The 144,179-nt window shown below is 36.0% G+C and overlaps 2 protein-coding genes and 1 long non-coding RNA gene across 5 annotated transcripts; 2 read left to right on the forward strand and 1 right to left on the reverse strand.

The window, feature by feature from the left end:
• Positions 1-12,167: 12,167 nt before the first annotated feature.
• LOC126761449 (uncharacterized) lies at positions 12,168-115,249 on the forward strand. Of its 3 annotated transcripts, none has more exons than XM_050477611.1 (7): positions 12,168-12,543; positions 60,829-60,863; positions 106,690-107,046; positions 107,110-107,940; positions 111,385-111,533; positions 111,683-112,466; positions 113,675-115,249. In XM_050477611.1, the coding sequence occupies exons 3-7, from the start codon at positions 106,968-106,970 to the stop codon at positions 114,019-114,021; spliced, it is 2,190 nt and encodes a 729-aa protein (XP_050333568.1). In that variant the 5' UTR covers positions 12,168-12,543; positions 60,829-60,863; positions 106,690-106,967; the 3' UTR covers positions 114,022-115,249. The 3 variants fall into 3 exon arrangements, with proteins under 3 accessions (XP_050333568.1, XP_050333569.1, XP_050333570.1); XM_050477612.1 differs by having other exon boundaries at positions 12,168-12,405; XM_050477613.1 differs by lacking the exon at positions 12,168-12,543 and adding an exon at positions 56,546-56,619.
• LOC126761456 (myb-related transcription factor, partner of profilin-like) lies at positions 92,633-93,303 on the forward strand. Its single transcript, XM_050477630.1, has 3 exons — positions 92,633-92,771; positions 92,843-93,029; positions 93,082-93,303. The coding sequence occupies exons 1-3, from the start codon at positions 92,761-92,763 to the stop codon at positions 93,286-93,288; spliced, it is 405 nt and encodes a 134-aa protein (XP_050333587.1). The 5' UTR covers positions 92,633-92,760; the 3' UTR covers positions 93,289-93,303.
• Positions 94,521-95,229, reverse strand: LOC126761461 (uncharacterized). Its single transcript, XR_007667365.1, has 3 exons — positions 95,127-95,229; positions 94,626-95,061; positions 94,521-94,561 (listed from the first exon to the last, which is right to left on the reverse strand). It is a non-coding gene; the product is annotated as an uncharacterized LOC126761461 (long non-coding RNA).
• Positions 115,250-144,179: the final 28,930 nt, after the last annotated feature.

The raw sequence follows: 144,179 nt of genomic DNA on the forward strand, positions 1-144,179 counted from the left end.
ACGTTCTGGTCAAATTATATAAAGTTAAAGACCTTTTCTAAGACGACTTCTGAAAGGTGAATATTATACTCTATTGTCTTAGAATGATTCGAGAGGTTAGGTTAAATGGCTAGAGAGATCGCACAAAGATTGCTATATGTAGTATTTTGTGAAGCCATAGAAAAAGAGAAGAACTCCTGTGTTCGAACTTAAAAACTAGCAAATCTCTTAGTAGCCAATTTGCACAGGCGCTTAGTTCCATTCCATTCCCGCCTGTTCGCTGGAATTTTTGAAGGAAGGTTCTTGAAGTGTTGAGTTGTTTCCACCTCATCTTCTTGCATACAGCTTCTGCAGATAACGTCAGGTAAGATTCTCCGCCTTGCATCAGCTAGGGAGAGGGCAAAGAGATGTACTGATGAAGGCCCGGAGCTGGCCAGCTTCCTGGAAGCCCAGCTATATAGTAGTAGACACAAGGTGATACCGGAGCACCGACTCGCTCCCATTCTACCGATAGAGGGTCAAGGGTGCCTTTTCTTGTTAGCTGATCAGATTTACAATTTCCTGCGATTCCGCTGTGACTTGGAACCCATACTAGTCTTATCACATAAACACTCGATGCTATTGATAGTGAGGTTAGACACTCCTTGGCCTACCCGAACGCACTGTTAATGAGTTCAAGGATAGTATGGTCTCTCTTCTATCTGAGTGGATGGTCACTCTCTGAAGGAGGCTGCACTCCAGAGCAGTAAATCTATTGCTACCTTAATGACTGCAGCGTCGGCTTGGAAAACACTTCAATTGGAAGTCTGAAGCTCGAGTTGATAGAGTGCTCCTGGCAGTAAACTCCTCCACCAACCATCCTCCAATTAATTTAATTTCCGTAAAGAAGTTCACTGCCCCTCTCCTCCAACGGCTTCTTCTCAGCTACATCTCTCTCGCCAGAGCTGCCAGAGTTTGGTTTGGCGACTCCATGATCCAAATGATCTATTATGAAGTCAAAGTATGGGAGGATGTTCGAGTGTTGTTCAGACACATGTTTTTTTAGGAACCTAAATTCTCTGAGTCTGATTGCAACTTTCGCAGCCATACACCTTCCGACGATGTCTACGGACACTATGTGCAAGATAGCGTTAAGTGGCATGGTTGGAGTGGACCTTAGTGCACCACACATGCTGATGAGCGCCGCTCGTTGAATGTTTCGAAAGGTATATTTGATTATAAAATATACTAGTAATTAATGATTTTTCTGTAAGTTTCAAATTTTCTAAGGCTTTCACTCTTAATGCTTAAATGTTTACAGTTTTTTTCAAAATTATTTATTTAAAGAATTTTTAAATGCAATCCTGGGATCACTGGGAAATATTTTCTATATACAACAGTAGGTTTTATGTAAGTTATATAAAAAAGAATGTGCTAAAAATGGAAAACATATATACCATTTCATATTGCCGTTGAAAACTTCTCATACGAAAAGAAATGCAGCACATAACGGTTAAGAGACTCACTCAATCGGGTGCACGCACACTTATCCAACTGGAGAGTTTTATGCTCTCTCAATAATCAACTCACGGAATTTCTGCTACAAAATGTTTACATTAAATATAAATATGTATGTAGCAAATAATTTAGCGCTCGAACAACCAAAAATAATTAGATGCAGTTAACACAAAAGATGTTTGTTAGATGAAGTTCCTAGTGTACGTGGAGGCATTATAGATTAAACCAATTTTTCAGTGAGTGCAATTAGCGTGTGACGAGAAAATCTTTGCCGTGATCAATGATCACAGGCTCCAAGCGATCTGATCATATATATTTATATGTATAGTTGTATATATGGACATTAAGGTGGAGCGATAATATATGGGATTTTTGCGATTTTTTTATTGTTGTAACATTGATTGAAATCGCTATATATGTATATACTTTTATTATAAAATAAAATAAATCCACGAATAGAAGAGATGCCTTAAAGAATTTAATTTTGCGAGTTTACGCGGGTGTACATCGCAAGTGTAGACAGATCGTTGTGCACTTGGTCCTTCCATTCGATTCTTGGGCGACCTTGCTTCCGTTGCCCATCCATGGATCTCGAGTCGTAGGAGCATAGTCTTCCATTCGTACGACATGGTCTTACTAGCACATTCGTTGAATTTTTATGCGCTTAATTACATCCATGTCGCCATATAGCTTACACAGTTCATGGTTCCATCTTCTTCGATAGCAATCGCTCACGCGGACGGCTCCGAAGAACTTGCGAAGAATAGTTCTAATGAATGCTCCAACTACTTTCTCATCTCGGATCGTCATTGTCCATGTTTCTGCAGCGTATAATACTATGGAAATAATGAAAGACTTGTAGAGCGTAATTTTTGTTCGTCGAGAGAGGGATTTGATTTTTGATTACCAACCGATCCCAAATTAGCCCCTGTTGGCAAAAGTTATTCGGCGGTTGTTCACCAGGCTTAGATTATTGTTGGAAGTTATGTTGGTTGCAAGATATATAAAGCTCTAAACTTGTTCATGCTTATAGCTGTCAAAAATTACGTAGTTCCCAAGATCCGAGGAATGTTTGTATATGGCCAACAGGTACTTTGTCTTGCCCTCGTTCGCCAGAATGCCAACCTCTTTCGATTCTTTTTCTAAGTTAGAAAAGATTGCGCTGACGACTCTGTTGTTAAGACATATGATGTCAATATCACCTGCGTACCCCAGTAGCATTGTACTTTTAGACTAAACAGAATTACTTTTATCAGCAATATATTGAAAAAGACGCACGAGAGAGAATCCCTCCGTCAGAAACTTCGTTGGGTATTAAACGGCTCGGAGAGGTCTTTACCGTTTTTACCAGAGCTGATGGTTGTGTTCAACGTCATTCTGAGTAGCCGTATGAGTTTCGCAGAGATAGCAAATTTAGACACAGCGACGAATAGGCAACTCTTATCAGTGCTCTCGAAAGCGGCTTTGAAATCGACAAAAAGATGATAAGTGTCGATCTGTTTGTCAAGAGTCTGATCCAGGATTTGACGTAATGTGAAAATCTGCTATATGCTATATAGCTATATGCCACAGTGGTCCGATCTCAATAATTTTTTCAAGAATTATATCATTGCTTTTAGTAATTGTCGTGCCAAATTTTCTGAAGATAACTTTTCAAAAAAAAGTTTCCCATACAACACGACAAACGAGCAATTTTTCGGGGAGGAAAAGAGGTGTGCAAAGTTTCAGATCGGTAAATTATAAACTGAAGCGCGCTAAATCAAAAGTCAAACACATATCTCTCAGTTAATACCTAATGCTGGGTTAACATCCTCTTCGTACTAATAATACCCCTGCCTTTTGAACTTCAAGACCATCCATCTTAATGATAACACCTACGTACATGCATAAAAAGACCTTCCAAATTCAATGCATTAACATTAGTATGTGGTTTCATGTTTACTTCTGCTGCGTAGGAATCTGAAAGTGTTGATCGCAATGAATGACAGAAGTATTGACAGCAGATATGTGGTTAAATATGGTATACGTGAAAGTAATTATGTTAGATTCTCGAGTCAATTATTCATTGTTCGATTGCATTCTGCTTGACGTTTACCAGAGAATTTTATAGAAAACATCTGTGCTGTTAATTACAAGTTTTAAAAGCGCCGCAAGTGATTTATGTGTTTGGGACTTAATAGCTCAGCGCTTCGCTTTTTAGTAATGCTACGGGGGCGGGATTCTGATAGGCGTAATACTTTTATTGTAAATATGTATGTACTCATATATACATGTGTTAATGAGGTTGCAACGTATTGATAATTGTATCTTTTTTTGAATTGAGCAATTTGGCTACGCAATAAGTTTTCCGATTCATAAAGGGTACAAATATATTATAAATACTGAATATACACCCTGCCGAAGTACCGCTCTCTTTTATTCTAACAGTAAATATTTTATAAAATAACAGTTATATTTTAATTAATTCATATTGCCATGAGGTTTGAAACTTAAGGCAACAAGTAAGAAAGATGAAATATTCTTTTAAATGGTAATAATCAAAATTTTTTTATTGTAAAATAAATTCCGCAATTATATATAAAATTTCTTACGCAAATCAAAATTGGAAAATATTTACTCTCTGTGGACCGTGGAGAGTCGATTCGGCGCCGTCCGCAACAACTCAGACTGACGTATGGAACGACTTGGCGCATTTTACGTCCAGACCTTAACCTTTTCGATCCGAACGGGACGTATGTGTCCCGGTGTATTTCCAAAGATACCTAGCGTAGAAAATAAGTGATTAAAAATGGTTAAATTAGTTCCATTTCGTAGCTTATACTATTCTTAACGATATTTGTTTGCATTCGTGGTATTTTAAATAGTAAACACGTGTTCATTAGCCAAAATAGAGCGAATGGTTGGACGCGTATTTCATAATTCGCAGTGAATTTTGTGATAATTTTAACTCTACTGTTTCTAAATCGGCTGAAACCTTAATAAATAGTTGTGCTAGTGTTCTTGGCATATTTTGAAGTTGGTGAGTGCTAATATTTTATTGTATTTTTGTAATTATTGGTAAGTACGAGTATAAGTTTGTGGGATATATGTGTCCCATCAGTATTCTTGTTGGGCTAAAAATGTCCCAATCAGGATCCGACGCACACATTTATTGGCAACATTTTAAATCAATTAATAATTTTATAACTTTTGTACAGACTAACAATGTCAAAACCAATAGATCGCAATGCAATTGCTAATATCTTGGAGTCTTCTGATGAGGGTAAAGACTTTTCGCACGTTAGTAGTGATGAATATGTTATAAGCCTACAGATCGTGAGAAGTCTACTGCTGAAAGCAGTGATGCTGAGCATATTGACCATCAAGACGAGGATGCAGGAGATAACTTACAAGAAGTAAACTCAGCATACAGTTTTCAGAATACCTCAACTATTTGGTCTGCATCCACCCACTGCGACTTTTGTTCCAAGAAAAACTGTGAGCAGCCTTCGAATTCCAGTAATATACATATACAAGTAGGTCAACGTTTTAAAACGATGCGTATTACGCAATGTACCAACGAACGAATACAAATTTTTCGCAAATCTAAGCCGGTGCATAAAAATACAAAGCTTACTGAAAATCCAGAGGAACCATCTGAACTATTTTATATTGAAGACGTGTTGGACTGCCTGAAATTTCGATTTTTAAGTTCAAGGATGGAAAGTGCATACCAGAGTTTTTTATAGACAACTGATGATGTCTGTTGGAAATTTTTGAGTAATTAGTTCTCAACTGGGACAAAGACAAAACCCACTCATTGATTTTATGATAGTTTTGGCTGAGAACATGATGGCAGAGGGAAAAGAAAAATAGTCGCTGGGCACCTACCGGTACAAATTCGCAATCGGAGGCGTTGTGCTAGTTGCGAAGAACAAAAAAAGGATAGGCGTACAAAAACAATATGCGAAGAATGTCAGAATCCTCTCTGCAAGGATTATTTTGCAACTTATCATAAATAAATACTAATATTAAAATGTTTTCATTAATTTCAAATTTATTTTATTTTATAGTCTAACATGGGATATGTATTTCACTTGTTTTATCGAAAATGTTCCTTGCATTAAGTATTGATCTCGATTGAATAAATATGTCCCAGCTTCAAAAATACTGACGGACATATTTGTTAAATTGAAAGTGTACAAAATACAGCTTGGGCAAGAACTGAAGCCGCTCGACCTTCTCAAGCGACATCGTTCGCTCTATGGGCTCTAAAGAAGTTCCAAGAAGGTTTGACATTTTCGAATCAAATTTTGTTCACCGATGAGGCCCATTTCTGGTATGTAAACAAGCAAACTTGCTGCATTTGAGACGAAAAGTAACCTGAAGAGATTCAAGAGCTGGCATTTCATCTAGAAAAAACAACGTTTGGTGTAGTCCATATTTTTTCAAAAATGATGCTGGTGAGAACGTAACCGTCACTGGCGACCATTATCGCGCCATGATAACCGTCTATTTGAAATTGAAGCTCGCATGAGTCCCACAAATCGCATAAGTCAATGGATCTATTAAGAGAACACTTCGGTGAACAGATAATTTCACATTTTGGGCCGGTAAATTGCCACCAAGATCGTGTAATATCACACCGTTAGACTTTTACCCGCCTTGGAGTCGATAGGTCTTGGTGATTTTTTCTGTGATATGGAAAGTCTAAAGCCTTTGCCGACAATCCCGCTTCGATTTAGGCCTTGGAGCAAAACATTACGCGAGTCATTCGCCAGTTACCAGTCGAATTGCTCGAACGAGTCATGGAAAATTGAACTCAACGGATGGTCCATATAAGACGTACCCGATGATAATAAAAATTCTCTATTAAATTTGAAGTTTCTGTGCTTTTCTTTAAAAAAGTAGGGAACCACAAAATAGATTACCATTATTATGACAAATGTGAAGAATTTATTTAAAAGTATTTTAGCGTGCAGGTCTGAAGTCAGGGGCTGTTTACAACTTTCAAATAAAGCAGGCCAAAAAGGGAATATGAGCATTTTATATGCATGGAGCAGAAAAAAACAAAGTGCAGAATCTTCAAAACACTCACTGACCGATGTTGTATTGTTGTTATTATTGCCGCGGTAAACATTTTTCGCAAAGTACTCGTAAATGTGGAAATTGTGCGAAGTGATATTGAACAGGCGCCAGCAATTATTACACAGCCGCTTTACACGCGCCAATGCAAAAAATTATTTAACTGTGTGAAGCGCTGTATGAAAATACATGTGTGAGTGTGTGTGTATAAATGATTGAGCAAGCAGCTGGACTATCGATATCCGCTGGGATTGACTGCTAGGGTCAAACAATGTGTTTTTGTTATTTTGTATCTGCCGGTCTGTATATGTTTTTTTTTCTGCATATGTGTGTGTGTTTGGCTGTATTTTTGTATGTATGCGAGTGCGTAGCGAATTGTGTGTAAAAGGTGAGGCCATACATAGCTGCCGGCAAATAGGTCAAGGCTGCTCGGTATCAATTAGCGTGTAAACGAACGTGGAGGATATTACAATGCAAATATACATACATACACGTGTATATATGTATATGTATAAGTATGTGTGTGTGTATTAAAATAGGCTGACAATATTATAAATTATTTTAATGAAGGTTTAAGCAAACAAACGGCAATTGTTTGCGGAACTGCATAATTAAAGCGGCGAACTGTGCGCTGTGGTCATTGCCGAGCAGCAGCTCAAAGGTAATTACTTTATTTTCACCTTTGACCACACCAGAAGTGACAATTGCAGTGCATAAGCAAAGCAGCCGTAACACACACACATGTACATATATGTATATACTAAATTATTACTGTTAACTCTGCCTACTTATGTACTCTGTCTATTTAAGGACCTATTGGCCAATGTTGCCGATTTCATCCCTTTGATGCATATCAAAACGCTGATTATACAAACGCTAATGAACAAATGAACATTTTCGAAGTCACTTGTGCAGGCGACTGCCATGCATTAGAGGCGTTACACACATAAGTTGGGGGTGGATTCGACAAAAGCAAAACAAAAAGTGAAATAATGCACTAATGCATTGCTGCTGCCGACAAGCAGTTATTTATATAAACAGCAGCAGCTGACGACTTCATCTGTGGTCGCGGTCGCAGTCAGACAACAAAGCGGCGCACGCGTCACAAGCAGGAAGCAAAATAAATAAATTCAAAAATAAATTAATATTCAAAAATGAAAAATGCGCATTTCGACTAGCCGGAAATTGTGTTCAATTAAGAGCTAAATGTATATAAAAAAAATGAATTAAACGCACATTTTCGTGGCCATTGAAAAGGCAAAGTTAAAATTCCCAAATAAATTTTGGTTGGAAATAAATATTATCAGAAATTATATCAAAAACACTTCCAACTCAATTGCGGACATGCACTCACCGCAATGCTCTACTGTACACACACACGCGCATTCATACATACATATATACAATGCAGTTGCATATGCCGCACAATAAATTCAGGCACTTCACCGGCAACGCCTGCATTCACACTTCACACACAGTCGCGCAGCCGGCGTCCATCAGGCTGCACGCCCCCGCCACTTAGTTAGGCAACCAGTCAGCCAGAGAGCGGGTTGCCCTTCATTTAAATAATATTTCGTGTTTTTAAACAAAACTTCATACGCCGTGCGCTGAGTAAACAAATAAATGCAAGTGTTATTCATTTTCGGTTCCGGTCGCCGCATATTCATAAGTGCCGTTGCGCCAACACTCTCACAAATCATGCTACTAGCACTCGCTGGCCGTCGCCGCTGTCCCCTTTGCCACTTTTGCGCATACGAATCGGACAAGTGACACATTTGGCCACAGCTGCTCGTTCATTGAGCCCATAAAATCATAAAATTGTGGCACTTCCTATAGAATACATTCAGGCGTTGGTGAAAAATTGCTCGCCGCGCTGCCGGCGTTAGCGCCACCGTTGACAGCACGATTTCCGCAGTTCATTGTAGTTTGAATGCGTCGACTTTGTTTTGACGTTCTGCTGTGTTGCTTGTGTGTGTGTTTGGCTATTTCTGTTATGTTCGGGGTGGTTTTCGCATATTTAATTTGGTGGAACGCACTTTTAATCAGTAATATTATTGTTTTTGCTGCTTGTTATGGTGAATTGATTTTAATTTAAATTTTTAGTCAAATTTTAAATGCAGTGAACAGCATTAAACGTTGTGATCTGAGCATTTTCTGCATCACAATGAGTTTTAACGTGTGTCTTATCATCTATATCAATTCTTTAAATTCTTGAAAGCGACTTTTTCCTTTAGCGAAGTCTTATTACTTCGCCCTACATTGTGCAACTCTGGTATTTTTAAGATCCTCTATTGTGGTCATATCATTGATATTGTGTTGACACTTTCTTCTAAGTTTTTAGAGCTATTTCACCTCATTCTAAATTCTAAGGTCTTAACATTTCATTTATCTTAAGAAGAATTTCTACCATGAAGACCTCTAGCGCCATTTTAAACGTTTTAATTAATGTTTGTTATATTATTAGATCGTTCAAGTCGATGTCATTAACAATATAAAAGTCTGGGAAGTGCACTAAGCTCTTTAAGAAATTAAAACACAAAGAGATAATAATAATTAACATCTTATGTAAGAGTATGGACATAGCTTTAAATATATGGACCATCCTTATTTACAAAGCGATACGAGTAACACTTTGTACGCTAGCTGCTGAGCAGTTTCTCATAGTAGACATTGTCAGATAAATAAATGAGAATGCTCTGCTTATAAACTAACCTCAAATATAGAAGAAAGCTAAATATATTTTTTTTTATTGGCGTAGACATCGCTAGCGCGCCAGTCGTTCTTCCTTTTCGGTGTTCGGCGCCAATTGGAGATTTCAAGTGTAGCCAGGTCCTTCTCCACCTGGTCTTTCCATCGGAGCGGAGTTCTTCCTCATCCTCTGCTTCCCCGACTGGTACTGCGTCGAATACTGTCAGAGCTGAAGTGCTTTCGTCCATTCGGATGATATGACCTAGCTGGTGTCGCCGAAGTTTTTTAAATCGCTGAACTATGTTAATGTCGTCGTATAACTCGTACAGCTCATCGGTCCATCGACAGCTGGATTGGCAGTTGCCAATGCCAATGCTATATAACATATTAATATTTTTCATACATATGTTTACATACATACATTAGAAAGTGAACTATAGAGACTCCAAAGACAATATACTTGAAACCATATTGAATAAAGCGTATATATCAATTTAATGAGGTGATTTATATTATTTTATATCCATATGGATATTTAAATATAAAATAAATAAATTCATAAATGCAAGTGTTTATGCAGTCTTTCTTTAATGGCTAGGAGTAGCAGTTCTATTCCGAACTAAAAGGCACAAGAGCAAATGATTTTGGAGTCACATCGATTTCGAATTATAGTGGATTTGACTGGGCTGTGTTCACGGATGGAATCAAGTTAAGAGGGAAGTGGTGAAGTTTCTTGTCGGGAACTCTTTATCAAATCTAGTTACTGGCTACCGGACCGCTGCAGCGTTTTTCAAGCGGAGATGGAAGCGCCAAGGTAGCAGTAGATATACTGCTCCGAAGTGTAAGCTCCACTCACTCTGATAGTCAAAATGCTATACGTTCCTTAAGCTCCCTCAAAACTAGTCAGTTGCTTCAAGATTTTTTCATATTAGATTTGCTATGGAAGGCACCCTTACTTAAACTTCATTCGATTGGAAGCCGTTTCTGGTTCTGTTCTGGCGCTGGATCTAGGGGTAAGTGCTGGCCAATAACCAGAACCGTAAGAGGTCCTTCGACCATTTTGCACTTAGCAAAATCATTCTCTCCACTATTGTTGGTGTTCTGCCTGGAAACTGTCCAATAGGTATACACACGGTGGGACGTTTTTTGGTCAACCGCTCTTTGCTATAGCTGCATGGAGCAAGGCAAAGTGGAATAATATTATATTTTCACTTGTTCCTGTATTGCTCGACTTCTTCAGATTGAGATTGAAATATCTCGGTAGATACACCTTTGGAGAACCTAGCGAAGGGGCTGGAATTATTATTGACCGCTTTAATAAATTTGTGGTGAGCTCAAAACGCTTGATCAATTTATGAGGATGCACTTAAAGGAGTTTTTGGGTAACACAAAGGATATATATCTATTCATGTGAGATCCATCGATTTTGGATTAACTCCATGACCTAACCTAATTTAACCTAACTTGTAGGGTTAAAAAATCTATTAGAATATGAATTTAATAACCATTTAATTGATCAGCCTACATTTGAGCGTATCACCATGAATGATGACTTAGTAAATTGAGACTGTTTAAAAACACTTAGGTATGTGAGACAAATTTATAACTCTAAATATTGAAATGTCACTTATAACATTTCTTATCTATGTGTATATATGTATACATTAGAGCGGGTTGATTTACAGGGAACCCCAAAAACGCAAAAATCAAGTTTACGGGAATGTTCTACGGGCCATTCTGAAAAACTTTGCCAAAGAGAGATCTAAAACCGGTTTCGAGTCAACCGATTATTAAGATTTTTTATACCTCACTTTACAAATGGCTGGGTCGAAACCGGTTTTAGAACCAACATCTCTTTGGAAAAATTGTTCAGAATGAGTAGAACTTTTCATGGATACGAGATTTTATAGAAAAAAAGAAGTATCCGCTCTAATACACACACTCAAATTTCATTTGCTATAGGTACAAATTCAAGTAGAAGATAGGATTGCAATTTTCAGCGAACACACACGCTTATCCATCTCTCCCTCTTCTACAAGACTACCGAGTCATATACTCGAAGGGAAAAACTAAATATCGCTAACTCTTCAGTACATACATATGTAAGGATATCCCACGCTATAAGCGCTGCTTCGCAACGAAATTAAAAGGTGCACCTTTAGGCAGCCCTTCCACCCACCAGTTAGTAGCCTTCCGGGAATTTCTTAAGCGACACCTTCAAAAGCGCCCTCCACTCCGTACAAACGTCCAAAGCTATTTAAGCAAGTAGCCGCTGTAATAGCGCGCGTTGGCGTCGACACCACGAGCGCGTCGCTGACGGCGGCGCAAAACAAAAAGTGGTGGCGAATGTAAAAGCACAACTTGGAAAAAACGCTTTCATATTTTCGGTTTGCGTTGCTCTCGCTCAATTACTTGTTTTTGAAATAAATGCTTTGCTACTTTGTGCTCACGCGCACTTTGTTTTCTGCTGCTTTAGTATTTTGCTTCATTCCTTCCGTTTTGCTTAGCCATTCTTTGCATTGGCTTGCTGCTGTTGTTGGCAGCTTTTTTGTAGCTTTTCGTTGTTTATTGTTGTTATGCTTTCTCGTTGCCTGCCTGTTATTGTTGTTATTCTTCGTTGTTGACGCGCACGTATTCTTTGCTTGGCTTGTTCGTCTGTTGCTTTTCTGTTTATATTTCTGCCTTTCCGCCGGTCGCTCTACGCGCGTCCGTGTGCGCTTCGTGGCTGCGTTTGCTTAGACGGTGGCTGCTTAGATTGTGTATATGTGTGTGTGTGTGTGCGGGTATTTGTGGTGTTGGTGGTGGCAGCGTTGGCAACAATAGCGTCAGCGCGCCTTTGATGATGACAGCACACGCGAGCAGCGGACAACCAGCGGCGCGGAGCACCCAACTAGACAACGCTGGCTGGCTGGCACGCTAGTTGCTTGCTTGGTTGGTTGACTGGTTCAGTTTTAATTCTGACGGCTGACAGTTAAGTTGATTTCGTGCGCAGAACGCGGAACGTTAAAGCTAACAAAGCTGCCTGCTCTTCGAGTGACTTTTACTGTCCGTGAGACGGTGACTGTGTTTATGTGTGTGTGTGCGCGTTCAAAGTAAATTTTGTGGCTTTTGCCAAACACAACGGATTGTTTTGCGTTGTTTGAATTGAAATCAAACGATTAACGTTCATAAAAGAAGGTAAACAAATATTTGGTAAAAAGATACGCTAAATTAAACTGTGAAGTTTTCTGAAATAGAAATAGTGACAGTGAATTTTGGCGAGAAACTTGTGACGGAAGGCGAAGTAGCAGCAGGAGGAAGTGCGCGAAAATTCTGGTGTGTGTTTGATTCTTACCATTTAATATAGAAATGATTTGAAATAAAATTAAAAAATTATTAATGTGTGGTATTAAGAGATCACAACTCAAGGTCATATATTTGTGTAAATAATTTTGGATTTGAAAGCATGAAATTGAGAACATTTTCTAGAAATATTTTTTCTGAAAGAAATTTACACTGACTTGTGGGTTAAGTTTCGTGCATATAACAAAAAAAGAAATACTTGCCATTATAAAAATAATACACACAGATACATTTTTAAAATACTTGTTTAAATATATAAAAATAATAAAACAAATAGTTCTGATTTTAATGGAAGGGATATGCAAAATATCGTCATATTTTAAATGATTTCTTTTATAAAAATTAAAAATTGTTTTTTTTTTTTAAGTGTATACTTAAATATTTCTTATGCTGATGGTTTAAATACAATGTCAATTACACAAATACAAATTGTTTTCATACAAGAACTTCATTTTGAACGCTTAGTTTGTAACGAAGATTTAATCCAAGGAGGTCTGATTCGAAATTTTTTGTATCTGTGCCAAGTTTGGGGAATATATATTGTCAAATAAAAGAGTTTTTCATACAAGACCTTGATTTTGACTAATCAGTTTGTATGGCAGCTCTATGCTATAGTGGTCTGATCTGAGAGTCTTTTTACTGAGATTGTAGCTTTGCTTTTGGGAATATTCTATGCCCAATTTTGTGAAGAAATTTCGTCAAATAAAAAAGTTTTCCACACGAGAACTTGATTCAGATAGGTCTTTTTGTATCGTTGCTATAGACTATAGTGATCTGATAACAGTGGCTCCGACAGCTACTATGACTCTTCTCTCATGACATGTGCAAAATTGTAGGTCGATATCCCAAGTAATTCAGACAGGTGGACAGACGGACATGGCTAAATTAACACAGCTCGCTATGCTGACTATTTATATACAAGTTATACAAATCTTCGTCGTTTGCTTGTCGGTGTTATAAACTTCGTAGCAAATACTTATATACTCTTCAAGGTATAACTATTTTTTTCACAGAAAAAGTTATAAACAGATTGAAAGTTGCTTTGCCCATTAAGGAGTTCTTACTGGGCACTATCCAATAGATATTAATTTGTCTTGTCGGACGCTGGTTATTAAAGATGTATGGAGGAGAGTGCGGTGGAAACATACAGACACTTTCTTCTCCATTGTCTAGCCGATATTTGTAGGGGTTTTATGATCCAGTATATAGGAGGTTTTAGGTAGTACAACGAACGAAATCTACCTCTAAGGTATTTTTTTTTGGACCTATTTAAGTAATTATTTGGCTTCCAAGCTTTAAAAAATTAAAAGTAAAAAAAAAGAAATGGATTGAGAGAAACATTTTTTGTATAAATAAAATGCTTACTAAAAATATTTTTTTTTAACGAAATAAAAATTAAGTAAAATTGTCAGTGCAATTATTATATGACTTCCAAGCCTTAAAAATTATACAAAACTAAATTTTCAAAAAAAAAAAATAAAAAATAAAAACATAAAATTAATTAAAAGAAAAAGCTTCCTGTATAAAAGAACAACGTTAACGGTTCTTCTACATGGGCATTTTTTTCTCTCAAAATTAGCCTGTGATTAGCAGGTGTTAAAATAATGTTGATATTATTATTTCCAAATATCACAAATGCAAAAATTAAATAATTATTTTTTTATAAAAAAAATATTTTAATCAGATTTATGCAAATAAAGTAAGCATTGATTTAATAACTTCTGTACACTTTCTCATCATTTAAATTTTTTACCATTTCGCCTTCAAGTTAATCCATTCAGTAATTGGCTTGCTATTTTCATTCCCTGAAATTATGCGAAAGCGCGCCAAATGCAAAGAATCATGATGCTTAAGTGGAAAAGCACGCAACAAAAAATAGCAAAACCAAAAAAAAGTAAAAAACAACATAAACACTGAAGCTAGTTTACGCTGATATATTCACTTAGCGAATCAGTGCGGTTTTTGCAAAAATTAAGTAGCATGCAGTATGCGGCCGCAAGCAGGCATTTATTTGTTCTTTTTCGGTTTTGCAAATTTCCTGCGCTGAAATACGATAGTCTGCAGGCTCGCGCACATGTTGCATCTGCAATGTGGCCAACAACAACACAGAATGTTGTGCAAATTTTGCGGTTACCGAGGATTTGGTTCGTTTATTGATAGTTGTGCGCTCTACGGTTGGACGCTTGGCTGCCAGGCGAAACATGACAGCAGATGCATAGATACAGTCATGTGTGGAACATGAGAAGCATAAAGATAATATTATCTATAGTTATAGAAGTTCTGATCGAAATTTTATACGAATTCGGTATAAATAGTTATACATATATAATGTTAAGTAAAAGAGTTACATTCAAAAGTAGCAACAAAGTTATGCAGTTACATTCAATACGAGACACACTGTTTGACGTTCCCACGACAATCGTGTCAACGTAACCGGAACGGTCTCGGATTTTAACAATCCGTGGCGATCACCGCCTTATTCGACGAAAATTTCTTCCCAGCGAGCATGCTTTTGAGATCTGGGAACAGTAAATAGTCTGGAGATTACGAGGATGTGAAAGCAATTCGAAGTGCAGCAAAAATTATTCCTTGCGCAACTTTAAATAGAGACTCCACTTTGCCAGTCGGCTGTAGCGCTGTAACACGCTTTGGAGCGTATTCATCTTATGTAGTCCAATCAAATGACTGTCGATTGGACTTCGGATTGCAATGATGGAGCCATGTTTCATCCATTGTCACATATCGAAACAAAAACTCGTGTTTATTGCGCTTGAATATCTCCAAACACTGCTCTGAATCATCAACTCGTCATTGGTTTTGGTCAAAACAGGCCTCAGTTTCTCCAAATTGCTGGGAGTAACGAATCGAATCCAACTTATGTAAATATCTGGTAGGAGTATGAGAGAATATTAAAAAATTCGCTGTTCTCCGAGGTATGCTGAAACGAAAATATGGATGTAAAATGCAAAACTATAGGCCGCCAAAATTTAACTTGAACTTATTGTTACATTTAAGGGATTCCGGGAAAAGAAGATTGCCAAAGTACCCTTCGCTTTGTTACCGAATCTGTTCAAGAAATACGCAAGTCGCTGAAATCGTTACCTAATAAGATTTCTGAAAGGGACAATAGACGGACGAGATTAAATGCCTCAAGGGGGGGGGGGGGTTAGGTTTGTTTCGTCGAAAAAAGACCTTTTTTCGTGAATTTTTTTAGAAAAAATTATTGCTGTAGGTTTATTTTACTTATTATTATATGAAAGTACAACATTTGAAGGATACTTAAAAAAAATTTTATCGAAAAATAGCGAGGAATAACGGATTTATCGTCGATCTCTGCAGGCACTTCGGAAAAAAGTTGTTGTGCGGTGACCAGCCTACAGCATCACTGGATCATCTGAAACCAAAAAAGTTAAAATGCTTTTTTTAGTTTATTAGTTTATCCTTCAATTGACGTCGAGTTTTTTTTTAATTTTTCAATTTTTCAATTTTTGGTACCATTTTCAAGCCAAAATGACGATTTTGGACGAAAAAATCGTCCTATTTGTTATTGTAAAATTCTTAGAAATCAAAATTTTTGGAAAAACTCGACGTCATTCGAGAGCTATATATAAGTAGAATATTTGTACAAAATTTCAAAACGATCGATGCAGCAGTTTTTTCTGTAGGTTGGTCACCGACTTTAAAAATGACATATTTGGGAAAATCGATTCAAAGTTTTGTACACTTAGCGCAGGTAGTTAGAGGTACCGTTATTCAACCTGCTGTAACTTCGTTAGTTTTTCTGCGAATGACCTAAAACTTTAACAAAATATTCTTGAGATGTTGATGGTTCAGAAAACAAAAATTTAAAAAAATGGAAAAAGAAGTTGTCAAACCTTAAACCTCGATTTTATCACTAATTTTTGAACTTCGTCGTGATCAGTAAATCAACTTTTTAAAACTAGAAGTATTGAGGCAGCTGCTTCGAAAATAGTAGTTTTCAGAAAAAGGCGTTACTTTTTCCAACTGCCATGACACTAAAACGGCTATAATTTCGGAAAAAAATTTGAGTTTGAAAATTTTTTTCTAAGATAGTTTTGAAGCAAAAAAAATGTCGGGAAATATTTTTCAAAAAAACAAATTTTTTTTTGTAATTTTTAGGTTAATATTTTTTAGGAAAAAATTTAAATTTATAGAACTCTTTTGTGAGATAGTTTTGAATATACAAACTACCGAATTGTGAAAAAATTTTGAGTTTTCGAAATTTCTAGGCTGCATAGAATACGCATTTAAAATAAATTAATTGAAAATTTTTTCTGTGATTCTGATTTTTGACACCATACTGTACATATAAGCGAGCATAAAAATGTGAGCAGTACATAAATAGCTTAGTATGTGTAAAATCTATAAATTACTTGGTTGCATGAATGAAACATTTGTTGCATCCACATGAGGGCAATAAGATTTGTACTCGCTTAATTTAAGCGTTGAAAGCGCGTTTTTTGCTACCGTTTGTTCTCATTTGAGTTTTTTCCCGATTTGATTTTAAATGAGTGCGAGCGTGTGTGTGTGTGTGTGTAGGCGCTGAGTTGATGAAGAAAACAATCGATAAAATCTTTTATTGTGGAAATAAATGCAACTATAAATAAAGCGAATCAATAATGAAGCTGCAGAAGCGCGCCAGTTCCACCGGCCGCTCAGTGCGACAGCGCCCGTCAGCCGAGGGGCCAATACGGCACGCAGACGCTTGCAGCGTGAGTTGCTTATAAAAATAAACACTGTGCGAGCTTAAAGAAACAGGCACACGCATACAACTGCATAATGATATGTATGTATATGTGTGTGTAAAGGAATGTTTGCTGCTGGCATTTGTTGTTATTTACATTTGTCATTATTTAATTGTTTTTATTGCCAGGACACGAGTCAGCCATGCTGTTGTGGCTCTTGGGGAATTGCAGACAAGGCAGCTGCTTAGCCACATTGAGCACCGAGTTATTTATTTAAACAATTGAAATTAATTTTTACGCACAACTTTTTCGGTTTGGCTTGCTTACTCAAAAAGTTTCACGGCAGCACCACAGCACCCACACCCACATATACACCCCACACACAAATGTATGGAATTGTAGCTCTGTAGCTGCATAAGTAGCTGTACAAAAATGCGGGTCATACAAAATTCAAGGACTCTCTTAATTATCTCTGTTCTGTAGGATGAGATCATCACACCACGCAAAATTACGTAAACAAAGAAAACGCAGAAAGAAGGAAGTGAAAAAACACAAAACTACTTTGCTTATACGTGTGTGTGTGTATTCTATGTATATATGAGCTTCTACACACACACACTTAGACATGAAAAACTTCTTTTTTTGTAAGTAGTAGTGGCTTATTTCAACTGGTTTGCCATTTTATCGCGTCGCTTTCGTTGCCGTCTCCTGCTGTACGACATTACCTTTAGTTCTTATAGATTTTGTTTTTGTCGCTCTTTATTTTCATCTTATGTATGCTATGGCTTTTGTTGGTTTTGTTGGCGCGTGACTTCATTGCAGTTGTAAATTTTGAGTCATCCGTTGAACTTGAACTTTATGCATTGGCAATCAGCATAGCAATCACGTACAGTGCTGGCGAATTCTCGTAAGTGTATGTGTGCATGAGTAAGTGTGTATGTGCTTTTGTATGTGAACGCACCATAAGGCTACATATGAAAGTAGGTCAGATGCATTTCTCTTCTTTTTGTATTACTGTACTTGCTTGTGGAATACTTTGTAAGAATGACTAATCGGCGCATTTGAAATAACGGTGCAAAAAGCATTCATTATTAGAATTTTTTGCTTTTAAATAATATTGCTTGTATTGACTCACGGCATTTCTGTGGTTTCGCAGTTATTCAGAAGGTTAATTTTTTTTACTATTTCTTTACTCTTTCACACTTTCGGTGGACAGTATATACCATTGTCTTAGATCTCCTAAGAAGCTTGCTTCGTTCTAAATTTCTACTAATAAAGAAAACGTTCTGCTTTAACAGTTCACCATCGTACGTAAATATGCACAGTTTATGGAAAAAATTTCAACTTTAAGCCAAAGATTCTTAAAATCCTAATATGAACATTTTATAACGTGTTTCAACATATTCAAGGAGAACAAAAAAGTGCCTAACTCAGTTTCCTAAGTTTCATTAGTAAATACATATGTAGATTTCAAAATGAATGCTATCATCTCACAAGTCAACACCTACGTAGACAGCCAAGCAGCAATCAAGGCAGTAACCTCGTATCGCGTATCGGAAGTGACTTGGGAAGCAGGACAGCAGTATAAAGTTGTTGCCAGAGGCAAGAAACTTCACTTCTACTGGGTGGCATGCCACAAAGGCATCGAGGACAATGAACTAGTGGACGAAATTGCTAAGAATGGCTGACATTCGAAAACGTGATCAACATTGGGAAACCCTTGTATTGCTATACGACGATCCCGACAGAAGCATGTTAAAGAAAATCAAAACCCGATGGAACGAGCTACCATGTGCAAAGGGTAGATCGGAAGTACACAGAATTCCTATTAGCACTCGATAGAAGAGACTGTAGGAACATGATCGGAATACTAACTGGGTCACTGTCTAGTGGCGAACTAGTTCGCAGGATGGGGCTGACAGAACGAGAAGACTGCAAGAAATGTCTAAAGCAGGGCAAGAGATGTCTAGAGCAGAGCAAGATGTAAACAGTGGAGCATCTCTTGTGCACTTGTCCTGCATTGACAAGACTATGCTGTAAGCATCTGGGCTCCTTACGGTATGATACACCAGAGAAGGTATCAAAAGTGAAGCCGCAGAGTCTGTTCAAATTCGCGTCAAGCGGAGGCAGCCTAAGAGATGACTACTCCTCATGGACCTAGCAACTGAACTCCATCTGGTATCACAAAGCACCAAAACGTCATCTGTGCGTGGCTTATTGGCCTACAAGATTAACCTAATGAATGCGCTGTTTTTCTTTCAAAATATGAACGTTGATTTAAGAAAAACTTCTATAATAGTGTTATTCAAAGTATTGCCCATCTGTAGCCTAATATTTTTCAATATTTCTGGCAATTTGTGGATTCCATCTCAGAGAAATTGCGCCGGTTGATGTGAAACTTATTTCAGTGAAGACATTCTGCATCGACCGGAACAAATGGTAGTCAGAAGCGTCAAGCATTGGTTTACAAGGTGGGTAAGGCAAAACATTCCAGTCGCTGTTTTCCAAACCCATAGTTTTTAACCGGTCTTGCAAAATAAGGCCAGGTGTTGTCATGTTGAAAATTATTACTTCGTATCAAGTCGCAAATTCTGGGAGCTATTTGGCAATCGCTTGCTTCAATTTGATAATTTGTTTTCGGGAGCGTGTCCAGTTAATGGTTTCTGTCAATTTTAAAAGCTCTAAATAGAGCACCGCCTTCTTTTCCCACCTAATACAGATCAATGATTTGACGCCATGGCTAACTGTTGAGTATTTCTGATATATGTATATTACAAAATCGTCTTTCAACGTCTACTGACTTCAATTCGTGTAACATCCAATTTCCCTGATTTTAAATATATCCAATTGCTTTAAAATGTATTCAAATGGCTGCTTGAGTTACTCCCAAAGGTTCTGCAAACCTTGGCAATAATCTTCTAAAATTCATGTTTCCAGTTTCTCATCTTGAAACATGTTTTGCCGCTCACGCTGTTCTTCATGTTCCAAGCCAAAATCACCACTTTTAAATAGTGCAAGCCCTTTGGACTCATCTAGAGTGTATTTACCATAAACTTTCATCAAAATACATTGACTTTCGGCGGAGATTTTCTTCATATTAAAGTAAAGTGACGAAGGACTCCTCGCAAAACAACTTTTTCGATAAATTTGGGAAGAAAAAATACATTATTGTTCTTTATGCTTCAGCTCAATTTTAGAGACTCTCTCCATCATTCATTTTATGATATTCAAATTAAAAGATCAATTAAAATGAAACAACTCCAGAAAACCTTCATTTACCAGTGTTGTGTTGCTATTATTATTTTGAATGAAGAAAATATATTTGTCCCTTTGGAAAACTTCAGCACATCCAAACCATAAGCAATATATACAATCCTACTTACTTTTTAATGTGATCACATACAAAATATTAAAGCAAATTTGCTGACATCAAACAAACTTCAGATTTAAATACATTTTTACATGAGAGAAATGGCTTCATTGCCATCGATTTGTCTTTGTCATAAGCAAAGTAAATATGCCTCTGGGTGGTAAAGCGTTTGACGTCAAAAAGCAAATTCATGACAGCCTTGAATTGTTTTAATCGCGTTGTTGTGGTGTTTGTTTTCTCCACGGCTTCATGTTTACAATCCTAAAAGGAATATTAAACAAAACAACTACATAATAAGCCATACGCCCCATGCAGAGCGAAAAAAATGTCCTCAAACAAAGCTTTCAACCAAACACAATTACAATTGTATGCAATTAAAGTGGGAGAAATTACACGAGTAAGCCACAAAAATGCACGCGAAGCAAGGTCTGTGAATAGGTAAATAGTCCACATATATGTATGTATGTACTTAAACATACACTCAAATCATATATAAATACATGTTTATGGTGGAAATAAAGTTAGAAAATTAGTTATATCTACTTTTCCCTAGATGGTGTAGTTCTAGTGCTTTTAAGCACAGTTAACGTACTATTTCATTTGTAGAGAAGACGTTTAAGGATAACATAAGTTCCATAAAATTTATTAAAAAGTCTTTGGAATTCCTTAAGTTACTTTCTAAAAGTTAAAATTTCCATAAAGTTACGTTTATAGAAAAGTCAATTTACTACTAATTATATTAAGTATAAAATATACTAATGCAGTGGCCGCCAAGCGGAGATCACAGAATTAAAGAAGGCCTTCTTGATCTGAAAAAAGTGTTTTCATAACAAGGAACGTCTGAACGCCACTCTACCTACCTAAATACACGGTTTGTCAGGAAAGTAATAGAACTGAGTCGATTTAAAAAAATTTATTGAACCAATCGTTACAATTCTTTAAAAACTTTCAAAATAGGCTCCTTCTGCGTCGATGCAGCGCTGTTAGCGCGATTTTTAAGCATTGTATGCTGCTTGGATCTCACTTGTCATCTCAAATTGCTTGCCTTTCATCGGCCTTTTCAGGCATGGAAACAAAAAAGTCCCGGGGCCACATCTATGCAGAAGGACGGCTGCGGAAGTGTTGGGATGCCGGTCTTATAGGTAGCTGTTCATAAGAAAGGCGGTGTGTGCCGAGGCGTTGTCGTGGTGCAACTTCCAATCGGCTGTGATGATAATGACAATCCATTATGGATTATGCTTCAAATTTCCCCATCTAACTCTAAATAGAATTTTTCGTTGCAAAATTTTAGGCAAAAATATTTTATTTAAACCTTTAGTTAGGTGTGGCAAATGGGCTGATTTCGCGTGAGACCATGAATAATCACATGTGAACAATTAAAAACGCTTGTCCGTTGTGATGCCCAGAACACCTAGCTGTGAATCAAAAAGACCGTCGCATATCGATAAAACGCCTACGCCCAACCATAATTTTATTGAGACGGCACATTTCTATTCTAAGCGATTTGCCGAATTCGTAGTGAGTATGGCAACAGCTGGACCGTAAAGGAGATGTGTTTTTCTCATCTTCTTCATTGTAACTTTGACAAGTTGTCCACTTAGGTCCAACCCTGATGGAATATAATGGCCGTATTCACTTTTTTCCCTGAACAGGGTATTCATCACTGCTGACGCATATAAGTAATCAGCGGAGCCTTTCGCCTTTCTGTATATACTCGAACGTTTTTGATATTCTAAACTTTTGCACACGATCTCTTTTTCCTAAGAAGTTGCTTGTTTTTCGAAACCACCAATATTAGACCACTAATAGCGTATAGCTGACATTTCAACAGAACGATCAAAATCATGTCGTTGTATGGACAATTTTTTTCTTTGTGAAGGGTATTATAGCTTCTTGTTTCTTGTCGAAATTAAAAATAATCAATAATCATATAGTAAAGCTATTCCTTTGGAACTAATTAATACCTAATCGTATAAAAAACGCTTGTAATGAAGGCTAATTCAATTTTAATTGTACAGTGTAAAGAGATAGACTCAACGTTTATTGCAGGGTTTGGAATAAATACATATGTATACTTTGAATATTATATGTGGGACTGTGTCCCTATATTGTCATGAAAATATTGAAATATTTTATACAATTTTTTTGTGGTTTCTTTTGATGAGTTTCAGAGAGTTCTAACTGAGCTTAGAAAAATGAAGTAAGAATATTAAATAGAGCCATTTGCATTCAAACGACAATTATTTTATATTCAGCCAATGCTGACCTAATGCAAAAACACTGACACATAAAAATACATAGAAGTGACCTGCAACATGCAACATGCATGTCGGCCACACATGCAACACATTCGCAAAAGTGAAAACTTTTCAACGCAATTAATTTTTATTGGCGTCATCACCATTGCCGCCAACGACCACCAAACGGATGAAGTGCTGTCATGTTGCTGTTGTTGTTGCTCATGTGCTTTTGTAATGCATTTTGCATTTCTGTTGAACTTATTGCAAATGCTGTTATTGCCACTGACTAAGCGCTGCCATTTGAAATTTTGTTGCGCCAAAATATTGTCGTTACTTTGTTGTTGCTGCTGCTGCTGCCGCTGGTGCTGTTGGTGCTGCTATGGCGCTTTGATGTGGTCGCTTACATCACTGGCCATCAAAAAGTGCAACAACAAGCGCTTGCATGTGTCAACAGTTTTACGCCGTCATTGTTGCACCAACACAACTGTGTGTTGAAGTGGCAGTCTGTTGGTTTTTACGTAACATGTGACAATAACGGCATTTACTTATTCATTGCGTGCATGTGTGTGTGTGGGTGTGTAGGTGTGCGCATGCACTCGTGATTAAATTTGCATTTCACACATATTTCACAGGAGCGCAGCGCTGAATTATAATGTGATAACTGTGAATTTTCTAATTACGGCGGGCGCACATACATCCACAGCGGCAGCAACACCTAAAAGTCTATGCATGTGTCGGTGTGTGAGGCGCGTGTGTTTGTGTGGGTGTGCGTGCGTTTGCTATAAAACAAGTGCACTTGTGCAACATTTAATGCAATTAGTTTGCTAAATTGCTCGTGTGCAAATCGTTCTTATGACTATATGCATTTATGTATCCATACATACATATGTATATATGTGTATATATAGAACATTTTTAGTTGGAAATATAAGCAACTGTATTTGTTTAACATAACTGCATATGTATATTTCTAATAAAATTGTAGTTGTGCTTTAATTGCTGTTGTTGGCAAGGATTTTCGGCGAATGAGCTCATACACTTTCAAATTAGGGTAGTTCTATTTTTATAAAAAAATATTTACACTATTATAGATGTACATATCGCCACCTAAAATGCAAATCAGCGTATCATCAAAAAAAAAATCAAAAATTGCTATCAGATATAATAACCAATATATAGCTATTTTATAACCAAAACTCAAATTTTGTTTCAATAGAGAGTGTATGATAACCAATATATAACCATTTTATAACCAAAACTCAAATTTTGTTTCCCTTTGAGTGGTTTCTATTAAAACGTGTTACCTTCGCCTGTAAATTTATGAAAAGTGATGTTAAGTTATTTTGCATATAAAATGTTAGCCAGGCGGACTAAAAAGTTCGTCCAGTTGCATAATAAAGCGCCTCCAAATGCTTTTTTGTTCGACCTGAACTTCAAAATTAATGCTGTTGCCAAAAAGCAAAAATGGTTTTATGAGTGTTAAGGGGTTATTGACGGACGAAAAAGTAATTCTTTTCACCAATTTTTTCATTTAATTAGGGGTTTCATATAGTCTCATAAAGTTATAAGTTATAACGATCTGTAATAATAGCATTGAAGATTTTAAATGTGTAAACTCATTTTTGTATGTAATCCAACAACAAAATTTTTTAACCAGTGTAAAAATTTATAATTTTATGATTTTACGATGCTTTATGACGGGTTGTGAGTACCCTAAATAAATAAATTAATTTTTGATCACTTTTGAGCATATAAAAGAGCAACGTTTGAATAATTCAATTTTTCCAAATTTTTTTTTGGAAATTCCACCATTGGTTGGCGGCACTGCCCAAAAATGTCTCCTCGCAGTGATCAGCATAAAACCCGAAAGATTCATCTTAAATCAAAAACTCAAATTTCATCGGTGAGTAGATGAGTATTGGTCGTGATTAGTATAGGGATTTGAAGAAAAATATGAACCTTTGGCAAAGCTGTAAACAAAACAGTATAATTTTACGTCTAATTTTTACCACAATTTGCCTTGATTTTATGATTTTATAATTTATGAAAAAATTAGTATCGAAGTTGTCGAAGTAAACATTTTATCAAAACCTTCGATTTCAAAGCCATCTTTTTAAGAAAAACTATGAAAAATTTCAACAAGGTCTTCACTGGGGGGTTACATGGGTTTCCTCGGTTAAAAAGCAGCATTTTTTTCAATTGTTTTTTTCATATAAAAAATTCAATATTTTATTAAATTCTTTATTTTTAAGTATTAACAAAGAAATTCTGTAATGTTTGGGTAAAAATATTTTTAACTTGCGTCGCCTTTTCCGGTGATCTCTCAGAAAAAAGATGCGCCCCTTTGGCAGGATAACTCCTTACAAGATCTTCTAAAGTGAAAAAATATTTGTTTTAGTTAAAACCTTAGAACTTGGACAAAAATTTCGCGGCATTTTTTTTTAATAGTTGTAACGAAAAAAAATCCTTTGTCCAAGTGTTTAAAACTTGTATCTCAAAGACCTATGTAAAATAGATTTTTGAAACCCGTAAACCCATGTAAACCCTTAACCGACAAGACAAAATTTCAAACATAAATGAAATTGACATTTAGACAGCTGACGCCTTAAAGCCATCAGAACAACGTGAATATATAAAGGCTCTGAGTTAAGGAGTCAGTGAGATACCACCATCGCCAATTTACTGTAATTCAAATTAATGAAAACTCAAATTGAATTAATTGGGCTTCGAATGGCTTCAAATGATCCGTATTCTCCCAAACTCAAGAAAGTGCGAAGAAATTGCTGAGACTTAGCTCTTCTTTGAAACAAAATAACAACAATACTGCAAAAATTATATTTATTGATGACAACTATGTGAAACAATAAAATGGCATTTAGCCAAAATTGTTTTCCTTCGCTCATAATCATAAAGAAAGTATCTAATAAGGTCGTATGAAAATGTCAAGTCGATTAAAAAAGTCTTACGTATGCACTCATATGCCCGAAATTATGGCAGCTATTAAAGTAGTAATAGACTTACTGCTACGCAGTGTAACTTCTCTCAGGGAGATGCGAATTCACTCCGATAGCAGAGCGGCAATACTAACGCTGACTCGCAAGCTAACTCATTATCAGATTCGTTTAGATGCCTGGTCATAGCGGAACCACTGCAAACTGGAAGTCCGTAATCTAGCCAGAAGGGCGCCCGAGTTGACACTTCGGTTGCATTTTGGCATTTAGCAATCGCTGGTTGACGGTCTGAGTCATTGCAAGATCCTTTTGGCCTAGAGTACAACATATTAGATCTTTTTAATTACTGGCCCCTAGCAAAGTGCATCTTGGCGCAATTGCAGGAGATCTTACTAAACATTGTCGGACGCAAATGATCATAAATGGAAAAAAGTGAGCTGAAAATATCCAGGTACTTTTCCTCCATTGTCCATTTCTTGAAAGACTGAAGTTGAAACACCTTGACAAGTCATACTTTGGGCGAACCAGGAGACATAGTTCGTCTCAACAAAATCGGCTAGAAGCGCTTTGTCATTTTTGAGGATAAATCAATTTTATAAGAGTTCTAGATATCGCAACGGATCATTATACATCAATCCTGACTACTTAGGTTTCAAAGTTATCACTACTTTAAACCAAAAAATATTTAATTTTCATTTTAGTATACAATTCCGAACCACCCTAGCACATTTTACTATAGTAACTTTACTACAAATAAACGCTTACAGATATGTAACATATACACTCTTATTGCACATTTAACGTGCAACATTTTGTGACAATATCGTTTTGTCGATGCGGTGTCATTTGGCGTGTTATTTCAGCGTTGTTGTGTGTACCACAACTGTATGCATAAATTTAGCAGTTTAGCATTGAAGTTGGCTGCACTACATACGCAACTGCACAATATGCACGGATGCTCGCTCGCAAGTGCATACATAATAGATAGATTACTGAGTAAACGCCCCATAGGAAAAATTGGAGAAGATGTGAGAAAAATTCATTTAGTTCAATATTTAATCTACAAAATTAAGGATCTAAAATACAAGCAAAGATGTTAAATTTAGCTTCAGACCAGTGGAAAGAATTGCAAAGTTTTCCATCAGGGCGTTCACTAAGAATGATATGCCAAGCATTTTCCTGTGACTGTGTGAGTGGAGTTAGATTTAATATAGAATCCCATCGGAAATGCGCTAAGGCGAAAAGTAAAATAGTTTTCGAGCAGACTCTAACTTGTCAGTATGTATTTGGTAACTAGGTAGGTTTCAGACCACAGAGCCATATTCCAATTTAGGCCTAACCAAAGTTGTAAAAAGTATTTTAGTAATATCTCGAAGTTCTTTAACAAAAAAAAAAAAAAATAATAAGAACACCTTTTGCTTTCAAAACCGTTCTATATAGTAAATATGACGACTAAAGTTTCGGGTCCATAGTAACTACCAAATGAAAAAAGTTTAAAACTTGCTGTATTATATAGATTTTTTTATTACATAGCGACAGTGGTGGATGGATCTACGGGTAAAGCGCATCGTCCGACATGTTCCCACGACAGTCGGGTCTACGTAACCGGAACGGACCCGGATTTTTATCCGGCCAAGGACTGTCAACTCGGCAGAATTCTACCGCTACAACAACAACAACATGTTTTGATGATATTCAATGGCAAATCATTTCTATCACACTAAGCAACCCAATTGTTTAAGTCCTTTTGCAACAGATATCTTTCATCAGTTAAGGTATATGTTTAGAATGATTTCGTACCAGGTTTGCACTCTTAACCATTTCCACTCTCTGCGTGGTTTGAGCATATACACCAATACATATGCATATATTTATGGTATTCTCATTTATTTGTATAAATTGCGTGTGAGCGTTGGCAGCTGATGTCGTTTTGTTCTTTTAGTTGTTATTGTATGATTGCAGTTAAACGAATTATCCTGTAATTACACGCTGATTTCATCTACTTGCTGATAATACGTTAAAGTTTTTAAAGTCAAATACTAATGCGAGCAATTGTTGTAATTAAATCGTGGTATTTGTATATTTAGGTAATATAATTTTACTGGAAATTTAATTTTCACAGGCTCTCTTTGAAAGTTACTGCGCAGTTTGTTTACGAATGTTCAAATAATTTAAATATTGTACAATAAATAGAGTTCTTATTTAAGGGGTGGAAATGCAGGCGGCCTTTATGGTAGACTTATCGATTTTATGACGTAGTGCTCACTTAAAGCTGTTTTGTAGGCAAGTAAAGCTTTTTTAACCACGTTACTTGCAGAGTATGCACGCTGAAAGGTATCTCTTGTGATGAATGATGATTAGAGATATTGAAATAGTTTTGCCACTGCTAGTTTATTAGGTGCCACGAGACTGCCTTTCCAATTTTTGATGTTATATTTAAAGAACTGGAGCTACTGCTGATAGTTTCATACTACGTAGGTTGCCTTTTATATTTCGGGATTAGAGAGCAAAAACATATAATCATTATCGAAAATTGATTCATTGTCTTTCAAAATGTTCTGCAATAAGATATATACACTTTTGCAGGCATTTTAACAAATTCTCAAAGCACTTTTACCACTTTGATTGAAGTATCTCCAAAACATGCGTTCTGAATGCATGAACTGCCTCTTCAGGTGCCGAAAAACGTTGACTTCTTAATTTATTCTTTACGAACTGGAATAAAAAGATGTCTTTCGGTACTAAGTCAGGACTATAAGGTGGATGACTCATCAAATGGATGTTTTGAGTGCTCAAAAATGCATTTGTTTCAATTGCTTCAGTCACTGTGTGAGAACTTGCATTGTTGTGGTCCAGGGTGATCCGTGCTTGGTGGCTGCAGATTTCTTGCAAGACAAGTGGCACAATAAGGATTATGCACTACTCAGAATTTACTGTTTGGCGTTATTCTAGTGCAGTGGCAACATGTTCCGTTTTTCCAAAAACAAGCAACCATTGGCTAGGAATTACTTCGTAGTCGAACAGCTTTTGTTAGATTTGTCTCATTTTGAAAAAACCATACAGTCGACTGCTCATCACTTTCGGGCTTATACGCGTAAATCCACGATTCATCACATACCACGTTATTATAGCGATGTTTCAAAGCAGCTTTATCGTATATTTGCCTCTTTTGAGTGATCACCAAATTGTGTGGGATCCCACGTGAAAAATTTTTGTTACAATGAAATGTTCATGCAATCTTGAATGTATGCCAGTCTTGCTAATATCTATAATTTTCTCAATCCCACGATGGGTCACATGACGATCTTGAAATATTAATTGGCGCGCAGCATCAATAGTTTCTGAAACAAGAACTAGTTTTGGACGACCTCCACGAAACTCGTCTTGGAGTGATCTCCGACCTCGATTGGATTCACCGTACCGTCGGTAAACACTGTTTCTTAATGGTGCTTCATCACTAAAATTTGAACTAAGTTCATCGAAACACTGTTGCTAAGGTAATCCTCGTCGAAAGTTGTAAAAAACAATCGCGCGAGAACTTAATTTCAATTTTTGGCCGAGAAGAATGTATTAAGTAACTGTAAACAACACGAATACGCGCTAGTTTGTCAAAATGTTCTGAGTATGTATAACATGATGGAGATTCATCTAAAAAATTGATTTAAAATATAATTAGATTTTTTTGTTCGACATGAATATTTTAGGTTACTGTGAACAACACAAGTAGCGCTCGTATGTCAAAACGTTCTAAGTATGAATAACATCAAAAATTTCAATGTTCACGACTAGGTTGCGAGTTGCCCGAAATATAAAAACGCAATCTACGTATCTAATGCGAGAAATGAATGCTCTTACATATATATTTAAAAAACTATTAAATTACAATGCAACACATTCGCTTATTAGCCTCATGCGGATTGGTTCTAAGGTGGTTCTGAAAAAAGCTTCAGTTTTGATATGTGCGTATATATTTTTAAAATGTGTGAAGTATAGTTAAAAGTTAGTATACGTATTCATCTATATATTTTTATATTATATACTAATATATAATGAAAGGTGATATGTTAGACGTGTGAATTTCAATAAAGCATTAATTTTCGGAGATTGTCTTTTCGACAATTACTACTTTATTTATACTAAATTTTGTTCCATAATGAAATGACTTACATCAGAAATCATGTAAATGTATTACCAAAATAATGGTTCGAAACGAGTTGGCAACAGATCACGATTTTCACAAGAAAATATAGTTCAATGGATACGTTAATAAACAAAATGTTTGCATTTAAAGTGACGATAATAAACAATATTTCGTGGATCTACGACGTAGTCTCCAAGATCGTCTGAGTTTTAGTAGAGTTATAGGAAGACATTTGTTCTCGCAGATAAGATTGAGACTATTGATGCCTTGGAAGATAATATTCAGCGCGTTATTGTGACCCCAGTTGTTGCAAAAAGTGCTCGAAAATTGGCCTTACTGCTGAGATTTACTCAAGTTCCGGCCAAAAATGATTTATAAAACATAGTGGAAACTCCTTATTTATATAACAAAGCCAAATCCTTGGCCACAACATTAAATTATATGCATTTAATTTCTTCTTTAAAACCACATGTCTAAAAAGAACAGCTCCCTTCCAGCTAAAGAGCCAATTTTTATGAAATTTCTAAATATTTGTGCTGTGAAAAATACCCAAACTCTAGTCGGAATCCCAACTTTTTTCTGTGTGACCAAAAATTTCAATTTCATTTGGAAAGTTCCATTCGAAAAATTTCGCACAAACCGAATAAAAATAAAGTATATACAATAAAAATAAAATTAATGAAATTCATTTCAAATTTATCAGGAGTAAGTGTGGGGCTAAACTAAATATAAATACAGTTTTCGAATTCTATAGTTTTCCATACACACATACATAAAAAATATACGAATATATAAAATGAAATATAAATTCGTGCGTGGCTGCGTTTGTGTGGATGTGTGTTGGTGTATTTCATTTATGGGATCCACTGACAAAACTTTTGCTGTCGACAACACAGCGCCAACGTCGGAAGCCGAAAAAACTAGCAGAAAAGCAAAAGTTGTGTGCCCCACTTTTCGCTACAAACACAGCGAGCACAAAAGTGCGCAGACATACATAAATAAAAATAATGTATAATACACGAAGTAAAATTAGATCCACAAACAAAAAAACAAACAAGAAAATATTGTCTAGTAAATATTGACAATTGCGTGTGTGCGAAGGAGGCGGGCGGAGTTAGTGTCGCGGTGAAAGCGCGCTAAAAGGAGGCCACATTATATTAAATAAGAGGATCAGACAGACACTGCAGGAAAGTCAGCGTCAATAATCGCCGACCAAAATAGAAGCCTGAAACGTATACAAACAATAAAGTGTCCGCTTGTATACAAAGTACTTAAATTTTAGTAATTTTATGCGCTGAGATGAGTGGTTTACTTGGTTGATAGGCTATCAAAATGTTACGCGGCTGTGGAGTAAATTTATATTTATTTGAAGATGTTGGGTGTTGAAAGCTTAGTGTATTCTATGATGTTTACGCAATAGAGATGATAAATTAATAAATACGATATTCATCAATATAAACTAGTTAATAACATAAACGACTTAAACCTATTTAATTCCTACGCAAGGAAGAAAAGCTTTGTCACATTTCATCCGATGTATTTTTTTTAGTTTACGAAAGAACGTAATATCCAACTAAGGATTATCTTCATAGAGGCAAACTTCGCTTTTAAAGTAAGCTCTTTTCGCTTCCCGATTTTTGTTTTAAACAAAACAGAACAGGAATAGTTTCCAGAACCATAGTCTTCCATGAAGGCCTTATTGCAAGAAATGACTTCGAAGATTATGCGAGTGACCGCTATTTTGTACAAAAATTGAAAAATAAAACTTACTCCCAGAATAAATTCAAGCCTGTTTTGAGACTTTAGATTGACTTAATCCCATAATATTTTCTCTTTTTATCAGCATATGTCAGCGTTCCTTCTTTCTACTCCATACAGGTGAGGTTAGGGTACTTTGGTAGGCTCGTGAGCCACGCATAGATAAGTTTTGGTTCTTAGCGATGCCAGATCGAGTGTCATTACGTAGTCCATGAAAGTAGTCAACAGACTCTGTGGCCTTACTTACGATACCCGTCCCAGTCTCTCAAACTGAGGTGCCTCAATTGTTTGAAGCATTGTCTTGCTAGTACGGGACATGTGTACAAGGGATGCTCTATTGTCTCCCTGGTGTCTCTTGACATTTCCTGCAGTCATCTCGATAAGTCAGTCCCATTCTTCAGGCGTGTGTCGTCGTTTGTGACCTGTGAGTATTCGAATATGGTTTGGTTCAGACTATCTCTTCTACCAAGACTGAGCAGAAACTTAGTGTATTTTTGATATACCGCTTTGCATATGCCTTTTGCCGCTTTGCATCACGATAGATCATTCAATCGAATTGTAACCTTCCTTGCCATACTTTTGTCTAGATCGTCGTAAAAACAATGCACGGATTTGCCAATGTCGGTCACGTTATCGCATTACAGCCATACACTACTCTTGGCAATCTCGTCCACTATCTAATTGCTACCGATTCTCTTTGGATCTGGAACACAGAAGAAGTCATGTCGCCTGACGACACTCTCCGCTGCTACTCTGCTGCCCAAAAGACTTCTGGCCGATATACGAGACGGGATTACCTACTTGATTATTGGTAGTGTATCTCTGGAGTTGCCTGCTTATGCATTAGATGCTAAGTTCGCAGCTTTCTCAATAGCAAAGACCAATGCTTAAAATATACTGCAGTGGCCTGACAGCTTAAACGGCTGCGTATTGTGGGTATCTGCTGACGACAACCTTACCCCTCGACGCTCAACAGCACAGCGGGTCACTTTGGGTTCCGTTTGCAATGCCACTTCACATTCAACTGACAAAGTGTCAGTTCTTCCCGAATTCGGGTTTTAACCACAAACACCACGATACTCCTTGAGGGACCAGTCCACATGATCAGGTTGGAGCGAATTCCAAGAGCTTCTGATCCCCGTGGTACCAGAATTAAACCTCCGGTCAGACCTCGTAGCCGAAACTACTACCAGTTGAGCTTCCATACTGCTCTGGACCGGTGACCAGGGGTTGGACCCCATACACATATTACATGCAAATACCGTTCACACAAGAAGCTAACCATAATTCTTTGTTAAACGCCTTCGCCGCCTAAACAATTCACGCGCAAACGACCATAACTATTCGGCATTCCGACTAGTGGAGATCTCACCGCTAACATCTAAATGTACATAAGTCCAGCTAATATCCATACCACTTAGATCCCTAATGTCTGAATACATCGGGCATTTTGTAATTACATGAACCCAGTCCTCTACGCTCACCCCACAAAAGCAACCCGACCTTTACACCAACTGTCTTTTCCTGTGTTTACCCTAAACCTTCTTTACCAATTATAAATTAGGATCATGTAGTCGGTGTTTGTCAAACCGCCGTTACCCACCAAGCTATGCCCGATGCTTCTAAATGTAAATTCTCCTGCAATCACAGCGTAGAAGTCTATAGGTGCCAGATTTAGTAATAGTTCAAGAGCCACCGTTGAAGTGGTCTTAGATTTCGCGTTATGAAGAGCACAGCGAACCTTTATTCGCTTCTATTGACTTCCAGCAGATAGATTTCAGTATGTCTGTTTACAACATGACTATGGCGTAGAGCTGAATTGATCTTACAAACGCTGTGTAGGACCCGTCCATGAGAGAGGTAAAAATCTCCTACTCTATATAATATGGTAAGTCAAATATTTTGGGACACGACGACTATTTTAATTACAAGTAGTTCGGTGGTCTACACTTAGTGACGAATACCCGAGAAGACAACCCCAACCACTACCCACCTATAGTTGTCTTACTAAAGGACCCCTAGTTCCCAATTAAAACTATTTAAGTACATACATACATATATATGTCAAAATCTCGATCCCTTATGAACAGACACGATTGTCGAGCAATCCAATATGTGCATATGTGTTCATCGCACCTCTTTTATTTCTATTGGCATCGTTGTGAAAGCGTGGCATTGTCGTAAAAATAGCTTTAAACTCGCCATCGACACGAGTGATCTGTCGCCAACAGATTTCGAGCAATAAACATTTATGTCACACATATTTTTAGATGTTATGAGCTTTTCGTGTTTTTGTCACAACCTTTTCTTTTCGCTTTTCGTTCAATTGTTTGCTGTCATTGCTGTTGTTTTAAGGATGTTAACATATCAAGAGCTTAGAACTGAAATTGCATAGTTTTGTTTACTGTTGCTGTTGTTGTTGTTTACTGTTGCACTTAGCTGTGTATGTGCGACAAACTTTGTAGCATGCAACATGCGGCAGCAATCTGCAATGAAGCTGTCAAATGCGAGTATGTCAGTTCATAGCAAAATGCTGAAAGTTGCACTTAAGCTGAAGTGTGTTAGAGTGGAAGGGTCTTTGAACTTCTTACAAGTGTATTTACACATGTAAGGTACAGGGAGGTCAAATTTTAGACTTTCGTTAAATGAATATTTTATTTACGTGTTGGAATTAAAATAATAATTAATAATCGTTAATTAATAAAATGGTTTACAGAAATTAGCGAAATAACAAAAATAACTCACTTTAAACTTTTCATTAAAAATGTAAATAATTTTTTCAACAAAATCTTATTTTTTTTAATAATCCAGTTTTCAACAAAATCTTCTATTTTTTTAAATTCCCGTCAAAGACGTTGAAAATTTGTCGTCATTTGAAAAATAAAATTTTATTTCTAGTTTGTTTGCATACTTTATTGGGATTTTTTCCTGTTATTTTTAGATTTTGTAAGTTTTTATGTATTTGTAAACGTGCATGTATGTGTGTATGTATCTCTAGCTGCTAGTAATGAATTAGCATGTTTGTTTAATTGTTGTTAGTGTGTCAATGTTGCCAATGCCCGCGCTTTTGCTATGCCTCATTGCCGACGCGGCACATCTCGCAGCGGCTATGTTGACGGCATTTCCACCATTCACTCGCATATAAAACCGTATATAAGTACATATGTAAGCATGTATATTAGTATTATATTTGCTTTTAATTCTTGATGCTGGTGATGTCATCGGCGCTTTAGGCACGCCACCAGCAATGCCATTAACATTTGTATGTTTTATAATCCACTACCTTTTGTTGCTGATTTATGCGCCAGCATTTGTGGTTAGTTTCGCATGTGTTATTTTATTTTCTTCGTTTCTCTTTTCGCGCGCTGTAATTAAGTTCATATTCATTAAACCATTCGTTCTAGACCTTTACTTTAGTTTCCAAATTTCGTAAATTAATTTTCAACAACAAGTGGCTTGTTCTGCCAGTATTTCGGCATTGACAACGTGCCTAATTAAGCTCTTTTTATACTCATAGATTACTTTGAAATAAAATGAATTAAAACAAGAGCGGTTACTAGATTCCCTATACCGCAGATTTAAAAGTTGATTTGTGGGATATTTAGTGTATTCCTGACTTGTGCTAAAACTAAGTTGTTCACTTTAGCATTGAATTAGTAAGTTGCATCATATATGTTCAATATTGGCTTATATATATTTTTTCAAAAATCTCCGTTCATAGATGCATTTCTTTTAGTAACTATGTGTTTTGTTTGTATGGAAGCTATATGCTATAGTAATCCGGAGATTATATTATTACCTTAAGCAGTAATCCATGTCAAATTTCGTGAAGATATATCGTCAAATGAGGAAGTTTCCCATGCAAGTATTTGATTGCGATCATCCAGTTTGTATGGCAGCTATACGCTATAGTTAAGAGATCTGAACAATTTTTTCGGAGATTACATTGTTGCTTTAGAAAATAATCTGTACAAAATTGTGTGAAGATACATCGTCAAATTTTTCCATACCACCACTAGATTTCGATCGTTGAGTTTGTATGGCAGCTATATGAAGCCGATCTGAAAAATTTCTTCGGAGATTACATTGTTGTCTTTGAAAATAATCCATACTGAATTTCGTGAATATATCTTGTCAAATGTGAAAGTTTTCCATACAAAAACATGATTCCGATCGTTCAGTTTGTATGGCAGCTATATGTTTTAGTGGTCCGATATCGACAGTTCAGAGCAATGAGCAGCTTCTTGAAGAGAAAATGACGTTTACAAAATTTCAAAACGGTATCTTAAAAACTGAGGGACTAGTTCGTATGTATACAGACAGACGGACAGACAGACAGACGGACAGACAGACAGACGGACATGGCTAAATCGACTCAGCTCAACATACTGATCATTTATATATATACTTTATAGGGTCTCCGACGCTTCCTTTTTGGTGTTACAAACTTCGTGGCAAACTTAATATACCCTGTTCAGGGTATAATAAAAAATTTAGTACAAATATATGCCGAATAACTAATGTAGCTAAGAATTGTTAGAAAATTAAACTCATTTAGATCAAAAATAATAACGCCTAGTGCCATAGTAAGAGGTTTGTGTTTAGAGGGCGGCGGATTTTCTGCATTTCATCTAATTACGTTCTTAATTGCATAATTTACCAAAACTATATATTTAAGGCATAGTATTAACTTACAAAAGGTAGCAGAAAAAAAATATACAAACAGCTGACTTCCTCTAATTAAAATCTCAAATTTCTTGAATGTAATTCACACGGCAGCGCCAAGCCCTTTCCCAAATGAAACTATGCATATTAGCCCAACCAAATATTACCATTTTAATAAGCCGTAAATAAATCCGAATCCATGACGATCAATATATCAATAAATTAAAGGCATTTTCAACACACAAATTACATATTTAGGGTGAGCATAGACAAGGAAAAAGTGTTGAATTTCATAGCGCACAAAAAATGTTTGACAATAGCTCAGCGGGTAGGCCAGAACATCTAGTCTCTCAAATCCACAAGGATCACATTTCAGCGGCTTTCGGAAAATTTGTGGAAAAATAATCGATATTTTATGCACGCACAGCAAGAAGGTAAACAAAAACCGAATCAAACAATGGATGGGAGAATTTTTGGCCAAATAACAGTACTTAGATAGCATAGAAATTACAGAAACACCGAGGGTTGAAAATTCTACGGAGCATTGCGTAAGCAAGCATGCATACCGGCGCTAAAGCAACAGTGAGGAAAGACGATACACAGAACCTTCCTTTTCGAAGTGAAAAAGCGAGTTTAGAAAATAGACTTACTTCGCACATCAAATACCGCCGCCAAAGCAAAGACGCTACGAATGTGTTTTGGGGTAGCGAATATTGAGTTGGAATGCGGGAAAACAACCACCAGGCAGAGTTGGTTCTAGCTACGCACAACTCACGCATATACGAAGGTATTTACAATCGTAAATAAACGAGTGGATAATGCAGTACTTCAGCAAAACAAATGGCATCAGACACCCTTAAGGCCCAATCAAAGCCAGCAGAACTGATGGCATTTGAATGAAATAAGCGTAAAAAGTATGCAGGAGTGTATAAGAGGGCGAAGGACGCGTTAAGGAAACATTTAATTGCAGGAAAGTGCTCGAACGGCCCATAGGGGTTGCAATTGCGTACCGGCATTTCAGTTAAAACGGGCGTTTGTGCAGTATATATGCGATTAAAAGTGCCACAGGATGTGGCAAGCAACGAGCGTCTGGGGCATAAAGCTGACGGGCAATTGATAGCGTTAGACGCCGGTGTCGGCACAGACCAGACGCATCGTAGACAAAAGAAATGCTGATAAATATTAGATGAAGAAGCAGAACAACTAGAGGTAGAGATAGAGTAGGAAAAGGTAAGCAATGGCAGAAATCCAAAGTGAAGGAGTAAGCAGGCAATCAATGAATGTATGGGAAGGCAAAGGCGAATGTTGGAGAGCATAAAATTTGTCTGTGAGATTTGGAATTAATTTTTTCATATGTTCGTGTGTGTATGTGAATGATCTTTGAACGCGCCGGATGAGGTTTGCGTGCAAAAGACATTCTATACAAAGCAACGAAACAAAAACGCTATAATGTAAAACAATCAAAAAAGCCACAGTGAATGAAAGAGAAAAAGGTGACCGCATACATTTTGTTGTAGCATGAAAGATACGTAATATTCACAGACAAAAAAATACATGTGTATGTAGTTGTGTATGTGCCTGGTTTGATACAAGTTTGTATGCGAAAACGTACTGTGAACAAAAAAAAATTGAAAAACACAAACTTGACGAACAACTTCTCTAAATGAGCAATATCCATGTGAGAATATAAAAATAATCACAGGCACGAATTCTAATGCAGAAATAATGACGAAATCATTAAAATGTTACAAATGATTTTGTTTCTAAAAGGGTTCTCTTGTAATGTGTCAACATACGCATAAATATAATACATATATGTATGTATATTATATCGTCACCTAAAATGCAAAATAAAGTAAGATCATTTTTCATAAGTATACAGGCGAATGAAAAAAGTTATAATAGAAACCACTCATATTGAAACAAAATTTGAGTTGTGGTTATAAAGTGGTTATATATTGGTTATATATTGGTTACATATTGGTTATGTATTGGTTATATCTGAGAGCGGAAGCTGAAATTTTTATGTTATATATGTATATGTAATATGATGTTGAGAATCGTAAGCAATAAAAAACTCGATTTCGATTTTGTGATGATACGTTGTTCTGCATTTTAGTTGATACGTATGTATATAAATGTAACATGACTTGATGACTTGGGGTCCTTTAGAAATTTTGTACAGAATCATCTTGAGAACTACTAAAATATAACAGTAAATTCTAAAATACTTCTTTTTATCAATAATTAGAGATGAAACCATTATCATAATGTTAATAATCGAATCAGATACAACGAATGTACTGTAATGTTAGGAAAAAAAAGATCTTAATGGCAAGGTGAAGGATTTACAAATTGGTTTTTGCTTAAAATACAATTTATGGGCCTAAAATTGATCACTCAGTGCTAAGTGAGAACTATACAGTGGATGACTCAACAAGTCGATGCTTTGAGCGCTCAAAAATGCAGTTGTTCCAGTCGATCTGTGAGAGTTCGCATTGTCATGGAGAAGACTGATTCGTCTTCATCTCTCTTGATTTCTTGAAAGTCAACTGGCAAACAAATGGTTATGTACCACGTAGAATTTACTATTATAGGTTGTTCTAGTGATATGGTTGCGACATGTCCAGTTTTTCCAAAAACAAGTAACCATTTGCTTGAAAGTGCTTCGTAGTCATCAAAAATTACTCCATGCGCATTTCCAAATACAGATGTCGTAACCTTTCCGGCCAAATATAGCGTTTTTCCACGCTTGGGAGCGAGTTTATTGTGTGCAGTTCACTAGGATGACTGTCGATTGGACTTCGGAGTGAAATAGTAGAATCATGTTTCATTCATTGCTACATAACGATGCAAAAACTCGGGTTCATTACACTTGAACATCTCTAAATGTTGCTTCAAATCTTCAGATCCACTTTCAGTAGAGCTCTCTTTTACCCAAAGATTCTTGAATCGTGTGATGTATACATTCAGTTCATACCTTTAGAGTGTCTGCTATCGCCATCAACTTCGCTTTACGGCCATCCAAAATTATTTTGTAGATCTTTTTGATGTTTTCGTAGGTAACAACGCTTTCTGGGCCTCCACTTCGGTGCTCATTTCAACAAGTCATACCAATGCAAATTATGTTGATCAGTCCAAACCTTCGCTTCATTTATATGGCTTAAGAGAAAGACAGAGAAAAATATTTCATAATTATTTTCATTATTAAGACATGTTTATTATTCTAAATAAATTTCTGTTTTCTCAATTTAATATGTTTATATGTTTACTTATTGGCTCTAAACCTATTACTTTCTGTAATACAATAAATTTGTTTAAAAATTAAAACAATAAATACGTAATTGCCTAAGATCAAAGAGACCACATTATTCCTATCTGCACTTCTTCGTCATGTCCGCTTTAAGTAATGAGAAATGCTTTTGCTTCATACTTTGCGTCAAGTGGCGTTGAGTCCACTTAAGCTACTTAGTGTCACTATGCTCAGAAGTGTAATTACGAGCTGAGGCTAATAGGATTTTAAGTGTTTATTGTTATTGCAATGGATAAACATTATTGGAAGAGAATAAATGTTTTGTTTAATATTGTTAAAATATTTCTTGTTGTGCGGTGAGAGAATACAGATTAAAAATTTAAGCAAAACAAATTTCTCCCAAATGTATAAATATAGGCACTTATAAATAATATTTTGATAACTAAATTCTATGCTCTTATATACTTACTTAAGCTATTTCTTTGGTATTATATATTTATTTTATTTTTTTCTATTTTTTCGAATTCATTAGATTTTTTTTTTGAAATTTGTCGGCTATATGTATTATTTTTGACATAAAATTGCTTCGGTTTGCTGGTATTTTGTTGAACTAGGGCTGATCATGAAGTAGGTCACTTGTTTTTGGCAACTTCTAATAGGGCTTTAACACACAGGCTGATAATTTCGTATCGTATAGAAAGAAAATACTTTTCGCGAAACTTCAAGGTTGAGGAGTCGTCAAGGGTGATGCTTCATTTATAACAATAATCCAGTCTTTCGACATCGTTTTGTATTTAGATTGCTTTTTGCGTCAAAATATGGCAAGCCTAGGCTATTACTACCAGCGGTCATTTCCATATTCTTGAAGTATGAGTATAAGAAACAAGACTAGGTCTATACCCGGAAGATACCTTAAATGCGTAAGCAATAGAAAGTCTAACTTGTATATTTTTGCAATTTGCCTGTTCCACAATCATTTTGTATAGAGCTTTTGCTTAACAAGTTTTTTTGATACATTTAAAGTATCAGATCTCTCAATAAAATCCACTTTATGATCATCCTAAACCAATTTTTTTAACTATACTCTGAACAGGGTACATACTATATGAGCGATCAGCGTGGTGAGCTGCGTCCATTTAGTCAAATCTGTCTGTCTATCTGTCCGCAAATACGCGAACTATTCTCTCAGGTTTTGAGATACCGTTTGAGATTTTCCTTCAAAAAAAGCTGCTCATTTGTCGGGATAGATCGAAGTAAGGAAAACGTTTTTATTTGTCAGTATATCTCCACTAAACTTAACACGGATTATTAGCTAAAGCATCGCTAAAATATATAAAAAATGTTGTTTAGATCGGATCACTATAGCATATAGCTGCCATACGAACTGCCCAAACAAACTCAAGTCTTTGAAAGCCATAGTTCATCCAAACAAGCTTTTTTTCATCGTCACAAAATTCGGCACAGCTTATTATCCAAGACACCGCTATAATCTTCGAATACTTTGTTTAGATATCACCATAGTAGCATAAAGCTGTCATACACACTGACCCATCAAGCTAAAGATCTTTCTATACCCTTTTTTGCTTGAGGAAGGTTTTATAGTGTCGGTGCAGGCGGAATCATTATTTTTTACGTTTTTTTCTTCACTGTTAACTGGGTTCATCGCCTTTCGTGTTCATATGACCTGCCATGATTTTTTTATAGTAGGAAGAAGCATCGAAAGCCGGAGTGTGGAACTTTAATCCGCTAAGCCTAACCTACTTCAATCTCAACGGGACCACTGGACTAAGTATTACTTCATGGGAGGGATGAGACATTTAAGTCTCCTCTATTGTGCGGAATGACTGACTCTGTTATAAATATCTCAATCCTTTCATAATTAGAGCTCGGAGCTCGGAGAGCTTTTCCCTTATACTTCAAAACCGAGGGCAATAGAATAGAAATTTTGAAAAGTGAGCGTGGAACTGTCCACATTTAGATGAAATTATATATCTCGGGATCCGCCCTACCGATTCAATCAAATTTGGTAAGTGACATTATACCGCATACTCAATGAAAATGAAGGAGCGTGTTTTACTGATAATAGTGACTGTTACGCTTTACAAAGATAAATTTGGCCGAAAACCATACCTAGCTAATATCAACATTTTCGAACATCCGACTGTCATTACTCCAGGCGATTGGTGAAGGTATGTTTGTGGGGTACCTTAAGGAACCTCAGGAAAGATTTAATTAGTATGTGGCATGTTAATAGTATGTGTTACTGGCAAGAATACATAAAATCGGGTCAATACTACTCCCAACTCCCATATTTTCCTAAAGGAATTTCCCTGGCTTTGATGCCTGCAAGTTTCAAGAGTATAAAATTTTCTGTTAAACCCGAATTTAGCCCACCCTGACTTGTTTTTAATTCAAGATCCGTCTTCTTCTTGAAACTATTTGGAACGGTTATACAAACTTCAATTCTAAACTGGCCAGGGGGCTTTTAGGCATTTATTTTGCTTTAACCTTTACTCCACGAACTTTAGCGTTTTAGCGCACTTTTAAGCTCGAAGCCTGTTAAATAAGCCTAGATAGTTACAAATGTGTATTCATGCATTGTTATTGCAGATATATGTATGTATATGTATGTACATACATGTCAAACAGTAACAATGGAGCGAGCAAACGCGAATTTGTAAACAAAAGCAAAATTTCAAAAATAAACTTCTTCTGTGTATTTGCGAGCAACAAACAGTCGAAGCAGCAGCAGTTAGAAGTCTAACTGCTATCTATGTGTATATGCCTATGTATGCCATTGTTGCTGTTGTTGCGAAAACCAGTTGCGAGACAATAGAGGAAATGATTTTAATGCGTGACGCCGTTACAGCTGCCACCACAGTCGCTCAACGGCGGCGATAGATATTCGTCGCCCTTCTATTGTTGTTGTTGTTGCTGTTGGCCAACTTACCTTGTCGCTGGTTGTGCACCTCTATTTTATTGTCATTGCAAATGTTGCCATTGCATGATTGCGATTGTCATTGTCGTCAGCGTTGTGCACTTGAAATGTTGTTGTTGTTTTTTTTGTTATTGTATTGTAGCAAACAGCAATTTTTTCTACACAATTAGTGTTGTTGTTGTTATGGCTCTGGCTGTCAGCTAGATTCGTTGGATGCTGCATTCGGTTTGTGGGTATGTATGTGTGTGTATGAGTGAGTGATGTTGCACTGCTTTACTAGTCAGCGCAATAGAATTTGCTTGGTTGCCACAATAGTTACCGTTCCTCTTCATTGCATACCGTTGCCAATATTAATATTGTTGCTCGTATTTTTTCTGCTGTTCTACGATTGCTCAGTTGCATGCGGCATGCGGTATACAAAATATATTTGTTGCATGTTGGCAGGTTGCAGGACAGCGACCACCGATTTTTCGCCTCTAGCTTGTGGTGCCCTTTGCTATATACTCTTACAAATATATTTAGATATATTTCTATGTTCGCTATTTGCTATATATTCTTAGTTGTTGTTTTTGCCTAGTCGTTGCACTGTGCAGAGAAATGTTGCTGCAAATTGCGTAGTGATTGTTATGTAGCAACATTGTTGCTGTCTCCGTTGTCGTCAATCATCGGTTTTTGTGTGCGCGCGCGCTTCAAAGTAGCAATGTGGCGGGTTCAAGTTAACAAGTTGTAGAGGATTTGTCGCTTTCTGTGCTGCGCCACAGCTGTTGCAAGCAGCACAAAAGTAGCAGCTGAAATTTGCTGAAGAAATTGCTGGCATTTAAAGCAATAAATTACGTAGACTCTGACAAAAAGTGGCGCCATAAATTGATTTGTGGACAGGTGTAACAGGTTGGACCATTTGTTGGATTTTAAAATTCCTCGCTGACAATTAAAGTATTCGCTGGCATGCGCATTTGTTAGGAAAATTCGCAGAAAAATCTGGAATTGAGCGAGGGTTAAAGAAAAGTCTTAATTTATTGGACTCCAGTACAAGATGCTTCTCTCTTAAAGTCGTCAGGCTATTTGTTGATGTTGTAGATTATTATCGTTTGTAAATAACAACGTCAAGAAGCTGCAATCACAACAGACAGCCGAACGATTTTCTACTCGGCTCGCACTCCTGCTCTCTGAGAGCACTCGTCAACAACTCGGTATAAGGGAACTGTGGGACGGCATTTCAAACTCCTTACGTACAGCTGCAACCGAAACCATTGGTTTTCGGAAAGTGCAAAAGAACAGCTGGTACGACGAGGAGTGCCGTGTCGCAGCGGAGAGAAAACAGGCTGCCTACCTCGCAACGTTACGATCGACCACTACACGTGCGGGATGGGATAGATACCGAGAGTTGAAGAGGGAAGCGAGACGCATTTGTAGACAGAAGAAGAAAGAGGCTGAAATGCGTGAGTACGAAGAGCTTGATAAGCTGGCCGACAGGGGTAATGCTCGAAAATTCTACGAAAAAATGCGGCGGCTTACGGAAGGTTTCAAGACCGGAGCGTATTCCTGTAGAACCCCCAAAGGTGATCTAGTCACTGATGCCCAGAGCATACTTAAATTATGGAGGGAACACTATTCCAGCCTGCTGAATGGCAGTGAACGCACAACACCAGGAGAAGGAGAACCCGATTCCCCAATTGATGACGATGGAGCAGACGTTCCATTACCCGACCATGAAGAAGTTCGAGTAGCAATTACCCGCCTGAAGAACAACAAAGCGGCGGGGCCGATGGATTGCCGGCCGAGCTATTCAAACACGGCGGCGAAGAACTGATGAGGAGAATGCATCAGCTTCTTTGCAAAATATGGTCGGACGAAAGCATGCCCAACGATTGGAATTTAAGTGTGCTATGCCCAATCCATAAAAAAGGAGACCCCACAATCTGCGCCAACTACCGTGGGATTAGCCTCCTCAACATCGCATATAAGGTTCTATCGAGCGTATTGTGTGAAAGATTAAAGCCCACCGTCAACAAACTGATTGGACCTTATCAGTGTGGCTTCAGACCTGGCAAATCAACAGCCGACCAGATATTCACCATGCGCCAAATCTTGGAAAAGACCCGTGAAAGGAGAATCGACACACACCACCTCTTCGTCGATTTCAAAGCTGCTTTCGACAGCACGAAAAGGAGCTGCCTTTATGCCGCGATGTCTGAATTTGGTATCCCCTCAAAACTAATACGGCTTTGTAAACTGACGTTGAGTAACACCAAAAGCTCCGTCAGGATCGGGAAGGACCTCTCCGAGCCGTTCGATACCAAACGAGGTTTCAGACAAGGCGACTCCCTATCGTGCGACTTTTTCAACCTGCTTTTGGAGAAAATAGTTCGAGCCGCAGAACTAAATAGAGAAGGTACCATCTTCTATAAGAGTGTACAGCTGTTGGCGTATGCCGATGATATTGATATCATCGGCCTCAACACCCGCGCCGTTAGTTCTGCTTTCTCCAGGCTGGACAAGGAAGCACAGAAAATGGGTCTGGCAGTGAACGAGGGCAAGACGAAATATCTCCTGTCATCAAACAAACAGTCGTCGCATTCGCGACTTGGCTCTCACGTCACTGTTGACAGTCATAACTTTGAAGTCGTAGATAATTTCGTCTATCTTGGAACCAGCATAAACACCACCAACAATGTCAGCCTAGAAATCCAACGCAGGATTGCTCTTGCCAACAGGTGCTACTTCGGACTGAGTAGGCAATTGAGAAGCAAAGTCCTCTCTCGACAAACAAAAACCAAACTCTATAAGTCACTCATAATTCCCGTCCTGCTGTATGGTGCAGAGTCTTGGACGATGTCAACAACGGATGAGTCGACGTTGTGAGTTTTCGAGAGAAAAGTTCTGCGAAAGATTTATGGTCCTTTGCGCGTTAGCCATGGCGAATACCGCATTCGATGGAACGATGAGCTGTACGAGATATACGACGACATCGACATAGTTCAGCGAATTAAAAGACAGCGGCTACGCTGGCTAGGTCATGTTGTCCGGATGGACGAAAACACTCCAGCTCTGAAAATATTCGACGATGGTACCCGCCGGGGGAAGCAGAGGAAAAGGAAGACCTCCACTCCGTTGGAAGGACCAAGTGGAGAAGGACCTGGCTTCGCTTGGAATATCCAATTGGCGCCACGTAGCGAGAAGAAGAAACGACTGGCGCGCTGTTGTTAACTCGGCTATAATCGCTTAAGCGGTTTCTACGCCAATTAAGAAGAAGAAGAAATAACATGCAAATGAAACTATTTTTGTCTGAAATATTGAGTCCATACGGACAATTTGGCAAAGAAATTATGAAATTTATTGAAAAAGTCTTTCAGTAAAATAGCAGCGAAAATCTTCTTCTTCTTTATTGGCGTACACACCGTTTACGCGGTTATAGCCGAGTTTACAACAGCGCGCCTGTCGTTTATTCTTTTCACCAATTGGAGATTCCAATTATAGCCAGGTCCTTTTCCATCTGGTCTTCCCAACAGAGTAGAGGTCTTCCTCTGCTTTCCCTGGCGGGTACTGCATCGAATACTCTCAGAGCTGGAATGTGTTTTCATCTATTCGGATGAGATGACCTCCTAATTCGCTGAACTTTGTCAATGTCGTCGTATAATTCGTACAGCTCATCGTTCCATTGACTATTGTACTCCAATACGCAATGGACCATAAACCTTCCGCAAAACTTTTCTCTAGAACACTCCTAAGGTCGACTCATCAGACGATGTCATTGTCCATGTCTCCGCACTATATGGCTCGACGGGAATGATGAGGGACTTGTAAAGTTTGGTCTTTGTTCACTGAGAGAGGACTTTACTTCTTAATTTCCTACTTAGTCCGAAGTAGCATCTGTTGACAAGACTTATTCTGGGTTAGATTTCGATTTTGACATTGTTGCTGGTGTTAAGGGGGTATTCTAGTCTAGAATTTTGAAAAAAAAATCATATTTTGCATATTCTTAAAGACTGGACCTTTAAGAATATATTCCCAAAGAAATTTTTAAAATTCCTATTATTTACCAACTTATAGCTATTTTAGTAATGTAAGTATAGACTGCCTGCAGTCAGACTCAAATCTTTAATCGCGTTTTTCTCGAAACTACTATTTTCAACACTTCTGACATGATTTCTCAAGTTCTAATGAACCGATTAACTAAATTTGGTGTGGACCTTCTTTATATATCTCTCTATGGTTGGAACTAGGATTATTAAAAAATTTTGTTTTTTACTATTTTTAAAAAATTTTGATCTTTGCCATAAAACGGGCAAAAAATTCAAACAGTCGCAGGTGTTAAAGCTGGTTCCGAGATAGACGAAACTATCTATGACTTCGATGTTATGACTGTCAACAGTGACGTGGGAGCTAAGTCGCGAATGCGACGACTGTTTGTTTGATGACAGGAGATATTTCTTTTTGCTCTGGTTCACTACCAGACCAATTTGCTTCGCTTCTTTGTCCAATCTGGAGAAAGCAGAACTAACGGCGTGGTTCTTATGACTTTTCGAGAAGATTCGAGAATGTTTATTCAGTAAGCATTGACCGTTTATTACAAATGTCTACAGTTGATGACACAGAGATAAGTGGACGTCATCTCATGGTTCGAACCAACTCAACGAAAAAAGCTGTTCGGGAATGTACACGCTGAAATCTCCTTAAAAAGCAGTAAAAGAAATAGATATATAGACCAGATCAGAAGCAATACCTATTCGAGTTGATCTCCATTTGAAAGGCTACAGTCGGTCAACTGGTCATTTTCTGGCAATGCGCTTGAAGCAAATTAGGCTCCACAGATTTAAGCGGCTTTTTCAGTGGCACGCGGTCAACGGCCATGAAAGTATTCTTTTTATAGATGAAAAAAAATTTAATTGTTGAAAAAGTTTTAATAAGCAAAACAAAAAATTCTACGCAAAAGCTTCCAAAGACAAAAATTTTGTCTGCAATGGTTTGATGGAGTCAGTGAGGCGTTACACTAGTCCCTTTTGTGATAAAACGGGAAATGTACCAGGATAATATTTTGGAAGCTGTTGTAAAGCAGTTAAGCAGTACTCGCTTCAATGGATTTTCCAGAAATCCTCTGAGACAGCAAAAATCATCCAGCAATGGCTTAACAGCAACATCCTGATTTCATAGCTGCATATAATTGGCCGTCTTAAAGTCCAAATTTGAATCCATTGGACCACTTTTCATGGTCAGTGTTGGAGAACATGACCTGTCAAATAACACACATAAACTTGAGGAGACTCAAAAATCTTTGGCTCGAATAACAGCGTCTATACCAATAGAAATTGTGCATGTTGCTATTGATCAGTGACCGAATCGTTTGAGCGCTTATGTGAAGGCAAAAGGTCGTTCAAATGTGACCCTTGTAGATTTGAGAGAAAAGATGTTCTGACCTACCCTTCAGTTATTATGCCGAAACTTTTTGTTTGTTTTGTAAATCAACCTCCCTTACGCTAAATACGCAATTTGTGTGTTGAAAGTGCGCCTAATTTATTGATATATTGATCGTCGTGTATTGGGATTTTTTTTTGGTTTATTAAAAAAGCATTTGTTTTATGCTATTTGGTTGGGTTCCGAAAGGCCTTGCTGCTAATTTTTTTAAGGACAGGAAGTCAGTTGATCGGTTATTATAGCGTCTTGCTTTGTTTTTGACTTGCAGCCGTACATAAAATAATACTATGTTACTTACTAATATGAGCAAAAAATAGTAAGATTTTGTCAATAATTTTAAAATTCTTAATTTATTCTTTACAATCAAAATTCTTCCTCAAAGTATTCTTTCTTGGCACCAATACACTTGTGCCAACGTTTTTTCAATTTTTTAAACAGTTGTTAAGCCAATTTTTCGGAATAGCCTTTAACGGTTGTAGCGATTCACGTTTAATGTCTTTAATTGACTCAAAACGGTTTCCCCGGAGCGGTCGTTTGAGTTTGCTGAAAAGCCAGAAGTCACACAGAGCTAAATAAGGCAAATACGGTGGTTGCGGCACGATGTTGGTTTAACATTTGGCGAAAAATTCACGAAGGATCAACGCAGTATGCGACGGTGTATTATCGTGGTGCAACAACTACACTTGTCGGCCTCTTCTTACGCATAGCTTCGAGCAAATGACGCATAATACTCAAATAGTATTCCTTGTTGATTATTTAGTCGATTGGAAGAAGTTTGGAGTGCACCACACCTCGATACTCGAAGAAAACTGTCAACATAACCTTGAGTTTTGACCTGCCTTCCGAGGTTTTTTCGGCTTCGGCTCACCTTTGCCATGATATTCGGTCAAATGATCGTCTGCTTCCGGGTCGTAAGCTTATATCCAAGACTCATCGCCAGTAATAGTACATTTTATGACATCCTAGTATTCACAAAGCATTGCTTCACATACGTTAACGCGACGATGTTTTTTTTGGAAAAATTGAGTGTTTTTGGAACCATTCGTGGTTTCACGTTTCTTAGGCTCAAATGATCTTTCAGAATGGTTTTCACTGATCCTTCCGGTATTCAAACGACGCCAGTAAGATCTCTGATTGTTAATCATCGATTTTCAAGAAGCAATTCTTTTATTTTATTGACGTGTTGATCATCAGTTGATGTTGATGGCCGTCTTGAACTTGGTTCATCTTAACGTGTTCTCGAGCCCCATTGAATAATTTGAAGCAATCAAAAACACTGGCTCGCGGCAAACATTTATCACCGAACGCCTTTTCCAACATTCTAAACCTTGGGTACCAGAAATTTGATTCCCTACTCAAAATTTACAGAAATTTCTTCTTTGAATAATTTCACTCATCGTAATTATCGCCGAATGCACTTCATGTACTTCAGAAAATCAAGCGTATACTGAACACTGATGATTATTTTGATGTGATATTTGTCACCGATGTACTAAAAGTTATACCGACATAGGAAAAAATTTTTCGACGAATGGTTTTTGTAGGAAATTTATGTTAAAAAGTCTTACTAGTTTTTGCCCACAGTAGTATATAATTCTAAAGATCAAAAATCGAATTTTGCAGGTTCAAAAAATTCTAATTTTTAGGATAATATAATTTTTTCTTTAAATGTTGGCAGGTTTTCAAATTTAAATTTTTTTTAGATTTTAGTTCTTTATACTGTGAATATCTTCTAGATAGGTTTCCTTCGATTTCTTCCACAGAAAATGATAAAATTGCTGCAGTCGGAGGCCTCACATAACTCAAGAAATATTTTATTTTTTTTTATCAAAAATATAACCTTATATTTTTGAAATATATTTAAATATGCTTTTAAATTTTTAAGAAAATTGATACAATATTTTTTTAAATTTTCAAAAATCGCCATTTTGTTAGGCTGCCACACAACTTGTCTCCCTAACAGTCCGAATTGAACCAACAAACTTGGCGAGTGGCGTCATTTTATGATATATTCTCTTCAAAAGCAAGTAAAATTTCTCATAAATATAAAACGCGCAAAATAAATTTCACTTTTGGAAAACTTACTTCAAATAAGTTCATATCATAGTTTCTCTAATCGCTTTGCGCTGTGAGCGACTTCGTTGTATTTTTCTTTTAATTCGACTCTATTAAATAAATTAAACTAATTGTCTAATTTGATTTGAACTCAATTGCAATGCAGTCATTGAATGCATAGCAGAAATATTTCGCAATTTCCTCTAAATTCCATTAACCTACATTCTAGAAGCGCACCTAAAGCACATCACTTCGTAGTCTATATATATATATATATATATATAAATATATATATAAATATGTGTGTATGTATGAATGCATGTATGCACATATATAAATAAAAACAGACAACGCCGCTTTCGCTTCACTTCCGTCTGCTATTTATTCATTTCAAGCGCTTCCACTGTCAAGCGTTTGTAGCCGAAATAGTTTGGCTATTTTTAATTGCAGTCTGCATACAAACATAGGCAGACACAGACATACCGACCGACACATAAATCGGCGTGTCAACCAACCTTTTTAGCTGAAAAAACATTAAAGCAATTGTAATTGATTGCCAATTGTTTAATTAAAATTTAATACGGATTTAATTGCAGGCACTGCGGGCTGAATATGTTTAGCAATTTCGTTTTCAAAACGACGAAGTGACAAAAACGGATGTGCATTTTCACTTTTTCAAATGTCACAAATTAAAAAAATGTATTTGATTAAATTTGGTAAAGTGCCGCTAGCGCTGATGGCAAAAACACATAAAATTGCTAAAAAAATTTTGATTTTTGAACGCTTCATCGCTTTGTATATTTTAAAACGTAAAAGCTCATAGCTAATCTCATATCAAGTAACGGTTAGCATAAAGTGATTTTAATAAAATTTTGGTAGCTGTTGGCAGCAGCGCTAGTGATTAAAATCATTCGAAAGCATTTCTCCTTCCAACAAAAAAAAAAAATAAAATAAAATGAAACAGGAAATTGTCGCTATAAATTTTTACTAAATACATTGATTATCGACTTTGCTGCAACGGTACTTTTCAAGTAATCTTAATCGTGCGCCTCTGCACTGCCCACTCTACTGAGAGTTAAATATTAAAAGCTAGTAATAATCGTTACAAAATGCTAATTTTCAAAACTCGACTTTTATATGTGCGTACATACTAAGTCTGTATATCTGTGTGTTTGTTTGACTGAATATGATCAGCTAGTCGTTTAGTTATGCTGCAGTTCATAAAGTTATATTAAATATATTTTTCGAGTAGGCACGAGTCGGCAGTTTGTTGCTAACAACTGTCAGCTGTCTTCATTGTCAACAACACTGTGCGCTGTCACACATGCGTACATACATTTAGTTGCCCATTTATGGTTAGTTTATGATATTTGTTAATTCATTGAAAATGTCAAATTTAAGCGAGTCGCGGTTAAACGGAATTCGTAAGCATTAATTTGCTTAGTTGCTGAGACACTACAAAAATAATATAATACCCGAGGAGAGGAGAGGGGAGTACAAACTAAATTTTAAATATGCCAAGTTAATTTTTATTGGAAAAAAGTTTGTTAACTTTGGGCGTGGTTTAAAAATGGAGCCTTCGAAATGATAGCTTTTGATACTAGTGAGTCTCATATTAGGGGATTAATCACCTTCATGAATTTGAATAATATAATACTCATGAGATGTGTTCGTTTCGCCATATCTCTGCTCGTTATCATTGAGCGCTGCTTTCCTGCTGAAAATTTGCTATTGAAAAACAACAACAAGATTAGTTAAGTCTAATTCGATACAAAGGAGTAAGCAGATACCTCATAAAAGTGCTACAACCGCTTTCGTCTATACTTCTAAGTTTTCTTCTACAGATTTGGACCAGTTTCACTATTTTGTTAAGGTGAAATGCTAAATTTTGTCAAAACTGTTAAAAACCTTAACTAAGGTTACAGTGAAGCTACAATAGCCGTCACAAATAGAAAGGATTCCACACAAGAACTTGAATTTAATTGGTCAGTTTATATGGCAGTTATATGATCTATAACAGCTTTATGGTTTAGTGGTTCGATCTGAACAATTTGCTTTTAATCTGAACAATTTATTGTACCGTTGTCTTGAATAACAATCCATATTTAGCTTCGTGCAGATATCCTGTCCAATGAAAAAGTTTTCCATACAAGCACTTTATTCCGATCGTTCAATTTGTATGGTAGCTATATGCTATAGTGGGCCAATTTAAACGTTTTCTTCGAATATTGCACCAGTCGCCTAAGGCAATAACTCATACTGAATTTCGTGAAGATATCTTCCCAAATAAAAAAGTTTTCCATACAACGACATAATTTTGATCGGTCATTTCGTATGGCAGCTGTATGCTATAGTGGTCTTTAAGGGGTCAGTAGGCTAATCTTTTTTCAATTTTCTTTTGTTTTGGCATTTTCTGTTCCTTTATACGCTTAGAATTAATGTAGAAAACTTTTTTACCATTGGAAGTTTCGAAAATGGCCCAAAAATAATAATACCGCTTGACGTTCGGAGCTCTGAGTGCACACCTCAAACTTTAAACACATTTCACTCAAAACACACTTTCTTAAACTGGCGGACATGAACTACTCAACCGATTTGCTAAATTTTTCTTTTTAAATGTTCACAAAATGCCTGGCTATCGTCCCTACATTTTTTATAATTTATTGACAATGTTATGACAAAATTTATGTAAAAAAACATGGGGAAAATTTAAAAAAAAAACGTTAATTACGATTTTATTTATCAAAATTTTTTCATGATTCTAGTAGGACGATAACCATTCACGTACTTTTTAAGAATAAATTGGGTTTTTGTATTTCAGATGATCCAAACATGAGAAATCGTGTCCGCCAGTGAAAAAATGCATCTCATTCACCCAGCCATTTCTCCGACAGATGTCATCAAAAAATTCCGAAAAAATTTGTTTATACACTCCATGATATACCTCATGATATGTGAAAAAAGTTCTATTGTAGAATAAAAATTTCTATGAAAAAAAGAATGTCAGAAAACAGGCCAGATTACCCTACTGTCCCCTTAACGGCGGTTCGCACAAATGAGCAACTTTTTAGTGAGAAAAATATGTGAGCAAAATTTCAGACCGACATCTCAAATTTCGTGTATATACAGACACACGAAAATAGCTAACTCAACTCAGCTCGTCATGCTGATCATTTGTCTAGCCTATAAGGGTATCTAATTAAAGAGTTTTGTTTTATATATTTCGACACGTTTTACTACTTTGGAGGGCTCAAACAACAACTTACTACCAAAAATAATTACATTCAAAGACTTTTTGATTGTCTTTAAATATTTATTGCTTGAAATAAGATATAATTTCTGATAGAAAACATAAGTCTTCGAAGCTAAATGAAATAGTGGAGTTTAAGTATTATGTAATCATTCAAGTATTATGGTCTGCTTTTATTATCTTCATACATAAGATGTAAGGATAAGTGATGGTCGGGAAATACTTGAAAATTAACAGTAACAATATTTGAACAATTATGCTCACTATAGCTAATAAGTACAATGTTGGGATTAGATTTAATATACGCTAATTTTTAACTAACAATCTTTCATCGCATTAAATTCAGACTAATTAGTTACGGTAATCTGCCAGCGACTGAAATGCGATGCTCTGCTCTACTAATTCAAAAGCACATGCATAATTTCATTGTGACACTTGTTCTCACCACTCATTTGCATATTCCCAATACCCAAGTGTGAGCGTACTCATAATTTTTTACGCTATGTAGCGCTGGATGTGTGTGGACGTGCACTGAAAAGTAAACAAACCTGTTGTACTAGCTGACTGTAAAAAAATAAATTGTTTCTATTTTCATATTTTAAAATTCGTTTCATTTGTTGTTTTGCCATTGAGCGCGTCATCGTCGTCGACCACACATCCAATGTAAGGTTAAGTAAAAGTGAATTTCATGCTGTTGGCTAAGGTGGCATAAATTTAAACTAATGATTGGTCCCATGATGTCATCCAACCAGTTTGTTGTTAGCTGACATTTGCCGGCTTTTGGCTGTCGCCGAAGGCTTTCGTTGGTTGACATTTGCTGACATTAATGCGCTGCTGAATTGCTGATTTTGTGAATTAACCATTAAAATATGTTCATATGTGCAGGGGAAATGGGAAAAATATTATAACGGTATCGCATTACAGCCACACCTTAGATACTAATGGTCCATTTTTTAAATAAAATTGTATGCTAACTTAGTTGCAAGTTAATTAAAGTGCGTTACTTTATGGTTCCTCAATTGGAATTTAATAACTATTCATTTTATTTATTGGTTACTCACTGCGAGATCCTTCAGTCCAAGATTCCAATGATTGATTTCATTAGACTACTTGTTAATGATAAATTTTATATTTTCACGACTGTAAGAGTTATAACTGGGTACTATTCTTTAGGCATACTATATCCCTCCTTTTTTATTGGTGCTTACGAGGTTATTGCCGAGTTTACAACAGCGCCTCAGTAGTTGTTCTTTTTTGCTGTTTGGAGCCAATTGGAGATCCCAAGTGTAGACAGATGCTTCTCCACCGGATCTTTCCAATAGAGTGGAGGGTTATTCTGCGTTGAATTTCGATGAAGACGTTGTTTTTGGTGTTAATGCTGGTTTCAAGATAGACGAAATTATCTACGATTTCGAAGTTATGACTGTCAACAATGACATGGGAGCCAAGTCTCAAATGCGACAGCTGTTTGATGGCCAATGATATGGTTGTCATCGGCGTACGACAGCAGATGTACATCTTGTAAAAGAACTTACCTTATCTAATCAGCTCAGCAGCTCGAATTATTTTCTCGAGCAATAGGTTGAAGAACTCACACGAGCCTCTTGTCTGAAACCTCGCTTGGTATCGAACGGATAGGAGAGGTCCTTCCCTTCCCTGACGGAGCTTTTAGTATTGCTCAATGTCAGTTTACACAGCCGTATTAGTTTTGCGGGGATACCAAATTCAGACATCGCGGCATAAAGGCAGCTCCTTTTCGTGCTGTCAAATGCTGCTTTAAAACGACGAAGAGGTGGTGTGTGTCGATTCTCTTTTCCAAAATTTGGCGCGTGGCGAATATCTGGTCAGTTGTTGATTTGTCAGGTCTGAAGTCACACTGATAAGATCCATTTAGTTTGTTGACGGTGGGCTTTAATCTTTCACACAATACGCTTGATAGAACCTTAGATGCGATGTTGAGGAGGCTAATCCCATGATAGTTGGCGCATATTACGGGGTCTCCCATTTTGTGGATTGGGCAGAGCACACTTAAATTCCAATCGTTGGGCATGCATTCGTCCAATCATATTTTTTTGGGCATATATAAAGCTTAAAATCTTGACAGGCGACAATTGTCAAAGTTACCTGGATTAAAGCGAGATGTAAATATCTATATGCACGGAGTTTGATATACATATGTATATCTAAAGCCAAACTTACTGTGAGCCAGATGAATTTGCTAGAAACGTCAAAAAAAATTTGTGATGACTAAAATTTGTTTCTAACCAAGCTATATGAGAACATCTCAGATATTTGAAAAAAAATCAAGTATATCTTACACATCTTTTAATTTCAAAAATTTTTCTTTGCAAACTATTTTGCTTATGCACTTCCCACACTCAATTCTACTTAACGCAGCAAAAACAAAAAAAGTACTAAGTATTATTCACACCATCTTAATTTTTAGCAGCTGTGATTTGCTGTGGCCGCCATCCAAAAATGAAACTAAGCAATAAATACTCGAAATAAAGCAGCAAAACAAAAAGATTTTTCCGAAAATAGAATGAATAAAATACTGTAGATGAAATAGAAATGATTTTGAGTGCAAAAGCATTAGCCGACGCTTGCCACATGTTGCATCTGTCAAGCGCTAACGCCAGTCAACCAACCATACGAAACTTGTGAAATTTTGAAAGCCTAAAATTTACACACACATGCATACATAAACTGTTTACGAATGTATAGGTATGCCATGCATTTGTGCTATTTATTGTTATTGTGTGCTTTTTGTGAAAGATTTAAAAAAATGGTTTTTAATTTTTAATTCACTTTACTGAAAGCCGCCTTTATTTTATTCACAAAACTATATATTTTCAACTGAAGCGCATATTTTATCTTACCGGCACCTTTTCAATTTCGGCAAAGGCAGCACACGAACTCATAATCGTAAATATTGTATATTTGAATATTTGACTTTGGTGGCGTTTTGAAATATTTATGCAGCATTCACCTAAGGCAACTCATCTCCGACGACATTTGCGTTTATATTTATGCCTGTATGTGTATTTGAGTTCTGTGTGTGGAAATCGCACAAAAAGCTTTGAATAATACACATATGTATGTATGTATGATTATTCTTTTTTATAAATTTGGGACTTGGCGCTGCTCAATTCTTTTTCTGTTTAGTCAATAATTTCGCGCTTGCTTGTGACAGTCGGGCTGCCGGCGAGTGGATGTGGGTGCTGGCAGATATACTATATTTACATGTGTAGTGGCATGCATGTGTCAGCGCGTCGCTATAAATTTTCGTATTCTAATTTTTCCTCATACTGTGAGTTCTGATTGCTTATATGTGTGTGTGTGTGTGCATGTGTGAGTTTTAGCACAAACAAAGCCCGTCGAACGCGAAAACTTTTAGTAAAATGTGTGGCTGCGTTGCAGTGTGTTCCAATTAAACTAATTAGCTTCCATAAAGTAATGGTGGATAATAGAAAGAAAATTTAGAAAATTGGTGTTATAAAAATACAACTCGTGTGAGATATATAAATATTTACTTTGCGCCTTGCCATTTGATTGCCTTCAAAAAACTCGTTTGCTGGCAATAAAATTGTGATTTATGCATAATTTTTCAAATATGCCGTTATTCCTAAAACAAGTGCTTTTTTGTGTGTGTGAAATTTTGAATTCGATGTAGCTGAATTCAAAAAATATACATACTATATCGTCACCTGAAATGCAAAATAACGTATACATCTTCGTCAATTTAAAATGCAAAATAAACACGGAATAAATCAGCTTTTCATAAAAAAAAGTTTATAAATTGATTAAAACTGGTTTATATCTGAGTGAAAATGTTGATATAATATTATGTATATAATTTGAAGTAGTGAATCGTGATCAATAAGACATTTTGAATACTGAAACAAAAATAAACAAAATAACGTAACATCATTATTCATAACTTTATAGGCGATGTGAAAATGATATAATATAAATCATTCATACTGAAACAAAATTTGAGTTTCGGTTATAAAATTTGTTATATATGGCTAATATACCCTTCACAGCTGTATTTCTTTTAGTAACTATGTGTTCAGTTTGTATGGAAGCTATATGCTATAGTAATCCGATCTGAACAATTTTTTCGGAAATTACATTACTGCGTTAGAAAATAATCTATACCAAATTTCGCGAATATATCAGTTTGTATGTCAACTATATGCTATAGTAAGCCGATCTGAACAATTTCTTCCTATAATACGTTATTTCTATGATTAATAACTCCTACCAAATTTCGTTAAGATATATTGTCAAATATGAAAGTTTTTCATACAAGAACTTGATTCCGACCGTTCAGTTTGTATGGCAGCTATATGTTATAGTGGTTCCGACAATGAGCAGCTTCTTGAAGAGAAAATGACGTTTGCAAAATCTCAAAGTGATATCTTAGAAAATGAGGGACTAGTTCGTATATATACAGACAGACAGACAGACTGACTGACAGACTGACTGACAGACAGACAGACAGACGATATGTAAATAGTTTGTTATAACAGGCATCTATTTCAAACAGAGCGATAGGCTTGCAGAACAAAACTAAAATTTAATAAAGAAAAATAATATTGAAAATTAAAATTAAAATAAATTTAATTTAATAAAATAATATATTTAATATTTGTAATTAAAAATAGACAGATAACCCAAAGGTGTTTTAAGGCTTTAGCTATATAAATTTATAAAAAAAGAAAAAAAAGTTAAGGGGGTATTCTTGTCTAGGTTTTTGAAAAAATCGATTTTTTTTGCATATCTTGAAAGTTTAGACTTTCAAAAATATGACCTTGGAAGGATTTTTCAAAATTCGACTTATTTTCGGAGATACAGCCGATTTTTTGACGTGGCGTCCGTGTTCACTAGATTTGTCTCCTAAACTTTAAATGCGTTTTTCTCAAAACTGACTTTTTCGAAACGATACCCACGATTTCTCAGGTTCTACTAGACTGATTTACTTGAAATTTTTATAGAGTCTTCTTTATAGGCTTGTCTATGGTTGCAACTAGCCCCATCCCCAAATTTTTATTTTTAAAAAATTCAAAATAGTCAGAAAAAGTGATCCAAAAAAACTTTTTTTTTCAGGCAGTCGCCATTCTGTGAAAAAAATTTTTCCCACTTTTCCGTAGTTCCGGCCATTGCGACATTATTCTAGATTAATAATCTTTTTTTTTTGGTTCAGATAACTAGGAGGGTTGAAATCATGGGTATGGTCAAGTGGAAATTTTTAGAGACCCCCCACTTCGTCAGCTCATAAGTTTTGAAATTTTTTACTTTTTTTAGTTATTAACTTTTTTCTGTACTCTTCTAAAATTAGCAAATAACTAATAAGAAAAATGGATGGTAAAAATATTAATTGCCTTTTTTTTACGACACTTTAAAAATTACCTGAAATTCATGCTTCTAGACCAGAATATCTCCTTAACATCACTAATACCCGTCATAAATAAAAAGTTTTCATACAAGAACTCGATTTTGATCGATCGTTTTGTATGGCAGCTATATCTTATATTGGTCCGATCTGAACAATTTTTTCAATTAATATAGCCTTGGTTTGAATAATAATCAATGTGAAATTCCGTAAAGATATCTTGCCTGATAAAAAAGTTTTCAATATACGAACTAGATCCGGTAATTCAGTTTGTATGGCAGCTATATGCTATAGTGGTCCAATCTGAACAATGTTTTCAGAGATTACGTCCTCGTTTTAAGTTAGTATCCATGCCAAATTTTAAAGAGATAACTTGTCAAATACGAAAGTTTCCTATACAAGACGACATATAAGCAGTTTCTTGGAAGAAAAGGATGTGTGCATAATTTCAGATCAACATCTCTAAAACTGCGTGACTAGTTCACGTATATACAGACGGAAAGACGGCAAAATCGACTCAGCTCGTCACGCTGTTCATTTATATTCAAGTATGTTTCATTGCTATAAAGAAAGTATTTCTGTGAAATACTGAAAAAAACGTGTTTCCATTCCAAAAACGAATGCTATTATTTTAAAGCTCTATGGTAACTCTAACAGTTCTATAAAAACATTTTTTCTAACGATACTTTTGCTACTATCGTAGTAAGCGAATCCACTGATAACGGTGTCTCATATCTATAAAGACAGCTAAAGAAAGAAACAAAGTTCTCTTTTTTCTTAATAATTTATTGTGTTTTATAACAAGTACTATGGTACGCAGAATCATAAAGTTCATCCGGTAAAATAATATTATGATATTTTAATTTATGAAGTTTCCGTAACCTCAAAATCTTTTTACATTTTGATAATGTCTCTGGTGAGAAAAGCTGTAATTTTTCAGCCTTTACAGTGTCACAAAAAACACACTTTAGTTTTTCTTCTTCACTCGACATTTCAGATAAATCAAATGAATAATAAACTTTAAAAGATTTGATAAATAACTTTAGAAATTCACAAAACACAAGGCACTCTATTTAGGTTCACACTGTACTGAAAACATCTGACAAAAACAGTTGAGATGAGGATACAACTTGGCCCTCTCAAGTCTAAAATCTGAACGATTCGAAAGCTAGTAAGTTTACAAGAGAATACTATAGCCTAGAGTGTGTGAAATAATAATTTTTAGGGGAAAAATGAAGGATAGCTACAAACAGTCTATGCATATACCTGACCGGATAGTAATAAAGATTATGCTGTCTGCTGAAGTGAGTACTTAATAAAATCGTCTGCCGTGATTAAAATAGGTTTATAAGACCCTAATGAATAAAATATATTAATGGCAGATCTGGTCAAATACTTTTAAAATTTAATTTTTTTCAGCACTTTCAAAACCGTCTGCTGCAATGTTAAACGCGCGATAATGGTCTGCCATTGTTGTTTTTCGATAATAATAATAATATATTGTAAAATAGCAAAACGCCAGACGTGGTCAAATACATTTAAATTTCACCAAAAATCGATACCTGTCTTACCTGGGCGCGCGCCGCGTCCGCCACGTTGGGCTTAGTGAGTCCCCATGTCATGTACAATAAGTATAGGGGCCTCACTGGACAAAACCCTAGGTCTGGTCAAATACATACTGAACAATCCTCGTAAACCTTTCTTACCAGCCATTTCCAGATGTTATCAATAGGACTTACATGAGGAGAACAAGCTGGCCATTCCAAAAAATCGATCTTTTTAGGTTGAAGCCACGTTTTCGTTGACCTGCTCGTATGGCCTCTTGCGTTGGCTTGTTGAAAAGAGAAACATATTTCATTTAATTATAAATTTCAAAGCGGTTTTCAAATTATTTCACTGTTGTTCTAAAAAGCTATATCTTCAAAAATTAAAATTTCTACAATTTATTAAATTTTCAAGCTCATATGCGCGCACAAGCTCGTCTCAAATAAAAATACAGTTCATCGTGGCAATATATTACTTTTATTTATACATGTATTCTCCTTACCACAACATATTCGAAAATAACTGCGCAAGTAAAAGGGTTTCCATTAATTTGTTGCTTTTTTCTTCCATTTTCAGGTCCTTGCAGTACAACCACCGCGTCCACCTAAAAGGTAAGCTATCAATTTTGCTTGCACATTCGCGTGCAGATTGCTCGCCTGCGTGCGTTTGATCTATAAATTTAGACAACTTTCGCAGCTACATGCAGACATACGTATTTAAGCATACATATGTATTATGCACGGACGCATATCGTGTTAAAAATAAAGCTATACACATGCACATTGCTCACACGAGTCAAGTTATTTCTCACTCCGCGACGCGTGTCCTATTTATGTGGCATGGCTGCTGATGTGGCGAAATTTATTATTAACTAGCAGCGGGATACGAGCGCGAGTAAAGAATATTGCGTTTGTTGGCGGCTTGCCCTGCAAGGAAAATGTGGATTATGAGTGTTGATTCCAAATATTTATAAACAATTTTAATAATTTTGACATTTATTAAGATATTATTTAATAAATAAGCATTATATTGTAATTCATTAATATTTAGTCCACACTTGGTGTCTTACGTAAAGACTGATCCTTTGGAACCTAGTGGTTTAAGTATAATGAAAATTCTGTTATTAAAATATCGAGCACTTATTTCTGTATGATGTTCTCCAAAAGGAAGAGTTCCACGAGATCAAAGTCCTCTATAGAGAGTTGATTAAAGATCAAAAGGAAAAGTTCTACAAGATCAAAGCCCTCTATAGAGAGTTGATTGAAGATCAAAGAGAAAAGTTCTAACAGATTAAAGTAGTTTATAGAGAGTTGATTGAGGATCAAAAGGAAAAGTTCCACCAGATTAAAGTCATCTACAGAGAGTTCATTTAAGATCAAAAGGAAAAGTTCCACAAGATCAAAGTCCTCTATAGAGAGTTGATTGATAATCAAAAAGAAAAGTTCTAACAGATTAAAGTCATGTATAGAGAGTTGATTGAAGATCAGAAGGAAAAGTTCTATGAGATTTAACTTGCCTCTAGAGGGTGATTGATGTTTTCTTTAATATATTTTTGTCAACTCAAAAAAACTCTCAGGTTTTTCATATTATTTCACGAGCTTCAACTAACATTAGAACAACACTCGCTTTACAATTCTATGCTTTAGGCCTAGACGAGAGTTTAACCCACATACTTCCGGTTGAAAACCCACAAGCAACTAAATTACTGCCACCACTTGCCAGTTACAGTTACTCAAAACAAATTTCTATAGTAGTCTTAGCCCAGTGTTGCAACTAAAACAACAATGCCTTGAGTAAAGTAGTCTTAGCCCAGTGTTACAACTAATACAACAATGCCTTGAGTAAATTTCTATTCAGAAAATAGATAATAGAGTTCAATGTGCCAAGAACATGTCCATTTACACCACACATGTGTGATAGGCCCACCCAAACTGCTGTCATATTTCATTAGAGAAAATCGAAGCCAATCCTTGTTATGCACTTGCATGTGCTTCAGTTCGCATGAACTCTTTCTTCCACTGACACTTCACCCTTTGATAGACACTGCCTCCTTTTAATGTGCTAGAACCGGCTTTCTAATTAATTGGCAACAATCTGTCAGGCATATGAATTAGATGGTCTATAAAGATAGCCAGTTGCTAGGTGGTGTGAATATGTTTACAAGCCTAACTATTTTTGAACACATATGCAAGCGGGCGCAGATACAAACTTGTATATGTATATGTGGGTAAACATGCTGAATATTTAGTAAGCTTTATATAAGTTTGAGCACAGTTGTCTTCTAAGGTGTGTCGATTGTCTTCACGCATGACTAAGACATTACAAATTCTTGTGGTGGCAGCAATGTAGGCACCCGAGAAGGTTGTGCTTCTTATTTAGCTACTCATATTAGTTTTGATTTATTTACTCAATATATTTGAACGAAAATGTTTTTTTTTGCAAATATTTTCATTAGCATTGTACATTTGCTGTTATGACTGAATGTTGACTGCTGTTGATTGGCAGCACGAGATTTCTTCGGAATGTGCGGTATTTAGAGCAAAAATGTGCTGGAAATAAATTTGTGCAAGGCGCAGCTGCCTCAGAAGAAATGAAACATTGATAACTTAATAAAACTGACTATATATATATATATATTTATGTATAGATTATAGTTTATACACCGAAGTACCAGAAAGGCAGCCGATTTTCTAAAACAGTTGAGTGCTGTGGATTTTCTTTCGTTTATGTTCATTCTGTGAGAAATGGTCAGTTTTCTGATAACTTTTCTATTTTGAAGACTAGATACATATAAAATCATCTTTAATCTACTACCCACATGGGTGATAAGGTTCGGGTTGGTTGTCATCGCAGTCTTCTCACAATATGCCTGGGGAATGTGCTGTTTCGACTAGGTCAGTCCAAACGGAGAGAAGCGTTGGAAAAGTGTAATTCGTTGGGCATGCAAAGAGGTCGGGACTCATTGCATGTTGCACATACTATATGTTTAGTATGTCTTAATCGATTCTAAATAATTGGAGTGTAACCTCCAACAGTATCCAAAACGAAGTTTTGCAAAATTAACTCTATTCTCAGGGGAACTCGAGCTCATCGTGTGCAATGGGTGTAGGTTTGACTTCAAGTACGCCATTCACTGGGATGGCGTCGGTAAAGCTGTTGATGACTCCACTGCAAATGCTGGCCTGCGCGTGGCTAAAGTTAGTTACGTTTGAAGTTTGACCGGTGTACTGCTCGATATCATCGATCTTTTCAAAGAAAGACATCTAGATGTTACTAGCAGGCGGCAACGCTTTAAGCAGACGTATGCATGGATGGTTTGAGCGAAAGCAGGCCAGCAAAAACTGGTTGGAGAGGAATTAATTTGATCCTTTACCGCAAGCATGCAGACCTTGCAGTGCAAATGTTCACCCGGAGGCCTCAAGAGGCATATTGTCATCATCTGGGGTGCAGTATTGTGACACATCTGAAGCTTCTGGGTCAAACCACGTCAAGTGGTCCATGAAAATTTCGAAATATCATCGATTTTGAAAATTAGCAGTTATTAGGAAGGGGGCCAAATGAATACCCAGTGATATAAATATTTCGTTAAAATTGTATTTTTTGTTAAAGTTATTGAAGGTTAAAATTTAGAGCATGATAAAATTGAAAATTTTTTCTCATAAACTACTAGAGATAAATCGATGAAATTTTGTGAAGTCAAAGAAAAATGGTCGTGCTATATTATAGATATTTTTTCACGATCCATATGTTTAAATAATAATGTTTTACATACTTTTTTGTTAAACAATTGAAATTTTTAAAGTGTTCTTCCCGCTAAAAAAAATCGAAAAGTATGTGACACAACGCAGAAAATATTCACCTTTAATAGTCTGCAAAAAATTTTTGTTCATTCATGACATTCCAAAGATATTAAATTTTTTGTCCCCCTACCACTCTTAAAACGTATGGCATATCCATCGTTGCGCGTGCGCTCGTTAGCTTCCGGCATCTGTGACGCAAGAAAAGCATTAGCGCATTCGCTGTGTGTTGGGGGGTGAGTGTCAAGCTCTTTGCAGAGTAAAAGCGAGTAAGGTTGGAGAGATGGCAGTTTACTTTCGAACACTTCTCACCGATTTCAGTGCCTCTGAGTTACTATATAATATAGTAGTTGTAAACAGTGGTTATTAAATCAATAATATATTATGTTAAATTATCCAAATTATCCAAAACGTTTATATTTCCACAGCTAGACTTCGAAATATTTGAATTAAAATAGCATAGAAATTTCTGGAAGAGATTGAATACCTAAAGCCAAAATATAACAAGCAATAGCAGCGTTTTACGCTTATTCACTTCCTTTTTAAGGTTATTAAAGAGATGAGAAAACAGACCGTAGATAATATTCACTCGAGTTTAAACGCCTCTCATAGGAATAGATTTAAACATAAACTTCTAATTATAAAATCTCTGTTATTTAAGCGACTAGTTTGACCTAACTAAGTTGGCCTAACTCTTGGATACTATACTATGTGTGGGCAATTGGTCTTCAAAAATGTATGATAATTATATTTAATAATAATAAAAAATGACGTTTGCTCACTCAAATGCTTAAGATTAGTACTTGGTTGCCATGCATAAGGAAACTTTTGGTATTTGGTTGCCTAGCTGCTACACTAGTCGCTATATACAAGGTCTGTCGCAAAAGAAACATAACTGTTAAAAAAACACCAAAAAATTAATATTTTCCAAAAGTTATATTTTTTTATTCAAAGTAGTCTCCCTGTGCTTCGATACAGCGTTTAGCTCGGTCAATCAGCATTTCAAATGAGTGTTTAAGGTTTTTTTTAAGGAGTTTTTTGTCAAAAAAATCAGTGACAAGCGTCGACCGATGACACGGCGCATTATCGTGCAACAGGCGCCAGCACCCTGCCTAACGGTATTGTGGTCGAGCACGACGAATGCGTAACAAAAGACGCTTTATAACACCAAGGTAAAACACAGCATTAAGCCCAGCGTTGGCTAGGTGGGACGAACTCTCGGTGTACAATACCCTCGGAATCGTAAAAACAAATCAGCATTGTCCTTATTATTGACTTCTGAAGACGACCGACTTCTGATCGTCACAGAGGTCCTCACGACCTTCTTGGAATCGCTTAAAGCACTCATGCACATTACTACGGGATAGGCACTGTTCACCATAAACTTTTTTCATCATTTGAAATGTTTCAGTAAACGTTTTCCCAAGCTTAAAACAAAATTTAATATTTGCTCTTTGTTCAAAATGCATTTTACGACCGATGACCAAAAGCTGCTGTCACTTTTTGATCGATAACATCGATTGTAGTTATCCAATTGTCTTAAAATTTTTACGAAATGTCAACAAGAGATCAAACTTTTTTTTTCATATACCCACCAATAGGTGGCGCCACCAGAAACAGTTATATTTAAAAAGTTCTGTTTCTTTTGCGACAGACCTTGTATAATAGGCATGCAACATCCGGCTTCTACGTTAAGGCTTTTCAGCATAAAATAAACAGGACCGCTTTTTATTAAATAATTACAAAATTTTATTAAGGATTATAACAATCTTATAATAATCACCATCAATAGTTTATGTTGAAAAAATGTTAATCAATATACAATACACTTATATATTGATTGTAATAAGTATGTTCTCAATATAACAAGTGGCTAAGTGGCTTCGAAACAACCTTGTATATCCTTTAATAAATTATTTATGATTGCCGTAAGCATAATCCCATAATTTTTTTTAACATTTTTCAATTTCAGAATATTGCTTAAGCAACTCAAACATATATATTTTACTCATTTAACGATTTGAGTGGTAGAATTAAATCATTGCAAGTGTGAAGAGACTTAATTTTGCCATAAATAATTACCTCATCATTGACGTGTGCTCATCTACAGTTAAACAGTTAAAGCGCAAATTGCTACAGTAATATTCATTGAATTCCAAACCAATTAGTGAGACTCGTATTCGTTCGCGTTAAGAAATACATAAGTATGTGCGATTTCTAAAGGGAATTATTTATTTGTTCCCACTCAATTACACACATATTTGTTTATTAATTGAATACAGAGCACGTCGAGTTGTTCAATTGATTGAATGATTCATTTGGAAAGGGGTCTCTGTATATATATGTTTTATTGAAAGATTGACGAGTAAGAAGTGACATATATTTCGCTCATAAAAAATTATTAATTTCTTATTAATTAGAGGCACTCATCGGGAGGTTTTATAGATTAATCGGTATTTGCGAAACTTTTGTAATAAATTTGATATATAGATTTATCCAGTATATTTATTAATTTTTTGAGACTAATCTCCGACTAACGATACTAGTGCTGGCTATGATAACTTATTAAGTTCATTTCGGCGACCATAATTATGATGAGTTTACTCAAATCTTACTCCAATGTACTTTGTTGTTCAATTTTTTATTTCTTATCTGGTGTAATATCCGGCTTTATCTCGGTGAACCATTTCGAAATCAAAAGAGCGAAGTATGTATTTTCTATAAAGAACTTACTGGACAACTATTGTTATCAGTGGGTTTGTAAATAATGCCTTCAAAAATGCTAAATTCTTGGCCACAACATTGAAATGATATAAAATCGAGTTTTCAATTTTTAGTTCCGATTTTGAAAAAAAGAAATTTTAGTTTTTAATCCAAGATGTTGGGATTAAGAATTCAATATTGAAAACTATTTTTTTTTTATTAGTAATTTTCGACCACTTTTTCAACAATTTGAGGCCGTGTGTTAGCAATGACGTGTCGAATATTCTCTTTTTCACATAATGTACGATCGGACCTTAAATTTCTTGGAGGCCGTAGACAAATAACATTCAGTTTGATCAGATCAAACGGTGACTTTTTAATGTAATGGCGTCTCAACTATGGCTGGTGATTATCATCACTCTAAATGCTACAATTTTGTTTATTGACGTACCCATTCAACAGTGAGGTTCATTCCTGAACTAATTTTTTTCGTTTTGGGTCCATTCACTGAAAGTGAGATGCGCCTAACGGACGTTCGGCTTCACTCCTCGAGTTGGATTTTATAAACTCGAAAACCAATATTCTTCCACAAATTCTACAATAAAGTGAATTGGCATAACTCCAATTGTTGCGTATGATGGCGCATGTACTCATTCGGGTTTTCTTCGATACTCTGCTCCACAGCAGCAAAATCACCTTCGGGTGCCCACAGTACGGTGTCTCTGAGGACAGGCATTATCCAATAGAGCAAACGTGGTTTGAAGCCCATCTATGGTTACTCGTATAACCGACTCTGTTGGGCGATTATATTGGCTAGATACTGAAGGAAGAGCGCGTTGATTCGGTTGAACCGAACTATTATTTTTTATAATTTGAAGTGATTTTGCAAACCTTGTTCCGATCTAAATTTGTTTATTACGAAATGTCAAAATAAACTGCCTATACTCCGAAAAAGTATTGCCTCACTGAAAACCAACCGTCTAAGAAAGCACCCATATGCCATATTTGAACTGAGAGCATTGGCCTAAATCAATATGAGCCGTCTTAAAAAATGTATAATAGGCTCAAAGGCCTCTACTGGTACATCGTAAGGAGTTCTTTTTATCAAAATGACCAGTGTTTTAACTGTTCAAGTTGGATACTTGTGAAATCGTGGAACCTGGCCTAACTTAATATTTTCATATTTTCGAAACTGTCGTACACTCTTCTCTACTGAATTATTTAAGAGGTTAGGTACCTTACAAAGGTACAAAAAAAAGGTATTTTCAAAAATATAATATGGTATCAAAGGTACATATTTGAACAATGTCTCCTGAAATTTTGATATAAAAGTGTTGAAAATTCAGCCATTGGGACCTAATTCCGCCGGGTATCTCACAAAAAAAGTGCTTTCGCCGTAGACAGCATAACTTATTATTGGTTCATCTAAAATAAAAATAAAAAAAATATTCATTTAGTACATATATACATATGTAAATCTCGTGCTTGAACGAAGGAAACAAATTAAAGTTTTAATTTTTTCTCAGACTTTGAACAAAAAATTTAATGTTTTAGTCAAATTTCCGACATCAAAAAAATTAGTAGTAATGAAAACAAATACCTCGTTCAATAACTGAATAATGTCCGTAACTTTTCGAGAAATCAAGTCCACCGACTTCAAAAATGCAGTTTTGAGAAAAATGCATTTAAAGTGCCGTACGCTACATCTACGTGGCGGTACTTCCGAAGGTAGAACCTTAGAATTTTACTCGGATCGATTTAAACTTTTGGCACAATATTTTAAACATATTCAACTATTTTTCAAACCCACCTAACCCCTTAAGCTTGATTGAATTCGCACCATCATTTTATTCAGTAAATCTCACTGAAGTACTTATGAAGACGTGACTATGGAAACGCAACTTAGTGGAACTCTAAATAAAATATGGCGCCTAAATGCCGTAGAGACCAAGCGTGCCATGATTGATGTTTACAACACTAAATTGACAATGAATGTTCGATTTCCGCTTATGAGTTAAAAAATCACCATTTCACCATAAAAAGAAGTGAAACACATTTTACAACTTAATTTTCAATGGCCATAAATAATTGTTTTTCGCAAATTAAAAGTGTCAAATGAATTTATTGCAGTAGTTTTTGATTATTGCCCATAATTGGTACATGAAATAATTGTCTGCTGCCGTTTCAATCGACAGCAACAACAGCAACATGACATTTTTAAGTTCCAGCGCTCGCCAAACGCTGCTTATGTCTCAAGTATGCCCACTAATCACTTGACAGCTAAATTAATTCGATTCAATCAAGACATGCCACCGCCGCCGGCGCTGTCGCTGATGTGGCAAGCGCTTCAACAAAAATTTTATAATTCAGTTGTTTGCTTGCGCTTAACGCTTAATTGGCAGCGTAGTGGGCAAACGGGCATAAAAATAAATACAGCGAAAATGAAAATATGCGCGGAAAAATGTGGCAACAACACGTTCGCGCGTACACAATTAAAAATTCGCGCGATTAAATCATTAAAAGCTTGTCCGGCGGACTGTATTTGTGTGTGTTTCATATTTATTTGAATTTCTTTTATTATTTTTTCAACTGCCAGGTTGATTTTGATTAAGCAATTTTCAGCGCCACAAGAGCGCCGCCGTTTGCGCAAATCATAAAGAAATTGAATTGCTGAGCAAATTTATTTTCGCAAATATTATGAAAAAAGCGTTTATTTGCCATAAACGTACGAAAGCACACACACACACACACAAGCACGTATGCATGTGTTTGTTTAGCTGTGTGCGTAAACACAAACGGCCAGTGACATCATGCATTCGATATGCTAATATTGTTGTTGCACTTGATTGTTGCCGCAGTGATTCAGTGCAAGCGAACAAGTGTCAGCTGCGCTGCCGGCGCAACGCTCGCTGCCATTCGCCATGCAATTGCAATTGTGCATGTGTGTGCGCACGCACGTGTTTGTATTGTAGTCCCAAAAAAAAAAACTGTGTTTTTTGCCAACATTCTCTATTCATGCTTGTGTCTATTCTAATTTTGCGAAAGGCTGTGAAAAAATGTAGCAACTTCAACGCGCTAATCGCATTGGAAGTGCTGGAAATTGGCGCAAAGTGCAAATGCAGTGCGTTCCTTTACGCAATCCGCTGCGAATTTTTCAACTCATTGCTGTTGTTGTTGTTGCAATATTTTGTTACCCTATTTTCCATGTACAGTGCATGTCATTATGCCCATTGGCATTTGCCTTGTGTGGCATTTTTTCGCGATTTTTTGTGTGATTATTGTTCGATAACGGCTTTGCCTGCACTTTGACGCTCATTTAAAAATGCATCAAAGCGCAATAGTTGCCTGGTTGAAAGTTAAACGCTTTCAAATAGATATTTAAGCATTTTTTCGATTTTTTAACGCTCTTAAAATTTAACGGTATTTTACCAAAACGACGCATTTTCATTGATGTCAATATACTATGCTGCAAAATAGCGTAAATTTGTTTGCTTTCGACCCTTTTGTATGCGAGTTTGCATATGGTAGGGATATATATTTACTTACACAGACCCAATCGGAATATATTTATTTGTTGATAAATAAATTTTTGTACAGTTTTGATTGCTGTGGAAACTAATTCGTAAGACGCGCATTATCCCTGAACGCACAAAATCAGCGAGACTGAAAAGTTCTTATCGTTTCTATGTGAGTACGCCTACACTATACTATATATACCAAAACAAAAAGACCTTAACTGCGATAGAACCGAAGGTTACAAAAACTTGATCCCTGATCGTTCAGTCCATACAAAGTGTTAGTATGCTACATTAATTCGATATAAGTAATTTCTTTGAAGATTACAATAATGGGGTTTTCAATAGGGACGCTACAAAGGTAGACCGATAGGGACAGCAAACGACGCCATATTTTTTCTCGCTCTTTTGACATTTCTCTTCAGGCTTGCCATTTTATCATGGAAAGATATACGATCCAACAACGAGAATTTTTGGTCGTCATAATCGTCTTGTCAGATCAATCCTTGAGCGTCTAGTGGAAAAAAATTCTTTCCACAATCACAGTACCAAATGTTCCCTTGCCAGTGAGAAAAAAAAGGGGAAGACCCAAATCAGTCTCTCACACGTCATTTTCAAGCGTTAGTCATCTCTGTGACGTCGCTGTGAGGAATTTTGCGAAAAGATCTTGACCTACATCCTTAAAAGATCAAATTGACGCAAGAACTGAAGCCGCTTGACCATCAGAATCGTCGTATGTTCGTGAATTGGGCTGAGCAACAACTAAAAAATGATCCGAATTTTCATCGAATTCAGTGATGGGGCTCATTTCCGGCTGAATGTCTTCGTCAATTAGCAAAATATACGTTATTAGTCAGGCAGCAATCCACACGTACTCCAATGCATTCCGAAAAAATTACGTATTGTTGCGGTTTATGGGCCGGCGGCGTCATTGGGTCGTACTTCTTCCGTAATGATCAAGACCGACACGTTACTGTGAATGGGAATCACTACCGCTCAATAATAACTGAATATTTTTGACTCGAATGGGATGGTATGGATTTGGACAATATGTGGTTCCAACAGGACGGCACCACAAGCCACACAGCAAATGCCTCAATCGGTTTATTGAAAACCAAGTTGACCAATGGCATCGAATGTACTCTCACAGAAATAAAGAACATTGATATCCGAAATCGTTTTTGTTTAAAAAAAGACATTTGTAGCGCTCTTATTGTAAAACCCGTTCTTACTTTAGACAATGATCTCGTCAAATGAAAAAGTTTTCCATATAGATTCCTATATTTCGACCGTTCAATTTGTCGCAGCAGATATTGGTAACCCCGGATAAGAGGGCCAACCCCAATGCACTCAACTTTCTTACTCTATCGCCCGTAAGAGACAAGCTAATCTCTAGTTATAACTCTTCTACTGCCATTCGGGGTTCAACAAAAACAAAGAATACGATTAGAAATCTTTGAGCTATTGTTCAAAAAGCCAGATACTGCTTCAATAATAACCAAAATGATCTCGGAACGGTATTAGCGATTAGATGTTATCGCATAAATCAAAACCTTCGAATTTCGTGGGGTTTCTTAAAATTGGTATATATTACTTGGTGATTTTAGTTTGTTAAAAGCAAACACTACGTTGCTTGTTTTTGAATTCTTCGCCAAAAACGATGACCCAGTCTTCATAGTCATCAATTGTGGCGCCATGAGATTTTTATCTATTTCCAAAGACAAAGAGAACCTTAAAGGGCCGTCGTTCTACAAGAATGTCAAAAATCGTAAAAAGAGCTAAAGGCTATCCCAAAAAAAAAAACGAGTTTGAGAATTGTTTCGACGATTGAAAGAAACGATAATATCGAAGAAATGTATAATATTAAATAAAGACTACTTTGAAGACAACAACACTAATGTAAATAAACAAATGAGTATTTTTTTCAAAAAATGAAAATTGCCGTTATTTTTGGAACTCATCTCGTCCTTATTGGTAAAGTTTAGTTAATTTTTGACATTTCATAACTTCGACTTTCAGTTCATTTCTTATCAAACTATTCGCATGACAGTGGAAAATAGTCTATAATTTGACTATAATCAATTTGGATCTATTTCTATCTTCTTTTTCTTTACTGGCGTAAACACCGCTTATGCGAGTATAGCCATGTACCAATAGTTAAATAATTTTTAATAATTTTTATGCTCAGTAATAGTAAACAATTCTAAAATTAATTTATTTTTGTTTACTTGATAAAGTAAAGATCTAAAGCCTTATGAACTTCTTAAATACTCGCACTCCTTCCCTCGTATAATGAAAATATACTCAGCAATGCCTACTAACAAAATTTCCTACTGGGCTTATAGAGAAGCTCTTATTCACGCATTCACATGAAGTAATTTGTTTGTATGTGTAAGTTTTGACATTTGAACCGTGCGTACATTTGCGTGCGGCACTTAATTGCTCTTTTGCTCTTTGCTTACTTTGTTGCTCCAGTTGTAGCACTTTATTGTATGTGGTACACTTTCAGATAGGTATATGGTATAAATATATGTATTGTATGTTTTTATATACTATACTTTGTGTGCCTATCGCCGCTTTAATCGTCGACTTTGTGCTAATCAATTGACACACTTGTTTGTGCACTTTTTGTTGGCCATTTATTTTATTTTTTTCGCTTCACTCTTTTAAGTTTTGTTTTTGTTTTTCGACTGTTCGCTTAGTTTTGCTCAATTTGCAAAGTAGCTCTTGAAAGCGGGCTACAAATGGTAAGCTTAGTAATACTACAGTAAAAATTTGAATGGGAAACAGTTGATGATCATTTAGCTTAGGTTTAGGTTCGAAAGTATGTTCTGAAGAAATATTTGTGTTTGAAGGGACAGTTAACTAATATAAAATATTTCGAATATTTATTTTTTCCGAAACTTAAGTAAAAAATTGTTGTTTTTATCACCTTATTAAAGAAAGTATTTTATATCACAAACCAATTTTCCGAATGTAAGCATGGATGTTTTGAAGGTTAGGTCTAACTAACTAAATTTGAATCAACGGATGGACACCATCTGAGACGAGGCCAACATTTGAGAGAGATAATTTGCTAAAAATAAATGCCAAAGAATGTTATTTCGAATGATAATAAACATTTCCCATTAAATTTGAAGTTTCTGTGTTTTTCTTCAAAAAGTAGAAAACCTGGAAATGGATCACCTGTTAAGAGCATAAGAAATCACTTATTGCGGCTTGCGCTCGTAGAAACGACTCCTTAATTTCGTGATCGATATCTCGATCCTCGGAAAAAAATATCTTTTGGTGCATGAAGTTTTTTGTGAAACTCTCCCATTTAAAGTGGATTTTGGTCTATTCATAGTAAGAATCTATAATCTTATATCTATCTCTATATCAAGTTACTATGCCGTATGAGTAAAATTTATGGTATATAACAGTTACACTTTGACAATTTTTATGAAACTGCTAATTATAAAGGTTAGGTTAAGTAAATCTGGTATACTAATAAGCCACGCATAGACATGTTTGGTCCGTTGCGATACCAGATTGAATTCATTTGCAAAGTCCAAAAGGAGTAGCCATCGTTTAGGATGCCTGCGTTTGACGCGAATTTTAATAGACTCTGCGGCCTCACTGTCGATACCTACTCCAATGTATCATACTGTGGGGACCGAGGATACTTACAGCGTAGGCTTCCCAATGCGATACAAGTGCACAAGAGATACCATTATTTTCCTGATGCTGTTCTAGACATTTTCTGCAATCTTTTCGATCTGTCAGCCCAATCCGGATGTTCCTTATGTTAGCCGCACACCCTTCTTGGTAATCTCGTCCACTATTTTATTACCCTCGATGCCCTTGTGGCCAACACTTTCCACTGATTCCCAAAACACTTCTGGTCGATATGCGATATAAGGTTACTGCCTAGATTGCTGCTTGGCTGTCTACGTAGATGTTGCTGGTATTCCATGAACTTTCTCATAGAACGATTTTAGATACAGTAAATAAGGCAATAACAGAAAGTTTAAAAGTTTTTACTCATTGTTAAAGAAAAGTCTAGTACGCGTGTTATCTGGCTAATTGCCAGACATGACAGCAGACTAGGAATACCATATAATGACTATTGTAATAGTGTCAGAAGGTAGAAGAATAATAGACTATCAAACATATTTTGAATGTATAGTAAAGATTATGTTGTTGTTGTAGCGGCAGAATTCTGTCGAGTTGACAGTCTTTGGCCGGATAAAAAGCCGTTCCGTTTGCGTAGACCGGACAGTCGTCGGAACAGATAGGAGCTAACGGTTGCATGGACAAAACTTGTTTGTACTGATGAACTCCATCAGAAGCTCAGATACAATGGAGTGAGGGGGTTTTAGTCTCGGTGGTTTGACAATGGACCTTCTAATTATAGGTGCGTCGTCAGACAGTCACTTGACCTACTTACCTACCTTTCTGAAATTAAAAGTATACGATGGTCAGAGTTACCCAGGATAATGTTATAGGGACCATTATCGCTAGCTACCCTCGCTAAACATACTATACTAGTAGCTCAAACAGAATAACAGCATTGGCATTGCAATTTCCCCCAAATTGGCCTCAAAAAATATAAATATAAAATTTCGTTGCTTGAAGACATGAAGAAAGCCTTTTCTTTGCGTCAAATAACATTTTATTAACATCTTTGCACTGAGCAGCGTCCACGCATTACATTATCTATAAAAAGTTTTAGTCAGATTTATTGTTATTGTTATTTTTTATTTCAAATATTGTATTGCAGTTGACTCGTACATTATCAAGTCAGTTCAATGATTCATTCTATTATTTTTAGTAAATTGTGAACTTATATAGGGTGTCTCAAAATTAACACCATGGATTATTCCGACCAAATTTGGTATGAAGTTTTTAAACTGCGGTCGTGTCACGCTTCATTTTACTAAGACTAAACTGTTAGCTATCAATTTGTTTTTTTAGGGCTGTCCACATTTTATTACATATAGCAGCAAATTTAAATATTGCAATAATTTTGGGACACCCTGTATTTATTTCGAATTTGCTTTAATTTTGGGACACCCTTTATTATAAATTAATTTTTTTAGTCCAAAAAATATTTTTGGGGTTACCAACACTTTAGTACAGAAATGGCGGCAAATTTTAATATTGCGTTCATTTTGGGACACCCTTTATTAAAAATATTTTTTTTTGCCGTAAGATATTTTTAGGGTTGCCAACACTTTAGTACAGAAATGGCGGCAAATTTGAATATTGCGTTCATTTTGGGACACCCTTTATTATAAAAATATTTTTTTGTGCTATAAGATTATTCAAATATGAACATTATTCTTATCAATATTAAATTTTTATTAGAAAAACAGTGTTTTTTTGTTTGGCATGAAATTCGCAAGCAATTTATGAAAAATGGGTTTATGGCGCTGTAAAATGTGGCCTTAACCCATTTATTCTAATAAAAATGTCTAGAATAAAAAGTTGATGATAGCATTTGCTTATATATATATATGTATGTACGTGTGTATATATTGTGATTAATTAAAAAAATGCTGACAATGACTGAGACACAACAATCGAGCATCTTATCAGCTGTAACATGCACTTACACACATACATATACAACATGTACGTATGTTTTGATATTCAGAAAATGTCATTTATTCAACAAATGTCATGATCACTGAAATATCTGACAATATACATTTTACATACAAGCACATATGTATGTAAATATGTTGTCATTGTAAGGTTCCAGCTAAGATGAAGAAGAAGTAAAATGACAACAAAATTGCCAACAATAACATTTTGTTACAGCAGCAATAGCAGATCGTATTTTTATCGCCATTACAAACAAATTATTTAATACTTAAATATACATACATACATACATGTATTATATAATAGTAGAATCACAGTTACTAAAGCTTTGGCAAACAGAGTTTGAATGAAAATCTCGCGCGCTTTAAGGTGAAGAGCAAAAGGCAATCAACGTAATCAACTTATTTGCTTGTTTATTTTTCTCTTTATTTTTTAGACGCATACACTATAAATATATATACGAATATATGAATGATAAATGCTGCCGGCGACTTTAAGTCCACTTTTTATACAAAACGTGGTATGACGTAATGTTGCTATGACTACGATGGCAACAACAATAAACACCGTTTTGTTTTATTGTTATTGTCTGAAATAGCATAAGCAATAAAAGTCAACAATAACAGTGTGTTCATATAAATATACATATGTACATATGTAGGTATATGTTTGGCTTTTATTAAAGGTATTGGAGTGTGGCGTGTATGTATGTGTGACTGACAGCGCTTGGTTAGGTGAATATTCAAATTAGCATCGAAGGTCTGCTGCTGGTCGCGGTCGGCTGCCTGCTGAACAGCTGCAAAACTTGACCAACTGGCAGTTTTGTAGGCAGTGTTGCCATAGCGATGAATTTTAGAATAATTTAGCATTTTTTTCATTTGGTCAGGCTATTTTTCATATGTTTCATTCCATCCAAAATTTAAATTAAAATTTTTATTTTGCAAAGTATTGGTTTTTGTGTTCTCTGACACGGAATGTATTTGAGTAAACGAAGAAAAGTATTTCATTATAAAAATAACTAGCCGGCAAATTTTTTAAGATTTTTTCTCAGCTTTCCAATAGAAAATACGTTGAATTTATTCTACCTATTTTTTTTAACAAATATTTGTATTTCGATTTGGAAGAAACTTTATTTTGTTTTGTTTATTAGACTCTTCACTGTTTAAGAGTACTTTTTCGAGCGTAGAAATTTTGAAAATTCACGATACCAAATTTTTCATATTGTGCCGAAATAAAAAAAATACGTGTTCAGTATTTTGTCTAGAAAAACAAAAGATTTTCATGTTGAAAATAGGCGTTAGCTGAGGCATTGAGCAATAATCTGCTCAACGATAATTGCCAAAAAATAAAAAAAAATTATTAATTTAAAAATGGGTCAGAAATTTCAAATTTTCCATCTTTTAAGTACGAAAACTTAAATAAAGATTAAAATAAATGCAGAATATGATATAATACTCAATAAATGTGTAGTTTTGTGAGGAAATAATTTTAATTTTTATACTATTTGTAAGAAAACTATGAAAATAATGTTTCTCCTATATTTAGAATTTTTATTTTGTATTCTATTTTTTAATATTGGAGTAATTTTTGCTTTGTTTTTTTTTTGACATAATAAATTAATAAATATTTAATTAAATGGTATAATGTGCAGTAAAGCCACCTTTGGCGGCTATAACTGCTTGAACCCGGGCAGGCATTGAAACGATCTAGCCCGATGACACGGGGCGGAATTGACCTGGAAGATGATGTCAGAAGTATTGCCTATATATACGACGGGCACAATAAAATGGGATACAACTTCTCCATACTTCTGATCGTTCATCATCCCATCAGTAAAAAGTAAATGACCCCGGATATAAAAAGAAAAGCACGCCCAGACCATTAGTGCAAATTAAATTTGCTTTTATCCGACCATAATACCGTTTTCTACCGATTAAAGGACCACTTACGGAGCGTTTCGCCCATTCCAAACAAGCAAATCTCATTTTCTTCGTTAAAAGCGGTTTGGCCGCTGATTTCCGCGCATTCAAAGCATACTCCTGCAACGTCCTCCGTCTTGTTCACGCACTTATTGCCACATTGTACTGGCTGCTCTAAGTCCCGTCTTCTCTCTATAGAGTTCTTAAAGCTATCCTTTAAAGATATTCTATGGATAATATCATCTATTCGAGGAGATGTCTTCCTCCTAGTCCGAACTCTATTGTAACGCTCCAAACAATCGTCCTGTTTAATTTTTTTAATAAATTGATTACTGTTGGATTGCTACATCTTATTTTTCTCGCTATCTCGCTAACCGATACTCTTACTTTCTTTAGCGTAAACATAATCAATTTTTTATCACGCTTTTGCTTAGCGCACATTTTTAAAAACTTTCTGCTTACTGTACGACTACATATGCATTTGTAAACATTTCACACTTCAATATCAAATAAAGGTTCTCGCATAGATCACAGCAAAAATTTATTAAAATTTGAACATAAGAAAATCCACTGGTAAGATTTGCGTGGCCACCAGAGTACATATTATACTATATCGTCACCTAAAATGCAAAATAACGTAACATCACTTTTCATAAGTTAGAGGCGAAGAAAAAAAGGATATAATAGAAACCACTAATATTGCGACAACATTTGAGTTTTTGTTATATAATGGTTATATATTGGTTATCATATACTCATAATGAAAACTAGAGTTTTCGCCACAAAACGGTTTTATATTGGTTATTATATCTGACAACGATTTTAAATATTTTTTGATAATACATTGTTTTGTATTTAAGGTATATATATAAATATATATACATAATTCAAACACTTAACGACATATTCGACAAAAGGTTTGTTGGAAAACAGAAAATCATTATACATTATGTAGTATTTGTTAGTTGTGGTTAGTATTGACCTATTTATCATATCATCATACCACGAAAATGCCACATACTAATAAAATGTTCCCCGAGATTCATTAGGGTACTTCACATACAATCACCAATAATATTGGGTAAAGGCACACCGATGTTATATGTTTGTTATATGAGGGCTAAATCAAGATTTTGTCAATTTAATGCCGAAGATACACTGTTATCACAAAAACACGCTCTCTAATTTCATTTCCAGATCAAAAAGTGTCCTAAAGACTATTAGCTTTCCAATTTATTATAATTTTTTTCATTGATTTATATCATAAGTAAAAAAGTTGCATTAAAATAATCAAATTTTAATCGTTAATGTCTTTTAATCACTTAGGTTTAAGACAAATTCGTTCGATACTTTTTGGTAGATCAATAAATTTCATTCAAAATCTATGAAACGGGATATTTTGTTCAGTTGTTAAGAGCGAGATTTGAGTTTTTCTATCTGATAACAAGAATAAAATAAAAAACTGTAAGACGGAGGACCTACCCCCTCTAATTAGAGAAACTTTACTCGGATTAGAGGTGTCTAAAAACCTCTATATTTTTCAGAGTACTAAGTCAAAAAAATATTTGGTTTGTTCTGACTCACAATAGTCAATATATAATATTTCCTTTAACGTTAGTAATAATACATTGTTTGATGAAGACAGACACATCAATCTGTTCGTATGAGTATGATCAAGAGATCGCCACAAACAGTTTTTGTTTCTATGTTTTAGGATAAGTAGGCCACTTTTCAGCCCTTGAGGGATATTTATCTTCTATTTAACAAAAGTTGACAACCCTATAAATTAATTTGTACGAATTCAGATATTTCAACACTTTCATGCGTTTGAAAAATATTCGACTAATTTGTTTTGAAAATTATACGAAAAATATGCTCGACTTACTGTTTTAAAAAGCGCGATCTCATTCTTGTTATTCGTTGGTGAGTTTCAATTTTTCTTAAATTTGGGTATTTTCCTATTAGTCAGGCTTATTAGAGCATCACCTTTTGTTGCCTGCAATGCTTGCCTTCATATGTTAATGTTGAACGAAAAAAAAATTGTCATGCTACGCACATTCAAGTACCGTATACATATGTATACATAGATATTACGCATATGTATATGTTGAAAGGAAAAGCACTGCGCTTGCGCTCACGCACTAACGAATGAGTCTAGAAAAAAATTACAACCAGACACTTAAACAGCTACTAGTATAAACGCTTGCTCATGCATACGCTTGAAAAGCCACTCGCTCTGCGGGTAGCATTACGATACAAAATAGTTATGGTAACGGTTCTGCCTGATAATCAACCGTACACCACCAAAAGTGCAATTTGTTGGCTTTTAATTGAAAATTATTCCATCTTTTGCCTCCCACCAGCTGCCGCTCTTACGCTGCATTATTTATGCGCGTTGCTGCTCGTTTGCCGCGCTTTTCTTCAGCCGCAGTAGTGGGTGCTGCCACACACAACAACTTTTTGGCTGCTCATTGTTGACTACACTAACCGGCACACGAGTGTGCACACGGCTTCATGCCGCCAACTAGTTGGCTTTGTTCATAGTGTTATTATTTTTGGAGTTTTTCCGCAATATTATCAGCAATCAAACATGTTGTTGTGGCATCTGCTTCCGCGGCCCATGCCACATGGTCTGCTAATTATGTACATACACTTCTAACAACCAACTATGACGCTAGCTAGTTTTATAAGCGCGTCCATTAGCCGCCTCAAGCGCAGATAGAAAGGGTGCGTGGCGTAGAAATAAAGCTTATTCAAAGTAGAAATATTTTTTCGTATATTCATTGTTAAGTGAAATTTTATTGCTAGCGCTACTACTTTGTGTACGTGTGTGTGTCTGGGGTTTTCGGTTGCTTTTGCGTATCTTAAGTACACAATTTATGGTTTGTGCGTATTTATGGCTACGCAAGTACTTATGGGTTAATTGCATGTGCGTGTGTTTTATATGAGAAAGTGCCCCAAAATGAGTTGGATTGCGCTTGCTGTTGGTCAAAAGCCCATACAGGCATGAATGCTTCAATTAAGATTCTAATAAAAATATGAAATTTATGCCGAAATAGTGGAAGTAAAAATTTTAAAAGAGGAACATTTTATAGTAAGAGCAAATTATTTCTTTTGGAACATTTTATTTTTTAGTATACGTATTTGTGTATATATTAGGTTGTCAACAATCTCCCTTCCGCTTTTATGCTCTCTATTCAATGCTTTATAAAAAGTGTTAGAGTGGCCGGATTTAGTTCAAATATCCATAGTTTCGTTCGATAATCTATTTCCATCTAGACGGCAACTTCATAATACCCCCTCTTGGAAGCCCCCCTCCTTATTTGGGAAGAACTCGGACAAAGCCTCTTTTGAGTTTTACACCAACAAGGGCGTTCGCCATGGACAGGAACATGTGTCAATCACTTGGCGTTATGTCCGGGCTATATGGTGGATGCGATAAAAATCTACCATCTGAGTTGCCGTAGCTTCTGACGAGTCATCAACGAAGTGTGTGGTCTGGCGTTGTCTTGGTGGAACACTACACTCTTCCTGTTGGCCAATTCTGGACGCTTCTGGTCGATCGCCTGCTTCAAGCGGTCCAGTTGTTCACAGTAGATGGTAGAATTAAGCGTCTGACCATACGGAAGCAATTCATAGTGTAAGATTCCCTTCCAATTCCCTTCATTCACAAAGCAAACCCGTCCTGGCCGTCAACCTCGCCTTGACTACTGACTGGGACGATTCACCGGCCTTCGACCACGATCGTTTTCACTTGATATTTTCGTATATAATCATTTCCAACAATATTTTGAGTTTGCCAAATGGTGACAAGTCAGGTGGAACTAAATCAGGCGAAACTGGTGGTTGTGCCACAATTGATTGAAAATTTGGCGAAAACTCACGAAGAATCAAAGCAGTATCAATTATCTTGGTGCAAAAACCAAGAGTTGCTCATAGTTCCAACCTCTCTTTAGGAATAACTTCCCAAAAACAACACATAACACTCAAATAGTATTCCTTGTTGATAATTTGGCCGGTCGGAAGGAATTCGGAGTGCACCACACCGCGATATTCGAAGAAAACTGACTAAATATAACCATGATTTTTGACCTGCTTTGACGTAGTTTTTTCCAATTCAGCCCATCTTTGCCAAGATATTCAGCAGATTCATCATCTGTTTCCAGTTCGTAAGCATAGATCCAAGTCTCATCGCCAGTCATAATACGTTTTATGGTATCCTGGTAGTCGGAAAGCATTATTTCACAGACGTTAACCGACGTTGGTTTTCGAAAAAATTTAGTGATTTTCGAACCAATCGTGCTTTCAATTTTGTTAGGTCCAAATGATCTTTCAAAATGGTTTTCACTGATCCTTCTGAAATTCCAGCACCCATTTCTTTGTTTCATTGACGTGTTGATGTTGATGGCTGTCCTGGACGTGGTTCGTTGTCAACATGTTCTCAACCCTCTTTGAATAACACTGTGATAGCTTTTTTTCAAAAAAAAAAAAAAAAGACAAGACCAAATTCGACGGTTTCCCCCTATTTCGGGTCCTACGAATCGAACTGCATCATTACTTTTTGAGTTACAATCATGGTTTCATACAAAAATTTTTGTTGAAGTTTTTCATCAAAGTGGCCCATTGTAAGAGAAAGGCACATTTTTCTTCGGTCTCTAACTTTTTTAATGTTGACTTTTTTGGTAAACTGTCTTTGGCAAAGCTTCTCATAATAAGTCCGTCTTTAAGTTCTTAGATGACTGTAAACCCCAAAATCAATGTTTTTTGTGTCCTTATAGTTAATATGTCGAAAAAACTGAAATTTAATCCATTTTTTTAAATTTTTTTTCCCTCACGTTTCGTCAATACTTTAATTTACCCTTTGATACTTATACATTAAGTGACATCTTGTAATAGTAAGAAACTTAAGCAAAGACAACGTTCTGAGCAAACTAACCATTAGAAAAAAAACTTAACAAAATTTGTATTTTTTAAAAAAGCTACACTAACTATGTTTGTGTGCTGTTTTATTTTTTTTTTGTATCTTATAAGTGTTATCAATAAGTATCATAAATTTGTACACAATATTTAAATTAAATTTAATAAGACTCATCTATCAATGTTCAACACAAATCAGCAAGCAACGAGTCAAGCTTTTAACCACTGCATTGATAAGAAATAACAACAAGTAACGTTTGAAAGAAACGTTAAATGCTTGCCTAAGAGTCAAAATTTAAGCATAGATTGCAGTAGTTAATTTGACTTTGACTTCGCGGAAAGAACATTGTTTTAGTGCCTTGTATATTAAGAAAATAAATTAAAATGAATAAGTGTCCAATTGGCCTATCGTTGTTCTGCTACCTATGTGGAAAATTTACAAGCCCTCGGAGTAGACGCAAAATATCTTCGGGATCTACGAGGAATATTTCGATTTGCCCGTTATAAGAGACGTAGATTGGGTGCCAAATACCATTTGCACGCAATGCAACAACAACCTGCATAACTGGTCAAAAAGACTGTGCCTAAAAATGGGATTCGGCATCCCAATGATTTGGATAGATCCACCAGGGCATCATACTAGTAACTGCTACGCGTGCAAGAACAAATTTGCAAGTCTCAACAAAAAAAACACAGTATACAAAAGTGTTCAATCTGCACAGCTACCCGTATCTTACTCCGATCTACAGATCTACTCTCAATGTATAACCCAACCGAAGTTGAAAGCCCATGTCGTCACCAGAGCAATGGCGCTTGTTTATTGACTTGTCGAAAAATAGTTTAAAAGCAGTATTGCTATATGTGGATATTGTGTACAAATTTATGATACTTATTGATAACACTTATAAGATACAAAAAAAAAAAAATAAAACAGCACACAAACATAGTTAGTGTAGCTTTTTTAAAAAATACAAATTTTGTTAAGTTTTTTTTCTAATGGTTAGTTTGCTCAGAACGTTGTCTTTGCTTAAGTTTCTTACTATTACAAGATGTCACTTAATGTATAAGTATCAAAGGGTAAATTAAAGTATTGACGAAACGTGAGGGAAAAAACATTAAAAAAATGGATTAAATTTCAGTTTTTTCGACATATTAACTATAAGGACACAAAAAACATTGATTTTGGGGTTTACAGTCATCTAAGAACTTAAAGACGGACTTATTATGAGAAGCTTTGCCAAAGACAGTTTACCAAAAAAGTCAACATTAAAAAAGTTAGAGACCGAAGAAAAATGTGCCTTTCTCTTACAATGGGCCACTTTGATGAAAAACTTGAACAAAAATTTTTGTATGAAACCATGATTGTAACTCAAAAAAGTAATGATGCAGTTCGATTCGTAGGACCCGAAATAGGGGGAAACCGTCGAATTTGGTCTTGTCTTTTTTTTTGACTATCACAGTGTAATTTGTGCCAATCAAAAACACTTACTCGCGACAAACATTTATCACCAGAGGCCTTGGCTAACATTATGAAAATTTCGGCACCAGAAATTTGATTCCGATCATAAAATTTAAGGAAATTTCTTTCTTGAATAATTTCACTGATCGTAAAAATCACCGAATGTACGTTTTGTATTTCAGAGAGGCAAGAGTATACTAAACACTAATGGTTATTTTGATGTGACATTTGGCACAGATGTCACTGATTTCATACCAACCTTGAATAAAAATATTGCAACGAATAGGTTTTCGCGCGAAATTTTAATTAGAAAGTCTTGCTATTCTTTGCCCACAACAGTATGGTATGATAATTGCTCAAACGACGACCACGCTTTTGGGTTAGATCTCTTACCAGATGCCAGTTGTTGAAGCTAATTTCGGAAGAACGGGTTTAAATTATCTGAAAACTTCCTTTTTTATTGTTCCACATATACGAGATTAAGGCTAAAATACTGTGGATCTCACATTTTTGAATATCCAAGTCTACTAGCGGATATAGAAAAAATATCTAGGTAGATGGGTAAAAAGTTCGAGGCGCTTTGTTGATACAAGATTTTTCTTGTTCCAAAAATTTTTTTTAATTTCGTAGTCGAAATGTGATACTTTCTGGGAAAATTTTTCATAGAACTTAAATTAATAAAAAATTTAATAGCAAACATTCCACTTTTAACTTTATATCTTATTGACACAATTTTTAAATATTTTAGTTTATTTAATTTCGATCGCACTCACATCTTAAATATCAACAAAAAGCGATTTCCTGAAATTGTCATGGTCGACTGTTTTCTTATAAGAAATATATAAAAATTAGTAAAATTTTTCCGGTGAGTCCGAACAGCTGCGATCTTTCATTATAGTCGCTTTATAGTCAATAAACAAATATTCCAATATGCTATTTATATTTACATATATATGTATATGCACGATTGAGAACAAGGCAGCATGCATTTGGATCGCCTTAAACACCAATTCATTGAATTGGAATCATTTTATTCCAATTTTCACCCCAAATTTCGAATTTCTTTCAACGCGCTTGCAACTCGTAACACAAATTATGCATTTTATATTTTAAGCATTATTTTTCTTAACTTTTTTTTTAAGCAGAACCCATAATTCGTTCCGCTCAATTATTTTGTGCTCGGTCTCCGCCCGAAATTTCCGAGATTTATTGCGTGCGGGAACGTCGAATTACGACGAGGCTTTACATCAAACAGTTGCTGTTCTACTATGTATGTACATTCGTTTTGTACATAAATAAATATGTGTGCAGGCACGCATTCGCTGAAATATGAATGGAGCCGACACAAAAGCCGCATTTTTACTGCAATATATGGCTGACCCAGTTGATGGGTAGTGACAACAAGAATTATTTTATTTAAAAGCGTATGCAAATTCAGTCGTCTATTGATTTTATATATGTAGATACATGTTTTTCAAAAAATTCATGTGTATATGGTGAAACGTGTGAAGGAAAGTTTGTAGTTGGTACCACACGCTGACGAAGTAAAACGCAACGGAGTTTTATGATTCATTCAGTTAGGTGTATGTATATTAAAATAGATGCACTACCGATCAGTAGGCGTTCACATGATGTAATAACTGTCTAGTTGTTTAAACAAACTGCTATAAGTGATGTCAGTCCTGTGACGCATGCGCGAATTCCTGTGCTTTTTTATTGATGGAGAAGTTTTTCTCTCAGCCATAAAATACATAGCAGTCATTTCTCAGTTATAAACCTTACGTATTCTATAAAGAACTATACTATGTGCTATAGTAGCTTGATATCGATGATTCCGACCATAACTTCTTGGACAGAAAAGGACATAAGCAAAATTTCAGATCAATATCTCGAAAACGGAAGGGCTTGTTGGAATATATATAGATGGACATGGCGAAATTAACTCAGCTTGTCAAGCTGATTACTCATATACCCTATGTAACTTAGAGAGTTTGCGACGTTTCCCTCTGGGTATTACATACAAACTTCTTGGCAAACTTGATCTACCTTGCTCAGAGTATAAAAATGTTTGCATTTTCATTTTTGAGAGAATTTTATCATATGAATCATTCATAATGGTTAAATTGGGCTCAAATGTGTAAAGCAAAATTTAATAGCAAGCGGTTGTACTAAGGACAGCGAGCGAAGAAATTTTGAATTAAAGATAGCTAAGATCAAACAAAGTAAGTAAGCAGGAGTATTATAGACATATATATATGTACGTTAAGGCGGAAGATCCAGCAAACTTTCAGAAGCTTCCAAAAAAGTCTTAACTTTTCGCATCGCCATAATTTTTGAAGAAAAATGATTCGATGATTCCACCGGTCCACAAACTAGACCAAACCGTTTTTTTATCTAGATAAAATGGCAGCTCTTGAATCTCTTCAGGTTGTTCTTCCTCCCAAATATGGAAATTTTGCATGTTTACATACCCATTGAGTCGAAAATAGGCCCCATTGCTGAACAAATTTGGCTCGAAAACATTGGATCTTCTTGAAACTTTTCAAGAGCTTATAGAGCATAGCGATTTCGCTTGGGAAAGTCGAGCGGCTTCAGTGGATTCACAAGCTGTATTTTGTAAGCTTTAATTTAAGATCCCGATTTAAAATGCGCCAAATCGTTCCATACGTCAGTCCATTTGCTGCGAACGACGTCGAATTGCCTATCCACGGTCTTCGGGTACCCTTTAGCGGCTGCTATATTTTCTTCACTGGACGTGGTCTATATAGTCGAATATTATCCAATAATGAATGGTGGGTCTGACGATGGATGATGATGTGGCGAATAGTACGCTCAGTAGGGCAATTATATTGACCATAAGTTGAGCAAAACGCCCGTTCTTTACAGAACGTGAGTTGTCATAATAAAGTCAAAAGATTTGTCAACGCTGTTCAGGCGTCTAACCCTTAAATGATGAAATGCCAAACAAAATAAAACTAACATAACAGCTTGACACGAATCACTTGTGATCTGTCAAAAAAAAGGCTATTGAAAAAAGTGCCTTTACTGGGATCACCCGTCCGTTATAACTGAAGTCTTCTGTGTATGGAAATTTGACTGAAAACTAAAATTAAATAGGAATTGTATTCGACACCATTGTTTATCCAGCGTGGCAAAAGCATCTACGAATTTTAGAAACTAATCCTTTTGAAGTAGATTAATAAGTGATTGAGGAACCTTTTTTAGCTTGGCGCCAACCCAACGGGTTTGTAGGTTTAATAAAGCAGCAGATTATATTAAAAACGTTATCAAAGACATTATATGAATATTTCCACAAATGCCTTCCTATATCCCAATAAACGTAAATCTACCATTTATCGAAATCTCGGTATATGTAAGTATGTGTTTTCAATTTTATTCTTAACTTGAATTAGAAACACAATATTTTTTATTATTATCCAAACAACATGATTCAATGAATTATTTGGTGTGAACTTCCTCATAAATTTCATACACCGAATAAACGTTTGCTATTACTTTTGGTTCGCTTGAAAGCTAGCCGCGGATGTTATAAATCAAATTATTAAAATTATTTGCTAAAATTAACTATTTTCAAATAATTATTATTTTCGACAGCTAAGTGTCTGCATGATTTATGGTAGAATTAAACAATATATTAGAATAAACATAAATTAGTGAAAAGTAAAAATTATTTTATATCATAGGCCTTTTCGCATCAAATCCTTCTTGCTTTAGAAAGAAAAAAAATAATAATTAAATTAGCAAAAGCTTTCCAGAGTATTATAGTCCGCTTTGTGAACGCCATAACCATATGAGTTCTATGTAAAAAACAACTTACAAATACATGTAGAAGTATGCAGAAAAGTGTGTTTATACTTAAATATGTGCCAAACAATTTTGGTATTGTTTTCTTTGTAGCGTTTTAATAATTTATGTATTTATTCAAAACTCGTCTGGCAATTTGGTTTTCATTTCAATGTCAAATTTCGCCCTATGCATTATAAATGAGCCACTATTAGTTCAATTCGAATTCATTAACATACACATATGTTGCTCAACGCATATACATACAAATACATTAATATATATAACATACTTAAATATATATATTTTGATACATTTGCTTCCATACACTATTTTATTGAACTGTAAGGGGACTATCGACAAAGCTTGTTTGTTGTTGTACAGCTCTGCCATGTAGCAGCTGACCTTCTGAAAAGTTATTTTTGAACAATTACATTTACATGTGTTGTTCTTTTTTTTGGAACTTGTTGGTGTTCGATTTTTTCGTTTATAAATAATGTAATGCTTCATATATTTTTTTCAACGAATTTTTATTTCTTTACCATACAAAAGTTTAGTAGTGCTTCACGTTCAAAATATTTAATAAACTTAGAAAAATTACAAGAAGTATGGGCGTTACTGGTACATGTTTGCTAATTCATTTTTAAATTTCTTAAATATAAGTATGCGGTAATAATAATTTAGCTAAATTGCGATGGGTTGTAACAACGTCTCTTTGGTTCAGAATGGAACTATGGCTCCGCTGCATATAGAAAGAGTAAGTCTTCGTGTTGGCGAAGATATGAAATGAGTGAAAAGGAATGGTTTTTCACATTTCGGTTGCACTGAAACAAGAATGCTCTTCACAAATAATAAAGTTTCCATACAAGAACTTGATCATTCAGTTTGTATGACAGCTAGGCGCTACAGCCGTCCAATCTGGAAAGATGAAAATTTTTGTTCTGAAGCAAATAAGTTCAAACTTTTTTAGTCCAGTAACATATTGCATAGAGTATAAGAAATTGTTCACTTAACGGTCTTTTGTAGCAACTGAAGCGTATCGATATTTATAAACTTTTTTATATTGTTATGGTGGAGAAGCGATTTTTACTGGACCCTTACAATTGGAAGAATCAAATATCGTAACATATAGCTTTTTACAAGAAAGTCTCCCAAATATGATACATAAGATTTCAAATATCAAAGTCCAACTAAGAAAGACGAAAGAGTATATTTTGTAAATATTCCGGTATTTTGGGCTTTTGATGAAGGTGGAAGTTTATTACGAGCAGTTTGGGCTTTACGAATTTCAACCTATATCGTTGGTTGATGACTCTAATTAAGTGCTCATGTGCGGCCACCTGGTTTATTTAGTTTCCGTCATCCAGTGCACCCTGTTTAGGTGCCAATGGCCGCCAAAGAGCGACAAGAAAAACTGAAAAGTGCTTTTTTGGCAATTGCCACGTGGTGCCAGGTGATGCCCTCAAAGCCCTGCGTGTCACCTAGATGGTGCAATTTGCTTGACCCACCTAGCTGACATACTCTGCCCGCTCGATGTCGCAGAAGTGAGCAAAATATAAGTTAATGACAGATCAGGAAATAACACAGATGAAGACTTCCGCCCATACGTTATAGTTGCTGGAATAATAAGGGCAGAGCAGGTTTAATACGTCAAACAAGACCAATTTTTTGTGTGTTGGATTATCTGAAATCAAAAAATCATAATCGCGACGTTATATAAACACTTTTCCCGGGTAAGGCAAAGAGGATTTTAGAAATATTTAAGGAAAACTTTCAGGGAAAAAACATGATTTTTTGCGAACGAATCCGTTAATCTAATATTGTAAAACGATAAATATTAACAATTAATAAAAAAGAACCCTACAGCCGTAAAATCAAAATTTTAAAATCGGCGCAGTAGTTTTAAAGTTATGCAGGGTAACGACTTTAAAAACATGATTTGTGGCGAAATGCCTTAATGTTTTGAAATCCGATATAAAACGTTCAAACGACAGTTACAAAAATAAAATCTCCAATTGTAAACGTCACATACCCAATATCGCAGGATTCAAAGTATTAGCGCACAAAGCTTAATCTTTACCGATTGAACTAATATCTTCCTTCTAAACCTGTGCAATTATTTCATAAATTTTGTTGAATATTTTTAACAAAATCAAGTGTTTTGGAAAGAAAAGTCAAAGGTTGCATTCATATATTTTGTATGAAAGACCTAATCTTTCAAAACACATGCATCATGCCACAGCTTTTGAGCAATTGGTTCGTGAGATGTGACATTTTGAGAGACGCAACTTTTTGTAATACGAAAAAGCTGAATAAAATGGATTTTCATGGTCTAACAAAATGCTGTCACTGTCTTATAGTTGAAAAATCAGCTGCTATCAAACTATTTCCACTCGAACTGTAGCGCTAGGTAGTTATATAGTTGAGGCGAAGTGTCTTGCACTTCTGGCGAAAAAGAGATTCCACTTTTATAAATGAAATATTTTTTATATTCAGAGGTATTTATATATGTCATGTTTGTATTTATATATTTGTTTAAATATACATACATACTTATGTCTGCCTTCAAACGTTTATTCGCTTTTCAATTCCAATTTAATATAATTAAACGAATTACTGTTGCTTTACTTTCATTCGGAACGAAGCTTTGCCCACATTACTGTCAGAGTATTTACGTCTACAGTGTCATTTCTTCTCACTAAAGATATTATACCATGAACAGAGTATATTAAGTTTGTCACGAAGTTTGCAATAATTATAATTATATATACAGCGTCTATCAAAAGAGCTGACGTGATTTTGACAGCTCGTGGCGACCGTGTCTATGTAAAATTGGCTGTTTGGTGTGGATGAATAGAATATCTATAGAATATAGCTGACATACAAACTGACCGATCAAAATAAGATTCACGTAAGGAGTCTGTGAAGGGTATTAAAGTTTTCGGTCCAACTAAAGTTAATGTTTTATCTTGTTTTTTTCTACAACTTTGGGTATATAGTACTTGTATGTATATATAGATATTTATAAGAGCATTTGCTGGCATTGGATTCTTACTTATTGCTCACGCTCAGCCTCCGCTATTGGCACATACAGACATGATCACAATGTTATACATACATACTGACTTATAACTCGATTCGTTTATCTTTCAAAGCATATCGTTCACGCTTATACATACACATGTATATATATTGCCTGCTGATGTTGTGGGCGTATTTATCGCTTAGTTTCTTCCGTTGATGATGTGATTTCAAAGCCGACACCAACACACATTCGTTCGTGCAAATATAGTTTGCTCTAAGTATAAGTATATGTATATGTGTTTCAAGAATATTTCCCTGCAAACACGCATTAAGGTATTAAGCGTTTTGTTATTGTAATTGCTATTATGACATCCATATGCTCTTCTGTATTTGTATATGTATTATTGTCTCTCTATAATAGATATTATCACATCATTTATTATTATCGTTGTTGTTGTTGTTGTTTGTATAGCTCATTACGCTTATTTGTGTCAGCTATTAATGATGACGTTATTGTTTTTGCCACAAAATGAGCCATTGAATACACATGTCATTATGGCTGTTGATCTTTTACAAAAGGCGTGTAGTAATTATGTTGATCACCGGTTCCATGCACTTGATTTGCTGTTAAGCAAACATTGAAGGCATATTGTTTGTTTAAGACTAACTTATTGATAAATTCATGTTTTAAATTTTTAAGTCGATTTACATTGTTAATATTTTTAAAGCTATTTTCATGTTTAATAATTATTTACTTTGTTGTATTAGCCAAGAAGCTAAACGGTAAATAGTTTAGAGTTTGAAAGAATTACGTACATACATATATGATACCTCTTAGATTATTGTGATGCTTTTAGTTGTAATTCCAAAAAAATATGGAGGAACATACCAACACTGATCCATATAAGAGCATTCATAACCAGCTGTGTTATATTATATGTAGTATGCAAGGTCAATGCTGTAAGGCACTTCTGTTTTACAGGGTTCCATTTAAACTGCGCGCGCAAGGCGAATAGATGGGTTTTACTAAATTGTTTGTCTAGGAAATTGGACCATAAAAGAAATGAAAAACAAGTTTGTTCGAAATTTGGTTTGTTTTCTAATCAGATCACGGGTACAGAATTGTTAAAATTGTTGCAAACGTGCTTTGTGGAGTCTACTTCATCACGAGAAAACGATGAAGAGTAGAGGTGCTTGACAACGTAGCTGAGAACCCTACATTCATGAAACGCATCATTACTGGTGAGGAGATGTGGGTTTATGAAAATGACTTAAAAACTGTTCAACAAAATAGCGAATGGCGCTTCAAAAACCGAAAATTCATGTAGAAAATCGATATGATGCTCACTCTTTTCTTAGATTACCGTTGTGTAGTTCAGGATGTATTTGTTCGCCAGTGTCAAACGCACTCAATAAGGAATACTACTTGGTTCTACGACCGAATTTGTGGGTAGAATAAAGCATGATTGTAACTGGCCCTTTGGTCAAACACCTGGTATTCACCTGTTACTCGTTTCTATATTTGAAACTGAAAAATTCCGAGAACGCGCCTTTAGTCCAATGAAGCCACTAAGGCGGATATTGTCACTTGCGAAGCGAATGAAAATTTTGGCGAGTTTCGCCGTGGCGAATTGTAAGTTGCGAATCTGTAACGAATTCGCCAGAAAATGGCGAACGAGTGGCGAAAATAAATTTCTGGTATTGCCGCTGGCGAAAAAACGGCATTCGCTTCGACATTACTGTCAAAATTTAACGAATGCATTTTTTATTCGCTATTTGAAATGGAAAGGACGTAAGTAAATTTTGATCTTTATTTGAGCAATTGTAATTATTTAATTATATTTAACAAAACGATACTTCTAGAACAAAACGTACAACAACGCAGCAATTCCAAAAATTGGTTGCGTTAATGGAAAATAATCCGGACGTCGCCAGAGGAATGGGGAATTTTGGAGCGACAAAGAAAAGCAGGGCAGAGCAATGGGACCTGTTCGCTGCCGAACTCAATGCCATTGGTCCACCATTGCGAAACGGGCGCGAGTGGAATAAGGTAAAAATTTAATTAATTTGTTTGGTTGAAGTTACTTATGTGTAGCATTTAGGTTTGGTTGGATTATAAACAGAAACTAAAAAAAAAAATAGCGACAAACCGACGCGAAACTGTTGCCACAGGAGGAGGACCTTATGCTCAGCAAAGTTTATCATCATTGGAGCAAAGTGTGGATGAGCTTCTTCACCTTCAGGCGGCTGTACATCCTACAGGCTTGGCATATGGCTCTAATGAAATAGAAAGTGCGGTAAATTGTTGAGAAATTCAGCCAGAAGAGCGCACGACCGAGGAAACAAAACGAGCCATGGATTTGGCTTCGCAATCCTCAAGCAGCCGTCCTAGAATGACAGTAGAGGAACGTGAAGTAATTCGGATGAAAGCGTTGGAAAAGCAAGCCGAAGTCCAAGACAATCTTTCGAACAAAATGGCAATAATGGAAAAAAAAATTGATGAAATTGCAAGGTATACAAGAAAAATATATGAATTGAAACAGGAAGAAATTAAATTAATGAAAATTAAAGAAGAAAGGAAGAAGGAAGAAAATTTAGAGAAAAAAAAAAGACATAGAGAAAAGATGGAAATAAAACTACAAATTTTAAAATTAAAAATGCAAAAAAAATAGGGTAAATAGGGTGCTTGTAAATAGATTGAATTTAGTTTATAGTTTATTTCATAAGAATGTGATGAATTTTTTTTTATTTCATATTTTAACCGAACTTGAATTGATATTTTTTTTAAGAAAACATGTGATGAATTTATTTTTACTTTATTATTGTAAGTGACGGAATTGAATCTGTGATTTTTTTAATTTAATTTAAAAGCATGTAGTTTTTGTAATTTTTATATATTTATTATCTATGTAATATTGAATTTCAAAGTATTGAATAAAATAAAAGAATGCAATATATTATTCACTGAAGTCGGGATAGTTTCATTTACATCAAAGCATCAGCAATTTGTCTTCTGCGGCGCTCTCCTGGTGAACCATTGCCATTTTCATTAATTGGTTCCAATGGTACAACGGCATCAAAGAAGGTTTCAGCCTCCTCCGGATCACCGATTCTAAATTTTTTACAAATGTTGTGCAAGGCACAGCATATATTAATAACGGATGTTACTTTAGCAGGATCGTAGCGCATTTTTCTATCACTCAGAAGACATCTGAAACGGCATTTCAAAACTCCAATCGTACGTTCAACAACATTTCTCGCTTTCGCGTGCTTCTTATTAAAAATTGACTCCCTAGTTCCAGATTCTGCATGACGGAAAGGTGTTAATAAATAAGGGCTTAGTGGGTATCCGGAGTCACCTGCAAATATTTTATTGTTTTCAATATTGATATGTATGTCAAGGTTAAACTTGCGCAGTAGTCAAATATTGCGAATACCTAAATAAATAGAGTTCTGATCTCCGTTTTGATGCGCTGCCTCTAAACATGCCTTTAGAGAACTATTGTTCCATACGAACGAATCGTGTGTAGAACCAGCATACCTAGCATCCACAAAACGGATATTCATATCATGATCACAAGCCTGTAATAAAAATACAATAAAATTTTTATACCAATTTTACTGTATTAAATTCATAAAAACTCACAATCATTGCATTTATGCTAAAAAATCCTTTTCTGTTTAGATAGAGGTGTTTGTTTGTGGTAGGAGCATAAATCGCAATATGGGTTCCATCGATGCAGCCTATTACATTTGGTATTCCCGATCTTGAATAAAATTTGCTTCTTGCCTGCTGCTTTTCTTCTTCACTCATATCTACGCTTATATGGGTACGACAAATTTCATTTTCCAAAATGGGTATGATCTCTTTTAAAATAAGGGAAACTGTTGGCTGAGCAAGTCCCAACTGAAATTCATTCCCTATAGCTTGTTGGTAACTGCCATGTGCAAAAAATCTGAGCGCGGCACACAATTTTAACATCGGCGTTATGGAAGACGACATCCGACAATGAAATTTGTCTTTGATTTTATCCAGCACATACATAAATGCGCCCTTGTTTAAGCGGAAATTCGCAACAAATCTACAAATACGTGCACATTGAACAAAAACTTCTTATTATTCGTTATAATTGAACTGGATACATACACCGTGTTAGGTAGCTCTGTAGGATTAGAATTATCTCTAATAAAACGGCGCTGTCGAAGAAGATTAGTTCGCGTTTCCACATCGTAATTATCCTCAAAATACAGATCCGCGTTAACAAACATATTTTCGAATTTCAGTTGATATAATAATAAATATTTTTAAGTATAAATGACACAAATGTCAAATTCGGATGAACGCGCTACTTTTTTCATGAATGGCAACGACATATTTTAGCGAATACGTTCATTCGCCATTCACAATGCAAATTTAGGGTATGTTCGCCAAAGCGTTCGCTTCGCCAAATAAATTCGCTTCGCAAGTGACAATACCCGTGTAAATATCATTCGCTAAAAGTATTGAAGGTCATTCCTTTTGGCCCTTATAATAAGTGTATGGAAAATTGCATTAAGCGGTGACATGCTTGTATTGGCCCAAAATAAGCCTACTTTTAAACCGATAATAAAGATTTGTAGTGGAATCCGTAAAATTGTTTTTTCCAGCACAGATAAAATTTTATCAGATGATATTTGTAATTCGTCACAACAGAATGATCTTTTTTTTTGCGGGTTGTACATTACTTTTTCCAGCAACTCGAGTAGAATGGTAATATTTTCACAAAAGAATTTTTATTGTAGACGTTGAATAGCTTGATTTACAGTGTGACATCTTGCTGCAGTAAGTTAAGGCCTTTTGTAAGCATATGCGGAGGAATTTGTAGAGCCAACATCCATATAGACTTCAATGGACGATTTCACTTTGTTATACCCTGAATAGGGTATATTAAGTTTGTCACGAAGTTTGTAACACCCAGAAGGAATCGTCGGAGACCCTATAAAGTATATATATAAATGATCAGTATGTTGAGCTGAGTCGATTTAACCATGCCCGTCTGTCTGTCTGTCCGTCCGTCCGTCCGTCCGTCTGTCTATATATATACGAACTAGTCCCTCAGTTTTTAAGATATCCTTTTGAAATTTTGCAAACGTCATTTTCTCTTCAAGAAACTGCTCATTTGTCGGAACGGCCGATATCGGACCACTATAACATATAGCTGCTATATAAACTAAACGATCGGAATCAAGTTCTTGTATGGAAAACTTTCACATTTGACAATGTATCTTCACCAAATTTGGTATAGATTATTTTCTAAGGCAACAATGTAATCTCCGAAAAAATTGTTCAGATCGGATTACTATAGCATATAGCTTCCATACAAACTAAACACATAGTTACTAAAAGAAATGCACCTGTGAAGGGTATATTAGCTTCGGTGCAGCCGAAGTTAACGTTTTTTCTTGTTTTTAAAATTGTGATGGTTGTGGCACAATTGAGTTCGTCTTTTTCAGTCTTAATTAAATGTAGCTTTTGATATATGTATATAAAAAACATATATCAACATGGCGTATACTGGACCGAAATCATATTTTTCCTTTCTGAAGAAAATATAATACGTACAACAGCTTCGAGTTCTGTCGTCACCCGATTTGAAAAATGCTATTTCTCGTTTCTCATTCTTTGTTCTATATACCATTATTTAGAGCTATTAGTGCTAAGCGTTATCTTACTTTTTTTGGAGGATCAATATTGGAGGTTACTGTTGAGGAGTCATATATAATATTTGCGACTAACTATAACAATTTAAACATTAACTTCGGTTGCACCAAAGCTAAAATACTCTTCACAAATATAAAATTTTCCATAATAAAAATAAAATTTTTTTCCGATCAGCTTGTATGAAAGCTATATGCTTAAGTGATCCGACTTCAATAATTTGTTAGAAGATTGTACCGTTACCTTGAACAATAAACCATACCAAATTTCGTAAAGATATTTTGTCAAAGTTTTCCATACAGGCACATGATTTTCTTCGACCAGTTTGTATGACAGCTATATGTTATAGTGATTCCATCTGTACAATTACTATGGATATTATACTATTACCTTAGAGAATAACCTTTGTCAAATTTCTTGTAAATAACTTGTCGAATGAAAAAGTTTTCCTTACATACAAGCGCTTGATTCCGATCGTTCAGTTTTTATAGCAGCTAACGGGTTATAACTAAAAATTTGCACTAATTTTATTTCAGCGTAACTCAATATATACTATTAACAAAAAGGAAAGCGATTGTATGTAGTATAATTATATTATTTTAAAAACGAAAAAATTAATGAACTTCAAAATACGGGCCATTGTCAGCAATCCGTCTTTGTTTAGTCGGGATACTTTAGCAAGCATGTTGTACACCGTTAGTATCAATTTCCATGAGGCACTTCCGGATGCGACGTGTCAGCTGCTTCAAATTTTGAGCCTTCCAACCATTCTTATACACTAAAGCTTTGACTTCTCCCAAAAAAATCCTCAATCGGTCGGCATTGTGTTAAGTTTGTCGGATTCTTTTCTTTAGGCACAAAGTAGATGTTTTTGTTGACCAAGAACTCCAATGTCGCATTTGCATAATGAGAAGAGGATTTGACTGGCCGAAAATACGATTTCATCGTTTTTATGGTGTTCATGTATGAAAGGAACCAAACATTGATTGATGTACGTCTCCTGATTTATTGCCAGTCCATTTGGTTTAAAGAATGGCTCAGAAATACCCTTAGGAGAAATTGCTATGTAGAGCATAACTTTGGACTAAAATTTTTTTTTTAAATTTGTACTGAGTATATTGTTCTTCTGGAGATGCCTTCCGCCATAAAATGCGCCACGTAAACACGCGGTTTCATGAATTTTTTCCAAAAGGTGTACTATTGTGACCCAATTTAATGCTAACGAATACCAACAATAAACCACCGTATTTACCAGAGTTGGCCAAAGTCAGGCTTAAAACCGTGAAACCCGTTTTCAGTCGATCGAAGAGATAAACAAATTCGCTGAAGGAGCTGAAAACCATCCCAAAAAGTGTTTATGAAATGTGTTTCGAGGACTGGAAAATCGTTGACATAAGTGTATTACATCTAGTGGAGATTACTATGAAGACGACAATGCAAATAATATTAAATATTTTGCGTTTTATTTACAATTTCCGGGTACTTTGTTGTTACAATATATATCTATGTACTTCTAAATTAATAGGGTAATATTAATTTGAAATTACCCTTTCTAAAAAACTCATTTACGTGAAATATTTTCTACTTCAAAGCTGTTTTAATTGATTTTTCAAATTTTTCAAGAAATATCCAATAAAATTAATTATAGCAACAACAAATACATCCATTGTAATATACAACTCGTAGTCATTGCTAGTGCTCGCCTCCAAAAGAATAAAATAGTTGTCATAAAATAGCATATATGGTAATCATCTGATAACATGTTGATACACGTACATACATGTATAATATGATCTATTTTCTATAACACATTAATTTTGATATTTGAAGTTCATTTAATCGCTCGATGACATTTATTATTAATATTCTTTGAAATATTGGGTTAAGGTAAGCCTCTCTAATAAGTCGACAATAAATTATAATAAACTTCAAGAACAGCAACCGCTTCGAATTTCCACTTTTAGCTTCTCGCACACACACACTCATAAACTAAAATATGCCTACATTCATGCTCGCATACTTAATCCATGTCAGACACCACAAATGCCATTATTAAATTAAACACAAGTGGCAAAAGTTTAGCAGACCACTTAAGCGCACAATGACACTTTCCTTTTGAACATTGAAGGCATTTTAGTAAGTAAATAAAATTATAAAAAAAAGTCAGTTGCCACTACAAATATTTAAGTAAACAGAAATTGCTTGGTTTTTTCACGCAATTTCTCTTTTGCCATTTACTTACTTGCACATGTCTGCTAGTTCACTTAAGGTGCACAACAACAACAACATTGTTGCAGTATTTTTCATTTTATTCTGCTGGCAGCACATATGTACATCAGACTTTCTACAATGGAGTGTTGCAATACTTCTGCTGCGCGGCCTGGCGACCAACGAACTTCCTCACAAACACACACTCGCCCACATACACACATACACAGTGGCAGCGTAGTTCTGCTGAATGCGCACATTAACTGTGTTTATTGAATTAATTTTTCAAACGACAAATGTTGCCTTTTTTGTTGTGTTGTTGTTGTGTAGTTGTTGCTGATTGCTTGTTGCACTCATAAGCTTACAAATAATACAATTGCATTGAGTCAGCGTCGGTGATTTATGGCAGCAAGACGACGTGTTGGTGGCGGACAGACATAGTGACGGACACGCCTAGAACGTGCCTACGCGGTGGCGACACCCAACAACAACAACACTAAAAGCATAATTATCAATCGTCATTAAAGTGCAACACAACCGCTATCACACACACACAAATATAGCAGTAGTGCTAAATATATTAGTTGCTTTTGTTGTTGTTGTCCACCGGGAGATATTCACTTCGACAATTGATTGAAGTATGTACATAGCTAAATGGTTGTTAATTTATGGCAGATGAGAAAACAAAATGCGATCTGTTGAACTGTATAATAAATGCATAATAAAATATCGAAGCTGCTATTGTACATATACGTGTATGTGTGTGTGTGTGTGTGTGAGCTTTAGAATTTTTATTGGCGCTACAATTTCAATTAATGTTCAGTAGCACTGCTCTCCGGGGTCACATAAATATTTTCATTTCGAATTACACATTTATGTGTTACTTTTACTTGTACTCCCAACAACAACCACTAACTACTTTTTTGTTAAATTATGTAATTAAATTGACACTGACACCCTTTTGCATATACAAATTATGTCATCATCAGTAACACCAGCGATCTAAATTATTGCGAACTCACAATGAAAATAAATAAATAATTGATGAAAAGTACACACAATAAATATGGCTGACAGCTGAGTGATGCATAGCGTTCGAACATACTGTCACTTTTACGACTTTCATAACTTAAACTGTCAATTGGCTGAACAAAATTTATCGATTGAAAAGTTTTAATTGCCATGTATTTCTGCAATACTAAGTAGTCTGAAAAGTTACATTTTTTTTTAAATTTTTTATTAATATTCAACATAACTGCTGGTGAATGCTGAAGTATTAAAATTCAAAAGATCTTCCACTTGTCGATACTATTTTTGTAACCTTGGGTTTCAAAATACGTCTCAGCTTTTGCATTTAGCTTTAGTATACCCCACCACAGTAGTGTTTTTCAAGCAGAAGTGGCCCGTATCAATCTTGCGCACAGCTCGCTAACTAAGTGTTCAATGCTAGTCACTAGAGATGCTATTTAGCATCAGACTCGTTTGGGCGCCAGCTCACAGCGGAATTGCTGGCAACTGCAAAGCCAATGGTTTAGCCAGAGGAGGCACCTTTATCCACCTCACATCGGAATGGTACCGAGTTCGATCAGCATAGGCGTCTTGCGTTCTAGTACTGGACCAATAGATCTTGCGTACACTTAGCAAGCGTTGGTCCTATCTGATTGTGAGATCCTTTTGGCCTATGAATTACTTGCCATGAGCAAAGTTCCGCGATTGTAGGAGTTCTTAAAGGACACTGTTCAATAGGCATTCATGCGGTAAGGATTGAAATCTTGATGGTCGTTAGTTGTCACAGTTACATGGAGAAGGGTGTGCTGGAAATTGCTAGGGACTTTCCCTTCCGCTGTCCAAGGGACTGAGGCTGAAACATATCGGTAATCTTACCTTCGGTACACTAGGAGCCATAGCCGAAATCGATATGAGCAAAAAATTTCAACAAATTTGTGATAGGCTAAAACGCTTTGTGGATCTGTAAGATTCTTATGATCCAGTATTTAGAAAATATTAAGTACCACAACGGAGCGGCGTTCTAAGCTGTCCAATTGAGGATGCTTTTTAGGATTGACTTCTTAATCTTACCAAACCGAATCTATCATTTGCTTATTCATGGCCACTAAATTTCTTTCTACCGGATACTTTCTTGTGGGTTGAGAAAAGATATTGCGCGGAACTCTAGACTCCGAGAATACTTGGGTGAAGGATTCAAGTGTAATGTGAGCTATTTTAAAAATGAGGTAGAAGAAGAAGAGATTGTGGAATATGTTCTATGCAAATGCAAGACTTTATATAGTAAAATAATCGCAACTATCGGTCAAAGGTTTCTTAACTATGTCTCGAAAGTTGCACTTAAAAAGGTTTTTTATACTCTCGCAACAATGTTGCTAACGAGAGTATTATAGTTTTGTTCACATAACGGTTGTTTGTAAGTCCTAAAACTAAAAGAGTCAGATATAGGGTTATATATGCCAAAGTGATCAGGGTGACGAGTAGAGTCGAAATCCGGATGTCTGTCTGTCCGTCCGTCCGTCTGTCCGCCCGTCAGTCCGTGCAAGCTGTAACTTGAGTAAAAATTTATATATCATGATGAAACTTGGTACACGTATTCCTTGGCTCCATAAGAAGGTTAAGTTCGAAGATGGGCAAAATCGGCCCACTGCCACGCCCACAAAATGGCGGAAACCGAAAACCTATAAAGTGTCATAACTAAGCCATAAATAAAGATATTAAAGTGAAATTCGGCACAAAGGATCGCATTAGGGAGGGGCATATTTGGACGCAATTGTTTTTGGAAAAGTGGGCGTGGCCCCGCCCCCTACTAAGTTTTTTGTACATATCTTGGAAACTACTATAGCTATGTCAACCAAACTCCACAGAGCCGTTTTTTTCAGGCATTTCCATATACAGTTCAAAAATGGAAGAAATCGGATAATAACCACGCCCACTTCCCATACAAAGGTTATGTTGAAAATCACTAAAAGTGTGTTAACCGACTAACAAAAACGTCAGAAACACTACATTTTACGGAAGAAGTGGCAGAAGGAAGCTGCACCCAGGCTTTTTTTAAAAATTGAAAATGGGCGTGGCGCCGCCCACTTATGGATCAAAAACCATATCTCAGGAACTACTAGACCGATTTCAATGAAATTCGGTATATAAGATTTTCTTAACGAAATATGGGTGAAATCGGTTCACAACCACGCCTTCTTCCAATATAAAGCTATTTTGAATTCCATCTGATGCCTTCTCTGTATAATACGAGTATAAACATTAGGAACCAATGATGATAGCGGAATAAAACTTTGCAAAAATACGGTATTTGAAAAATATGTAAATGACGGATAATGAAATCTCGATTATCACTTTACCATGCGAGAGTATAAAATGTTCGGTGACACCCGAACTTAGCCCTTCCTTGCTTGTTATTAATGGTGGTTAAGAGAGGCCATAAAAGAATGAGCAGATTTTAGTTCCGTTGATTTCACAATCGCCTAAGGGAAATAACAGATAACCACGCCTGCTATCTACCTTCCTAGGAATGAGTTCCATTCTGATCAGTCTCAACGTCATAAATGCCCAGATGGTTTATGGACTCAACGAAAAACCTCCTTATGAGAGGGCCATCCTTGTAGCCTCTGACACAGTCAATCACAGAACGCTACTTGAGAACCTCAAAAAATCTACGCTCCATCCAGGGTTGAAGAGATGGTCTATCAACTAATTGAGCTTTCAGCACTCATCCGTACTGTTTCGAGGCAAAAATTCTAAATTGAGAAGAATTAAACAATGGATTCCACAGGCCGTCCGATCCTTACGACGCACCAGTGTGGTCGATTGGATGAAACCGAGACGAGAAAGCTTCAGACATGCAGTTTCTTTTGGGTTCTTTTCTTAAAAACCCTACCTGTAGTCGCCTTCTTGACGCAGGAACAATAAGAGGAAATTCCTACTTATCCAGAATCGGCTCGCGACATAACAAATAATGGGTTGACAAAAAAGTCTTGCGGTATTTTTATTGATTTTTTTTTTTATTGAAATTGAAATGAATTTTTGATGACTCATGCCCAGCTCTTGACCGATGCTACGGCTGCTACTATGCCGGTCTCTTTCGACCAATTCAGCGATTTTATCGCAATTTCGACGACAGGCCTTCCGGAAAACACCAGAACGAAAACGTTGAAACCATCGTTGTGCGGTGGAAATGGAAACTATATCCGGTCACAAATTTTATTGGCGGCTTGAGATGCATTTTTGCCTTTATCTAAGGAGTGCAGCCCTATCGGGCTCAATTAGCACTTGATGTGCCATTTTGATGCACTATTCGTAGAACCTCCTGTATCTGCTATTACGTTTCACCTTCTCTCTCAAACCATTTTGAGGTTTCGATGAAACTACTTATGCCCGATATGCTTTTTGGTGGAAATCCATTCAAGATTTGGTGCTTGGTGGATTCCGAGTTGTGTCGGATCTGTGCTAGAGCTGGGCATTCGCAGAGAAACGTCAGATATCGTTGTAGGGCAATCACATTTTGGACTCATGTTCCCCAAATGGCCAGTGCCCTGTTGTGGTAGCTGTTACTCTGTAGATACTTTTCCTTGACCTATTTAATAAATCGTTGCTTCTTTTCCTGTCATATGTTGGCCATAATTGTTTAGTTATGACGCATTTTGTAATGTTTTTCCACCTGTTGTTTGCAATTTGCTGAAATTGTCTATTGATCTCTCCTTTTATCGATCCTAGCGGGCTTGGTATTAATAGGAAAGCTCCTGCCTTTGCCAACTTGATTTTCTCTTTATTTTGCTTGCGACGATATAACTCACGAACGACTTTTAAAATGTTAGCACGAAATGAGCTTTCAAAAAGATATAGCATGACCCGATGCGACGAACCCTACGTTCAGCCGAAAGCCGTAAAATGCAAGACTTTTTCACGATGATTCTAATCATCTCTTTGCATGCCCAGTTAACCCTACACATTTGACACCCCTCTCCCTATCGACAGACCCCGTCGAAACTGCACGGATGACCTCGCTGAAAACTTAGTATCTGAACCTCACCGCCCTAACGAGGACTAGATAACCGCTACAACAACAACTTATGATGCGATTCTTTGTATTACACAAATATATTTTGGCATCAGATATATAATTCTTATGCCCAAACTTTCGGTTTTTAAAATGCTAGATTTCCCAATCTTTTGTCCGAAAGCCATGAAATGCATGAAGGCTTAGACCAACTAAAAAATATGCGGAATTCTAGTGGAGTTTTTTCTCATCTCTTGATCTATTTAGCCTGAGTTGTAGAATCTTCTGTTTACCGTCATTTTTGTAGATATTTGTTTACTATAAATGGTTGCAATTAAAGTATCATTTAACGAATCCGAAGTAGGTGTGGTTATGATGCGATTTTTATACAAATATATATAAAAAGGCATTTTTATTTCCCATCTTTCAAAAAACGGAAACGCTGCAGCCCAACCCATTCCGCCACAAGCCACTTTATAAAGCTTAACGTTAAAATTCATTGAAACATTGCTCACGTAATAAATGCGATTGCATGCAATCGTATATACATATGTTAATCGATGTTGCGTTAAATTTTAGACGGATAATCCTAATAATTTTTCAAATAAACAGATTTGCGCAGATTTGTTAGTGATTAGCAATAACCTGAAAATGCATAGAGAGCTTGTCTGGTCAAGCGGTGTTATCTTGGATTAATATGTCATAGACTCATTTATATATAGTAAATACTACCTGTTAATATAGACGTGCGTTAAACTGGGGTAACATTTGCATTTATCCACACACTGAACAAGTTCAGCTCATTAATGTCATTAGTTATTCAAAACGTATGCTTGAACCACACATGCACATATACACACATACATTAACAACAATAACAAGCGCAGAGCAAATGTAGGACTAATTTGTTGTTGTAGTTTGTGGCAAGTACTGCTGCTACTACAGGTGTTTGAGTAAATAATAGCTACTGACTGTTATGAACCAACTAACCGCAACTAAGCCACTTTCTGTTTACCTGGGCTTTGGCTTAATTGCACAGGTTTTAATGAAGTCTCAGATTACACACTTTGATGGCAGTCGGATATAAAGGTCATTTCCGTAATGTTGTGCTTTCAAAGCTAAGTGGGTGGTTTTGTCTAACCTTTGTGGCCGATTTGGTGATATTATACTAGCATGTGGTCTATATATATGATTTAATATTAGATTAACTTAGTAGAGTTATTTGGTTGCTGGAATGTTTGATATATCAACAACCAAATAGAAGAAAATGAGTGATAAAAGTGATTTTTTATAAAATTTTTTAGAATTTAGTTATTTATCGTATTTTTTAATATCTTGAAATCAAAGTCTGGCATATGACACTTCTCAATGTTTGAGCTGCCGTGTATGACTGCTGCAGCAGGCTCGAAAATATTCCAGCTATAACGCGCCGAATATGCTCTTCTAAGACGACTTCACATAACTCCACAAAATATAGTCCTGCGGTGTCGAATCTCACGATTTTAGAGGTACACGACGCGAGATAATGAGCTCCCCAAAAGCTTTCTTCACTAAATTGATTGTTTCTTTGGCTAAATAGCATGTCGCGTCGCCTTCTTGAAGCCCATAAAGTAACTAATAATGGGTCTATAGCATTCCCCCGTGACTGTGGCTTTTTGAGGATGTAATGGCGTCTCACCAATGGCTTGTGGATTTTCATGACTTCAAATGCGACAATTTTGTTTATTAACGTACCCATTCAACTAAAAGAGTGAAAATCGAGATCGGGCGCATCTCGCGAACCGAAACATTATTTTAGTAATAAATTCTCTCGATTTTCAAACGTTGTTCCGGAGTAATTTATGAATTTTTAATGCACATTCATAATAAAAAAAAACTTATATTTTTGGCATGAAAAGTCTGTTTTGAACACTTTTGAATCAGGTACATACAGCACCTATGAATACTATGTCGTTTCGTGGCTCGCTGACTTGCATACAAATAAATGTTTTGATTCAATTTCTGCCTGACCAAAGATGACAATTGTGGTGTGAACTCCTTTTTAGGAACATAATCGGATAATTGAAAATAATTTGAATTTAAAGATCAATATCGTTTGATTTATAGTCATACCCAGATAAGTACAGGTGCAAATGTAGATATTTTGCTTGTGCACAAGCCATGCTAAGTGCTCTCCTGCTTTATTTAGTACTCTTACCCGTTCTTAAGATACCAGTACTAGTATCTAATCATCTCACAGGTATTAATGAATTTGCAAGGTGACTTCCATTATTTACAATTACACATTGTGACAAAAAGTACCCTTAAATTGCAAATAAAACGAAAAATAATTAATTATTCCGATCAAGCATGTCCAAAGAGACATGTTTACGGTACTCTTTCTGAAAAGATTTAGTTTTACTCTGTAACGCAAGAACGCGTCTCATACCCAAAATATCCACCAAAATCATTCGAACAGACGCGTAAGATATAACGAGCTTTCTTTTCATCTCTCCAGCACTTGCTTAACGATTTTCAGGCACCTTATTATTCACTTTTTAATATTTTCATCAGTTTAGGCGGTCGAAGGTTGTCCAGAACGAGGCATGTCTTCAACGATATCTCGATTCTTAACTATTTTCGGTAAATTTCTGGGTGCCTTTTGGTCACAATATAGTAATTTTACTAAGAATTTCAAATTTTTTCGATTGTCATACAAATTCTTGCCATAACTATATCAAAGTATATCAAATCCAATCTTGGTTTTCAAAAATAACTAACCTCTTTTTTTTAATATTTTTCCAGCAAGTTGGTTGCAGAAAATCCGAACGATTCCGATAAAAAATATGAAACAATGAACGAAACCCGTCTATGAAATTTTGCTTCCGAGGCATTTCGACTGTTGTTTGCTGAAAACAAAAACTAAAACGGATCCTGCCAGTCTAAAGTACTCAAAATTACCGTTAACAAGTCTCTCCTGTTAACCCAATAGCAATCATTTAGTTTGCTGTAGTTTAAGTTAAAAAAATAAATAATAAATCAAAGCAAACTTCAACAACAACACATCCAAAAACTAACTCAAAATGGGCGCAACACGCGACAAGCCGCGCATCAACAAAACTCTCATCTCGCTCAAAGTGGTGGTATTCTTCGTCATCAGTGGTGAGTAGAATTTAACGAAAATAACTATTCAAATATATTGCTATATATATCTTGTTGCCACAGGTATTACCGCGCTGCACGTGCTGCATGCCACCAAGCCACTACTGCTCGGCCTAAATTTTAATGAGTATCGCCGCATAAGCATTATTGCGCCATTCGTCTCAATACTTGGGCCGCTGATTGCCGGTCCGTTGGCCGATCGTTTGGCCGCTAAGAATGCCACAAGTTTCGGTCGTATACTACGCTTCCTCACTGCCATCTTTCTGATACTCGCCGTTATTGTGTATGCTTGTCTCTTCGCCATACCCGAAGTGAAGAGGGAGGAAGCTCGTCGCCCGCTTGTCAGTTTCGGTTGTGATTTGCATGGCGCAGTCATATTTCAGGAACGCTGCTCCAAAGACGCCACCTGCCACAGTTGGAAAGAGAAGGTGGGCAATGTGAATTTGACACGCTGCACCTACACCTGCCAAGATCCCACCAAATATGAGAATTTGTATACACCATGGTTTGATGGTATACCCACACCGTTGCCGTCGACGGAACAAAGTTCCGAGTTCGATTATGAAGATGAATCTGTAGCGACATCGACGGAGAGTTTGCGGGAGCGACGCGCGATTGCTGGTTCGGCTGAATTTGGCGGTGAGCTGCTGAGTGCTGAGGTTCAACAACAACGTGTCGAGCGTGCTCTGAAAGATGGCACACCACAGAAGATTTATGTGGAGCCACCACATTTGTGTCTCACGGAGAAGACAGACAGCGGTGAGACGGTGGTGAAGAATTGTCATGTCTACACCCATGACACCAACAATATTGTTGTAAATTCGGTACTGCGTGCTGCGGATAACAGCAAGGATAACGACACACATAGCGCCGAGTGGTGCAAGTATCCTTTGGGTGAGTACGAAACGAATTGATATAACTTAGCGGCAAAAAGCATTTCGATTCAACATCAAGAAAACTCTTGGTTGGACTCCATTATTTTTGCATTGATCAAACTCTAGATCAACGATTTTGGAATAGTCTAGTTAATAAAAAGTTTTTCTCTTCTAAAAAGCAGCTATCAACACTTAGAAAGTTTTCTTCAGAAATATCGAATACCTGTACGTTAACTAAAATACGAAGATTCCCTAGCGGGAATTGCTGTAATTAACAGTTCGTTAAGTTAATTGCTGTTAATTTAAACATTAAAAAATCTTAAAAATATCATAGCATACTTTTAGGCGCGAAAAATCTGTGGTACTTACATTCTAAATCTAATTCTACTGGTGAACATTGTATATGAGACCAAGCTATGTTGGAATCCAATTTTGTGATTTTTATGATATTTCCGCTTATCGGTTAATAGATAATATTTTGTAAAATCACAAAATTTTTCTTGACGATCTTCAAGTTGTAAAGCCAGAAATTACAGAATAGTCACAAGCTGGGTTGTCTACATATATACATAAGTACCGTATAAACTGTACATCTAATGCGTTTTCATCCTAGCACTTTAACCAGTTCACTGTTACAAATTTGAACTGGAACCCAAGCGTACTCTTTTTCTGTCTAACATGATCATCGATAAAAAATCCACATCGTGCAAGCCTTTCAGCGAGAGATTTTCAGTTAAGGGGTTATATGGGTATCCTTGGGTAAAAAATAGCGTTTTTCCAAAATTTGTTCTTAAATAAGAACTGAAATTGTTTATTAGAATTTTTTATGAAATTTTGAAATTTTTGGAAAAAAATATTTTAAACTCGGCCATTGCGACGCCATTTCCGGTGTCCCTCGGAAAAAAGATGCGCTCGCGTTGGTAGGATAACTCCTTACAGAATCATCTAAAGCGAAAAAATACGCGTTTTAGAAAAAACCTTAACTTAGAACTTGGACGAAGGAAAAAACTGAAAATTGGATTTTTGGTAGATTCTTTTCACCAAAAAATGAAAATTTTAACGAAAATTTTGTGAATTTTTTTTTTCAAGTAGTTGTAAACGAAAAAAATCCTTTACGAACTATATCTCAAAGATCTGTGTAAAATTTCATGAAGATCAGTTGAGTAGTTTTCAAAAAATCTTGCCAACCGACTTCAAAAACACAGTTTCGAGAAAAACGCGAGCTAGCCTCGAGCGTAAAAGTTCTCAAGACTGTATCTCCGACACTATTTTTCGGATCAACTTGATAATTAATAATTTAAGACAATATTCTAAAGGTATCGTAGAATTTAATAAGACAATAAGGCATGGAAATTTTTATACATATATGCCTTTTTGTCAGTAAATGATTTTATTTTATAAAAGTATAAACAAAGCATCATTAAATAAGGTTTCGTCTTGACATGACAAAAATTTGATAAAACCAAATTAATAATCTTATATGTAATGGCTGTTTGGGTTGATTTATAGTAAGTAGTTCCAACCGAAGCCACTTGCGGTGGCTATTACTAAACCTTCTAGGATTATCTAAAATTAATTAGACAAACAAAATTAGGTGTATTACTAGATCCGTCCTAATAAATATTTTGGTTTTTCGGAAATTAAGAAAATGGAGGCCTTCGGGTTTTTTTCCGAATTGTTGGGAAAAACCCACAGTTAATTGTTTATAAAACATCGAAATTGAAAATAAAAAAATTTTACAATTAGAGCACTAGTTTTTCATATTCTAAAAAATTTTCTTTGAAATCGAACCGAGCGCTTGTCGAGCTACAGTAGTCACCAGTTTACACAAAGAACGAAGTTTTGAGGAAAATGTATTTTAAGTTTTACATGAACATTCCACAGCACCTGAGAACGTTTTGCTAATTAACGAATAACTCGAAAACTATTTGTCAGACTTATTTCAAATTTGGAGAGAATATTTTATAATATACTAGGGGGTTCCGGCCACACGTTGCTGTGGAATACATTTTATACTATTATTCAGATAATAAACTATTCAATACAGTGAAAATCTTATTTACGAATAAAGGCAAAAACGTTTTTGTCGGTATAAGAATCCAAGGGATTGTATTTGAGATTTAACTTTGAATATGTTCATACAAAATATTTCATTGGATAAAACAGCGAATTTATGGCTGCTTTCTTAAGCTTTCTTTCAGCCTTTCTGTCCAGTTAATAGAGTTATCCGCTTAATAGATTGTACTTAATAAACATCAACATGCCAATGTGCATGGTTAATGGAGATGTCCGCCTAATAGAGCGTCCATTTAATAGAGCTTTCCTGTATTTTTTATTTAAGATTTTTTTTACTATCCTATCTTCTAAGTTGGTTCGAACTGGACACAGTGTGCTAAGTTTTGTTGAAATCGGTTCAGTAATTTAGGAGTTCATCGCGGACAAACAACGTGACACGTAATTTTTATATATAAAGATATTAATTATGGAAATGCAATGCATAGATTTTTTGAAAATTCTAACTACCCGTAACACCTTAAAAGTTGCTCTGGATAGAAAAAATACTTTGCGAGAACATGTTTTGACTGTTTAAAATCAATTGTTCTTCAAATTCATGTTTTTCAACTGAATTTAATTTTGGTATTCAATATAAAGACAAAAATTACCACTCAGCATAGATAGTTAGAAAATAATTGAGGTTTTGCACTGCGACCTATGGGTCTATCGCCTCTGCTATATCACATATAGTCACAAAGGCACCTTATGAGTCCAGACCACTCATCACACTATGAAAACTTTATTTTATAATAAGAGGGCGTATCTCAAGATCAACTTCGTGATAATCCTTCTTGCTCGCGTCATCTGTCAGCGGCTTTACATAGTAATCGACATTTTAATTCATTATGGTCAATTTGTATTGGAAATTCTGGCAACTCAATCCCCCTTCAATCTTAATTCACGGCTTAAGTTGTTCTTTCTCTGCACTGATAAACGCCAACCACAGTCCATATGAATGTGTGGGTGTCACAAATCAATGTATTGTTGTAAATTGCCAGGTCACAAGTGTTTTGCAAACACTTTCAATTAGTGACAACAAATATTCGTGTCAATTTGGTGATTTGTAAACAACTGTGTCAACCAGCAATCGTGTCATCAACTACTAACTAATCACCAGTTACTATGGCACTCACCTCATCATTATCACCTTCAATGAACACATCACACAAATAAACACTTATTTACACACATACATACATGCATATATGCACATGTGTCCGATAGCAAACAAATTTACGTGCGAGCAAATGTAATGACAGGCAATTTGCAAGTATAAACAGCGACCAACACTTACCGAACGCACACACACATACTCGCACAAACTGTGGTGGACGAATTTTTGGCAATATCCATACATTTCCTTGGTCACGACAACCAATTCACCTGTATACTGTTTATCACATTTCAGATGGCTTCCAGTGTAATATACCACTCAAACAGATTAAGCACATGAACGACATCAAGAACGGCACCGCATGCAAACCGATGATTGAATGCCAAGTGATTGATCCTTACGACAGCAAAGGCAGTGTATTGGCCGATAGTGAATGCATTAAAGTAAGTAATACGAAAAGCGCGCGCACACCGCTTGTCTGCAACCTGTCAGTCATACTCATTTAATCTCGTTTTTCCCCACCACTTCCACCTCTCTCTCTCTCTCCCCTCTCTTTCACATACACGCTCACTTTGGCTCAACCACAAAATAGATTACTGGGGACTTGGATGCCACATTGGGCGGCTACACTGCCATCCGTCTGCTGGGCGATATCTTCGTGATGGCCGCGCTGACACTACTCAATACTGCCATCGTTATAGCTGTGCGCGAAACGTCGGAGGGACGCGGTGAGGTATGTCGTCAATATGCCTGGGGCGCTATCGGTTATGTGCTACTCTTCTCGCCAATCGATTTATTTGCTTTCGCCAACGATTCGAAACACGATGCTGCACTGGTGGCCCTAATACTTGTCATTGTGTGTCTGCTCATCGGTGCATTAGTGTTGCTCTTTGCCACACAAATGCCGCTCAGTCCGCCCGAGTGGTGGTGGCATACAAAGACCGGCATGCTAGTCTATCCCATGTCGGCCATACGCCGTTATAGTCCGGAAATTTTCGTACTTACATTGGTCGCCATACTATTCGGCACATTTTGGAGCAGCATACACAGCTTCCTTATTTGGACATTCAGTGACACGTATGCGGTCACCTATTCGGGCTTGATCTTGGTGTTGGTGCTGTTCTTCAATGTGGACAAATTCATTGAATATTGTGGACATTCGAATATCTTTATCGCCGGCTTTGCGGTCTTCGTCATACGTTTCACGGCGTTGAGTGGTGAGGGCACTGAATGGTTGACCGTTGTCATGGAGGCAATCGAGCCGGTCGTCATCGGTGTTGTATGGATAACCATTATACTGTATATGCGGCATGCAATGCCTCGCAAGTTAACAGCGACCGGACAGGCAGTGGCTGTGTTGGCCTTCTTCGGCATTGGTAAGTAACATTTAAGTTTTTGAAATGGTGATACTAGAGATTAGTACGGTGACGGAATATGGTACAATAAAGTTTGAAGCGTTAGGAGAGGTAAAACTTGCATATTAAGCGGTGTTCTTAATAAGAATGTTTGTGAAGCAAGAAATTTCCTTAATTGTTAAAGCTTTTGGTGAGATTCTAGAAGTTCCTTACTTAACGGTTATTAAAAATGAAGATATCCTAGAGCATCGCTATTTACTTAACTGACCTTTATATTTTCATGATATTTACTTTATTCCAAAAACAAAAAATTGGACATATAGTATAATTCCTTGAAAAGGGAGTTTTAAATCGACTCTAGTTTCAGACCACCAGATCACCGTAGCATCATTCAAGCCCATCAACGATCTCTACTATCAAAGTAGATATGCATTCACCCTTATAGCCGAGCGGCTTTGGAGGGTCTCCTTACGTTAATTTCATCCTATTGGAAGCGAGTCGGTTGTCCGATGTCACTGCCTGGTCTTACGAACCTCGAAAAACTCATCAAGGAGTGCTTGACCTCATTAGCAATAGCTTTAAGTGTTTGCCATATTAGACTTATACCGAGAAAGCGATGAGCTTGCTAGGGAGCGCACTCTTACACTTAATTCATACCATTCCAATCGAGTCCCCTTGTGCTCTATCGCTGTAATTATAAAGCTTCACTGAGCTTGGCAAACACAGGTTAAAAACCAGAGCTTGTGCGACTGCGAGATCTTTCGGATCTAGAGTGAACCGTATGAGGTCTTCCGATTTATTTACATTGAGAAAAGTCAATCTCGCAGTTATTGTAGGGATTATGACTAAACGGATGTCCTTTGCCGAAGCAATACAAAGAAATATGAGGTGGAATATTTATGTCACTTTCTATCCAGGATCCAAAGTGAACCGTAAGAGGTACTCCGAACTACTTACCCTTAGCAAAGTCCATCTCGTAGTTATTGTAGGAATTTTGACTCGACGGATATAGACAAATATTTGTCCAAGTGTCTCCGACTTAACTTAACCTAACCTCGATTTGGGTTGAACCCTACGACCTAACCTAACCTAACCGCTTTATTAAGACTTTTAGAAATTTGATCTTTTTACTGTTACTACCGGATCTGCGACGAGACAATTAGGAACTATTACATATCTATCTTATAATTTGCAAAAATCTCGCATTAACTACGTATGCTCTTTTCCAGGCAAGGGTTTGGGTGCTGTCATTGGTTTGGCGCGCGACGACAAGGAGCCGAAAGCGGACGCGCAGGCCATCCACCAGTGGTTGGCGATTGCCGCTTGCATCATTGCGCTCGTTTACTTTATCATTTACAATTTGATTTTGGCGCCGCGTTGCACGGCCAAGTCACAGCATATCGAGGAGCTGATTTCCGGCTCGGCATCGCAGAATTTCAGCAACGGCACCAATGGGGCCGGCAGCACCGGACAGGGCAGCACCAGCGCTGGCGCGGCGCTGAATGGCAGCTCTAATTATTCACCGCTACGCGTGTACCACAATGAGCGAGGGAAATTGGGACAATTTAGATTTTAAATTTATGCGCTTTGATACACACACACAAACACACACGCACATACATGCATATACACATATGCGCGTCTGCTTGTATGTGCATACACTTGTACACATGTATTTGTTTAAAGAAGTTATATTTTATATAAATTTAATTGGATGTTTACACAAGTAACTTTTAATTTTATTGATTTTTGTATTAAATTAAATGTGTATATATGTATGTATATATATACATATATTAATTGTAATAAAAAGTACATAAATACTAAAACAAAAAAAATTAAAAGCCGCATTGTAAACATAAAACGAATTAAATTGATGATGAAAAGCAAGTAAATGCTCTTTGTAGCACATTGGCGGTTATGTTGGCGTTTGGCAGCAGCGAGTAGGTACAGCGTGTAGACAGACGGTACGCAACGGTTTCAGTAACACACAATTTTATGCATCATTCAACCCACCTCAGCCATTTGTGTATGCGAATTTCAATGGAGTGTACAATTGACAAAACAGCATGACAATCCAGTAGCAACAACAACCACACACAGGTGTGTGTTGAGTTTGTTTTAAGCGCCAGCTGTTTTTTAGCCACCAAGCTGCTAACAATGAATGTTAATTCTAGTTTTAAGTCAACCTTTTGCTAAGATTATACACTGTGAACCGAGAAAATATAATACATGTATTTATATATAAATATTTTGAACTATCCGTTGATATTATGATCACAAAAAAGCTCTAACTAAATGGACATTAACATGCCTGCAAAATAAGATAAAATAATATTTTTAATTAAAAGCCATAAATAAGAAAAATCAACGCAATTATATGCACAATGATTAAATGAAATGTGTATCTGCCGCAGTTAAAAGATATATAGATAAATATGATATTATTTACACACACACACACACATACTCTTACTTAATATCTTTGTGTAATGCGAGTATTTGAATAAAAAATCAAATGAAATTATTTTTTTTTACAAACATACAATGTACTTCCCGTAGGTGCACCATTGTCGAGCATTTTTTTCGCGTGTCGCATTAGTTGGTAATATTTTTTGTAATAAATAATAATAATTAAATAAAGTAATTTATTAAGCTTTGAAATAAGAGCGCAAGTAATAAATAAAATCCACACATTTGAAATTTTTGTGATGATTTTCAGCTCATTACAGCCTAACTGTTTGCAGCGGCATGCAAGCGCTGTGTCAACCATTGAAATCCAATAAAAAATTTAATAAATCACACACTTCATATAAATGTTTTTATTGCTTAGCAAACAATTTTCATGACATACTGCATTTTTTTCCGTTTTATATTACTTAAATTAAATATTGACTTTGCAAATGTGTTAGTTGTTTTTGCTTTCGCCGAAGAATTTAACACTATTACTGCATATTTGCATAATTTTCATCGACAGGGGGAGAAGCCCCGAACTCTGTATACTCAAATAAGGTGAGTATTTTTTTAAATTAATTAAAGTAAATTAAATATTTGTCACTTTTACGTTTTTACATATAGAAACGTGCCTATTGTAGGCAAGTTAAAGTGCTTTGCAATGCTCCATACCACGAAGGTTTTCCAGAAATCCTGGAGATGTTATCAACATACCTGGTTATAGAACTATTTACAAAGTATGACTGTAAAAGTATTTGGGGGCATCCATCTTCAAAAAGTATATCGTTTTAAGCCCCTCTCCGATTAGATTTTGTTGAGAACATCGTTCACGTCAATAATGTTATGAGAGAATTTGACATAAAAGGGGATTTCAATTCCAATAAAATAAAATGTCTTTGGTTTTCACATTTTCGATATGAGCAAAAAACGCTAATGTCAAAGTTGGTGAGTACTAGATACAGATATTAAACATAAAAGGTGATCCCCTTCAGTGTTTCCTACCTTTTTAAAGAAAAAAAAAACAGAAAGTTCAAATTTAATTACCATTCGAAAGACCAGATTCTTGGCATTTATTTTTTGTAGATTATCTCTTTCAAATGTTGACCACGGCTACGTCTCCGATAGTCCATCCATTGAGTAAAATTTTCAATGACTCGTTTGAGCATTTCGTCCAGTAACTGGCGAATGACACGCGTGAAGTTTTGCTCCAAGAACTGAATCGAAGCAGGATTGGCCGCATAGACTTTGGACTTTACATATCTTCAAAGGAAAAATTCTAACGGTGTGATATTATACGATCTTGGTGGCCAATCGACCAGCATAAAAAGTGAAATTATCTGCTCACCGAAGTGTACTCTCAATAAATCCATTGCTGGATGCGATGTGTAGAAAGTGGCGCCATCTATGTGAAACCAAATGCCGCCGAGATCACAATCTTCAATTTCAGGCATCAAATAGTCGGTTATGAAGGCGCGATAACGGTCGGCATTGACGGTTACGTTCCCACCGGCATAACTTTTGAAGAAATATGGATCGATGATTCCACTGGCCCGCCAACTCTACCAAACCGTTGTTTTCAATTTGAAATGACAGCTCTTGAATTCTTTCAGGTTGCTCTTCGTCCCAAACACGGCAATTTTGCTTTTTTATATACCCATTGCTGATCAAAATTTGATTCGAAAACGACGCATTTTCTCGGAACCTTTTAGACCCCATAGAGCGAAGCGATGTTGCTTGGGAAGGTCGGGCAATTTCAGTTCTTGCACAAGCTGTATTTTGTGTGGTTTCAATTTAAGGTCACGACGTAAAATGCGCTAAGTTGTTTCATACGTTAGTCCGAGTTGCTACGAACGGCGCCGAATCGAGTCTCCACACTCTTTGTATACTCTCAGCTACAGCTGCTATATTTTCATCACTGCGTAGGTGAACGTAGTCTCTTTGGTCGAATATTATCCAATAATTAACGCTGGGTCTCAAGATGGGTGATGGTGTTGCGAATAGTACGCTCATATTGATCATAAGTTGAGCGAAGCGCGCGAAACACATTCTTTACAGGACGTGAATTTTCGTAATAAAGTTGAAAGTTATTCAGACGAAGGTAGGATGATGAAATGCCAAACAATACTGAACAAAAATAACATGACAGCTTGATACGACTCATGCGTGGTCTGTCAAAAAAGGCTATTGAATAAAGTACCTCTACTTGGATCACTCGTTATTAGAAAACTAACCGCGCTATACCCAACTATGCCCTTTATTTGTAAAAGTTAGTTTTAATGTCATTTGCATTAAATGGCTTATATTTTTTGCGATTAATTATTTGCGTAGCACGTTTTATTTTAATTGCTACTAAGGATATCTCTCACAAATTCCGGTCATCCGACATACAAATATATGTACTATATATTCAGAATTTATCATTACTTTGATATGCGTATCTTCTATATCTAACCCTTTAGTATAACGTATTACGAAGAACTATTTACTTAATATTTTAATTAGACAATAACTGGCAACAAGTTCGTTATGAACAAATCGTGCTGTCGGTAAAGAATTTCAGCTACATCATATCAAGCAATTTTTATCGTTTTCGTGAATATTTAGGTTCTGGAAGGTCTGTGTTGGTTTCCAAAATATTCTGCTGGCATTCCTGCACATCCTGATGCATTCTCTCGCCTTGTTCGTCTCTCACAGCCCCCAAATTTGCCGGAAAAAAATCCAGATAGTCCAGCATAGTATTTTTAAGGATATATTACTGCACAAAACTTAATTTTCCGACGTTTTATACGTTTATAGTCTTTGTAATTTTTCATTTTTGTTTGCACTTATGGAATTTTGCAATCTTAAAAAATTGTGAACATAAGTTCACAATATATTTTTGTCTTTAAAAAGAAAATATTTAAAAACAAATCATTTATTAAAACAAAGTAAAGTCGTTTCCGAGCATTTTAACTATCGTCAACAGTTCCAACTAAACCTATTTAATAAAAAAGATATTCAGACTTGATAATATAAAAAAGAATAAAGCCAGGTTCATTTGGATCGGTTCTCTAAAACAAATTGGACACACTTCATAACACACTGCTGCCAGACAAATTTCATGTCTAGGTGCGTTCCAAAGTACACAGCTTTTATTCTTTTTTCTTTTTATTTAAAAGCTTTTCCATCCATTTGCCTCTTATGCGACACCGCTGCTTCGGAAAAAAAATTCCGTTTGATCAGTCTACGCTTCACTCTGTCCGACTCAATTTCAAAAGATGTCCGACTTGAAATTTGGTTGATCTCAAAAACTAAGTCTCAAATGTGGATGTGGCAGAAAAAACGTTATAAATGATTGTATTTTTAAGATTTGCGCTAAAAACAGTCTTAACGATTTTTGTTCAAAACATTTTAAGCATAGTAATACATTTTTCTTTAAAAACTAACCTCCATATTTAACCTAATCTCAAATAGAATTTTTCACCTAGTTATAATTTAAGGCGGCTGATATTCGTAAGTATTCCGTTTCTATTTATATAATAAAACAGTTTTTTCGTCAGACATGTTAGTTAAATTATTATAAATAAACCTAAATATTTCTCTTCGATTATTTCACTCCTGAACATTCGTAATGCTGATTTTAAATAGGCTAAGTACATTCTCCAAAGCTTTATTGCCAAACGTTTATAGTCTTTGTAATTTTCTCAAATCGCAAATATTTTTCATCTTCGTTTTTAAAGCTTTATTACAATTTCACTTCAATTTTAATATAAATCCACTGCCTTCTCAAAGCAAAGTTTTTACAAAATTTTGTGCCAGTCCGAGCTTTGCGATGTGTTGGATGGCGCTGTTGGCCGAAGACAAGTTCAGATATTGAGAAGTGAAAATAACAATCACTTAGATGATTCTTTGGTTCGGTCCAAAACATTGGTATAAATAAAGACATACTACTGTGATCAAATTGAGAGATAAATTTTGTCCATTTAACCTCCTTCAAAGCAACCCGCTCCCACTGCAATACACTTATGCCAACGAATTTTCGAGTCATCATAGCACTTGGAAAAATCTTCCGTCGTGAGGGCCATCAGAGCCTTCTACGATTCAGCTTTTATATCCTCAATTGAGTCAAAACGGTGTCCTCGGAGTGGTCATGTGAATTTGCTGAATAGCCAGAAGTTACACGAAGCTAAATCAGTCGAATGCGGTGGTTGCGGCACGATATTAGAATACGTGGCGAAATGATCACGAATAACCAATGCAGTATTAGATGGTGCATTATCGCACTTCTTTGTTTAATAAATTCAGACATAGTAAAAATCGAAGAATTCACTTTTAGAGACTCACAAAACGTCGCGTATCTCAAATACTAATCAATATTTTGACGTGAAATTTAGCATTTTTGTCACTCACAATACTAGCAACTTACAGAAAAAATTTACCGATTCCAAAGACACACGAAGTATAAATTAAACTGGTTCTTGTTAATCCCAACCTAATAGCAGTCCCAACTAAATAAAACACTTTCGTTAATCGAATGCATTTATACATTCGTATAAATGAAGATATTTAAATAAAGTAAAAAAGGGCTAAGTTTAGGTGTACACGAAGATTTTGTACTATCGCAATTTTTCAGGATCAAAACCAGGTAAATAGCCTTAGGTGTTTTCATAACTTATAACATATTAAAAGCTGTTGCGAAGGAATTCAACATTTGTTGTTCGCTTTCTTATCAATTTTTTTATATAAGGAAAAATAATATTTTGACCTATTTTTGTCCACTTATTGTATTAAGACATATCCTTGCCAGAAATAGAGGCTCTCTGAATCTTATTAAGAAATCTCACAGATTGGCCAATATACAAGGTGCGTTCCAAAGTAAACAGGACTTAAAAAAAAACAGAATAAATGGTTTTTTCGGCAAAATCAATTTATTTTATTCAAAATAGTCTCCTTCTGCTTCAATGCAGCTTTTAGCACGGTCCAAAAGTAAGTCAAACGAGTGATTTAGTTCGTTGGCCGGTATGGCCGCCAGTATGCCGGAGCAAGCCTTTGAATGGCCTCTACGTCTGCATAACGCTTTCCTTTCATAGGCAAATGCATTTTTCCGAAAACGAAGAAGTCGCACGGTGCCATATCAGGTGAATACGGATAGTGGTTAATGGTTAAAATGTGATTTTTGGTCAAATAATCATCCTTCGAATGTTGGAGTCTGAGCAATTTTTGGTCGTCAGTCAATTTGTGCGGAACAAACCGTGCACACACCCTTCGTAAGCCCAAATGTTTTGTCAAAATGCGATAAATCGATGTTTTGGAGATGTCCAAATCCATTTCCATGAATTTCAATAATGATTTCGGCTGATTTTTGATGAATTCACGCACAGTTTCGATGAAATTTCCGGTGATCACGGGATAGACAATCACAATCATCGCCATAAACTTGTTTTATCAATTGAAACGTTTCGGTAAAAGTTTTACTAATTTCTCTTCTTCTTTTTGTTTGAAGCTCATTTTCGCACCGATAACACAAATATACTGACACTTAAAACGCAATAACTTCACTTCCAATCAAAGAAATGTCACTGGATAATTGATAAAGATAGTTTCTAAAGATTCTAATGCATTAGTCGACATATAGATGCCGCCACCAGGGGGCGCTAGATTCCTGTTTACTTTGGGACGCACCTTGTATAAGATATAAAGTCAAGCGAATGTTTGAAAAATATTAGGTATATGGAGGCCAGAGGAAGTATTTCTCTGACATCAACCATTTTAGATATGAGGATATACTGTTATTAGACAGATATTTTTTTTTTTATTTCATTAAATTTCTTACATATTGACCAATAGATGCGGCCGAAATCTAGCCGAAGGATCGAAAATATTAGGTTGTCAAAAAAGTCTTGCGGTATTTCCGCTAGTTGACGCTGAAAGCGCGTAGTCCTAGTTTTATTCGTCGCTTCGGGTCATTCTATATCTTTTTGGAAAGCTCATTTCACGCGCTAACACGTGTTTGATTGATTGTCATTTCTTTTAAGTCGTTCGTGACTTATAGCGTCGCAAACATGGAGCAAAATAAAGAGAAAATGCGGCATATTTTACAGTACTACTACGATAAAGGCAAAAATGCATCTCAAGCCGCCAATAAAATTTGTGCAGTTAATGGACCCGATACAGTTTCCATTTCCACTGCACAAAGCTGGTTTCAACGTTTTCGTTCTGGTAATTGATAAAGGTAGGTCGAAGATGCGCCACCTCCGGAAGGCCTGTCATCGAAAATTGCGATAAAATCGCTGAATTGGTCGAAAGAGACCGGCATAGTAGCAGCCGTAGCATCGGTCAAGAGCTGGGCATGAGTCATCAAAAATTCATTTCAATTTCAATAAAAAAAAAAAATCAATAAAATACCGTAAGACTTTTTGACCGAAAATCCCATTATTTATATGAGGTACATGGGGCTAAGGGAAGTAATGACAAAATTTTACCCATTTTTTAGCACAAAGACATGCTGTAATCAGAAAAATATTCACACAAAATCTTAAAACTAGATCTCTCAGATTTATCGATATGTAGGTCCTTGAAAAGTTATAGTCCAATTTCGATATGTTTTTGAGCGTTAGATAAAATTCTTGAGGGAACTATTTGAGAAAAGTGGCATTCTGACAATTGATGTTTGATTTGTATAAAATCATGTGGAATTCAAAAGTTTTTTGTATGAGAAGTACATATGTGTCACAGTTTATAATAGGAATAATTGGATATCCTCATAACCAATTTTAGTTGAAATTGGTCAAGTAGTTTTTGAGGTATAGGATTTTACTTAAAAGTGGGCGGTGCCACTCCTTTATGTAATTTTACACTTGAACCTATAAAACCCTTCTCAATCATTTGATTGCGAAATTGTGGCGCATTTATTCTGTGCGTTTTCGCACCTTTGGTAGTTTTCAATATAACCAACATTTGGAGAGTGGTCTTGGTTATTATCTGATTTTACACATATTTACAGCGCATGTTTGGTTGATTTAGCATCCGCGATCTGAAAGATGCATATGTACATTACATCATTTAGAAGGGGGACCACGCCTAATTTTCACCGATTTTCATTTTATAAGATTGAGCTTGAAGCAGGAAAGATTGTAGCATACTTTTAGGCAAATATGTTCAAAGCTCGAATATATTGATACATATAACTATGTGTGTATAAGTATGAGAAATATTAATCTCAGTTGCCTGGGAAATTTATTAAAATCGTGCAAAGTTGTGTTCGAAAACAAAGAAAGTCAGCAGTTAAAAATTAAATTAAACGCTTCTTTCTTTTGTAAATTGTAGTAAAATTCATTGCGCATCAAAGCCAGGTATATAAACACACGAATTAATTTGTTTCAGGACTGTATTCAAAACATGGATATTTACCTATAAATGAGACCCTTTAATGAATTTTAATTTAAAATCACAAAAGCAGCGCATTGTGGGAGAAAGATGAATTAAAATGCAATGGAATATGAAGCAAAGGAAGGGGACAAACAAAATACGAGTTGGACAAATGCATTTGTGTTGCATTTAAGTGTTGTGTTTTCATTTTTAATGAATTGTATAATTAAAGTTTTGCATGAAAAGCGAAAAGCAATTAAACATTAACATTTTAAGCATTTAAACAAACAGCCGAAGTGTCAACGTGCTGCTGACAGTTGGGGTATTGTACCGTAAACACACGCAACAACCGTGCAACAAAGGCCTCCCTTTGACTCATTAAATGTGTCTTAACAAACACAGCACAAACACACAAGCAATTACACACACACATTCACGCACATTTGCCGCACATTAAACTGTAATAAGCAAATAAACAATAATTTACACATACAGATATATGAACAACATTAACGTTGGCGTACTACGCATACATATACATTTATGTTAATGCGACTGCGTTTGCGTCTGTACACACACATATGCATTCGCACAAAGCACAATTGACTATGAGTATTTGCGAATGTTAATTTTTAAATGGCTAAGATAAATAATCGTAAATCTGCTGAATGTAAGCTGAATAAGCGCTGAACACATTTTTTCGCTATTAATTTTACGCATTCAACTTGTGCTGCAATGTACGCTCTTGTATACATAAGTATTTTAAATACTTAATTGAATATTAAATTTTTTGAATAAATTGACGCAGGCATAATAAATCATTAATTGTGCGAAAATGTTCACATGTGCGTTATGTAATATTAAAAGGTCGATTTAAATGGAAATCGGCAATCCGCTGCGGAGTACTGTGGCCAGAACACGTGGTTTATTTGGTAAAAAAATTGTAATTGGGGATGTGTAATATACGTAGGCGTACAAGCGGTGATGTTAAAAATTTGGACAGACACTATATATTTAACAAAGAGAAACACCTTTCGCTCTTCAGACATCTAGACACTTCTTCTTTTTTGTCCATATTTCGATAGACTGAGGTTACAACACCTTAAATGTCATACTTTCAGCCATAGGGATGAATTGGCTGTAATAGAATATATAGTGGGTTAGATTAGATTATACTGGCTCTATCAGACCGTATCCAAGTGTACCTTCTCTGTGTGCCCGGTTGCAATGATATAGCCGGGAATGACTGGCTGATCACCCAACATGGTAGGAACCGCACCTTTCATTGCGGTTGTCCCCATACCATAATGAAGCTGCTATGCAAGGACGAACGAGTGGGCAGGGAGGGGTATTGGCAACAACTACTGGGCATGCGCCATGCCAAGTTGCTAATGGGTGGTTACAACCTTAAAAAGCTTAAATATGTAATCAACCTGGTAAGGGACAAACTCACTCTATTAGTCGCTTTCTACAGTGCTCATTGTAAGCTCAAGAAGCTCTTATATAACAGGGGTTTAGCCTCTTCGTGAATTGCCGGTTATGGAACATGGAGCCTGAAACTCCAAATCACCTGCTAGTTGACTGCACGTCAGTCTATAGGCGCAGGATAAATGCCCTTGGATCGATGTTTTCAAATGGGGATCATGTCGGATCAGTGACGTTTTTTCATCGGCTAGCCTGGGACTGCAAGTCAAGGATTGTCAGATGGTTGTACACCATGATCGTGCGACAGATTATTACATATGGAGCGGTGGCTTGGGCCTCTAAATCATGGCAGACCTCGGTAGGTCTTGAGCTAACGAAGATGCAATGATTCACCTGTGTCTGCGTATTACTGTTTAAGGCAACGGTACAATCTGCAAACAAATTGTTCAGATCGAACCACTATGCATATAGCTGCCATATAAACTGAAATGTCATAATACGGAAACCTTTTTATTTTTTTCTAATTTAATCTAATACTGGCCATACATTATCACACCATACTTGTATATATATCTACTAAAGATTTAGCTTATTTTGAGCTCAAGTATTCATCATACGCTGTTGCCGAACTTTAAGAACTACTTCACATCTAATTTTGATACTTCACCTATTCCCTTGAACTGCAAAGCTCCTACATATCTAAGACTGGACAGAAGGACAGAAGCACAGACGGTGTTTGAGTGTCTGCCCCATGCCTACTTCTCTTTACTGTTGCATGTATTGTCGTTACTTATGGACATCTCGGTTAACATGACTAGGTCAACGGTCGTCTTGCAGTTCTTTCGAGACCGTATTTGTAGAAAACTGGCACGTTTTTCTTCAGGGCTGTTGTTCATGATCTTGACGATTCTGCACATGTTCAAGGCGTTCCCTTTCGTCTTGAGCAGTCTGTTGGCCCTTCCCGAAACTTCGTTATGTAACGTTTTTAGTGACTAACATATTTCCTGTACTGCTTTTGTTTTCTAGAATTCTTTGGCGGCCTGGAATCCAATATAAATGCAGTCGCTACATCTACTGTCTTTCAGCTTCTAAGGACATTCTCTTCTTCTGAGATGATTGCCTTAACTGTCGACAATATATTGATATTGTTGTTGCTGATGTTGTTTCCTGCATTATTAGCTATCTCCAACAGTTTTCTGTATCAGATTTTGCTGAGAGCGGTCCACCACATCAAAGTACCATAAAGCAAGATTGGCTTGACTACTGCTGTATAACACCATATAGATCACCACCGGCCTTTTTACTCGCTCCAAAATATTAAGTTTCCACATCAGTTTGCAGAATATAAATTGACTGTCTCAAATTTTTATCAATACCTAACAGTTCTCGGTATCACAAAAAATTGGTGCTTTAACTGAGGGATCTACAGGATATTCTGAGCAGAGATTAATCTCGATGCTTAGCCCAATCTAGGTATCGTCTATTTTATATGAATATTTTTACATATATGGTTCTCTAACTGCTTCATAATGCCATAATCTGCTAATAACGAACACAAAAAGAATTATTACCTCTCAATAGTGACATGGAAGCCAAAAATTGGATAGCTACAGGTCGACGCTTCGACATTCAAGTTCACTTTGGGGAATGGTAAGAACTCTTTATTAAGATTTTTAAAATAATAAGTCTAGAAGGTTGGTTAAAAATATATGAAACTGGAGCTATTTATAGGATGTGTTTTTATAACTACAGCTAAATTGGAGATATATGTGCATGCGTAATTATATATTGGACCAAGGAAATTTTTTATTATTGAGCTTCGCTACTAAAGTATCTCTTAATTCCGCGAAAAGTACACACTGTGCATAGCAGTTGTGGATATCTAAAGTATGTTAAGTAGATATGTAGATTTCATAGTATGTATGCACCTCGCTTAGCCGCGAGCATATTTTATCGACATTTAAACCAATAATGCAAAGCTACCATAGTGCGAGGATTTCGGTGAAAATGCTGATAGGTTGCATGAAATTGTTAATTACCTCGGGAAATTTAATAATGAAATGTTTGCTATCATATTTGTATATAGATGGGCACATATAATATAAAATATGTATTTAATACGCATTTCACTATGTGCTTTGAATTCTTATAAAAACTTTTTTTAATTAAATTAAAAAATATATATAATAATATATATATTCTTATATAAAACTTTAAACGTAAAAAAACATTTTTTTTTAATTAAATTAGAAAATATAACCCGATAAAGGAAAACCTGTGGCTAGATCATTTTAGCCACTTTGATTGATGTAAACAACCTTCAAGTCGCTTTAAGATTATTGGTTCCAAAATCACTAAATTTTTTCGAAAAACAGCATCGCGTTAACGTCTCTGAAACGAAGCTTTCCGACTACCAGGTTGTGACGAAACGAATTATTACTAGCGATGAGTCTTGAGTCTACCCATACGACTAGGAAACCGATGATCAATCGACCGAATATCGTGGCAGAGGTGAGCCGAAGCCGAAAAAACCAAGTTAAAATAGGTCAAAAATCATGGTCATGTTCTTCGATTATCAAAATGTGGTGCATTCCGAATTCCTACCGACCGGTGAAACTGATGAAACGGAATATTTTTTGAGTGTTATACGTCATTTGCGCGAAGCTATTCGTAAAAAGAGGCCGAATTTATGGGCCGACAACTTTTGGCTTTTGCAAGACGATTATGCATCGTCGCATACTTCATAGATTCTTCGTGAGTTTTTTATACCCTGAATAGGGTATATTAAGTTTGTCACGAAGTTTGTAACACCCAGAAGGAATCGTCGGAGACCCTATGAAGTATATATATAAATGATCAGTATGTCGAGCTGAGTCGATTTAGCCATGTCCGTCTGTCTGTCCGTCTGTCTGTCTGTCTGTCTGTCTGTCTGTCTGTATATATACGAACTAGTCCCTCAGTTATTAAGATATCGTTTTGAAATTTTGCAAACGTCGTCATTTTCCCTTCAAGAAGCTGCTCATTTGTCGAAACTGCCGATATCGGACCACTATAACATATAGCTGCCATACAAACTGAACGATCGGAATCAAATGCTGGTATGGAAAACTTTTGCATTTGACAATGTATCTTCACCAAATTTGGTATAAATTATTTTCTAAGCAACCAATGTAATCTCCGAAAAAAATCTTCAGATCGGATAACTATAGCATGTAGCTTCCATACAAACTGAACACACAGTTACTAACAGAAATGCACCTGTGAAGGGTATTTAGCTTCGGTGCAACCGAAGTTAACGTTTTTTCTTGTTTGAAACTGACTTTAATGACGGTTTGGAGGGTTGGGAAAACTATTAGCAGGTGCATTGGAGCTGTTGGGGATTACTTTGAGGGGGACGACATAGATTTTGAAGAATAAATTAAGAATTTTTAAATTTTGTGTAGAGCCTTACAATATTTTGCTAATACAATATATATGTACTTATTACATAAGTTTCCTTACAAACTTAATATACTCCGTTCAGGTTACAATTTTTGCTTTCATAAAAGCTACTAAAAGGCAAAAATATAGTTAGAAATTCTGTAACGCCAGCGATATTTGAAATATACTTTATTTCTGGCGCTTTTTTTCTTATACGTATGATACATGAACTTAGTTCGTGATATATCGCGGCGCCATCTAACGGTTGTTAGCACGTTTCGCGGCTCTTGCATTTGTTATGCGTGACTTTGTTTGTGTGCAATGATTTCTTTTGCGCAAGTGTTTTTATTTCGTCTCGAAGCTTTTTTCTTCTCGAAAGCTTTCTTAGAATTTACTTTGTACTTGCACAATTTACACAAATGCTTTCTTAGTAATTGGCAATGTAGCCAAAATAAATTGTTAGTATAGTTGGTTTGTTATGTATATTTAAGGGGTCAGTAGAGTAATCTTAAAAAATTTTTTTTTTTTTGCATTTTCTGTTCGCTTATACCCTCAGAATTAATGTAGAAACCCACTTTACCATTGCAAGGTTTCTAAAAAGGCCCAAAAATAATAATACCGCTCAATGTTCGGAGCGCTCGGAGTGCACAACCCTAACTTAAACGCGTTTTTCTCAAAACGCACGTTTTTAAACTGGCGGACATGAACTACTCAACCGATTTGCTTATTTTTTTTTTAATTTTGACAAAACGCCTGGCTATCGTCCGTATATTTTTTATAATTTATTGACAATGTTATGACAAAATTATTTTAAAAAAATGAGGAAAAATTAAAAAAAAAAAACGTGAATTACTTTTTTATTTATCAACATTTTTTCATGATTCTAGTAGGAACGATAACCATTCACGTACTTTTTAAGAATAAATTGGGGTTTTGTGTTTCAGATGATCCAAATATGAGAAATCGTGTCCGCCAGTGAAAAAACTCATCTCATTCACACAGCCATTTCTCCGACAGATGTCATCAAAGAATTCCGAACAAAATTTTTATACACTCCACTATATACTTCATGATATGAAAAATAAAGTTCTATTGTAGAATAAAAATTTCTATGAAAAAAATGTCAAAATACAGGCCAGATTACCCTACTGACTCCTTAATGTGGTAGTAATAATTATAATAATAATAATAAATATAAAATTAATAATAGTAATACTATATTATATGAATATCGTCACCTAAAATGCAAAAAAATGTAACATCACTTTTCATAAGTTTACAGGCGAAGGAAAAACGATATAAAACAAACCACTAATATTGAAACAATTTGAGTTTTGATTTTAAAATGGTTATATATTGGTTATATCTGACAGCGGAAGCTGAAATTTTATGCTACATGCACATATAATGGTTTGTCAAAAAAGTCTTGCGGTATTTTTATTGATTTTTTGTTTTTTTTTTTATTGAAATTGAAATGAATTTTGATGACTCATGCCCAGCTCTTGACCGATGCTACGGCTGCTATGCCGGTCTCTTTCGACCAATTCAGCGATTTTATCGCAATTTTCGACGACAGGCCTTCTGGAGCGTGGCGCTCCGACCACCTCTACACCAGAACGAAAACGTTGAAACCATCGTTGTGCGGTGGAAATGGAAACTATATCGGGTCCATAAGCTGCACAAATTTTATTGGCGCCTTGAGATGCATTTTTGCCTTTATCGTAGTAGTACTGTAATATATGCCGTATTTTCTCTTTATTTTGCTCCATGTTTGCGACGCTATAACTCACGAACGACTTAAAAGAAACGACAATCAATCAAACACGTGTTAGCGCGTGAAATGAGCTTTCCAAAAAGGTATAGCAAGGACCGATGCGACGAATAAAACTAGAACCACGCGCTTTCAGCGCCAACTAGCGAAAATACCGCAAGACTATTTTGACAACCTATTATAATATGATGTAGTGAATCGTAAGCAATAAAAAACTCAATTTCGATTTTTTGATGATGCGTTGTTTTACATTTTAGGTCACTATATAATGATTCTTTTTTTTTTACCAACTTATATCTGTATTCGTTACTCACTAGTATATTGGTCATGAGAAAGAGTTGCGATGAGTATTGAACATTTTCGCCGTTGTACTCGTTGTAGGTTGGTTATACAAGAGAGATGTGTTGTATTATTGCCAGTCAAATGTTATCTATCTATCACATCTATCTGTTATCCTTCTTCAAACTGCAGTCATTCCAGTTGGGTTGAAAACAACCAACCTTTTTTTGAGTAGAGAGTTGAGTGCTGTTCTTGCTAAGCTACCCTAGGCCTAAGTTACTTAGTTATATCGTACCATCTAAATTTTATCTTTTGATTTATCCTAACGTGCGTCCGGGTACTTTCCATTGCCTCCGATTGCCAAAAGATAACTCTACTTCCAACGCTCACTTATTCCTTTATATTTTCTTGTTTTCGGGAACACATATGATAGGCAGTGGCAGACTCTATCAGTCTTCGATTGTTCTACGATTCTAAATTTGCTCTTTGGGGACACGGTGCTGAGCTTTCGGCGTACTCCTATATTAGCTTTGCTATAGGCATATTTAGAAATTGTATAAGGCTGGAGGGTGGCAGCTTTTTTTTAATTATTTGTATGAATATTTGGATTTTTTCATGAAAATTTATTAAAACTGAAAGGAATTTCTTTTTTCATTATTTGGCTTTATACTTCAATTGGTATTCGGCCGACTATTGTATTCGTTCATAGATTGGCTTCAAGAGTTAAGGGCATTATTATTTATTTGAATCGCATCCTCTTGGACGCTGGCAACAAAAGACAATTTCATCACTCTACTTAATATTTGCAACGGTTGAGTAGGTTGTTGAATACGTTGCAATAGCAGAATTACTAAGAAACCGACACAAAATGGTCCAGTTTACTAAATCAAAGAGTCACCATTAACCAGTAAATATTGTGGCTTTCTAGCCTATGCGACAGTGATTTGCTATATAACGTCTGCACTTAATAATCAGATAGTTGGCTAATACCACACCCATTCAATTAAGGACAGAACACAATCAGAAAAGTATTCCATATACTGGTACATAAATTGTGGCATATACAATAACAAAACATGAACATGAAAATACTTAATAATGTTTTGTATGTAGAAATCATAAAGAGACAAGAACTTAAGCATCTACTATACATACATATAAAACTCGTACGAGTATAAGTATGTATTTATATGTGTACATTTTATTTGTGCTTAAGTATATCAAGTGTAGCATATTGACCACACTGTGTGGCAAACTGTCACATCAAGTACATTTGTTCAAAGCATATATGACTATCAAGTGTCAATGCATATACATTAGGGTGTTTTTTTTTGAACTTGCAATTTTCATAGATTTTTTAATACATACCATCTATAAAAATTCTATACAGCCTTACTTAAAAAGCCAGGTATGTATATCGAGAAGTATTAATGATAGCGATTTAGACCTTGAAACTTTTTTATAGAAAATAAAATTTCCTACAAATTTGTCATGTACATTTTTTTCTAAAGCTCCTGTCATTTACGAGATATTTATATACAAAAAAATGCGAAATTCTTGGAAAAATCGGGTTTAGAGCTCCATACTACCTCGCTGGTGTGAGTTACGACTTTGTTGCACGAGGCACTTTTGTAGAGTGAACAATTCAGAGAAATATGCGTCTAAAGTCAAAGCGATGCCATAAAATACCTCTGATCTGTAGGAATTTAAAGATAAAAACTCACGATTGTAGTGTATTTTCTATGGAAAATTTTTACAGGCCTTGGTCCGGTTCTTAATGTTAATATTAAGGGCTAAAATTTTCAGGGAATTTGTTTTAGGGTATTTCCAAGGAAATTTCGTGACGGGACTGAAAAAAATTAAAAGTTCAAAAAAAACACCCTAATATATATATATATATATATATGGTATGTATATTAGGGTATCCCTTATTTAACACGTTGATCAGTTAGTTTTTCACAAACACATTCTTTTAAAGTTAAACGCAGTTAAAGTTGAACAGCAAATGACCTGAGCATTCTTAAAAGTAATTTACCATATATGTACGTCCAGTGATGCTCATACGGCATGGTGTACCATATGAATACAGTAGATTTGATACATGACTTTAACTGCGTATCATTTTTAAAAGAGTGTTTGTATGACAAAAAGTTTTTTTGTAGAGTGGGAAATTTTGTACTTGAGCATCGCTATTTAAAGTAAAGATTTATGTCTTTTGGAAATAAAAAATGTATTGCAAAATTTCAAAAAATCCCATATGAAATATCTGGGAGAAATAAAATGACTTGGACACGGTTGAAACTGAAAATGTATAATTTTGGGTGTCGTTTGTAAAAAAACAAATAATCAACTTAGCTAATTACGAGCACCCTAATGCATATATAACGCGTAGAGTATGCTTATTTGTACTCTACTGTCAACCAAAGTGACTTGATAATTACGCACACTAGCCGCCAAGCTTAAATATTATATACATGTGTAGTTAATACCAATATAATGGAATTGAAAGCAGCAGCTTGACATATTTATATAGAGCTGTCATTTGCTTCAGGGTATTTGTTCTTTTAAGTTTGTTGGTGTGATTGTTCGCAGAAGAATTGTTTTAGAAGTCAAATATTAGTGGAATATTTGTGCTGGCTATCATTATTTTATGTTTATTTGGACATATTTGGTTTAGTGCTGTTGTCTTGCGTATTCCTAGATGACTTTACAGCTCAGAGATTTATTCAGCGTTAAATTGTATGAATTAAAATTGATTTATAGAAATCTCTGAAAATGAATAGTTTCCAAAGTTAAAAAGGATATTCAACATCTGGCAATATGCAGTTACAATTTAATTAATTGGTATGTTAGACATGTTTTGTCGCACAGACCAAAAAAATGTTAAATTATTTGTTTCACGAAAATCTGTACCACTTTCTTCCTTTATGAAAAAACTAGTGTAAGTTACTGAACTTAACGATATAAATATTAGCGTGGATCTTATGATTAATTTGTATTTTACTGTTAAAACAACGGTTTTAAAGGTAAAATGTGTTCTTGTTTTGGTTGACGATTGTTTAATTTTTCTCCTATATTAAAATATGGTTTATCAATCTTCTTCTTCTTAATTGGCGTAGATACCGCTAACGTGGTTATAGCCAAGTTAACAACAGCGTGCCAGTTGTTTCTTCTTTTCGCTATTTGGCGCCAATTCGAGATACCAAGTGTATACAGGTCCTTCTCAACCTGAAGGTCTTCCTCTGTACTGGTACTGAATCGAAAACCTACAAAGCTGGAGTATTCTCTTCCATCCGGACAACATGAGCGTGAATCGCTGAACTATGTCAATGTCGCCATATATCCCTAACAGTTCATCATTCCATCGATTGCGGTACTCGCCGTTGCCAATACGTAAAGGACCATACATCTTCTGCAAAACCTTTCTCTTGACCATTCCTAAGGTTGACTTATCAGATGCCTTCGCACCATATAACAGAATGGGAATTATAAGGGAATTGTAGAGTTTGGTATTTGTTCGTCGAGAGTGGACTTTACTTTTCAATTACCTATTCAGTCCAAAGTAGCACATGTTGGCAAGAGATATCCTGAGTTGGATTTCGAAGATGGCATTGTTGCTGGTTCCAAGATAGACGAAATTATCTACGACTTAAAAGCTATGACTGTCAACAGCGACATTGTAGCCAAGTTGTGAACGCGACGACTGTTTATTTGATGACAGTAGATATTTCGTCTTGTCCTCGTTCATAACCAGAGCCTTCCTTATGCAGTCTTGAGAAAGCAGAACTAATGGCGCGGTTGCTGAGGCCAATGTTATCAATATCATTGGCAAACGCCAGCAGCTGTACACTCTTATAAAAGATTGTACTTGCTCGATTAAGTTCTGCAGCTCAAACTTTTATTGAAGAAGCCGCACGAACGGTAGTCGCCTTGTCTGAAACCTCATTTGGTGTTGAAAGGCTTGGAGATGGCCTTTCCGATGGTGACGGAGCTTTTGGTATTGCTCAACGCCGGTTTGTAAAGCCGTATTAGTTTTGCGGCATGGAGGCAGTTTATTTTTGTGCTTTCGGAGAAGGCTTTAAAAGCGACAAAGAGGTGGTGTGTGCCGATCTTCCTATCACGGGTCTTTTCCAAGACTTGGTGAATGATGAAAGTCTGGTTTTCCAGGTCTAAAGACATACTGATAAGGTCCAAACAGCTTGTGGACGGTGGGCTTCAGTCTTTTAAAAATCTCGCTCAATGTTGATTTTATTTCATCAAATATTGCAATGAATCTGATGCATGCGCCTTATCAGTTCTCCGCCGTCGTGGTTGAATAGCTCGGCCGCTAATCCATCGGCCCCCGCCGCTTTGTTGTTCTTCAGACGGGTAAATGTTATTCGAAATTTTTCATGGTCGGACAATGGAACATCTGCTCCATCGTCAACCAACCAATGATTTCGGTTGCAGCTGTACGTAAGGAGTTTGAAATGTCGTCTACAGTTGCCTTATAACGAGTTGCTGACGAGTGCTCACAGAGGGCAGGAGTGCAATTCGAATAGAAAATCGTTCGGCTGTCTGATGTGATGGCAGCTTCTCGACGTCGAACCTTCCCTGTGTTTGTTGACGTGCGTTTTTTTGCTACACAGATCGAAATGTTGGCTGCAACAAGGTAGTGGTCCGAGTCGATGTTAGGACCTCGGAGCGCACGCACATCTAAACTACTGGAGACGTGTCTTCCGTTTATCGCAGTGTGATCGATCTGGTTGGTAGCTTTTCGATCCAGAGACAACCAGGTAGCTTGATGAATTTTCCTATTCAAGGATGCAGTCATGTGTAGAAGTTCACGGAAAAGAGGAAAGATGCAAGATTGATTGCCATTCACTTGGGAGTGGCCAGTCTTTTACACGGCTCACGACTTCCGGCCTTAGACCAAGAATCCTCTGGCTAGCCAAAAACATTAGAAGGCAAACCATCCCTTCCCAGGGTTGGGCGCTGGGTTTGTAACGCGCTACGTAAAATAACGAGAGCCAAGAATGATTTCATAATAGTGCTATTAAAGTGTGAGACACTCAATTCAATATCTCCATAATAGTCAGGCCAATTTATGTATAGTTGAAAGCTCACTATTCAACTTTTTAAAGTTAGCTTTTGCAAAGTTAAACCATGTACAAAAGCTATGAGTTTGATGATTACTATCCAGTACATTGTCTATGATTTCAGCAGTTATTTCCAAATCAGAAAGACATGAGTCCTCAGATAGAAGAAGAAAATTACTGTGAATATCGGAACGCTTTGAAGGGTGTACTAAATCTAAGCATTTACCAAATTTATTTCGAGTTCAGGCCCAATTCCGACATTTTTTCCAAAAATCGTTAAAGTACGACCGATTGATTATCGGTACAATATAGTCATCAAAAGCTTTCCATGAGGTACACGGTAAATTGAAATCATCCAAAACGATTATTGAATCTGAATTATTTGCCATTAAGATAGCTCTATCGATTAAAGAAGCATGTTGCATATATACGGATAAAGTTTTAAAAGTTAAATGTGCTCTGGACTTTGGTTAACGATGCACAGTGGTCGATTTGAAATATTTAGGCGGCCAAAACTATTTTTGGACGTTAATGGATTCGAAAGACTGTATTTTAAAAAACTGTCTATTTATTTTAAAAAATAAATAAGAAAAACATATATTTTATAATAAAAACACATTTTATTCTCATAAATCATAAATAACGAAAGTTAAAAATAAAAGTTAAACTATTCTTTATTTAATAGAGTCCATATAGGAATTTTTTTTTCACTACACAACTTTAAACATACATGTTTTTGATATAATTTGGGCACCAAATAGAAATACGTATCAAGTCAACGATTAAATTGCGTCTAACTGCACATTTGGTTGTTTAAAAAAAAGGTGGGGGTAATTCCATGTTTACTTTAGACGTCAATATTTTGTACTACGTATTTAAGATTTTGACTTTTGGCCGCCTAAATACTTCAAATCGATCACTGTGCGATGATTTAATTTTTTATTTCTTTGATTAGACCTACATTATGGGTTTTCAATCTTTTCCAATAGATTAGAGTCCATAATTTTTTTTTTTACTTTTTGTTTTAGAACATTTCCAATGGCATTTGCCATTTGAAACCATAGTTTTAGTCACTAGTTCATTTTTTTCAATGATTTTATTAGTAAAACAAAAAAAACAAAAAGCAAAGTTAAATTTATCGAAATTAATGGTACTAAAACCTATCGTTATTCGTTTACTGCTGGCTAGCATTGGCTTGCACCTAGCTGAAGCAAACGCACCTTTTTTGTGGTCTTGCTTTGTTGTTAGTTCATTAAAAATATAGTTTTGGGTGGAAGGTAATCGTTGAGGTTTTTGTTATAATTATTAGCACCACATTTAATACACATTTAGATACACGCAAAGGGACTATAACTTTTCAAGCCCTCAAATACTTAATATAATAACTTTCTTTCTGTCAGAGTGTGTTATAAAATACCGAAATTGGTGTAATAGTTTGTAATGGTTGAAATGACGACCAAAATTTTGCTTGAGAAACTGCCTAACCCACTGTTTGAATACTCAATAATTCCACTTTGTGTTTCTATAAGCGTTGAAGAAAGCGGTTTAATTCTCTACATAGTTATTACTTAATATTTTTTGTTACACTGCCTTGACAATATATTACCGATTAGCTTGTGAGATATATATATTCGACTAATATTTGGCGTAGGTACTCAAACTAAAGCTCTCTCTTTTAGTTAATGATGATGAAAACATATTTTTGTACAAGTTGGTGTAATAAATAATTGTATAATATTTTGCAAACAGTTTCCGATGAAGAATAAATCTATAGGTTTGTGCTTCGTACTAATTTTCCCTTATTTTACACTTTTTACTCTCGTCAGTCCTTTCTTTGTTATTCATCAATTACTCTATTGATTGCCATTATTTTTTAACAAAATGTGATGAATTGAGCTTCGGTCATAAAATTTCTTTCCACACTTCATGAATTGCCTGCAACGAAATCATAAAAATTGATTGCATTTAATCTACGTGCACCGCTGCGTATGAGCAACGTTAATTCAGCCTTTGCACTGCGCTTATGAAGCGTTTTCCTTTTTAATAAACTTGAAAGGGCAGGAAATGAAATTTTCCATCCACCTGCGTAACTTTTTCTAAAACAATTACCTGCTGAGCGCTTCATTTTTAATCTGATAAAAATGCCTTTCATTACGCAGCTTATCAATGGCAGCAATAAAAGCCGCAACAAAAACAGCAAGCACTAGCAAAGTTAAAAAGTATGAACGTGCAACAAAAAGAAAACGCTAGAAAGTTGTAAAATAAAATAAACTACCATAAAGATGTAAAGAAAAATTTTTAAAACAACGTAGCACGCAGGCGATAGAAGAAATGGCAGCAATTCAGAATTGTCTTCACACCTTATTGCACTGCTGCACGCCGCCTCGCCCACATTTAACCCATGATCAACCACAAGCGGCAAGTGGGCTACAGCAAAATTTATCGCTAGAAGAAAGTAAAAAGGAAAAAACAAGAAAAAAAGAATAACAATAATAACAATAAAAGTAAAACAGCAAAACCCAAAGGACTGACTTTCTTATTTAACGTTGCTACTTAATTTCAGGCTTCATTTTATACGCGAAGATGGCACCCACTTTTCACTATCGTCTTCGACCATTATTGCCAGAATTACTTTTCCGTTCCGGTCCAACAATAGCGATCAAACAACAAAAACAACGGTAATGAGAGCAGAGTAATAATGAAAGGAATAAAGAAAGATACCGCGTAAGCGAAATCGCTGCCATCTGCAAAAGACAATAGAAGGCGAAGTAGGTGAAGTAGGCGAAGCACATGTAACGTGCAACGCGAACAGCCGCTACTCAGTTAGTATTTAAGCAGGCCGACAAAGTGGGCAGGCAGCTGCTGGCACAATGAAGCAGCGCCAACAAATGTAATGAGTTTTCTTTGCATTTTCCGGCTGCAATTGTATCGTAAAATTATTCGTTCGTTCGAGCTTCATGCCCCAGTCGTTTGACTTGCCTGCCCCGGAGCATTCGACACACACTTAGTTACAAACGTTTCTACTTATAATATTTTATTGAAAAATTTTCTGGAAAATATGGAAAAAGTAGCAAAAATATATTAAAAGGAAGCACATCTAACGAAAGGCAACTAAACGAGACAAAATAAAAGTAAAAGTTCGGCATCTTAAAATCTCCAATGAAGTAGACTGCGTGGTGGGAGCAGATGTTGCTGCAAAGAAGCAAATATATGTATATATGTATATGTGTGTGTGTAGTGCGGTGCAGTACTGCATGAACTGCGAAAATGGACTCATTTATTGATAATACGAATGTATGAGGAAACAAAGACAGTGGTGAAAAAACCATAGATATATGGAATTATTGAATTTTTGATATTTGCTCCATTCAATTGGCTTTCATATTACATTTGGCAGCTATTTAGGTCATAGAGTTTAAGTAAGAAAGCCAATTACTTTTAAGAGAATTTTTAAGACGATTCCTTTCAATAAAGAAGGTAGTTAAAGCAGGTAATTGTACTAAGGAAATTACATAACTTTGATTTAGCACAATATTGGTTGGAAGTATCATGTAGCCAACTGCCGAAACCTCTCTAAGATTCTAAGATTTGATTTTTTCGATGAAAATCAGTGAAAAAACTATTATTGATTATGTCAGTAATTTCCTCGAAACACTGTCTTTGAAGTCGCTTTTCAAGATTTCTCGAGAACTACTCTACCGATCTTCATGAAATTTTACGCAGGCCTTTGAGATAAAATTCATAAGGACTTGGACGAAGGATTTTTCTTTTCGATAACAAGTGCTTTTCACTGAAATTTTATTTTTTTGTAAAAATGTCTACCAAACATCCAATTTTCGTTTTTTTTCCTTCGTCCAAGTTCTAAGTAAAGGTTCTAATTAAAACACGTATTTTTTCACTTTAGATGATCCTGTAAGGAGTTATCCTGCCAACGCGGGCGCATCTTTTTTCCGACGGGTAACCGGAAATGGCGTAGCAATGGCCGAGTTTAAAATATGAATGTGTTTCCAAAAATTTCTGAACTTTTTTGTTAACAGTGTATGTTTGTAACAATAAAAAATTATAACAAAATATTTTATTTTTTCATATGAGAAAAAAAAGTCTTGAAGAAAGGCTTTTTTTACCCGAGGAAACCTTTAACCCCTTAATTTGTCATGATGGTCTGCAATTTTTTCATGATATTTAGTTATGTTTACAATTTTATCAAAGAATGACATAAACAAGAACAACACTTACAAATTGGTCAATTTATTAGCAAAATAATCGCCCTCCATTTGCAACTTTTCGCGCGCTTTGCCATTTTGTGCTCGTAATAATTGACCACCTGTGCTCACTATTCATTGAATTGTTGAAAATTTCAAGCGCAAATTTTCTTTACATAATGTTCAAGAGCCAATAAAACCTTCGTCTTAATCGTTCAAAGTAATGGAAATATTGGTGCCGTTCAGCCAAGTGTTGCTGAACACCGCAATTTATCGATTTGAAGACTTTCTCAAGAACTAGGACTGTCTCAAACCACAACATGGCGGATTTTGAAAAAGGCTTTGGGCTTCCATCACTCAAAACTGTAGCCATTGAACCACTCTAAACGTCGTTAATTTGCTGATTTTGCTTTTGAACAACTTGAAAAGGATAACAATTTTAGTAAGAAAATCATCTTCTCCGATGAGGCTCACTTACGTCTGAGTGGTGCGGTAAATAAACAAAACTGTCGATTCTGATGCGAAAACCCCACAAATTATTCATGAACATTTATCATTACATTCACCTAAATTGACAATTTGGTGTGAGTTTTGGTCTGGTGGAATCATCGATCCGAAATTGTTTCGAGATGAAGGTGGTGACCTATTTACTGTAATGTGGAGCGGTATACAAGTAGATCGCTGATTACCAACTTTTTCTGGCCGCAATTGGAAGAAGTTGATCTTGACAACATCTGGTTCGAACAGGTTCCAGGGCTATGTGGTACACTGCACTTGCAACAACGGAATTATTGTGAAAAAAGTTTGTAGATTCGATTATGTGAAAAAATTGTGATATTATATAGCCCTAAGAAGTTATTTGAAGTAATTGGGCTCTAGCAATAAATTCAAGCTATAGAAGTTGATATTGAATAAATCAGGTCGTTGCTGCCATTTGAATTACTATTTGTTATATTCATAACTTAATTGTGTCGATTGAACTTCACATTAAATAAAATCACATTTATATTTCCTTAAAAATTTTTGTGTTTTTTGCTTTTTAATGGAGTCATATCACTTTTATTGGAAAACACTATATATAAGGAACTGTTACTTTTGAGTTACAAGTTCTTACTGATTCGTTTATAAACAATGTTTTCAAAGTTAAAATGGTTTTATACGAGTATGTCGTAGTATTTGGCTTGATGTATGATGTCAAAATGGAATCAGGACTTGATACTTGTGTATTGTTCGTCTTAACACAGGTTTCGATTGTTCTTGTAGTGATCAAAAACAGTTAGTTTTATCTTTTGGAAGACTATTAAGACATGTTATTGTCTGTCATTCGAATTTTGTCTTTATATCTACTCTTACATGCATATACTGGTTAAATCTCTTGAGTATTCGAGAAGTTATTTTTAGCTAGAGTTTTCCAAAGTTGACATTTTGGTACAGAGGGCAGAAAATGTATTGTAAACTCAATCGAGTTCATAGATCACTTCAAGACGAATTTGGTAAAGGTTGTCTGTTTTTTCGGAAAAACTAGATGTGTCGGATCTATACAACTGGAACAACACAGAACAGTGCAGCGGAGAGTACACAACCATTTGCTGGCCACTTCTCCTTCAAGAAATGAGGAAAACCAACCGCCAAACATCTAACACTATGCAGCACGACACTATGAGCTCTCCGCAGAAATAACTGCATGTTTGAGCACCCAAAAAATTCGATTTGAAGAGTCATTTACCGTATAGTTCTGACCTCGCACCGAAAGACTTCATTAAACTAAAAGATCATCATTTTCTGACACCTAAAGAGGCGGTTGATGCGTTCAGAAACGCCTCAATCAGACAGCCAAAAGTGTTTAACAATTGGTTTAAGCGCATCCAAAGTTTATATATCTTAATGAAAAACAGTAAATTGATTTGCGGTAATTATTATTTCTTTTTGTTCTTTAGTCTCGAAATAATGGGTTGTCAAAAAAGTCTTGCGGTATTTTTATTGAATTTTTTTTTTTTTTGAAATTGAAATGAATTTTTGATGAATCATGCCCAGCTCTTGACCGATGCTACGGCTGCTACTATGCCGGTCTTTTTCGACCAATTCAGCGATTTTATTGCAATTTTCGACGACAGGTCTTCCGGAGCGTGGCGCATCTTCGACCACCTCTACACCAGAACGAAAACGTTGAAACCATCGTTGTGCGGTGGAAATGGAAACTGTATCGGGTCCATAAACTGCACAAATTTTATTGGCGGCTTGAGATGCATTTTTGCTTTTATCGTAGTAGTACTGTAAAATATGCCGTATTTTCTCTTTATTTTGCTCCATGTTTGCGACGCTATAACTCACGAACGACTTAAAAGAAACGAAAATCAATCAAACACGTGTTAGCGCGTGAAATGAGCTTTCCAAAAAGGTATAGCATGACCCGATGCGACGAATAAAACTAGAACTACGCGCTTTCAGCGCCAACTAGCGAAAATACCGCAAGACTTTTTTGACAACCCATTATATATAATTAACCAGCATTCTTCACCCTTTTCCCGGTAGTTGCATGTATCTCTCTAATACCCATCCTCAATGCCACTAAGAAGATAATTTACATTCTATTTCAGTGGAGAACTGAAAACTTCCAAATTTATTATTTCCAAAATTTTACTCGCATCTGATATCTTTTGCTGCACTGTAGCTTTCTATTATGCTCTACATATAGTTGAATGATTATAAATATGAAGGAAACTTTTTGCGGTGAACACCATCGCCTTGATGTTGTTCCTGATACAGCAAATTTATCAAAGCTCTTTTTGCCAAAGTTCCGTTTTTTATGTGAATTTGTAAATTATATTCGCGATTGAGAAGGATATACATAAATCCAGAAAAAAACGGTGGCTTAACCGTGCAGCGGTATGGCAGAAAGGAAAGAAAAATCGTATTAGAAAGCAATCAAGTGTCGCCGCCTCTGGCTGCTTGCAACCGGCTCCAACTTGAAATACGCGTTTATTTATTGCAGGGTCGATGTTACAGTACGTCCTTATGAATGTAATTCATTTTCGTTTTAAATTAGTTGGTTTTTCGTTCATTACCTACAACAATAGTAGCAACAAAAAACAAATATGATACATACGTACAACATATGTATGTATATTGCTTGGTGTGAATATATAGATATTTGTTTTTTGCTGGATGCTTATGTCATGGGCGAGGTTGAGGCAATATAATGCTGTTAAAGACCTTTGAAGTAAAATATTGGTTTTAATAATAAGTAAACTTCAAAGATGTCGATAATAATAATTCACTTTGGCTAGATAAATGGATGACGAAAAGAATCGATTTCACACAGTTTTTAACAACGCAGAATGGTTTTAGTATACGGGGATAGAAAGAGAAGGTTCGGATCATTTAGTTTTTAGTGATGCCACTAAACTATTTTTGATAATATTTGTTATGATCTAAGTTATCTATTGCTATGAAAATTAGACTGTCAAATTGACAGCATATTGCATTTGGTCAAGTTGCTTGTGAGCTTATCTCCATGTTTTCACTGCATAACAAAAAGTGGCAAAAGGCAATATTGTTACCAAATTAAATTCATCATAGCTTTTTTTTGAGATATGTACTTTAAAATAATTAGCTCTTAGGGACCCATACACTGATCTCACTATCGAAATTACTTCTACCTGAGTTGATTGTTACAATCGTCACAACCAAACACAACACACGCGGGATGGGATTGATACCGAGAGTTGAAGAAGAAAGCCAGATGATTTGCAGACAAAAAAGAGAGAGGCCGAAATGCGTAGATAATGCTCTCGAAAATTCTACGAAAAATGTGTCGACTAACAGAAGGTTTCTAGACTGGAGCATACTCTTGTAGAACTCCCGAAGATGATCTAGTGACTGATGCCCAGAGCATACTGAAATTATACAGGGAACACTTCTCCAATTTGCTAAATGGCAGTAAAAGCATAACCCAAGAAGATGGTGAATCCGATTCGATGAAGCAAACGACGATGTAGTAGTTCGAATAGCAATTGTCCATCTGAGGAACAACAAAGCGGCGTGGGTCGATGCCTTGCCTGCTGAGGTATTCAAATCCGATGGCAAAAAACTGTTAAGGAGCTTGCTTCAGCTTCTCTGTAGAATATGGTCGAACGAAAGCATGCCCGACCATTGGAACCACTGTGGGATAAGCCTCCTCAACAGCGCGTATAAGGTTCTATCGAGCGTATTGTGTGAAAGATTAAAGCCCTCCGTCAACAAACTGATTGAACCTTATTAGTGTGGCTTTAGGCCTGGAAAATCAACAACTGATATTCACCATGCGCCAAATCTTCGTCGATTTCAAAGCTGCTTTTGACAGTACGAAAAGGAGCTGCCTTTATGCCTCTTTGTTTGAATTTGGTATTCCCGCAAAACTAATATGGCTATGTGAACTGACGTAGAGCAAAATCAAGAGCTGCGCCATCGATAATACTGGCCGAAGCAATCGCACCTTAGTTCTGCTTTTTCCAGTTTGGACAAAGAAGCGAAGCAAGCAAGCTTTCACGACATGGCTTCCAAGACACTGTCTTTCTATATGGTACAGAGGCATGGATAATGACAACATCTGATGAATCGGCGTTAAGAGTTTTCGAGAGAATGGTTCTACAGAAGATTAATGGTCCTTTGCGTTTGGCAACGGCAAATTCTTCAGTCGATGGGACGATGAGCTCTACGAGATATAGGACGACATTGACACCGGCTATGCTGGCTAAATCATGTCGTCCGAATGGATGGAAACATTCCGGTTTTGAAAGTATTCGACGCAGTACCCGCCGGGGGATGCAGAGGAAGAAGAAGACCTCCACTCCGTTGGAAAGATCAAATGGAGAAGGACCTGGTTATGCTTGGAATCTCCAGTTGGCGCCAAAGAGGGAAAAGAAATATTGACTGAACGAAGACATGTTTTATGTCATGTGCAATATTTTATCCGTCAGGTTAGAAATGCCAGCGCCAAATTCTGAAATGAAGGACTGCATTGTTTAATGGTAAATCTGCTGAAGGTTTCTTTGGGCAATTGTTGACTATCGGTAATAGTTGAGTACCTGTTGATGCATCGAGCGGGTTGATTTCATTTCCCCGATAATTTCTGCAATTTTGTCTCATCCAAAGACGAACTTATCACAAAACATCATTACTAACCACAAAGGTAATGAATTGTTGAGTGAGCAATTTTAGCAAAGAATAAAGATGTATAAGACCTAACCTACGAATACAGAATAATGACGTCGGATCAATGCATAAATTCAAATATATTGGTTAAGTAATAAATGAAGATGAAGCCACTAACTAATCAATTTAATATTTAAACTCCTTCGATGAGCCTGGCTTGCCAACTCACAATTCACGCCTAATGGATGGCTCTGTAGTAATAATGCTTCGAAAATTATACGAAATAGAATTATGTAACGGTGCGCGTTTGTTGGTAAGTAAACTGATGAACGATGGGTTTTGCGTTACCATACTCAAAGGAAAATTCGAAGGTAAGGAAGTTTTTATTCAGAGTATACCGATGTTCCCAACCGATATGCCGTTTGAGGTTAAAATATTTCAATTTCCGATTCTGTCATTCGTAATGACCATTAACAAACCACAAGGTCAATCTTTTAAAGTTTATGGTTTGAATCTGGAAGACCTATGTTTTCGCATGTGCATTTATTTGTGACATGTTCAAGGGACGGAAGGTCATCTGCGTTGTTTGTTCTTGCGCTCGATAATTAAACTGAAAAGATCGTGT

Source organism: Bactrocera neohumeralis, chromosome 6 (assembly GCF_024586455.1).
Source record: "Bactrocera neohumeralis isolate Rockhampton chromosome 6, APGP_CSIRO_Bneo_wtdbg2-racon-allhic-juicebox.fasta_v2, whole genome shotgun sequence".
Taxonomy (NCBI): Eukaryota; Metazoa; Arthropoda; class Insecta; order Diptera; family Tephritidae; genus Bactrocera; species Bactrocera neohumeralis.

Bases quoted from the DNA above. Each gene is read 5' to 3' on its own strand.
- LOC126761456 (XM_050477630.1), top strand. The intron at 93,030-93,081 runs GTAAAAATTTAA...TGTAGCATTTAG, and splicing joins ACGGGCGCGAGTGGAATAAG to GTTTGGTTGGATTATAAACA.
- LOC126761449 (XM_050477611.1), top strand. From the start codon at position 106,968: ATGGGCGCAACACGCGACAAGCCGCGCATCAACAAAACTCTCATCTCG. The intron at 107,941-111,384 runs GTGAGTACGAAA...ATCACATTTCAG, and splicing joins GTGGTGCAAGTATCCTTTGG to ATGGCTTCCAGTGTAATATA. The intron at 112,467-113,674 runs GTAAGTAACATT...GCTCTTTTCCAG, and splicing joins GTTGGCCTTCTTCGGCATTG to GCAAGGGTTTGGGTGCTGTC.